The sequence below is a fragment of the Ictidomys tridecemlineatus genome, chromosome 5 (assembly GCF_052094955.1).
Source record: "Ictidomys tridecemlineatus isolate mIctTri1 chromosome 5, mIctTri1.hap1, whole genome shotgun sequence".
In the NCBI taxonomy this organism is placed as follows: Eukaryota; Metazoa; Chordata; class Mammalia; order Rodentia; family Sciuridae; genus Ictidomys; species Ictidomys tridecemlineatus.
In genome coordinates this window covers 159,228,344-159,349,047 of record NC_135481.1, presented here as the reverse complement: position 1 = coordinate 159,349,047, position 120,704 = coordinate 159,228,344, and the positions used below count along the sequence as shown (strand labels likewise).

The following is a 120,704-nucleotide window of genomic DNA, read 5'->3' as shown; positions in this document are numbered from 1 at the left end:
CTCAATTCCCTCTCATCCCCACTCCTAACTCCTCAAAACCATTCACCTCTTCTTCATCTCTAAAATTTTGCTATTTCAAAAATATTGTCCCAATGGAATCATATAGTATGTAATCTTTGGGTGTTGTTATTGTTGCTTCTTAACCTAATTTCCTAGAGATTCATCCCAGCTGCAGGTAACAATAGTCCATTCCTTTATTTAGTGGCATGGATGTACCATTTGCCCACAGAAGGCCATCTGGGCTGATTCCAACTTTTAGCTATTACACATAAAATTTCTATAAGTATATGTGTACATAATTTTGTGTGAACATGTTTTCATTTCTTTAGGATAAGTGTGTAGAAGTGCAATTGCTAGGTCACATGGTTGTTGTATTTTTAGTGTTTTAAGGAAATGATCATAGTGCTTTCCAGAGACTGTACCATTTTACATTCCACCAGCCATGAATGAGTTTCTCTGCATCCTCGTCAGCATTTGGTAGTGTCATTATATCTTAGTCATTCTTGCTTCTTTTCTCTCTCCCCCGACCTCCCACTGTGTGTGTGCACACAAGTGCGCACATGTGCTCCACCACTGAGTTACTCCTCACTGTCCTTTTTATTTTATTTTGAGACAGGGTCTAAGTTGCCCAGGCTGGCCTTGAACTTGTGATCCTCCAATCTCAGTCTCCCAAGTGACTGAGATTCTAGACATGTGCCACTACACTATAATTTAGTCATCCCCGATAGGTGTGTAAGGATGTCTCATTGTAGTTTTAATTTGCATTTCCCTAATGGCTAAAGATATTGAGCATCTTTTCATGTGCTTATTTGCCATCTGTTTATCCTCTTTGGTTCAATATCTGTTCATTTCTAAGCTCTGTCTTTTGAAAAGCAAAACAACACATGTAATTCTAATATCTATGTATCCTGCAAACCTTCACATTTGCAGTATCCCCATCTTCTGCCAGCTGAGGCTGCCGTAGTCGGGCATTATTGTTCTAGGGTTCAGGATACGATTATGAGTTTAAATCATGCATGGATCAGTGAGAATGGACAGGAAGAGAGGAGGGAATTGTGGTGTCCTCAAACAGAACTGTGGATGAGATTCACTCATATTCTCATTCATTTTGTCTCTCCCTCTCTCCCTCCCTCCCTCCCTCCCTGTACCCGACTCTCTCTCTCCACCACAGCCACCCTTTCCAATGGTGATCTCATCCCCTCAATATCTTCTAGAGGCAAACTTTCTCATAATCCCTCTCGAAATCACAAAATGCTGACCCCACTATGTTCACATAATAGGCATTAGATGGAATTTTTGGTGGGCACTTGACAAAAATCCAGCTAGAGTTTACCTGCACCAGAAATGGTTTGTTGGAAGGAGTCATATCGGAGATATCTCAAGTTAGAATGAGAAGAACAGGGGCAAGTGTGGATCTTAGGCCATTGGAATTCCTAATCCAATCCCATCACTAATCTCTTTCTGCCTCCCATCTCCGTCTTTGCCCATCAGCGTTTATTCTCTATGGCTGCAGATTTCAACTTCCACAGTGCAGGGAACATGGTTGCCAACAAACCTGGAGCCATCCAGAAAGAGAGGCCTGACCCTTACTTCTAGTATTTAAAGTCTTGGTATAGCACAATGACAGGCTGAGCTATGAACAAGGGATGGGACATATGATAGGCATTTTCTCAACATCAAGGGAGTGGGGGATGGGTGGGCAGGCTATAAAGACTCAAACATAGGTGGCCCTTCCAAGTTTCCTGCTAACTTTGAAGATTTGAATGAGACAATAGGAGGACACACAAAGCTTCTTTTCATCACTCATGTTCCTCTCCCAACCTGAAAGGTCTGTGCTTGACTCCAGCCCAAGTCCCATCCAAACTTCAAGCAACCACTCAAGTCAGCCTGCTTGGTGACCTCCTTCCTGGGGTCTAATTCTTGATGACTCCCTCTATGAGTTAGGATAACCTTTGTAGCTATAACAAATAAGCCCATGCATTGCAGTGTGTTAATACAATGTAAGTTTTTTTCCCCCTAGCTCGTTTAAAACCCAGTGTGTGCATGTGTGTGTGTGTGTGTGTGTGTGTGTGTGTGTGTGTGTGTGTGTGCGTTTGAAATTGTCAGGTTGCCTTCCACATGTTAATTCAGAGATCTAAACTCTCCTTTGGTCTTGTGGCCCAACCTTTTCCTGTCTCTGGATTCTCTGCATTAAGTCAGGAATATGGGGAAAGAGAATGAGGAAGACACACCCCTTTCTTCACCGTTTCAATTCTATTCATATTATATTGGTGGAAAGTGGCCATGCCAAGATGCAAAGGATTATGGGAAATGTAGTACTGACCCATAACTGCTACAGGGCCAGAATTTTATACCATGTGTCTTATTTAGTCTGTTCTCAGTTGCTATACCAGAAAAACCTGCATTTTATAAAGAATAGTTTATTTATTTGACTCATAGTTCTGGAGGCTGGGCAACTCAAGCGCTTGCCACTGGCATCTACTCAGGATCTGATGAGGGTCTTCTTTTTGCATTATAACATGGCTGAGGGTTTCACATGACAAGCCACCAGGGCCTTCATGGGGACCCCACCCTCATGACCTCATCTAACCTTAATTACCTCTCAAGGCCCTCACAACTAGATACCTCTAAGATATGATACAACTTTGGGGTCTAAGTTTCAAATACATGACCTTTTGGGGGATAGAACCAAATCTTAGAAGGAACATGTTTTGGTGGACTCCTTTGCCATCCCTCTGACAACAGTCACGATGGACGAGTATCTCATTACCCTGTGTTCCCTGTCTGCTAGTTGGAAGGTCTACAATACCTGGAGTCCTTGTCTCTTATTACACCCAAGACTCAGCAGACCAATAGATTCATGAAAGACAATGGTTGGCCTTACCCAGTACTTTCTAAAGATCATAATGGCAAGCCTGCAAGCCAGCCACCTCTTCTTGTAACTTAGATTTTATTGGGCAGAGATAAAGGTGGGTTGTGTGAGGCAGCATCAGGCCAGCACAGCCTGGGATATCATCTTCATTGACTTTTTGCTCATTGTGAAATTTTTTTGGCATTTGTTTTTATTTTTTAAACTATCACACCAGGGGTTGGAGGTGTAGCTTAGTGGCCTTAGCTTAGTTAGCCTATACAAGACCCTGAGTTCAATCTAAGCATTTCCAAAAAGATTTATACCAAAGTGTTATTTCGAAAGCTCAAGTATGACTAGGCAGGAATGTTCAGAGATGACATGATGAGATCACAAGTGCTATAATCTAATCATTGGATTAATCCATTTGATGGATTGATAATTTGAATGGACTGATGGGTGATAACTGTTGGCAGGTAGGGTGTGGCTGGAGGAAGTAAATGGGGAGGCATGCCCTTGGGAATTGTATTATCCCTAACTTCTGGCACTCCAGATCTCTCTGCTTCCTGGCTATCATGAACCAAGAAGCTTTCCTCCACCACGCCCTGCACCAATGATGCTCTGCCTTATCTCAGACTCAGAACTATGGAGTCAGCTGATCATGGACTGAACCTCTGAAACGTGAACTGAAATAAACTTCTCCTAAGTTGTTCTTTTTTTTTTTTTCCCATGTTTAAGAAACTACATTTATTGGTTAGAGGTGAATTTTGTTATATCTATTTAAAAGTCAGTGGCATATTGACCACTTGTGTTTTTTTTTTATAGATGTATCTTATTTTATTTATTTATTTTTTCCATTTTTTTTTTTATTGATTGTTCAAAACATTACAGAGCTCATGATATATCATCTCCTAAGTTGTTCTTATCAGGTCTTTTGGTCCATAGAGATGAAAATGTGGCTAACACATAAGCTTCTTGGTGCCTCCTTTGAATGTTGCCCAAGGCAAGTGCCTTGCTCACCCTACCTCGCCCCAGCCCAGCCTCACGTTCCTGTCTTAGCCTTGTATCTGGGAATGTGAAGGGTTCGGAGTGGGATCCTATGAGCAGAAGGAGGACATTGGTTGCTAGAGACAGGCAGGTGCCTGAGAGGAAGGGCAGGTGCTAGAGGCTGCTGAGAAGCCTGTTATGGTTGGGATGTGAGGTGTCTCCCAAAAGCTCATGTGTGAGACAATGCAAGAAGGTTCAGAGGAGAAATGATTGAGTTGAGAGAATCTTAACCTGATCAGTGATTCAGTCGCCTGATAGGGATTAACTGGGTAGTAACAGAAGTGGTAGAGTGTGGCTGGAGGAGGTGGGCATGGGGGTGTGGGGTATATATTTTGTATCTGGCAAGTAGAGATCTCTTTCTCTGGTTTCTGATCACTGTATGTGAGCTGCTTCCCTCTGCCACCCTCCCCCCCCCCATGCTCACCCTTACCTGGAGCCCTTCCCAAGGAGCCAGCTTTCTATAGATCAAGACTTTGAAACTGTGAGCCCTCAGATAAACCCTGCCTCCTCTATAATTGTGCTAATTGGGTCCATTAGTCACTGCAGAGAAAAAGCTGACTAAAACAAAGTCCATTCCCCTCCTGGTCCTAGAGAAGAGCTCTCCAGCAGCCTCCCCTTGTTCCCCTGGCCTGTAGCTGCCCCAGGGGAGACAGGTCCTGGTTCATCCCCAGGAGGCCTCTCTCCCCCTCTAAGGCTCCTGGCACCTCTGGAGTCAGCCAGAAGCCTTGCTTATCTCATTTCCCTGGAGTGATTTTGAGTTTAGCCTTGTGAGACTTTTAAATTGAAACCACATCTCACAACCATTTGGTAGAGAAACACAATTGTCACCTGTTTGAAGATATGGATTTTTTTTCCTCGGGGCTATTTGGTTTCACTTCACAGTCCCAAAGTTTCATTCCATTTTGCTTTGCAATCGCCTCTGACAAGGCAGGTCTCTCTCCTCCCCCCTCTCTCTCACTCCCCCCCCCACAACCATCTCCCACTGTCCCCACCCCTCTTGTTTTATATTTCTATCAGCCGTTTCCTCTCTCCCTCTCTCTCTTAGTCTTTCCTCTTTGTCTTTTCCTCTCTTATATATGTGTGCTGTGGGTTTGGGTAGCTGCTGTGGCTCTCAGAGAACCCCCTCACACCAGGGCCGAGCTGACAACAATCCCATCTCCTTCCACTCCAGCCCTGGGGCAGGTGGCTTAGGGAATAGCACAGAGCTGGGTTGCGGGGAGAAGGAATGTAGTCCCCTAGGATCCAGGCTCTTCTTTGGAGGTCATGGGCAAGGGTGGGGAGGGAGCAGCCTCCTTCAAAATGAAAATGAGAATGTTTCTCAAATAAGCTGTTTACTACTCCAGAACTCCAAAAGAGAAGGACCACAGGTTTTGCAGTCATCTTCCCCCATAGGCAGCCCACTTCCCCCAAAGAAAACAAAGCATGTTCTATAAGTTCATAGATATTGATGTAGACATTCACCCCACATTCCTGCCACTCCCTCCTGGCTCTGTGCATTAGAGAAAAGCATTGGTATGGTCAGAAAAAAAAAAAAAAAGATGTCAAGAAGATTGATGTCAAGCCACAAGGATCCCAAATGAGAAACCTCCCAAATATCCATCAGTAGTAAAATGGATAAGTGGAACAAATAACACCTGTAATAAATAAATAAATAAAACTCATCCTAAATGGAATATCCTTCAGCAATTAGAATAGGCAATCGATAGCTGTATATGCAAAGACATCGCGTTGAGCAAAGGAAACCGAAGACAGGCAGCACGTGCTGTATAATTCCACGTTTATAAAGTGCAGAAGGCAAAGTGTAGTCCTGTCATTCTGTGATAATGGTTGCCTGGACAACCCAGGCTGAAGAGGGTGTGAGGAGCTCTGAGTTCCTGTATCCTGGTAGTTCTTAACTCCGGTGTCTGTTACCTAAGCGTGTCCAGCCTGTGCAAATTTGGCAAAGCTGTGCATTTAGAACTCCCTGAATGCCCCCAGTGAGGAGGTAGCTCCCAAAGCTGGCTCACCTTCTACACCCACACCCGTAGGAGTAGCTAAGCCTCATGGGATGAAACACCATTTGTGTTAGGCAGCTTTCTATTACTCTAACAAATATCTAAGATAAATCCACTTTGAAAGGGAAAAGGTTTATTTTTGGCTCACAGTTTTAGAGGTTTGAGTCCATGGTTGGTTGGCCCTCTTTCTTTTGATGTTCATATTTAATCTACTAGTTAACAAAAAAACATAACTTTCGACATTCTCCCTTAAAATTTCATTAGAGAACATGTTCAACATGCACAAAAAAAGTGTACAACCATCATGACCCAATTCAGTTATTATCAATTCATGACCAGTTTTGTTGCATCTCACCTTTTCCTACCACCCTACACCTTTGAAACAAATCTCAATCATTTCATCTGTAAAAATTTCAGTAAAAAAGCTGTAGCACTTTCACCTGAGAAACTCATTTAAACCAAGTTATAAGCAACTAAGGAGGTCTAAATGGTCTCTGACTTAGTAGAATTTTAATTAAACCATCAACTGAAGCATAATGTGGTGGGGATGATGGGGTTTCGGGTATCTTCTCCCCTACAAGGAAACTGGGAAGTGAGGTGTCTTAGTGGGCAGAGGAGGTGTGCCAAGGTCTGTTGATGCAACCTACATCACAATCTGTTCCACTACACGTAAGGTCAACCTTGTTGTTACTCTCAACCAGAGACTTGCACAAAAGCCTATTTGAGTCCCATTCAAAGAAAGCTCTGATTTCATTCCTACCTTACATGTTTCAAATACTGATATTCCTTGGTTTAAGGTAGGGTTACATCCCAGCAAACCTATCACAAATTGAAAATATTGTAAGTGGAAAATGCATTTAATCCACCTAAGCTACAAAACATCCCAGCTTAACCACACAACACACTGTCGAATACCAGTGGTTTCAAACCCTCTGTGATCATGTGACCAACTGGGAGCTGCACTCACTGCTTTTGCCCAGCTGGTGAGAGAAGATTCTTCCTCATGGCTAGCCCAGAAAAGAATATAAATTCAAAGTACAGTTTCTACTGAATTTTTTGCAAATCATTTTTGCTCTATCATAAAGTCAGAAACCATAAGCAGAATCGTTGTAAGTCAGGGAGCATCTATATTTAGGTCTTGCTCCAGTTCAAATTCATTCATTGACTTTCCTTAGAGGGAAGTAAAGGAGGTCAGATGGATAATTGCAGGTCATCTTAGAAGCTGTGAGTAAACCATTGGCCACTCAGCGCTCTCTGCTTCTTCAGTCCCCTGTGTATCAGGACACTCCCCAATCTGAACACCTAGGAAGCAGCCCTTTGACTGAAGAGGCAGGATGGTAGGTTTAACCCTCTACCAGCAATAGCAGCAACCTGGAAGCCCACAGTTGTGTCTGGGAGTCCAACTTGATTTGTTTGGCTCTTGTGGACTTTAGAAAATGTGGAGATTGTTTACTAACACCGATTGGTAGGTTTTTCATAAAAATCCCATGGAGACCAACCCAATATCTTCTCTCCCCATCCTCATGCAGGGCAAACTGCAGACTCAACCCTGCACTCCCTCTCAAGAGCCTTCAACCAAGGACAGATGGATGTTAGTGGAATAAATATCCCAGCTTCCTTGCCCCTCAGGTGGGCAGCTCTGAATGATGTTCTGTGCAGTGCCCCACAGCCCCAGTGAGGCTGAGCCCCACTTGGTGATAACTGCCCATCAAGACTGAGCAGGCTCTGTCTCCATCCCTTCCCGCTCCCCCAGAAGTGTTTCCAAATAATTTGCTTAAACCCAATCCATGTCTGTCTTTGGCAGAATTCCACCGGAGGTATAACCCACCAGCTCTCGGTCTGAGTTATCAGTTCTACCCCTGGCCTGGCATGTTCATCCAAAGCACTACAGTGAAGCAGTCATCGTGCAAGGGCGGCTTGCCTCAAAGATCAAAGAAGCCTCTGCCTCTGGAAAATATTGGGTCAAATAGCATGTCATTTTAGAAAAGCCCTCAAGTACAGCATTTCCTGAGCTCTGCAATTACAGCCTCTTTCTATGTTCCCTGTAAATGACCGTGTAAGCAGCTATTTACTCTCCGGCTCGGGGCACCACTAAAGGGCTCATTCTAAATATATCATGACAAACTCATAACCCTCCGGCTGCCCGAAATGCTTTTTGTGAGTTGCCACCGTGTTTGTGGTTGAGTGCCTCCACATAAAACCTGGCAGAGGCGTGCTGTTCCAAGCCACGTGGAGCCTGCCTGCGCCTCTACTTTCCCCTGCTCCCTACCCTCCTAGGAGAAGCCATGAAGAATTTCCACGAAGAGAAAGCAGCAGGGCTTTGAGATTCATTGTTAGATTGGCTCCAAGGGCATGAGCTTCGCAGAGTTTGACAACAGTACTGGCACTTAAAATATGCGCCCAATAAATATTTGTCCAATAGATTCTGAATCCAGATGGGTACGTTACTTTACCTCTTTGGCTCCCTCTCTCCCTGATTCCTTTCCTCTCCTTTTTCTTTTCTTACTTTCCTCTCCTTTTTCTTTTCTTCCTTCCTTTCCCTCCCTCCCTTCCTTCCTTTATTCCTTCCCTCCTTCTCTCCTTCCCTCTCTCTCTCTGAAAAAAATGTAGACACATGCTCTAATTGCTTGCAATAGACAAAAATTGGAGTTCACCTTCACGTCCATGAACATGAGTGGGTTAAGTCCATTAGATCCACCTAATGGAATATTCTATGGCCTTTTCAAAAGAAGCTCTTTATGCTCTGAAATGGAAGTGCCTCCAGGACATATTAAGTGAAAGAAGCAACGTGCTGAAGAGCCTATATGGTGTGCGATCACTTATGGAAAAAAAAATGTTAGGAAATACCTGAAATATATCTGCAACGATAAATAAGAAACTCAGTAGCGGTTACCCTTGGGGAAGAGTGAAACATAGGGGTCCAAAGTGAAAACAAAACTGCACTTTATATATTTTATATCTACACACTGAATATGTGTGTAGATAAGTGTGCATTTATATGTTTGTATAAGTGCAACATGGATAAAAAGAAAGAAAAAGGAGTCTTGTGTTCTGGTGTGGGTTTGTACAAACCGGCTTAGAATCCGGCTCACCTACCAGCCCGGTGCCTGGCTCAGAGCAGGTACCTCCTAGATCCCTCCTGAACAAGGCAAGCGTGGCCGTGGCCCTCAACTCTACAAATCATATTGCCAGCCACACCTCCTCTGGGCAGAAACACCTGGAAGGGAGAATTCTCAGAAGAAGTTGGGCACACAAGGCGGAAGGATCACTTGAGCCCAGGATTTCAAGACCCAGCCTGGGCAACATAATGAGCCCCTGCCTTAAAAAAAGAAAGAAAGAAAAGAGTAAAGAAAGAATCCTGACTATATTACAGGAGGTGTACCTTCGTCTAGCACACAGCAACACTTCAGTTAACCACTGACTGCAGATACTTGTAGAGATCCTGTAAGAGTACAAGGGAGCTGTAAAATTCCTATTGTCTAGTGACATCACAGCTGTCGGAGTGCTGAAAGTCACAGCAAAACGCATCACTCATGTGCTCATGGGGTAAGAAAACCTACTAAGCTGCACATTTGATTATATACAGTGCATAATGCTTGATAATGCTGATGATCAACCACATGACTGATGTGCATCTTTATTATTCTCTGCGTTGTTATTTTATGAGTGTACTCCATATACGTATGTGACACTTACTGTGAACTAGTCCGCCCTGTTATGCCAGCGGCAACCTGAAACCTCATATATATTGCATCCCTGAATTGTTCCAAGAGGCCACATCGAGTGATTGACCCGTATATCTTTTTTTTTAATTATTTATCTATTTTTTTGGCAGACACAACATCTTTGTTTGTATGTGGTGCTGAGGATCGAACCCGGGCTGCACGCATGCCAGGCGAGCGCACTACTGCTTGAGCCACATCCCCAGCCCCAGACCTGTACATCTTGATTGTTTAACTACTATCTGTGATGTTCACACAACAACCAAATTGCCCAACAATGCACTTCTCAGAATGTGGCCAGCGACAGTATTTGCCAAGTACTTAGGATGTGCTGAGCATTGTTCTCAGCTCTGGGGATCTAGAATTAGACAGACAAAAATCCCTGCCCTCACCAAACTTGTCTTCTAACTGGAGGAGGAAGGAGGAATAGACAATCAACAGGTTAATAAGTCAATATAGAATGTTAAGTTGAGCTAAAGGATAAGGAGGGAAAATAGCAAGAAATGTAGGCAATTTTTAAAAAAATATATTTTTTAATTGTAAATGGACACAAAATGGTTTGTTGTTGTTGTTGTTGTTGTTTATTTATTTTTACGTGGTGCTGAGGATCGAACCCAGTGCCTCACACATGCAAGGCAAGCACTCTACTGCTGAGCCACAACCCTAGCCCCTAAAAATATTTTTATTTGTTCTTTTTAGTTATACATGACATTAGAGTATAATTTGATATATTATACATTCATGGATTACAATTTTTCCTTATTAAATCCCATTTTTGTGGTTGAACATGATTGAGTTTCACTGGTGGGTGTACTTATATATGAGCATAGGAAAGTTATGTCTCATCCATTCTTTCCTATTCCCATCCTAGCTCCCTTACCTGCATTCTCCTTTGTCTAATCCAAAGTACTTCTATTCTTAAGAGTGGCAGGGGCTGGGCACGATGGTGCACACCTATATCCCAGCAGCTTGGGAGGCTGAGGCAGGAGGATGGCAAGTTCAAAGCCAGCCTCAGCAAAATTGAGGCACTAAGTAACTCAGTGAGACCCTGTCTCTAAATAAAATACAAAATAGGGCTGGGGATGTGGATCAGGGGTCAAGTGCCCCTGAATTCAATCCCCAGTTCCTACCCACCCACCCATCCCCCCCCCCCAAAAAAAAAAGAGTGGCAGGGAAGTACCAGGGAGAAGATCAGGCCTGGGGAGGTGAAAATATCTGGTTAGTATCAGAGGAAGCCTGGTCACCTCAGGCTCAGATTTGGAGGAAATAGGTCTGAGGGACCGAAGCAAAAATAAGTGTTCCAAGAATACTGTATCCTAAATATCCCTTTCCATAGATTTCCCCAGTGAGGGTCCATTAGAGCTCTCAACCCACAAAATACCGCACCCAAAGGAAGGGGCTCAAGGGGACCTCCTGAAGATTCACTGAGGCTCTCAGAAGTCCTGAGCAAGAAAACCTGCCTTGCTTTGCTCAGCTGTGTTTCCCAGACTTCTGTGATGAAAGAAACTTTTTCAAATTACTGCCATTAGGGTCCCCCAACACAAATTTCTGTGGACCTCTTTGGCAGCACAGGATTGGTTTCGGTAGAATCATCAGTGGAGAAACCACTCCGTGAATCAGAACAAATCTTCACTTTCTGTTATTTTCCCCTGTAAGAATCTCCTTTAAGAAAATTATAATATCCAAAAAGAGAGAGAGAAAGAAAAGAAAAAGAAAGAGAAAGGCCAGAGCCTTAAAAAGCAGAAAAGTGCTATTTCTATGGGGGAGTGGCGCTGTGTGCACCTGCAGATGGTGAGCGGGCATCTGGATGCAGCAACAGACCCCATGCCCCGAGAGTAGGGTCACTGCCTGGCTGTGCCAGCACATACAGTACAAGGAAGTCCCTCCCTCCACCTTTCCTTTAGCCTAAGGGGAGGGGGGTAGAAGAGCTCATCCTAAAAATGAAGCCTGGAATTTGTACTCCTGGACTCGTGCCTAGCAGAAAAGAGTGCTTATGTAGCATACAAGCATCCTAGGACACGTGCAAGAACATTCAGAGCAGCACAATTCACAATAGCCCCAAACTAGAACCAACCCAAATACCCATCAGTAGAAGGATATATAAATAACGTGTGTATGTTCATACAATGGAACACAACCCAGTAAGAAAAAGAAGGAACCTCCAGCAGTATTGGGAAACCTCTGGGGTTTCACGCTAAAGCAAAAGATGCACATGCTGTTTGATTCCTTTTGTCTGAAGGTCAAGGATGGGAAAAAGTACCCGACGGTGCTAGAGGTCAGACTGGGGGTAGTTTGGGGATAGCTGGCTTGAAGGCAGCTTGAGGGACCCTGCTGGAAGCTAAAAATGTCCCAGATCTTGATCTGAGCCATCCAGCTGTGCACACATGTGAACATCAGCGAAGTGCCCACTTTCAACTGATGTGCCTTGCTATAAGTTGTATGCCAATAAAGACGTTAACAAGCCGAGAAGCAGAGGTATAAAAATAGAGGCTAGAAAAGCAGAAGAGGTAGCCCCAGAATGGCCTCTCTTTCTTTCCTATTAGGGATTCCCTAAAAGCCTTAAAAGAGGCTGAAGTTCTTTCCTCTCCACCCCCTGCCACCCTCCTAGACCATGACCCATCACCACCACCCCTATCAGTGCACCCACTGCTCCTCCTCCACTACCAGGCATGGCACTCTTCCCCACTACTGACCAAACCCTGCATCCACCCAGACACTTCTCCCAGCTCGTCCTTCCTCTCACCCTTAATGTCTCTTCCTCTGAGAAGCCCTCAGAATACTCATGGAACTGCCCTGAAACCACCTGTGTATCTCTATCTGCCACCAGGTTGAGCCCTAGGAGAGCACAGACTGACTGTCTTGCCACCTTCCTAGCCCAGCCCTAGCACTTGGTCCAGCACCAGGAGACGCCCAACAATACATGTGTGGATGGGTGTGGAGACTTCTTTGGAAAGGGCTGTGTAAGTGTGGATATCCTGCCATATTCTTCAACTTTACCAATTCCATCCACCTGGGTCTGCCTCTCTTTACATAAATGGTTTCTCTGAAGCTCAGGCAGGGCAGAAAGCAGAGTCTGATCAGAGCAGGCTGGAAGGGTCAGGGAAAGCATGCCCAGCAACCCTCAATGAAGGACTGATGGGAACTGGTGTATAAATACCCAGCTCCCTTCCTCTGGGGAGAGATCCACACTGGTTCCCCAAGTTCCCCCACAATGGAGCTTTGGTTTTCCTCAGTGATAACTTGCTTCCCAAGATACCTGTTTTGGCTCCTTCCCATCCCTGTCTGACCCCCATCCGTGTCTTCTGGGGTCACCTCCCAAATAAATAATTTGCTTTTGGTTCTTTGTTTTAGTGGCCACTTGCAGACCCTGTCTCTGATAGCAAGGCTCTATCATACAGGAGGTATTGGGTACCTGGCATGAAGCTGGATTTGGACACCCTCCAGTGGGTAGCTGAAAGTACAGAGGCTGGTGAGGATTTTGGAAGAAGGTTGTGACTGCTAAACTGAGAGAAGCATCCAAGATTCTAGGGGTAAAAGAAAATATAAGGCCATAGGAGCACAGTAAAGAAGAGTAAAAGTAGAAATTCAGGATGGAAATGCCGAGCCTTTGGCAGAGGCTTGTTGTGCGTCTGGAGTGGACTGGATTTCCACTCTTGTTCTGTGGGGGGAGGAAATCTCCTGACTGGACTCATGAAATGCAGTGGAAGCCCCTGTGCCACCTTCCACTCCAGCTCAAGTCCAGGAATCCTGCATGGTGCTAATAAAACATAAAGCAACATGCTGGAGTTTGGAAGGTGCCGAGAATCCTGATGTACTTGGTAAAGACATTTAGGGATGAAGTGGACCTCAATGTACATGTCCAGGTTTTCTAGTGGGAGAATCCAAGGCTTGGACAGCCTGGGAACTGCAGTCTGCACTGGAAGTGAGACCTGGGTCTCCTGGTGGGTCTTGAACTTGCAGATCTGGGATCCCAAGTTGAGTTGTCGTTCTGTTTTTTAACGTGTGTGTGTGTGTGTGTGTGTGTGTGTGTGTGTGTGATTTTTTGGTTTGGGTTTTGTTTTTTGCAATAACTCCAGGCCACCGCACACGCTAGGGAAATGCTTTACCACTGAGCTGAATTCTTACCCTCAGTTTGGAGGGAAAGATGGCCCTGGAGTCAGAGAAGGTTAGGGTGAGCTCATATGGTTGACAAGATATGGACACTATGCCTGGAATGAGGGAGTATCAGGAAGGGAGGCCAGGAGCCTGGGATGCCTGGACCCTGTGAGGGGCACAGGATGTCTCTCCCATACCCATACACCACTGGATTTGGTCTCGGCCCCTGAATGAGGCCTCAGGAGACCTGGGTGGGATCTGAACTTGCCCCATTGTATTGGCCTTTCTGGTTAAATCTGCTGATCCTTCAGCTGGGTTTCAGATGTGCTTTTAAATAGCTTAGACTTGCATATAATTGGTAGGATATTTACACTAAGTATGGGGCAAAGGTAGGCAGAAAAACTACTGTAGAGATACTGTTCAGAGATACCTAGACTCTAAGATAGGAAATATCTATTTTATATGTTTGTATGTGTGGGTCTGAGGATGGAACCCATAGCCTTATATATGCTAGGCAAGCACTGTACCGCTAAGCTACATCCCCAGCCTCTGAAGCATCCATTTTGAGTGAGCTCTTTTGGCTGCCATCATTTGGACTTGGGCTGGTACTTATCTGCAAGGCCTTATTAATTCCAACAACACCTACCCCATCCAATATGGTAGCCACTAGCTTCATGTGACTGTTGAGCATTTGAAATATGGCTAGTCCAATTGATGTGCTTTAAGGGTACAGCACACACAGATTCCCAGACTTAGAATAAAAAAAGGAAAAAATACATATATTTCTAATGTTTTTTATAGATTGTATGTCAAATGATATTCTTGATATATTAGTTTACATATATTATTAAATTAATCTCATTTTTCTATGGATTGAATTGTGCCCCCTCCAAAAAAAAAATATATATGTTGGGAGTCCTAACTCCCAAGGCCTCCAATGTGACCTTATTTGGAAATAGGATCATTACAGAGGTAACTAGTTAAGACAAGTTCATACTGGAATAGTAAGGACTATTAATCCAACATGATTGGTGTCCTCAGAAAAAGAGGAGACAGAGACAGCAAAAAGACAGCTGTGTGACAATAGAGGCAGATTGGAGCGCTGCATCTACAAGCCAAGCATTGCCAGAAATTGCCAGCAAACACCAGATGCTAGAAGAGGCAAGAAGGATCCTCCCCTGCAGCCATCAGAGAGAGCAAGGCCCTGCTGACTCTTGATTTTGGACTTCTGGCCTCCCTAACTGTGACTGTACATTTGCTGTTTTAAGCCACCCTGTGTGTGGTGAACTGTTACAGCACTCCAGGAAACTTGCATACCCCAGTTTGTCTTTACTTCTTTTCATGGCTGATAGAACCTTGGAGAGGCTCTCTCTTTCAGTCGGCTTTTTCTTTGCTGCAACCAAAAGACCTGACAAGAACAATTTTAGAGAAGGAAAAGTTTATTTGGGTCTCCCAGTTTCAGAGGTCTCAATCCATAGATGGCCAACTCCATTTCTCTGTGCCTGAGATGAGGCAGAACGTCATGGTGGAAAGGCACGGCACAGGAAAGCAGCTCAGGACATGACAATCAGGAGGTATGCCCCAAAGTGATGCCACCAATGACCTGCCTCCTCCAGGCACACCCTGTCTGCCTACAGTTATTATCTGTGGATTAATGTACTGAGCAGGTTAAGGGTCCCATAACCCTGACATCTCACCTCCAAACTTTCATGCATTATCTCACACATGAGCTTTTGGGGGATACCTCATATCTATACCATAACATATACCATTATTCCTATTTTCCAGAAGAGGAAACCAAGGATCAGAGGCCAACGTGTGTGTGTGTGTAACATGACAAAGCTAGTAAGTGACAAATACAGACTCAGACACCCATCTTCAGGCTTCAGTGCTCTTTCTGTGGCTCGTTTGTCTATCCAACGTGACTTATTGAGCACCTCCAATTTGCCAGGCACTTTTCTAGGCATTTAAGATAAATTGATGAATAAAACAAAGACCTCTGCCTCATGGACTTTTTCCATTCAACCAGGAAAAGACAGACATTAAATAGGTCTGAAGAATGAGTGCATTGCTTAGTAAACTAGGCAGAATTAAATGCTATGAGAAAATAAGTAGGACAGGATGAGAAGGGTTAGAGGTGCCAGGGTTGGGGGGGTCAAGGCTAGCCTCATGATAAGACAAGATCTCAGCAAAGATGTGGAGGAGCAGAGGCAGCAAGGCCTGCAGGTATCAGAGGAGACCATGTCCCAGGCTCAGGAAACAGTGCTACACAATAGCATGGAGGTCCCAGACATAACCAAGGGAGAATGAAGCGGACATGGGCTTCCTACTAAGCATCTAGAACAAGGGTCTTCAAACTATATTCCAAGGAAAACCTGGGCTTCTTTACAGGGGTTTCTGGGACTGTGACAAGGGACTAAAGTTCCCCACCCCAGCCCCACCTGGAGCTCACCAGATCTCAATGCTCATCACCTTTTCATTTGGAGGTTCCAGTTGGATTTCATGTAAGAATTCCATATCCAGAAAGCAAGCCTGGGATAGGTAAATGGCAGGACATACACCATGCTCTCCAGCACCATAAAGGCTGAACAAGCAACACACACCTCTGTGTATGAGCCTTGAATGCATCACAATGACGAAAGAAGCCAAACCCAAACAGTTACATACTGTATTTCACTTACACAACCCTCAGAAAAGACAGAAAGAAGTATGGGGACAGAAAACAGGTTTGTGGTTGCCAAGAGCTGGGAGGGAAGGATTGCCTAACAAGGGCCACAGGGAATGTTCTGTATCCTGAGCGTGGTGGTGGCCACCACCATAAGCATTTTTCAAAACTCATTGAACTATACACGAGGAAGAGTGAAGTTTACTCTATGCAAATCATATCTTAATAAACCTGAATTTTTTTCCTCCAAAGCTTGGAGATCCTGCCTGAGTTTCTTTTATTACAGGGCCATGATGAAGGGTTCAAAAAAAAATGGAGCAAAGAATAACAGCCTCTGAGTTTCAAGGGTGAGAAAGGGAATGAATGGCCTTCTGCTTGTTGGGCCTAGTGTCTTTGACTCATTTTTTAAGATTTGAGTTTTAGCACATCTAATCCTCATAATAATTTAATGGAGAAGTTGAAACTACACAGGCTCAGCTTGGCAAACTGTATTTCCCAGAATAGCAAGAGAAAATATTTAAAATAAATAAAATAAAATGTTGCATTTTAAGACTGGGTGTGTAGCTCGGTGGTAGAGCACTTGCCTAGCATGTGCAAGGCCCTGGGTTCAATCAACTAACAGGGCTCTGTGATAGGGAAGGACTGGATGGGTATGGTGGCCAAGAGAGCCATCTCTGAGGAAGTAACATTTAAACTGAGATGACTGAAGGATAAAAAGATGCTAGCTTTGGGCAGGTGAAAAGGTGTACTCCTGACAGAGGGATGGCCAAAGGAAAATACTGAGGAATAATTACACACACACACACACACACACACACACACACACACACACAATTTTAAAATATAAAAGGAAGGCTCAAAGATTAGAATAAACCTCCTATATTCTTGAGCAGGGAAAATAAAGCAAATAATAAATGATGGCATGGAATAAAATAGGACACTTGGTTAGGAGCCCAACTTTGCCACTGCTTGCCTATGGGACTGTGAGACGGTCATTTTCTCTGTGGGTGTCTCCATACTTGTTGCTATAAAATGAGGAGTTGGGGGCTAGCTCATGCTGGCCTGGGAGAGCAGATTGTGTCCTCTCCTCCCAGCTCCCCTGGATTTGGTGATGTCACATTGGTCAGCGGAAATTGGCCACAAGGGGAATATTTACACCATGGAAATCGGCAAATGCAACCCATCAGGTCTCTTCTTGGAGCGCTAGCTGTTAACTAGCTTTCACCACTCAACTGGATGGCTGCTTCTCGACCTCTTTGGCTAATGTTTCTTAATGACAGAGGGAAGCTCATACATAACCCTGGAGCTCTGGGATCCCAGCACCTTAGAATTTTCCTTAAAAAACACTTTAAGTGTAATTTTTACATTTGCAGTTAATATCACCTCCAACACCTTTACATATCCATGCTTCTTGTTTCATCAAACTTTAATTTTTTAAAATTTATTATATTTTAATAAAATTTTATAATTTTATTCTCTTAACTTTGGGAAGATACACGTTGTTAGTCCCGAGGCGGGTTTAGTTGTTATTGTTTTGTTTTAACATCATGCACACGCAAACACAGACCTTTTCCTGGGTTCAGTGTCACCTGTGGTCCAGGTTGGCATTAAGTCCCTCTGGGTGGAAGGCCTCTCCGTCCCATCTCTCTTCTTTTCTTTTCTCTTTCTGAACTCTGGGCTGTCCTGACTTGGAAGTGGGATTGGCCAGGGGCTGGGCATCAACATACCCTCACAGCTGATTCATAAAGCCCTGGGGCTCAGAACAGCTGTTCCCAAAAGCTGCTCTTTTTTGTGGGGCTCAGTCCTGGTCAGAAGATGCTTCATGACTTAGCAGCTGCTTGACGTCCTTGCAAGAGGCCCCATCAATGCTGCCAGCATCCTTGGGTGTCTTCCCTGTGTACAGAAAGAAATGAGAAGGGCTTTTTGGTTTTTTTGTTTGTTTGTTTGTTTGTTTTTTTCTCCTCCTCTTCTGGAAGTGCCTGGGCTTAGATCATCACTCTGGGCCTTAGTCTGAGAGATCTGTTTTCTACATCCCAGACTGAGGCTACCGCAGCTTCCTGACTCACCTCGGACAAATTGGTTAAGTTTGGTCTGTGCCTCTTTTTCCGCCATCAGCTGTCACTGACTTCACTGTTGGCAATGGCTGGGTGGACATCTAAGACCGTCTCAACAGCGGCCAGTGACATTTCCAAACTCAGAGCCAAGTTCATGGGCTCTGGCTCCGCAGCACATCGAGAGGGGCAGAGGCCCGGTTTCCACAGGATGCCAGACCCTGGGGTGCTTGAACATTCATCATGGAAAATTCCAGAAAAAAAAAAAGTTTACAAAGCAACACCATCTCCCAAAGGACACTGGAGATGTCTTCTGAGGGGAGAGGACATTGTGAAGGGAACTAGAGTGGGGACATGGGGAAATGAACAGTCTGAATGACAAAGGGACTCTCTCCTTTCCTTGTCCTCCCAACTTCTAAAAGCAGTGTTCACAGTCACGGTCTTCATCGGCTCAGGCTGCATCTGCGCCTCAGTCCCTGGGGGCCATCTGCTCTGAACCCACGCCACCAAATTGGCACCACGGCCATCAGTGGCCTCTGCTTGCTAAATTCAATGGCCACCTTTCAGAACTAACTTATCATGCAGCCTGCTCCTCCTGTTTGGAACTACATTTCCTTTCTGTTTTCTTTAATCTCTCTACTTTCATAGTGCCTTAGTTCGGACTCACCTAAAGCAGAGGATGGACACAGAGAATGGCATACGGGTAGTTTCCATGGGAGGTGGTCCCAGGAAGCAGGGGTAAGATGAAGGGAAGGTGAGGCCAAAAATAGGTGCATGATTGGACTGTTGGGCACTGGGGCTTCATGCCTCTTGGGACCCTCTAAGGAGCTATAGAATGTGCCTTCAATGTGCCCCAAGCAATGAAAGGCGGGAGCCTCTGTGTAGACGTTTGGCTGCCATTTGAAGGTTGCTTCCCAGGGGCATTAACTCCAGAGGCAGAAAAACAGAGCATCCTGGTGGCTGCTGGATGGTGGGAAGCCATCCATGTGTGCAAGAGCCGTCCACTCCTCAGCACTAGTCAGTGGTGGATCTCAGGAAGACTAGTCAGGGGTGGGCCACAGGAAGACGCAAGGGAAGCCAGTGTGTCCACTAGACGTGGCCACCATGAGAACTGAGTCCCAAGGCTCTCCTCCTGCCCATGTGACCACTACTCTCCATCTGATTCACCAAGCCCACTCCACGCCAGGCCCTTTTAACCCACTGTGCTTGTCCCTGACACCCTGTCCTCTTCTCTGTCTCCCTCCCTGTCCAATCATGGGCTTGTATCCATCACTGTACCACATTGGGTTAATATTTCTTTCTTTGTCTTTCTCCCCCGGTAAACTTCTTGAAGGCAGCAACAGGCATGATTCAGGTGATTTACTGCCTAACAGTGTCATGATTTGGATGTGAGGTGTCCCCCAAAAGCTCCTGGAAATGCAGAAATATTCAGAGGTGAAATGATTGATCGTGACTCTGTAACCTAATCAGTCCTTCCTGGTTTTGAATGGACTGACTGGGCGGTAACTGTAGGCAGATGGGGTGGCTGGAGGAGGCGGGTCACTGAGCAGTGCCAGGGCTGTGTCCCTGTGTCCCTTTTCTCCCTTTCTCTGTCTCCCTCCCTCCCTTCCCCACCCTCCTCCCTCTCTCCTGACTCCACCTTGAACTGAGCAGCCTCCTCCACTGGGCCCTTCCCCCACGATGTGCGTCCTCACCCTGGGCCCAGAGCAATGCAGTTGGCTGTCTATGGACTGAGACCTCTTGGGTTTTTGCTTTTTTTGTTTTGCTTTTTGTTTGGGGCACTAGGGATTGAACCCAGGGAGGCTGAACCACTGAGCCACATTCCCAGTCCTTTTTATTTATTTATTTATTTATTTATTTATTTATTTATTTATTTATTTATTTATTTATTTATTTGAGACAGGGTCTCACTGAGTTGCTTAGGGCCTCACTAAGTTGCTGAGGCTCGCTTTGAAATTGTGATCCTCCTGCCTCAGCCTCCTGAGCCGCTAGGATTACAGGTGTGCATCATCATGTCCGTGTGGGACTGAGACTTCTGAAACCATGAGCCCCAAATAAAATTCCCCTCCTCTAAGTTGTTCTCGTCGGGTGTTTTGGCAACGGCAGCAAAAAGCTGACCAAAACAGGCAGTGTCTGGCATACCCTAGGAGCTCAAGAAGATGTAGCTCCTCTCCCCTGCCCCATTAAAATCCCACCAGTGGATTCTGGGGATGTGGCTCAGAGCTTGCTGAGCATGTTCAAGGCTCTGCAGTCCATCCCCCAGTACCACCCACACACACAACGCCTACCAGTTGCGTTAAGGAATCCATTTTCTCTGTTCTTCAGACACAGCACGAAGGCTGCTTGCTAGTTGCTGTTGTCCCTGCTTTCTGGAGAGAGTGGGGTCCTGGGATCATGAGAGCTGCCTCCTTTTCTCTCAGGAAAGCCAACCTGGCAGGTGGGACACTGACCCTTGGAAGTCACCCACTCCAGAATGTCACCATCACCAGCCTCTCTGACCCCTGAGTTTTCACAAGGCTCCAAGCACATGCAATTCTGGATGCCTTCCAGGTGGGTTAGGGCTTCCTAGAACCCTGTGCCCATTAAGCAGCAATTCTCTGTTCTCCCATTTCCCCCCATTCTCCCTTCTCCAAGCCTGTGGAAACCACCCATCTGTGTTGTCGCTATGGATTTGCCTATTCTGGATACTTCATATAAATGAAGTCACACCATATGTGACCTTCTGTGTCTGACTTCTTCCACTGAGTAAAATGTTTTCTAGGTTCACCTGTTAGCATGTTTCCATGGTTCATTCCTTTTAGGGTTGAACAATATTCCATTTATGGACATACCACAATTTGTATATTCATTCATCCACTGGTGGATATTTGGGTTATTTCCACCCTTCAGTTATTGGGAATAGGGCTACTGTGAATATGCATGTTTATTTGTTTGAACACCAATTTTCAATTTTTTTGAGTATATGCCTAAGGGTGAATCTCTGGGTCATATGGCAATTTTGTGTTTAACATTTTATTTTATTTATTTTTTATTTATTGTCAGTGGGGGTTGAACCCAGGGAGGTTTTATCACTGAGCTACATCCCCAACCCTTTTTATTTATTATTTTGAGACAGGGTCTCACTAAGTTGCTAAGACTGGTATCAAATTTGTAATCCTCCTGCCTTAACCTCCTGAGTTTGCCAGGCCTGGGCCACTGTGCCTGGCTCTGAGTTTAACTTTTTAGGAACTCTAAAACTGTTTTCTACTGAGACTAAGCTGTTTCATATTTCCACCAGCAAAGTGCAATGGGTCCAATTTCTCCACAATCTTAGCAACACTTGTCTTTCTTTCATTTTAACCATCCTAGTTGATTTTAAGTGGTATGTCATTGTGATTTTGATTTGCATTGCCTTGATAACTAATGATGTTAAGCATCTTGTCCTGTGTTTGTTGGTCATTCATATATCTTCTTTGGAAAAAAAAAGTCCATTCGATTCCTTTATCCAAGTTATTTTTAAATCAGGCCATCCTTTTGTTGTTGAGTGTAAGAGTTCTTTATATATTCTGGATACTAGGCCCTTATCAGATACATGGTTTGCAAATACTTTTTTCCATGCTATAGAATGTCTTTTCATTTTCTAGATAAAATCCTTTGTTGCACAAAGAACAATTTAATCAGCTTTTTGTTGTTGTTGTTGCATGTACTTTTGGTGTCATATCTAAGAATCTGTTGCCTAAGCCAAGGTCATGAAGATTTACCCCTATGTTTTCTTCTTAGAGTCTTATGATTGACTGGTTTTGAGTGAACTTTTTGTACATGCTATGATGCAGGGATCTAACTTTATTTTGTACATAGGTGTATGCAGTAGTTTGGATATGGATTGTTCCCCAGTGCTTTGTATGCTGGAAATTTGATTTCCAATGTTAACTGTGTGGAAAGGTGGTGGGACCATTAACAGATAATTATGTCATGGGGGGAGGGGCTACCTTCAAGAATGAATTAATGTCTTTCTCAAGAGACTGGGTTCGTTCTCGTGAGACTGGATTAGCTTTCATAGAAGTATGTTGCATCTTGAGGGACTGGATGAGTTACTGCAAGAACTAACTTGTTATAAAGCAAGGTTACTTCTAGTGTTCTGACCTCTTCCACACACACCTGCTCATCATTCTTACACATATTTCCATCATGTGGTGCCCTCTGTCATGTTGTAACAGCATGAAGTCCTTGATAGATGTGGTCTCTCCATCTTGGACTTTTCAACCTCCAAAATCATGTGTCAAAGTAAACCTCTTTTCTTTATAAAATATTCCATCTCCAGTATTTTGTGTTAGTAATAAAAAATGGACAAAGACAATATAATTGTCTGATTATTCTCTTCAAATCCTTTTACCATTCTCATGAGAGAGAAAGCAATGTTATCAAATTCATTTTACAGATGGGGAAACAGATTTTGAAAAGTGAAATGTTGCCCAAAGCCACAGATAACAGTGCAGATGGTGATCTCAAGCCTATCTGGATCACAGTCAGAGTTTTTGACCTTCATAGCTAACGCTTCCTGTGTCCAGGCCACCTCTTCTCTGATTTCAGCACGGCTGTGGAGTTTGGTCCCCACGTGCTGGCAGCACGGCTTTTCAGTGGTGTGGGATCATGTCTCTGCTTTTGTGTCTTGAGGAGTTTTTCTAAAGCCTTGAAAGGCATCGATGTTCACCCCCAGGGACTTTCACCAGGAAACCCTGGGTGACGCCCTTCCAGGAGGATAACGCAGCACAGCTCCTCTGGGAATCCAGCCCCCTGTGCCCATCACATGAAGTGACCCAATGAAGCATCCCCCTCTCCGCCCCATACCACATCCCCACTTGCTGGGAGCCCCACCCAGTCAGACCACCCACACCTGAACCCCTGCTCAGCTCTGCTTTCAAGGGATCCAACAAACTCACCCACCAGATTTCACAGGAGGGGCCTCCTCCTCTCACTGCCACTCCTCCCTTCCGAGCCCCATCCCGTCCACGTCCACAGGAGGCCTGAGTGGTCCAGCCTAGGCCACAGCTCCTGCTGTCCCCATATCCCAACCTGGAGGCCAGGACACAGGTATGGACTATGGCTTTGAGCACATCTACAAAAAAAGAAAACACATTGCCTCTGTTCTAACCTGAACAAGAGTTCTACCCCAAGGCACTTGCTCTTCCGAGAACACACCTGTGGCTGAGCTTCCCCAGGAAACGATGACTCTCAGCACCCAAGGTTCCTCCATCCAGCACCCCCACCCCAAGGTCCCAGCACAGAGGAAATCTCTGGGAAGGGACCAGGAGCATGGTAAGGGCCCATGTCCTGGCTCCATTCCTACTCTAGAGGTTTTCATTGACTCACATTTTTCCAAATGTAGATGAGCTTTCCTAACAGAGGGGCTTGGCCCAGGAGACTACCCTGAAATTCGCTTCCAGAAGTCAGAAGAGTCCCACAGGCAAACCCCACCCCATCAACCTAAAGTCCCCCTGCAGAATCTGCCGCCCACCAGGAGCCTCTTCCTCTCTCCCCAAGGGCTTTCCCAGCAGAACAAAAGCAGATCCTTCCTGTCTACCAGCCCCTGCCCCACTGCTCCTTGAGGGCTGCCCATTGTCCAGGCTTTCTGACCTGCAAGCCGTCTGGGGACAGTGTGATGGTAGGTTGGGAACCAGAAAGTCACATCCAGGTTCTTGGCCTGGGGCCACCCATTGCCAACCCCCAAGGCCAGTTGACAGAGGAGGCAGGAGCAACTTCAGCTTTTCATGTCTTCTCTCAAAAACCCCTTGCTTTCCCCCACTGTCTCCCCTTCACACACGGCAAACGCACAGGGAATTGCAATCCTTTCTTGACTTGCTGTGACCCCATGAGACACAAGCTCTATAGTCCCACAGCCCATGTGACACAGCTTGGAGCCTGTTGTGGGGGCTCAGGGAACGTTGGCTGGATAAGCTGTGAGCAGAGCAGACATAGCTGCTGTCAGTCTTTACTGCACACTGGAACCACCCGAGAAGCTTACAAAGGTAAGACCTTAGGGTCCTGCCCCAGAAGTCCTGATCTGATTGGTCTCAGGGGGAACCCAAGCCACAGGATGTTTTAAGAATTACCTGGGTGCTTCTGGTGAAGACAAAAGAAGTTCTCAGGTGCCAAAAGCATACACTGGAGAAAAGATAGCCTCTTCAACAAATGGTGCTGGGAAAACTGGAAATCCATATGCAACAAAATGAAATTAAGCCCCTATCTCTCACCATGCACAACTCAACTCAAAAATGGATCAAGGACCTAGGAATTAAACCAGAGACTCTGCATCTAATAGAGGAAAAAGTAGGCCCCAAACTCCATCATGTGGGATTAGGCCCCAACTTCCTCTTTTTTTTTTTAGTTCTCGGTGGACACAACATCTTTGTTTGTATGTGGTGCTGAGGACCGAACCCGGGCCGCACGCCTGCCAGGCGAGTGCACTACCGCTTGAGCCACATCTCCAGCACCCCCCCCCAACTTCCTTAATAAGACTCCTATAGCACAAGAATTAAAATCAAGAATCAATAAATGGGATGGATTCAAACTCAAAAGCTTCTTCTCAACAAAAGAAACTATCAACAAGGTAAACAGAGAGCATACATCCTGGGAGCAAATCTTTACCCCTCACACATCAGATAGAGCACTAATCTCTAGGGTATATAAAGAACTCAAAAAGTTAAACACTAAAAAAACAAATAACCCAATCAATAAATGGACCAAGGACCCGAACAGACCCTTCTCAGAAGAGGATATACAATCAATCAACAGGGGCAAGCTCTCCTCAGGGGAGGGAACTAGAATAGACATGCAAAGGACAGGATAAGGAGGGATGGGGGGCAACGAGGGGACAGGGGATGCCTGGAGTGCAACGTGGAGGACAACATAAAAGGCAGAGTGTCTGGGAAAGTGCCGCAGTCCGGCTGCAGCAAAATAACCGGGGGGTGACGAACGACTTGTGTAGATTGATACAGAAGGAGTGGAAGCCGTTTATTGTAGGACAACAGAGGTATATATACATTCCACATAGCTTATCTGATTAACATAAACTCGATACAGCAGTCAACCAATAAGGAATCTCCATACTTAGTGGCTCGCTGGCATTACTTCACAAACCGCTCCCTCTGGCATTTTGCCAGGCGCCATCCTGACTTGTTTACAGACTCTAACAGGAAAGGAGTTGGTGAGGCCAGCAAATGGCAGAGTCCACAGGACTTGAGAACCCAGGGGAGGAGAAGATGCCCAAGTCTGGAGGTGAGGCAAGAACTCGAGCTGAGGTCAGTCCTCTGCTCTGGTCTTGGAGTGTTCCTGAGGACTAGCATGGAGCTGGTGACCCACCATCATCTTTACCCCCCAAGAGTGGCACAGCCTCCACACTAGCTCCCCTGCCTCCTCTCAGGCCCCATCACCATCAGTCCTCCTGCCAGCAGCCAAAGTGACCACTCAAGACATTAACCAGACCTGGTCGTTCTCCCTATTTAAATCCTCTAGGAGATTCCCCAACCCACCTCATTCTTATAAAGCAAAATTCTATATCCAGTTGACTGTACCTGAAGCACAATTGACATCACATTGGCAGGGAGGCCGTGCCTGCCACAAGCTACTGGCAGTCAGCAACTGAATACAAAGGAGATAACAATTGCTAGGACTCTCTGGGCCCACTTTGGTCCCAGGGCTCCCCAAGGGCCTTGCTGCCCCTCCCTTAGACCTCAAGGGGGTCTAGAATGCTTCCACTTAAACTTCCCACCCTGATGGGAAGGACACCCTTATGTAAAGCCAGCTTTACATAAACCCTCAGAACCAGCCTAGCCAGCCTTCTTCTTAATGAATGTGGGGCTGAAGCTTCTAGTTGATGATCTAATGCAAGAAGCAGGAAAGTGAGCAGCTATTCTTAAGCCCTTTCCTACTCGGGGAGGTTATGCTGTCTTAGGGCACGTTCCCTAAGATTCAGAACAGGTGATTTATTAAGGAAGTGTGCCCAGGGAAAACCGGTAAGATCACAAGGCAAGCAGGATAGGGAAGAGGAAGGGGTTGCAGAGGGGTCTGCATGGGAATGGTGCATCATGGTGCCTGAGCCCTCTGCATGCACTCAAAGTCCTGATCACAGCCTGTCTGAATGCGGTGGGCAGAGTGACACCCCCTTCCTCCCAAAGACGTCTGTATCCTCATCCCTGGGACCTGTGAATTTACTACCTTACATGGCTAAAGGACTTTGTGAATGTGAGTAAATTAAGGATCCTGAGATGGGGAGCTCATCCTGGAACACCCAGAGAGACGCAATCCCAGCTTTCTATGGAAAAGGGAGGGTCAGAGAGGGAGAGATGGAGAAGCCACAACCCAGGTACAAGTTGGAGGGCCGCGATGGCTGACGAGGGCCATGCCAAGGAACGCAGGCGGTTTCTAGAAGCTGGAAAGGACACTCGGAGGACTTCTCCCCTGGAGGCTTCAGAAGGAGCACGGCTTTGCCCACACCTTGGTTGTAGCCCAGGGAACTCCATTTCAGACTGCTGACCTCCAGGACTGCAGAAAGATATTAAATTTGGGTGAGGACACCAGGCTCGTCATCATTTACCAGGGCAGCAACAGGAATCCAAAAGTATGTGCAAAACTCCCTGGAACAAAAGAGGTGGGAGATGTGTCAGGAGATGGTGGTGACTCCTGCCTCCCGGTTTCTGCTCAAGTATGGGTCACCCCCACTTGGCCCACCTAGAATTGCCTCCTCAGCAATGGGGTATCTCCCAACTGACAACTTGTCACCGGGCTTGTTTTGATATCACCCTTTATTGGTGTGTGGGACCAGGACCTGGGGAGTTACCGCTCTGGATTGTTCTTCTCGTTGTCTGTGTGAGTGAAACACCATCTTAATGTCTTTTCTGCTGCTGTAACAGAATACCACCAATGGGTCGTCGATAAGCAATAGAATATTTGGCTCACCATTCGAGAGGCTGGGCCGTCCAAGTCCAAGGGCCTCTGTGCTGTTCTAAAATGGCAGAAGGGAACAGAAAAAAAAAAAATCGGGTCAAACTTCATCCCTTTTATCAGGAACCCATTCCCACAAGAACGTCATTAATCTGGGGCAGCCATCAGGGTGCAATTTCATACTCCAGGCTGGGCCTGCCTGCAGATCAGAAAGAGGCAGTTCTTTTTGTCAGGATAGAGCACGAGGGTCTCCACCGGCACTTTTCATGCCAAGGTCTTTGTGGAAGCCAGTGGGCAACCTGCCATGCCAGGGTTCCTGGAGCCCAGGAAGGTGGCTCAGTCCCCAACCCCAACACAGGAGAGTCTGATGGCGGTCTCTAAACACTACTGTGGCTGTGCAGAGACAGCACAAAAAGGAGGTCTCCCTCTCCTCTGGATGCACCTTTCTATGACCCCAGCTCCTCACCCACCTTCTTTCCAGACCCCTCTCCGATGCCATTTCATTGCTTACATTTTCCCATTGACTTTTCTCCTTCCCTTCTGACTCAGGGATGCCAAAGGCCCACAGGTACTTGCAGCCTTGTTCAGCCACAGAGGAGCCTCCTTAGCAAAGAAGAGAGACTCTTGTGACCTGAAGGAAAAGACGGGTGTGGTGGTGGGGGGTGGATATTGATATAAGGAGACTGCAAATGTTTCTATAAAGGACCTGACAGTCAATACTTTGGACCCTGTAGATCAGGTGGTCTATGTCACAACCACCCAACTCCGCCACCGTCGCATGAAAGTAGCCACAGACATTGCCGTGGCCAGGTCTGTGTTCCAAAAGGATTTTATTTACACAAACATGCTGCAGGTTGAATGGGCCTTCAGGCACCCCGTGTGGACCCCTGGTTTACATGGTTGCACAATCCAACGAGTTAGAAGGAACTTTAGACACCACCTAATCCAGGGACGACAAGTAGGTTTCAACCCACCTGCCAGCTTCAGTAGTGACTCCCTGACTAGCTATATTGAAAAGGATTCTGAGGCCAACATCCAGCTTGGCGGGAAAGTGCCATCGCTAAATAGCACTCTCTGCCATGGAGTGGCAGGGGGATGAAGCACTATTGCCCCAGATTGGCCATTGGATTAAACCTAACTTTATATGCAAACAGATAGATCCCAGAGAGTTAAGTGACTTCCCCGAGGCCACCCAGCTACAGCCAAGGCCTTGCGTGTTAACTGGCTTCTTCACATTATTCAGCAGCAAAATGGAAAGTTGCATCTGTCCAATTGCCTTGTCACACACGTCTAAGCCAAATGATCGGCCATGGCTTCCTTGTGCCAAATTTTCCAGTCTGGCCTCTTGAGAGTCAAGTGACAGAACCCAGGGCCCCGGCCAGTCCTTGATTTCTGTGAACGGATGTCTTTGGGGTTTTCATGACCATAAAAAAATACTGCATTTGTAATGTCTCAAAAATTAAGATTTTGGCTTCGAGGGAGAGCTGCCTGCCAGATCCTTGTTCATGGGGGCATGAAGTGGCCCTGGCAGTAGCGAGGGCTTCCCCTTTTAGCAGGAAACGCTTCGTAAGTGCCACACAGCCCTCTATCCCATGAGCCCTGCAGCGTGAAAGCTAATCTTGAGAGAATGTTCTCAAGCCTCCAGCTCTGGTATTACCATGCCTGTTTCCTAAAGTTTTAATGGTTATGACGATCAGAAAATAACTACCAGGTTCCCGTTTCCAGGCCCATTAATGAGCAACTCTAATAACAAACTTGGAAGGCGTGTTGCAAGGAGAACTTTTTAAAGAAATTTTAAGACTCTGAATTCTGTAAACTAAGCTATTTTGCTTAAAAAAAAAAAAAAAAAAAAACACCTCTAAATGTCCACTTTAGAACGTGTCTGGTGTCAGAGCTTTGAAACCGGGCCTCGGTGTATGTGGCTGGTAAACAGAGTGATACTTATTCATGGATCTGTTGCAATGGTCCAACACGTAACAGATGGCAGCCGACGTCCATAGGCCCCAGGGTCACTCTGGAGGTCACTTACAACTTCGGTGGACACTCTGGGGCCACACCTGGGGCTGCCTCCCTTGAGCTGTGGCATGTCTCAGTCTGAAGGTGTTCTCTCTGAGTCTCCCTGAACTTCTACCCACGGTGCTCAGCTCCCACCAAGCACAGGCCAGAGGGACCAGCAGGAAGCTGCACCCAGGAACAGCCCCCAAGCAAATAGGATTACCAGGAGGCCGTGGAAAGGACCCCAGGGTGCTTGCCCCTCTGGGTACAACTTTGAGATATGGCTTGGTGGGATACATTTTATACAGCCTCTCCAGAGGTCCCCAGAGGCACTGGAGCCCTGTTTCCTTCTCTCTTTAACACACTCCTTTGTTGATTGTCTTTCCTTCCCTGTATCACTGATTCACTCCTCCTGCTACATCCTGGGGTCATCACTCAAATAAGCTAAGCTACCTCATTCCAGGGGCATCGCAAACCGAGCCTCACGTAGGCTTAGGAAAGGGAGGGAGAATATGCGTGCGTCTCCCACCCAACATCACAGAAGGGGCTGAGAGAGGTAAAGCTGCTGGCAGCTAGGGAGGAGGGGCATCGGATGGTGCAGTGAGGACCACCGTCCTGTCAAAGAGCAGGAAACCCAGCGGTGGCAGCAGGATTTGTCTTTCCGGCATGCTTTCCCATTCCCTATTTTTGCTGGTTGCTCTGAGAGCCTCATTCATGACACAGTCCCTGGGGGCCCATCCATGGTGCCCCCGGATCCATCCTCATCACATCACTGCAGTAGACAGGGATCCAGCGAAGGCATTCAGAATATGCCATCCTCTTGGACGCCATGATGGGCTCCATCAAGGTCGACCTCCCCGAGGCTGATGTGGGTTTCTGGGACAGCCTGTAAAGGGAGCTGGTAAAGCGGGAGTCTACAGTAGGAGGATGGGTGGTGGATGCCTGGCATTTTATCTGCTGTGGGAACAGAGCATGTATCCAGAAGGAGAGTTAATACAGATGAGATAAGAGGTGTGTGTGTGTGTGTGTGTGTGTGTGTGTGTGTGTGTGTGTGTGTGTGAGAGAGAGAGAGAGAGAGAGAGAGAGAGCAAGCAGAGGAAATAGAACTCCAGTGACTCTGGGGACCTCTGGAGAGGCTGTATAAAATTTATCCCACCAAACCATATCTCAAAATTGTACACAGAGGGGCAAGCACACTGGAGTCCTTTCCACCACCTCGTAGTAATCCTCATTGCTTGGAGAGCAGGGCAGAGATTGCTCCCATCACCAGAGCCATTGATCCAGCCATACCTGAAATGAGATCGCCTTTGGAATCTTAGCAGAGCCAACACACTCCCTTTATGCTTATTTGACTTGAATGTCTGTCATGTGCAACCAAAAGGGTCCAGGAAAGAAGGACACATTTTCTGCAGCATCTACCTCGAAAAATTATTTTTCCTGACCAAAAGCCAAGCTGTTCTGCATGACCCTTTTCCCCTGCCCCAATTCTCTACTGATGGGCACCAGAGGAAAACAATGTCACTTATTTTGCAGCCTTCTACAGACCTAAGCAGCAGCTAATAGAAGCAAAAATAGCTACAACTATTAATAAATTGGTCCAGACTTTATAAGTGACCTTTGAACAATTGTAGAACAGCAGACAGAAGGTCTGAGAAGTCAACAATTAGTGTCAAGTGATGTTTTAATGTGGGATCAGAAAACAAAAGAGGAGAATCCAGGAAAACCCAAAATAGATATCTAGTAGCCACAAGAGATAAGAATTTAATCAATGATTTAACGTGGAAAGATGAAAGCTACACCCATTCATGTTACCCATATATTTATTGACTGATAAACATTTATTTAAAGGTCTTATCTCGAGTTCCCTTGAAGCAAAGCTTTAGACAAGTCTTCAGTTGCAAGAGGGTGGTGTCTAGTGAGTGGCTTGGGCTGACTCTGCCATTTGACTTTCTGACCCATTCATTCCATAGTGCTGCTTCACATGGAATTTACTTAAATACAAGTAACAGGACACCCAAGGAATAGTGGCTTAAAAAAAAATGAAGACAACTATTTCATGAAATAGGAATGCCATGGATTTCATGAAATAGAAATAACTGTTTTTGTATAGTAACCTCGTGACATGAAGGACCATGGATTTTTCCATCCCTCCTGCTCTACCAACCTCAGTGTGTCGGCTTGCCATCCTCTTATGTATCACTTCATGGTCACAGGATGGCTGCTGCAGCTCTAGACATCACCACCACCATAAGGTCTGGAAGCCTAGAGAGGCAGGGATATTATAGCACATGTTATTAAAGTTCCTTCCTTACCCATCCATGTTACCAATTCAGTGAACTCCAGCCAATTTCCAACTGCCTTTAACTAAACATTTTTTTCCTAAAACAACAGAAGATTGCTTTGCCCATGAGCTTCAGGTCAGAAGCACCAGAAATTTCATATCTGCCAAGAGAAATTCCCCTCGGTCCTGAGGGGAAGTTAGTATATAAAAACTCCAGTTCCCTCACTCCTTTAAGGGATGACTTCAGGGTCTGTGATTCATACCATCTCTAAGCAAGTCTCTGCCTGATTAAGCTCCAGTGACCAGTAGTAGCTGCTCCATAATGTGCCCTTTGTGAGTTGCTTCTCCTTCCTGCCTCCCTTCTCTACTCCCCCACCAGTGTTTCCTGGGATTATGTTTCCAAAAAAATGTCTTGCCTTGAATGCTAGAGAGGCCCCAAAGTCAGACAGCTTTTCCTTTTATCCAAGAGATGAAAGTTTTCCAGAAAATCCCCAGTAGACCTCCTCTCAGCCAGACCTGGGTCCCTCTCCCATCCTCCAGGTGCCCTGGGGGAGTTAGAACAGCAAGCATCCGGCAAGGGGCTTCAGGGCAGTTGTCCTTCTGGAAGCTGGGCTCGCCCATGTCAAGGTACCTTGGCGAAATGGATGGAATGAGCAAAGAGTGTTGAGTGGGCAACTTGCCAAGTGCCAGGTTCTGTTGGGTCATTTAAAATCAGTGAGACAACGCAGTAACGGTCATGCTCGGCATATTTGCAAGAGACAGGAAACTCGGAGTAAGAAAATGTGCTGGACACCAGAATGAGGAGCCTCAAGAGCCCGCTCTCAGCACAGTGGGCTGAACGGGTCACGATGCGGGTTCATGGGGGTCGACGTAACAACCTACAGCAGGGAGTCAGAAATGAAATCAAACCAACGCAACTGCACCATTGAGAGGTGGAAAAGTGAAGGCTCATCTAGAACACAGGGACCAAGGCCTGGATGCTTCCACATGTCCCCAGTGTAATGTGTGGGTGGAGCTCCAAGAGGATTACAGACCCTGTAGACTAAACATCTGTCCCTGCCCCCATCCATATGTTGAAGCTCTGATTCCCAAGGTGATGATATTTGGAAGTGGGGGCCTTTGGAAGGTAGGGTTAGATTAGGTCCTGAAAGCGAGGCTCTCGTGATGGGGTCATATTCTGGTTTGGGTATGAGGTGTCCCCCAAAACCTCACATGTGAGACAATGCAAGAAGGTTCAGAGGAGAGATGATTGGGTTGTGAGAGTCTTAATCTAATCTGTGAATTAATCCCTGATGGGATTAACTGAGTGGGAACTGGAGGCTGGGTGGGGGGTGGCTGGAGGAGGTGGTTAATTAGGATTGTGGCTATGGGGTATATGTATTGTAACTGGAGAGTGGAGTCTCTCTCTGCTTCCTTATCACTGTGTGAGCTGCCTCCCTCTGCCACACACTCCGCCAGGAGGCTCAGCCTCACTGGAGCCCCAAGGAATGGAGTCTACTGTCTATAGATGGAGACCTCTGAAACCGTGAGCCCCTGAATAAACCTTTTCTCCTCTACAATTTGGCTGGTTGGGTTTTCTAGTCACGGCAGCAAAAAAGCAGACTAAAACAGATTAATAAAAAGAGGAGGAAATGCAAGGGTCCTTTCTCTTTCTCTCCCTCCCTTCCCCCACCCCACCCTCAGAGAGCAAGAAGGTGGCCATCTGCTAACCAGGCTGAGAGCCATCACTAGGAATTGGATTGGCTGATACCTTGATCTTAGACTTCCTGGCCTCTAGAATGATGAAAAATAAATGTCTAACATTGAAGCTATCCAGTCTATGGTATTTGTTACAGCAGCCTATTATGGTCTGAATCTGAGGTGACCCCCAAATCTCCTATGTGAACCCAGGGACGTTCTGAGATGATATGACTGGACTGTGAGAGCTGTAACCTAATGTGAATGGACTGGCTGGGTGGTGACCCTAGGTGGGTGGGCGTGGCTGGAGGAGGTGGGTCCTTGGGAGTGTGCTCTGGAAAGGTTCACCTTCCTTGTAGCCCCTTCCCCTCTCTCTCTCTCTCTCTGCCTCCTGGCTCCCATGAATAGAGCAGTGCCTCCCCACCACACCCCCTTCCGCCATGATGTTCTGCCTCATCTCAGGCCCAGAGCCATGAACAGAACCTCTGAAATTCTGAGCCCAAAATAAACTTTTCCTTCTCTAAACAGTTCTTATTGGGTATTTTTGTCATAGCAATGAAAATCGAACTAGTACACATCCCGTGCTGAGTAGGACAACAGGTGACATCCGTGGAGGTTGGTGTTGAGGTATAGGGAAGAGCAAGTACTGTGTCGTCCTGACCTGGATGGACCATGGCTCCAGCCGTGGGAAACACTTGAAATAGGCAGAGAGTCGAGTCAAGTGCTCAGAAGAGAGTGGCCAGGAGGGAGATAGACCCAAAAGTCATGTGAGGGGACAAGAGGCATTGGCTAGAGGGCTAAGGAAATGTGGCAGGTTGAAGAGAAAACTGGAAGGGGACGGTATAGTGGGCTCAAATATTGTTTGTCTCCTGGAGGAGGCATAAATCCTCATACACCTCCAGTAATCCCCTGATACTGTCTCAGTCAGGGTCCCATCAGGAAAACAGGACCCTCAGATATTTCAAACAGAAGAAACTTAATACAGTGAATTGGTTACTAAGGTACAATAATATCCCCTCAGCTGTGACTTTGCTTTCCACGGCTTTGGTTACCTGTGGCTTTAATTGAGGTTCAAAAACATTAAAAGGAAAATTCAAGAAACACACAATTTATAAGTATCAAATAATTTTTATTTAGTATATTGTTATGAATTTTATATTCTATTATTATTAACCTTTCACTGTGCTTAATTTATAAATTAAACTTTGTCGTATGGTATGCATGTATAGGAAAAAAAGAGGAGTATGTATGGGGTTTGGTGCTACCATTTTCTTCAGGTATCCACGAAATGTCTTGGAATGGTTTTCCCCGTGGATAAGGAAGAACTGCTATCTTGAAAGGATGGGTGGAGCAAACAGGGAAAAGGTAAAAGTACTTAACAGTTAATAAGTGCAGAAAGCCATGAGCCTTTTGGGGGCCGGAGGAGCAACATGGAGAATGGGATAACACAGAGCCATCCATCACTTGGGCACCAGAGCTACAGAAGCAGGAAACCTAGAAACCATATGCATTGCACTTTTGCTGGAGGGGGCCACCTGAAGCTGAAAAGCAACACGATTTGCTTCCCCTTCTGCTGCCTTCCAGTGTGTCTTCAGGGCCTCCCATTGGCTGAATCTAAGCAGAAGTTGGTTGGTAAGAGTCTGGGAAATGCCCCCTGCAGAGTTCCAACCCCCCCCCCCTTTGGCAGAGAGCAAACGCAGAGGACAGAAACGGAGCCAAGAGCCAACAAGTTCACAGTGCAGGGTGGCAAGCGGAGAGAGAGTATGGGATGGATGTAAGACCCCTCCAACAGCCAGAACCAGACAAAGATGGCAGGGTGAGGCGAGAGTGCCCCTCTTCTGAGATCTTTCAGCAAAATAGAACGAAGTTCCAGTGTCCCATAGCTCACTGGACAAGATGCTTTATAAGGTCCAAGAGCCTTAGATTCCCATTACTTATTGTGTCCGTTTCTGTTTCTAGGCCTGTGTTCTGTTGCATGGTTTATGCATTTCTCCAGGATGTAGAGTACGTGGTTCCTGTTAGACGTGGATCTCCCTGGGAACTGGGCTCACAGCCGTCCTCGCATCCCATTGCCTCCCAGCCTCTTGGTGCAGCATTCATTAATGTTATCACCAGATGGGTGAGCTTCTCTGTTCAGGGGATTATTTATAACTCTGCTCAGCTCTTGAAATGTGCCCAGGGTCTTCAAGGAAAGAGCCCTTCCAGAAAATGGACAGGCACCAAAAAATAAATTATCCAGAAAAAAATAAAACCTTTTTCTCCATCACAAAGAGAAACTGAACCACTCATTAGCCTCAGGAGTCAGTCGGATTTTCTAATGCGTGAGACCAAGAGGCAGGACCATGAATATTCATGAGCTTACTTCTGAAATGAAAGTGTTTGAAAACCTTCTTTTAGGTACTGCCCATTCTAAAAGCTATTAACTGTTAGTAGACAATAGGCTGATGGACCCCCAAATTCTTTAACAAGAAGACTTGGGGCATAATAGGGTTGGGATCTGAGGTGTCTCCCAAAAGTTCCTGCGTTGATGAAGGAGGTGATGTGATTGGATTGTGGGAACTGTAACCTAATCAGCCCATCCTAGTTTGAATGGCCTGACTGAATGGTGCTGACTGTAGGCAGGTGGGTGTGGCTGGAAGAGGCATGTCACTGGGGGCGGGTCCTGGAAGGGTGCATCTTCCCTGAAGCCCCTCCCTCTCTGGGCTTCCTGGCTGCCTTGAGGTGAGCAGCTTCTCTCCAATGAGCCCTTCAGCCATAATGTTTTGCCTCATTTTGGGCCCAGAGCAATGGAGTCAGCCATCTGTGGACGGAGACCTCTGAAAACATGAGTCCCAAATAAAGTTTTCCTCTTCTACTTTGTTCTCATTGGGAATTTTGGTCAAAGCTGACTAAAATAACTTTGTTAGGACACGCCATGTTCTGACACAAGTTAATTCCTGATACAGGCAAGAGAGGGAAACTAGCCAGATCACCAATTTCAGATTGAAAGCTTTTGGTCAGGGAGAAGTCCAGGTAGATTTATAAGCGGTACAGGCACCACCCACACTAATAGTGACCGTTTCCACCTTGGCCCCCATGCTGTTTAGTCTCCCACCGTTCAGTTATCTACATTCATAACGTTCTGTGGGAACCAACCCAACATGAGGAAGTGGGTTGTTATAGTTTGGATCTTGAATGTTCCCGAAGGCCTGTGGGTTGAGGCTTAGTCCTCAATGTGGTGATGTTGGGATATGGTGGGGCTTTTAGGTGGTGCGCCAAGTGGTAGGTCCTTAAGTCACCCAGGGTGTGCCCCTGAAGGAGGGTGCGGGACCCTGGTCTCCTCCTCCTTTGCTTTTTGGCCATGAGGAAAGCAGTTTGTGCTACCCCATGCCCCCCCACCATTGCCATCTGACACACCCACCAGAGGCCCAAAGCAATGGCTCCACCCAGTCTTAAACTAGAAACTCCAAAACTGTGGACCAAAACAGACCTTTTCCCTTTATAAGTTAATTACTGCATATTTCATTATGATGATAGAAAGAAAGCTGATTGACATGGGCGAGGGGGTGAGGTTAACATAGCATCCTATGATGAGTGACCTCCTAGCTCAGGGACCTGACCTTGCATTCTTTCCCTCCCTGGATCTTGTGATTTCTTTGGTCAAGCCAATGGTTCTTGACCACGGCTGCACATCAGAACCACCTTGGGAGCTTTTAAATATTCCAGATGCCCAGGCTGCACTCCTGATCACCTGGCCTCAGCGCTGTATCACTGAGGTGATTTCAATGCACAGCTGAGGTAGATGTGGTAGCTAAAATGCTGCCATTGTTCCCACTCTTCCTACCTGGCATGGAGTTCCCCATGGAGGGGGGAGTCTGCTCTGACCTCTTGACTCTGAGTAGAAGTGACACCTGCCAGTTTCAGCCTGGCTTATAAACATTTGCTTTTGGGAACTTCCAGACCAGAAAGCAGCTGCTTTGCTGTGAAAAGTCCAAGTCACAGAGCCCAACTAATTTCCTAACTTCAGCGGCCAACCATGGGTGGGAGGCTTCTTGGAGATTCAGCCCAGTACAGCCTTTAGATGACTCCAGTCCCAGTCGACATCCAACAGTCAACATCCAACAGTCGCCATCTGAGAGACCCCAAGTGAACAGTGCCTTGCGAAGCCCAGGAAACTGCCGGAACCATGAGGGGTAGTAGTGAGTTGTTGATTTGCAGTAATTGTCTGCTCTACAACTGAGTCAGCTGAACAGCTGAGTGAGAACCACTGGATCAAGAGAAATCATCTACAGGTAAACATCTTCCTAAAATAATACTGTCCCTAAGGGAAGAGGATGACCTCTGGAATGTCCCCCAAAGGTCCATGCATTGGAGTCTTGGTCCCTGGCCTGTGGTGAAACCTTTAGGGGGTGGAGCCTCATGAGAGGAAGTTAGGTCATTGGGGGCATGCCCTAGAAGGAGATACTGAATCCCTGTCCCTTTCCTCTTCTCTTTCATTTCCCAGCCCCCATGAACTGAATGAACTTTCTTTGCACTCCCATACTGTGCCACCCTAGGCCTAGAGTGTCAAGCAGCCATGGACTGAAACTTCTGAAACTGTGAGCCAAAATAAACTATTCTTCCTTTTAAGTTGATTTCCTTGGGTATTTTGTCACAGGGATAGATATCTCCCTAACAAGTTTAGCTCAAGCCACATATGGAGTTCTGTGGAAGAACTCAACGCTCAAGCCAAATCCAAGCCACCATCAGGAAGTACTACTTCAGGGGCAGGGACAAGTGTCTAGGTAGAAGCTACCCATTCAGTGGTCCCTTCTAGTCCAAGTAGGTATTTGCTATGTTTCAGTTTTACTACAGAGATTAATAATTTTTGTATAGTGTATGTTAGTCATCCTTCTGTCACTGTGACAAAGTAACTGAGAAAATCAACTTGGAAGAGGAAAGATTTATTTTGATTCAAGGTTTCAGAGGTTTCAGTCCATGGTCACCTGGCTCTGTTGTTTCTGGGTCTGTGGTAAGGTGGAACATCATGGTGCTGAGCACGTGGTAGAGCAGGGCTTCTCACCTCATGGCAGCCAGGAAGCAGAGAAAGGCAGGTGGGAGAGAACCTGGGGAATAAATATGCCCGTCCCAGGTGTGCCACCTGCAGTAACCTTCTTCCTCAGGGCTTTCATGAGTCAATCACCTTCCAAGGGCCCCACTTCTGAGCACTGCTGCACTGGGACTCAGCCTTCAATACTTGAGTCTGGGGAAAATATTTCAGATCCAAACCATAATAGTGTACTATAATTCATAGAATTCCTAGTCCCACTAGGTCATTTTGATGAGGCAGGAAGACAAATATGATCTATAGTCCATTTTGAAGAAGAGGCAGCTAGAGGCTTAGAGGGGTTTTACAACTTTGCCCAAATGGTATAGCAAATAATAGAGGGCTTGGGAATTAAGTCCAGGTTCCCTGAGTCTAATGCAAAGAACAGCTATATTATTTTTCTTTGTTTGGAAAAATAATTTTTTTTTTCTTTTTTGAGAGTGTGGTGGAATTTCTGGTTGCCTTTCAATATATATTTTTCCTTTGTGACTTGATCACCATATTCATCTGTTTTATGTTGCTGAAACTAAATATCTCAGGCCAGGTGCTTCATAAAGAAAATAGGTTTATTTTGCTGAGTGTTCTGGAAATTTAAGAGCAGGATGCTGCCATCTGTGTGACTCTGGAGTAGGCCTTGTGGTGGATGACATCACAGTGGTGGGAATGTACAGAAGAGGTCACCTGGGCAAGACGTGAAGCAAGAGAGAGTCCTGATAGGCAAATATGCTTCATAACAACTTAATCTCTTGAGAACTCATCCACTCCATGAGACCAGCTTTAATCCATTCATGAGGTTTGAGCCTCCACTGACCTAATAATCTCCAGTAGGCCCCACCTCTTAGTCTCCCACCTCACCAGCTCCACCTTCCAACACACCAACCTGTGGGAGACAAGCTCAAGCCAAATCCAAGCCACACAATATTGTAACCCTGATTTTACTCAGGGAAGCAGTGTATCCGGCTAACACCGTTTCCTAATCTCACTAGTGAAACGTAAGCCTCAGTGTTGCACGGGGCTTCCAGAAAACCTGCTTCAAAAGGACCTGTCTCCATTAAGGAAAAAATGCCCTCTTTGCTTTACTTCCTTCTTTCAGTCTGCAGGTCACATGATGACTCAAACTCCAGAAGCTATATTAGACTCATGATACAAACCACCGAGAGTGCGGGGATTGTTTGTTATGCAGCCATATCAGAGAAGTAACTGATTAATACATTATCATTTAGATAGCCACACCAGAAACTCAGCATCATTCTTCATTCATGCCTCTCCCTCATGCCTTGCTTCTAATCCCTAAGTCCTAAGTTTTCCTCAACACCGCCACATACTCTCCAGCCTCTCTTCTGCTGTTATTCAGGTCTCGTCCTTTGGATTAGAGGGGCTTTCCTGTGTTTCGACTGGACATTACAGGTCTACCCTCTAGCATAGCCACAGTGAGTTTTCTGAAGTGTGTATCAGATCACTAGCTCCTTCCCTTTAGAACCTTCCTTGGGTTTTGGTGGAGTGTCCATGGGTCTAAGAGGGGGCATGTCCAGAGGTTTCTGCATGTACCTGCCTTTTTCACTTTGAGCCTGACTTTGCTCCAGCTCCCGCTGTGCTAAGCTGGTGACTTCCTCCCAGCCACACCCCTGATTCCCCACAGTCAGGCTAGGGTGTTGTTGGGTACTGCCCAACCTAGTACTCTGTTCTTACCCCTACGTCACCCTTAAGGACACTATTAAAGTTGCCTGCAGCCCCATATGTGGGAATGTATATTAGTTACAGCCATTATGGGGAACAGCATGGAGTTTCCTCAAAATACCTAAAAATAGAACATATGATCCAAAAAAAAAATCCCACTTGTGCGTATACATACACAGATGAATTGAAATCAGTATGTATGTGGAAGAGCTATCTGCACCCCCATGTTCATTGCAGCACTACTTACAATAGCCAAGATATAGAATCAACTTAGGTGTCCATCAACATGGGAATAAAGAAAATGTGGTTAAATATACATGACAGAATACTATGCAGCCTTTAAAAAGAAGATCCTGCCATTTGCAATGACATAGGTGAACGTAGAGGATATTATGCTAAGTGCAATAAGCCAGGCATAGAAAGACAAATGCCGCATGATTTCACTGACATGTAGAACCTTACGAAGTTGAACCTATAGTAATAGAGAGTAAAATGCTGACAACCCACAGAGATGGCAATGGGGGTGGGGGAAAGAAATTGCCCGAGTCATATGAAGTTCCAGTTAGACAAGAGAAATGCTTTCAAGATCTATTGCAAGCATGGTGACCGTGGTTAATAACAACATAGTGTGCATTTCAAAATTGCCGAAAGAATGACTTTTAAATATTCTCACTTCAAAAAAAAAGTCATAAATGAATGAGCTGATGGACATGTTAGTTTGATATAATCATCCAACAATGCAAACCTATATCAGAACATCACATGGTACTCCATGAAATGGGTACAATTATTATTTGTCCATTAAAAAGTAAAAATTTAAATTGTATTTATTTAATTTTGTAACAACAACATACACACTTAAAACTGCCTGTGGCTTGTCTGGCTGTCCCATAAACTGTGAGCTCTTTGAGGACAGGGCCGGCCTGTGTTTTACCCCAATAAACTCTGCACGCATTACCAGCTCAAAGCCCACCCCCCCCCCACCATCAGCAAAGAAGCTGGACCTGACGGAATCCACTCTGGAGGAGGTGTGGCTGGGCTCCGCCTGGAAGCGGTGGGCCTGACTTTCTAGAAAATACAGGGCTGGAGGGGAAAGAATGCCAAGGAAGGAGAAAATGCCGGGGGAGAAGGGGAGAAGGAGGGGGCGGGGTGAGGAGGGAAGGAGTCAGAAATGTCAAGATGGAGGAGTGCGGAGGAAAGAGGACACGCACGAGCAGGAGGTCTGCAGACTCTATCATCACTCCCAGCTCTCTCCTCAACTCCCCCATAGAACTGGCTCAGGCCATGTGTGCAGTTGGCTCGGGACTCCGGTTCTGGTGCCAGAAACATAAACCGAGAGTGGGAGAGACGTGGGGCCCAGACGAGGCGAGGCCTGGCTGCCCGGCAAGGCCACAGGGCTGGGCTGCTCCTCTCCAGCAGCTCCAGAGGCCGACCCAAGGCTGGGGAGGAGGTGTGGAGGAGGCCTGGGCGCAGGGTGACAGCAGGGAAGCCCCCGGGGGCGGCTGTAGGCCTGCCGCAGAGAGCTGAGCTGAAGCAGAGAGAGCTCCAGGCCACAGCTTGTGAATCCCAGCTATGTGCTGGGAAGGGCTAGGCCGGCCAGGAATGTGGTTAAGAGAGCCCGCATCTGGAGCAGCTCAAGACACAGGGGCTTTGTGTCAAAGGGGACAGCTCAGAGCTGCAGGACCATCCTTGGGATATCAGCCCTGGGGTACACGGGGCTAGATTCCCAGAGTCCTTGACCTTGAGAATCACCTGCCCCCCCCTCCATGGAGCTAGAGGGACTTTGAAAAGCACACAGTCCCTGGAAAGATTATATATATATTTAAAGTTCTCTGGTGGTTCTGAGAAGCAACAAAGTTGGAAACCATTGATCTAGATCAGGGGTCAGCAAACTTTTTTCTGTAAAGAAAATATTTACCGTTGGGCTCTTTACAGGGACCAGGATGATCTCTGTCACAAGGACTCAGCTCTGTTTTGGATAGAGAACGCAGCCATCCAAGATGCACACGTGAATGAGCATAGCTGTGTTTCAGTCAAAACTTTTTATACTGGATTTCAAAGATTTTCCACGTTTGAATTTTTAAAAGTCAAGTTTTGTGTAAAAATTTTATGAAATAATTTCCTTCTTCCAATACCCCCCTTAAAAATGTGAAATCCATCCTTAGCTGAAATCAGGTGGTGGGTGAGACTATCGTTTGCCAAGCCCAATTCAGACCAGAGCTGTATGAAGGAATCGGTATAGAAGTAGCCTGGGTGTTTAGAAACTTTAAGAGCAATTTGACATTGCTGTGGCTTCCCAGTCAGTGTCCCATGACACAACTCAGGTGGGGTGAGCGAAAACCCATGTGGTACCCAGCCCAGAGCCTGCTGGGTCCTGGTCTCCTGTGCTCAGTGATGGGAATTTCAAAAACTTTGGTTCTTTACTCCAGAAGTTTTGAAAAACAGTGATTTTAATTATTCCTTTGACCCCAGGGAGGATTTGAATCCTCCCACCCAGATCTATAATCCCCTTAAAATTTATAGCCCTAACCACAGAGAACAAACCAAAACATATTTTTATGCATGGAAAAAAAAAACTGCAAAGAAATACACCAACCGATGTGAAGATTGACAATGCATTTTTTTCTTTGTATTCATCTGTGTTTTCCAAGTTTTTTTTTAAAGGAATGTGTGAATTTATAATTGAGAGTTAAAAAAAAAAATAAGTGGCTTTTTAAAAATTCTCTGGAGAGTAATCTCTCTGTTGAACCACCCTCCCAGTGACTCCCAGCCCCTCAGTCAGGAAGTACTTTTTCATATTTAATCCGCTTCTAGAGAATCAGGGAAGAGAAAGAAGCAAATGAAAAACACATGCCGTCCTTTTGAGTGTGGAGCTCCGGTTCATTCTTTGTTATTTTTAACAGGAGGCTCGTGGGCAGCGGGGAGGGGGGGTGGTCGGGACTGGAAATGTGAATGATCACGAGTCTCTCGTCACAGGACCAGAGAGAGCAGGGCTTCCCACGCTGACCTCTCCTCTCTGGGGCATCCCAGCCACTGGATCCCATTGACTCTCAAAATCACCCGGGGAACTGGGACAGAGCATGTGGGAGGAAGTTCAGGGTAACGTCACAGACTTCTAGGGACAAAGCACAACTCCAAGCGTCCAGGGATCCCGGGACTCAGTGGACCTGGGTTAGAATCCTGACTTGGCCACTTGTGCACTGTGAAGCTCAGACAGAGCAGAGGGTGAATTCACTGAGCCGCAGTTTCCTCCTTTGGGTAATGGGAGTAAATAGCACAACCCCCCAGCCAGGTGCCACAGAGGGCACAGGAGGCCACTTGTGCCTCCTGATGCAGGCAGATGCTAAATGGCTCCTTCTTCCTGCTTGCTCTGATGACCAGGGTCAAGATCATCATCATAGGCAAAGGCAGGGTGTGAACCCGCACAACTTGGACTTGATCCTAGAAAGATCTAAGTTGGAGAGAAAGAAATGATTCAATGGTTTCTTCCTGCACTCCAGCCTGTGTGCATCCCACATCAGGAACACTCATATAACTCTGCATATCCCTCTACCCCAAACTCAGCCTCTTCCCAGAGGCACCCAAGTTCAGGATTTTCTTCACCTACAAACTGTATGTAGCTGTGCATAGCTTTTCAAATTCAAATTAATTCAATTTAAATGAAATTAAAAATTCAATCCACCATTGCAAGTGCTCGGTAGCCACATGTGGCTGCCCTGGTGCACACAGGACTTTGCCATCCTCACAGAAGGTTAGATAAGGCAGCACTATTCTGACAGCTTGTGGGACCACAGGGGTCACCCCTAGATAATGCAAGAAATCTGACCATTTGCAAAAGTGTCCTCTGATTTCTACAATAATATCTTTCCTGAGGAGGAAGTGAAAAATTCTTAAATGCCACCTACTGGGTCTGGGATATGTGAGAGAAGTGCCTATGGGGAAGCAGTCCCCAGGGTGCCTGAGATCTGGAGACGCCACACCCTTACAAGCATCAGACCTCCCCCTCCCCCAACAAAGCTGGAAGAGGCTTCTGCTCCACTGTTGACCAGCTGCTTAAAAAAAAAAAAAAAATAGCAGAGGAAGAGGTAGTGTGTCTTGTTTCTTTAAACAACACTATTTTAGGAAATAGTGGTTTTAAAATGGCTTGGTACTATCCACAGGATAAAAAGAGAAGGAGCAGCTGGACACAGTGAGGACCCCGAGATGCACCACCAGGATGGCTCTGTGGCCACCAATCTCCAACCAGGACCCACAGACCTACTGAGGCTCTGTGTCCTCTCAGCTCCAGTCTCAGGCTCACAGCCTGCACAGAGACCTGCGGTGGCTGCCCCCAAGGCGCACCCAAGTCCACGGGAGGATTTGCCTGGAATGGAGGGGGCTTGTGATGAGTTATAATAAACCTCTTGACTCAATCCAGTTCTGTTTCCCCAACCCACTCTAAAGCCCCTTTCTGAGTCCTCTTTCTATTACCTCCCTGGTTCCTGTCCTCATTGAGTGCCTCAAACAATCTATTTCAATCTTAGGGCTTATGGTAGCGTACCCCTGTGCTTCTGGCCATGCACTTCACCTGAGCAACCTCACTCACCCACAGTAGTGTCAACAGTATGCAATAGAACAAACACCCCCACACCCTTTAGAGTCCCCAACGTGCCAGAACCTCAGTTGCCCACTGTAGCAACCAGGTCAATTCCACACTCTTTACAAGCTGCCTTCCCCTGCATCCCAGGAATCACCTCCCAAATAAGCTTTTTACCCTCAAAATTCTTGTGCCTCTAGAAGAACCGAACCCAAGACTAAAGCCCCAAACAATTAATCTTAGGTTGGATTCTGAGAGAACCCAAGAGTAAAGCAACACAAGAAAGTCCTAGAATCAAGTGAAAAACGTGTAAAAAAGATGGGAGTGGGGAACATGTCCTTTAAATCTTACAGAAAGTGGAGCTCAGTGGCTCACATCTGTAATCCCAGCAACTCAGGAGGCTGAGGCAGGAGGATCACAAGTTTGAGGCCAGTCTCTGCCAATTAGCAAGGCCCTAAGCAACTTTGCAAGACCCTGTCTCAAAATAAGAAATTTTAAAAGGACTGGGGCTGTAACTCAATGGTCAAGCTCCCTGGGTTTAATCCCCAGTAGGACTACTACTTGTACTTGTAAGACACTCAAATTGATAATCACATCATAGAATCTCCTCCCTTCTTCCAAATAATAGTCCTAGGGGTTTGAAAGGAGCAAGAAAGGGACACACTTGTCTCCCTGGGGAGACCACGCTCACCGGCAAGAGGCTCAGATTCCTGGCAGAGGCAGAAATAGCAGCCCACTGGGGACCCAATCCTGGGAGCCTAGTCTCACCAGTTCATCCTCAGTCCTGTGTCAAATTAGGAAGACGCCTCAGGAGCCAAGATGAGCATCCAGAGCCCACCAGAGACCAGAAGTCTCAGGTGCCAAACAAACATGCTGTGGCCTGGGGTGAGGTGTGGGAATGGTATTGGGGAGAGGAGCGGGGAAGGGAGGGTAGAGGGGCTGCAATCCCGCCTCCATTCCCCACACAGGAGGAGACAGCAGGCTGCCATTGCTCCATCTCCTCCCCACACAGGGATGCCCCCACTGCTGCCTTCTACCCCTCCCTGGCAGCCTGTGACCCAAGGACTGCCTGGTGCCATGCAAGTCCTCCTATTTCTTAACGCCCAGAGATTCTACTGTCTTCTGCCATTTGGGGAACTCAGGGTGAAGTCCGCGGGATAACAGGACAGGATGGTACAATGCTTATGAACATGAGCTCTGAAATCGGACTCTGGGTTCCCATCATCTTCTGGCCACTGGAGAGCTAGGGGAGCTTGAGCACAGTACCACCTCACTCCGACAGCTCCATCAGGCAAGGGAGTGATGACGATCGTACTGACCCAGGAGGCAATGCCAAAGATTAAATGGGATTTAATTCCAAGAAAGCCTTGGTCAGTGTCTGGCCTATCATAAATACTCAAATACTAATGATGATATAAACATCATTGCTGATTTTTATGGATTATCATTTATTATTCTTACATTATAACACTGCTCATTATTTTTGCAGCCTCCTTATACATAGGACATGGTTTTCATTTTACAACAGAAAATGAACGCTTTTGGAAGAATTGGCCCCCTCATCCCTGACCTTCATGGTACACCAGGCTGGCCACTCATAAATAGACCACATCATCCTGGTAGGTCCTCAGCCCAGCCCCTTCCCCTCCTGAAACCAAGGAGAACAGCCATCTTACTTTTTTTTAAGTAAGAACTTAAAAATGTCTTCACTGGCTGCATTTCAGTGCTTCTGGAAAAGCATTCACAATCAACCCATTTCTGAGTGGAAGCTCCATCCACAAATGCTCGTAGCATCCCCAAAGGCTGAATCTGTGGACCACGGGCTTCCTCTTCCTGTGGAACCAAACTGTTATGTCTGATTCCTGGTTGACTTTTCTAGACAATATACACAGCTCCTTTCAGCCTAGCAGCCTGCCCCAGACAGCTGCCCAAGGCAGCTGATCAGTGGCACAAACTGCCTTTGAGCCCGAAGAGCCAGGTGAGGTGTGTGGTGTCTGAGAAAGAGGCTTCTTGTCACCAGAGAAACACGGCAGCTTGTGTTTACCTGACTGTCCAAGCTCTGTCCCCTCCTTTCCAGAGTGCATTCGGCACAAGAGACAGAGCCAGGTAGCTCAGTGCCTGGCTTATTGAGCTGTTTTGGGTTTTAACTTCTCATTTTAAATTGGCTCAACTTTAGATTTAGGGGAAAATTGCAAAACTAGTACTGAGAGTTCCCTTATATTCTTCATCCTGTTTTTCCTACTGCTAATATCTTACCTACCCACAACCCAGTTATCAAGAAATTGATGACTTTATGGGCTGGGGTTGTGGCTCAGTGGTAAAGCACTTGCTTAGCATGTGTGAAGCACTGGGTTCGATCCTCAGCACCACATAAAAATAAATAAATAAAATAAAGGTGTGTGTCCAGCTACAACTAAAAAAAAATAAAAATAAAAATAAAGAAATTGATGAATTTAAATGAACACTAGTTAACTGAAGATACTGTTTAAACTTTCACCCAAGCTTCCAAATATGTCCTTTTTCTGTTGCAGAATTTTATCCATGATCTCACACTGCATTTAGTTATTATTTCTTCTTAGTCTGTGGCAGAGCCTCAGTCTTCCTTGTCTCGAGCGAATGCAACACTTTCGAAGAGTACTTATTAGTTAGATCCCTAAGTTTGGAGTTTTTTCAATGTTTCTCATGATTGGAATAAGAAAATGCATTTGGGGCAAGAATATCAGTAAAATGAGGTGTCATCATATCAAAGGGCTCAAATGGTACTGTTTTATTACCAGTGCTGTTAACCTTGGCTACCGTGGTGGTTTACTCTGGGTTCAAATCTTATACTTGCCACTCATCTTCTCAGTCTCCAGCTCTGGGGACATAGTTTCAATAAGAATATATCCCTAAGAGCTTCCAGAAAACAAAAGAAGAATTCCTGTGCCTCTTGGTCCCCAAATGGTCCAGGGATATCTACAATAGCCTATGTATACTTTATATAAACTAGGTTAGATTATATTATTATATGTTAAGAGAGAGAAATTTTAAGGAACTGGCTCACGCAATCATGGAAGATGCTAAGTCCAAAATATGCATGCTTGCTGAGTCAGGCATGGTGGTATGCACCTGTGATCCTACCTACTCAGGAGGATTACAAATTCAAGGTCAGCCTTGGAAATTTAGCAGAATCCTGTCATGAACCAAAATTTGTGTGTGTGTAGATAAATCTCAGTGGTAAAGCATCCTTAGATCTAATTCCCAGTACTGGAAAAAGAAAGAAAGAAAGAAAGAAAGAAAGAAAGAAAGAAAGAAAGAAAGAAAGAAAGAAAGAAAGAAAGAAAGAAAGAAAGAAAGAAAGAAAGAAAGAAAGAAAGAAAGAAAGAGGGAGGGAGGGAGGGAGGGAGGGAGGGAGGGAGGAAGGAAGGGAGGGAGGGGGAGGAAAAAGCAGACTGAAGATCCAGGGAATAGGTAATGTTGTGGTTCTGGTCTGAAGCAGACTGTAGTCAGAATTCCCTTTTCCTCTGGTAAATTGTTCTTTCTTAATGCCATCAACGGATTGGATAAGGCCCACCTACTTTGTGGAAGACAATTCACTTTACTCAAAAAAACTAGTTTACATTTTAATTTTTTAAAAATTCCTTCACAGCGACTTCCAGACTAATGTTGGATCAAATATCCATGTACCATGACCTAGCCAAGTTGACACAAAATTAATCTCTGTGGGCTCTAGTTTGTGACCCCCATTTAAGGACTGGAAAACTGAAAATTTCTATAGTGACCAATGCAGTTATGTAAATGAGAGGCCTCACTTCCTTGCCTTGAGGGGGAATGGGGTCTGGGACTAAATGGAGAGTCCTACATTATTGAATCAGGGTGACCCACGCTTGGCCCCAGTTCATGCTCACCTGGGAGTGTGGTGTGTCAAGAATGCCAGACATGCCAACTTTTTTTTTCCAAAACATATTGAAATCTGAATTTCTAGATGAGAGTTATTATTTCTATAATACTGGCAACTAATTGCATTTCCTCAAACATCGGCAGGGTAAAAAAACCTGAGGTAAGATGTGTTCTCTGGCAGTTCATTGGCACCAGTGACCTGCCTGATCACACCTCGTCTGTCGGCGTCCTTGGTTTATTTAACCATGGAGCTTCCAACAGTAATGGTTGTTGTTTTGTAGAGGAGGTAGTGAGTTCTAGGAGAAGCATGAAGTCTCTACAGATCCACAGCAGTGCTTTTCTCACTTCAGCAAATGGATCAGAATTACCTGCAAAAATGCAGATGCTGAGCCCATCCCTCATTTCTGATTCAGTGGGCACCAGAGTTTGGATCTTGAATGTCTCTCAAAGACCCACGTGTTGAAGGCTGAGTCCTCAGCTTGGTGCTCTTTGGAGCTGGTGGAAACTCTAAGAGGTGGAGCCAAGTAGGCCTTGTGGTCATGGGGGGGGGGGTAACCCGAAAGGAGATGGTGGGACCCCTGCATCTTCTTCCTGTCTCTCCTTTGCATCCTGGTCATGAGGAAAGCGGCTCTTTGCTCTGCCATACTCCTTCCCCATGATATGCTGCCTTGCCACAGGCCCCACAATGGAGCCAGTGGATCATGGTTGAAACTTCCATGAGCCAAAATAAACCTTTTATCTTTATAAATTCATTCTATCTGGTATTTGTGACAGTCATGGAACGCTGACTCACACAGGGGGCGTGGAGTGGAAATTGGGTCGTTGACTTCTACCAAGCTCCCAGGTGATGCCGACACTGCTGCACAGACAGCAGACTTTGAGATCCACTGGTCTAGAGGAAAAGTAAGAACTTGTGTGGACGGCACGGGGACCACATAGCAACAAGACAGGGCAGAGCCTGCAGAGAAGATGCTGGGGAATTGTCATCCTTGTTTAGCATACGGGGTCACACAGGGGCTGGGCTGTTCCCTGGGGTTCTCTGCAGTCCTGTCTCCCTCTCTGAGATCCTTCTCCTTTCATCTCCATAAAGCCAGCATGAATGGTGGACTGTGTAGTGGAGGCATCTCCTATGAGGACACCCTGAGGGTCCAGAGACTGGGAATGAGTCCCCCTGTTTTGTCTTTGTCTTTGTAAAACATAATACGGGTGGTAGTGACGGTTAAGTAACGACGTAAGTGTATTTAATGCCACTGAAGCTGCACTTTGAAATGGTAAAAATGGTGCGTCTTGTGTGAAATGTACCGTCATCCCTTGATATTCATGGGGACCGGTTCCAGGATTCCCCTCAACAGATACCAGAATCCCCAGAGGCTCAAGTCCCTCTTGTGAAATGGCAAAGAATTTTCGTATAACCTATGCATATAGGCCAGTAGGCTTAAAATTATCTCCAGATTACTTATAATACTTCACACAATGTAAATGCCGTGTAAATAGTTGTTATACTGTATTGGTTAAGTAATTATGACAAGAAAAAGAAGTCTGTACATGTTTAGTGCAGACATGATGTTTTTTCCTGTATATTTTCTCTCAGAGGTGGGTCGAATCCATGGATACAGAACCCACGGATATGGAGGGCAAGGTGTATTTCACTACAATAAAGTATGTATGTGTGTGTATATATACATATGTTTATAAAACTCTGGAGTAGACCAAAATCACCACCAGAGATGCTGAGGGATTGGGCACTGGGGATGTGCTAGAAGGAGGAGACATGGAACCCACTCACCATTCTACAGATGAGTGGACCAAAGCCCAAAGGCCATCTGTGCAGTCAAGACTGGAATCCAAGGGGCTTCGCTTGCAGTTGAATGCTGTCTACGCTTTAGCATCCAGGACCCAGCTTGGTGCCTTGTTTACAGAAACCCTTGGTGGGTTGGCTATGCCTCCCCACCTCCTATCTAAAGAAATAAATTCATGTCCTAAATCCCAGAGCCTGTGAATGTGACCTTACTCAGAAAAAAAGAAAAATGGAGTCTTGCAGATATAATGAAATTAAAGATGTCTGACTGGCGTTGTGCTCAGTGGTAGAGCGCTTGCCTCACAACGTCTGAGGCCCTGGCTTCAATCCTCAGCACCACATATAAATAAACAAATAAAAAATAAAGGTATTGTGTCCATCTACAACTACAAAAAACATTAAAAAAAAAAGATGTCAGAATGAGATCATCTTGGATTATCCAGATGGGCCCTAAATCTAAGCACAAGTGTCCCTACAAGAGATTTTTCAGAGGAGAAGCCCAGATATGGGAAGAGGAGCCGGCCAGGGGACAATAGAGGCAAAGAATAGATTGATGCAGTCACAAGATGTCTGGAGCCACCAGAAGCTGGAAGAGGTCAGAGAGGCTTCTCCCAGGAGCCTTTGGAGGGAGCATGAACCTGCCAATAACTTGCTTCTGGACTTCTGTGCCAATGTCTGGGCTTGGCACAAGATTCAGGAGGCACCCACACTTTGTAGGTTCAAACAGCAATTCTTTATTCCCGCTCTCACACCGCCTCCACACAGGTCCAGGGGCAATCGCGTTCTGCCGTCTCCCGCACAAACCACCTACTCCACGAGGCTATCTCCAAATCCCATTTTAATCTCACGAGAACTCAACGGGAACAAGCAGCAGGAACACCCTAATCCCAGCAATAATCTTCAACTTCCAACTTCCCTAAAACCCATTATCTTAAACTGGCAACGCCTTAAACTCAAGGAGCCGGTTACTTCCTCAAACCTGATCAGCTCTAAACCCGGATCCGCCTTGGTCCTTGAGCAAGGTCACCTTATTAAAGCATGCATGCAATGTCCCATCGAATGTCCTCTAAGCAGCATGGGGTACGCTTGGCAAGGAAATTTCGATGCGTCATTCCTACTTGGTAATGGCCCTCAGCACTTCTGGACTCCAGAATCATGAGAAAATAAATCTCTGTTGTTGTAAATCACCCAGCTTGTGGTAATTTGTTACAGCAGCCTTGGGGAACTAATACAGACTCTATAAATGGCTGAAAAGGGAAGAGGGGAGGAGATGGTGATTTTGAAGGTGGCAGATACTATAGAAAAAATTTGCCCTGAGTCTGAGTTTCTCATAGCTAAGCTATCCTCTCCAACAGTGGCAAGATTGTCACTTCTATATCCCCAGACCAAGAGTGTCATCTCAAAACTTCTGTGAATCTTCAATCGCACCATCCTCCAAGTCACTTAGTTGACTTCCACTGGGATCACTAGGAAACAGCCAGAAACACAACCCCCTCCTTCCAAGCAGATGCCCCACACCATCCCTGTCCCCCCAAGAGGCCAAAATTGGGATCCCCAAATCACTCTCCCTGGGTGGGCTGCATGCCCCCTCTAGGAAAAAACTAATTGTGGCACAGAGTTCCACAGAATTCCTGCACCCTTACAGCGGGAGGGAGGCCTGCTCTGTTGTCCCACCCAATCCAAATGGAAGTCAAGCAACACCCCAGCTCCCCTGTAGGAAAGAGGCTTTGCCCCCCCCCCCCGGGTGGCTTTTCCTCATGCCCTGCTGTGGCTAGTTTGGGTTCAATGATGTCTTTTCTTCAAGGCTGAGAAATAGAAAATGAGAGCTTCTCCCCAGCTGCCCTTGGATGCAGCCAGCAGTCGGGTCTCCCCACCATCCGCTCTGGCAGGGCACCCATCAGGGTCTCTGCAGCTGAGTCACGATGCAACTGGTCTTCCTCATGCTCATCACCCCCTCTGAATTAGGAGAAACCCAGTTGCAGGGTCAAATCGGGCACTCACAGTGATCAGAAGGTCAAGAAACACGGACTCAGAAGCACCACGGATGCCCCTGGTGCCCTCTCCAAGGAGGCTCCGTCTCCACGGTCTGCAGGCGGCAGGCTCCTTCCCAGGAGAGGAAACCCTGGCAGCTCCAGCCTGCCCATTCCTTCCCGCCCACATGCGGTTTACCTCATGTTCTCAGAATTTCCCAATGAGAGAGGACAAAGATGACCTCCAGTCCATCTCAGGAAACGTGGTCTTGGCCAGAGAGGCAACAGCCTGAGGGGAAAAAGGCTCACTGCCACTCAGCTCCCCAGAAAGCTGGAGAAACTTGGGGTTCCAAATGCAGAGCCCCCTGTCACTCCCACCTCCAAAAAAATGCCACTGAATTTTAAAAGAATTTCCCACACCCAGAGTTTCTGTCTGTCTTTGAGTCTTTCTTTAAATTACAAGCCAACACCTTCTGAATTTTTCCTTTGGTCTGGAGATACTTGCTTTGCTGACAAGCAACCCAGCAACGCTGTCCCCACGGCTCTGTGCTCCACCCCGTGCCATCCAGATCCTCTGCCAGCCAGCAATGAGACAAAGGGCATCCTGAGCTTGGAAATGAAGCTGCAGCCTGCAATGTGGGGTCTAGTTCTTGGGTCAGAAAAATCCAGGGAGGAGCCCAAGCCAAGACGGGCTCCTCTCTTCCTCCTCCTTGCCTTCAGCCTTGTCAGTAGCTTCTCCTCAATGAGTCAGGAGGATGCCCTGAAGACACTCCAAGATGGCTTTACTACCTGCCCCTCTATGCAGCCAGATCCCCCCAAATCTAGCATCCTAGCACTTTGCCCAGCTCTGCAAATTGGGAATGAATTTGAAATGGTCTAACACTCTTGGTAGCACTCTTCAAAGCGTGAACATTCCTTCTCCAGTTAACCTGTCCTTTCCCCATCTCCACTCCTCCGTGAGCCAGAAGCTCAGAAGGATGCTATGCTAGTTGCTCTAATGTCTGCCAGTTCTGGACTTTGGCCCTGGCTCAGCCCCTGGAGAGCTGTATGGGCAGACCTGAGTCAGGGACCTGAATGGTGGTCCACATACTTAGTATTTAAACATCATAAATAAATGAACTGTTCAATTCAATATGTTCCAGGTTCCTGCCTTGACCTATATCCTTTCATAAGACCTGGGAGGCCAGGTTTGAATTTGGAATTCTAGGGTTCTGCAGAGTTCCTCTCCAGACTGGAGAAGCATAAAGAGAGCTCACCCAGGTGGTGTGGCACAGCCCCTCACCTCTCCCCCAGCAATCCTGTCTGCCGCTGCAGGCGCCTGCCTTGTGTATCAGTCTCAAGTCCAAGTTCCACCCACACTTCCACAAAGATCTACAACTTGGCTGCCCTTGCACCTACATGCTCTAGTCTTTTGAAAGTCAATTTAACCTTGCCAACCTCTAGCTTCCTCAGGTTTGCCTCTGCAGAGGCAGTTAACTCAGCAAAGGAGGGATGGAGGTGTAGCCCAGTGTAGAACATGTGCCTAGCCTGCCCAAGGCCCTGAGTTCCATGTCCATCACTACAAGGGGGAGAAAACAGCAAAGGGCTGGCTCAGGAAGCCAGGTGCAAAGGCTCTGGAGGCTGAGGCACAGGGGCAAGTGTTTGCCACCCTCACCATCTCCCCAAGTGTGGTGGAAAAGATTCTGAGCTGTAGTTAAAGGCACCTGGATGTTAGTCATTAAGTGTGAGACCTTGATTGGGCACTGAACTCTTGGACCTTGACATAAGCTTAGACACTGGGTACAGCGGCTCCTCCCTGAGGATATGAGGAGTGTAAAAAAGCCACGCTGTGTACTTTAAACTTGCAAGGTCTGGAGATGGAGTGATCTGCAGGGGTCATATTCCTGCTAAAGTCTGATATAGCCTTAATATGATCCTGTGGAAAGGCAGGACGAATGCAAACTGAAGACTATTTTTCAAAATAATAGATCTGAGGTCTTCCAAATGCCAAGGTTGTGAAGGACAAAGAAAGGAGACAGGGAACCCAGGACAGCTGAGCTTAATGCGTGATCTGGGATCAGAGGAGGTTTCTATATGGAATGTTACAGGGACTAGCAGGGAAATGGGGGCACTGGACGATAGCTCTGAGGTCAGTGTCCTGTCTCTCAAATTTGATTAATTGTGCTGAATTTACATAAGAAGACACTTCTTATAATGCACTAATAAAAACAAAACAAAGAAGATGTTCTTGTGTTTAGAGGCAAAGTGGCAGAAGTCTCCAATATTCTCTGGTGTTTCGTATATTAATAATAATAGGTCGAGCATATGTGTATGTGTGGACAAGAGAGAGAGAGAAGCCAAGTGTTAAAAATTGGGAAATCTGGGATGGGGGGGTGGGTGGGTGGTGATCCTATTTTTATGTTTGCAGTTAGTGGGAAAGAATTTCAAAACAAAATTTTAAAAATAAAAAGTAGCCGTGATACGTAAGCACTCTGAGGTTACAAATTTTCATCTGTCAAGGAAGCTCACTGTTATTCAATTTATTCATTCAACAAATATTTGTTAGACTCCTATTCTGGACCAGACATCGTCCCAGGTTCCCCACACACACACACACAAAAAAATGCAGTCTAGTTGACCAGGCTAAGGTCAGGTCTGCAGTGGGTTCCGTGGGGGCACCCCCACCATCCTTACCCCATTCCCCTTGGAGATCAAGCCTCCCCCTGACTGAGAAGCTGGCCTATGGCCACCACCAGGCAGTGCTTCCTGGGAACTGCCCTCACCTAAAGAGATCCACTCTGCCTCTCCCTGGCATCTGATGACTAGTTAAAGTTTGGGGGTATGGTTGAGGGCCTGGACCCCTTGCCTGGATTTGAGATAACTCTAAAGGCCATATTCCAGCTTCAGACCTACCATAGGTTTGGCTCAGACTCTTACTCAACTTTTCCTTTTGCCCAAGAGCATGCCCCCAAGACCCTTGGCACACAACTTCCCTACCAGAGGTTGCGTCCAAGGAACAGGATCATTAGAGTCTCAAGGGGAAACAAATGCCACAGTCAAATTAGGATGGTTGGGTTATCTTTACTTTTTAAATACTTAACTAATTTGTTTGGTAGTGGGTACGAGGGGTCACTTTTCCACTGACCTACATCCCCAGTCCTTTTAATTTTTTATTTTGAGACAGGGTCTCGCCAAGTTGCTTAGGGCCTCCATAAGTTACCCAGGCTGGCCTCCAACTTGCCATCCTCCTGTCTCAGCCTTCCCAGTTACTAGGATTACAGGCACTGCGCCACCACGCCCAGCTGATTTTGGGTTATTGAAGGAATTATTTACAAAGGCTTGAGTGGGATCACAAGATACAACAGCGTCCTGGGGCTAAAAAACAACTGAGCTGTTATCAGCCCTGGGCCAGAAGCCCCATGGAGAAGTGGTTAGCAGAATCAGAGAATCTTGTGGAGAAAGCCACCTTTAGGGAGTGGGGTCCCTCAGCTGAGATGCAGCTGCAGCTGTAGCCACAGGAGCCGAGGGATAAGTGCCCTTCCTCATTCTCCTCCTCTCCTCTGACTCCTGCCAGGGATCCCACTGGCCAGACTCAGGCAGAGGCCACGTGTGTGAGGACCGCTGATTCTGCCTGCACGTGGGAAAGCCAGCTGGGGCAGAGTGAGTGTGGCTCGGCTCAGGGGGACAGAGAGACATGACCTCCAGGGTACAGTCCAATAAACACCTGCTTCACATGCCTTTGAGAATCTAACAAAAGCTCTGGATTCTCCCAGGAAATGGGAGCTTAATACCCAGGTACATTTACACACCTCACTTTAAGGAACTCATGGATGCTCTCCTGAGAAGCCCGTGGGCCCCAGGTTCAGCACCACAGTGCCACTAGGTGACTGCTGTAAAATATGTCCAGCCCAGATTCAGGTCAGGGAATTCAATTCCATCTCTGCATGGGAGGAGTGGCAGACACGAAGCCTCACGACCAAGGTAGAAGAACCCCCACAGGATGCTGCCTTATTTTCCCCATGGGATTCCCACCAGGCACACCATGACCAATTGCTGGATGCTGACTTGTCATTCACACTGTGCTTCTGCAAGCATCCTAGCCCTCTCCTCGCCTCAGATCTCTGTGCCCAGTGCAGCTCCCAGTTCCTGACAACAGTGGTCACTTTGGCATTGGATGTTGTTTATCTGGGTCCAGATTCTAAAATGATCTGTGCACCCTAATGAGTGTCACTTTATCCTCCTCTAGAGGGATGGAGTTAACAGATACCACTGGTATTTAAATTATGTATCTGTGAATATATGAATTACATACCCATACTTATAAAGTTGCCACCTTGTACAACTCCAGTGAGGCACCCTTTTTTTAAAAAAAATAATTTTTATTTGTTCTAATTTCTCATACAGGACAATAGAATACATTTATGCACTTTGATATATCATACATAAGTGGGGTATAAATTTCTCAATTTTCTGATGGCACACACTGTAGAATCACATCAGTCATGCAGTCACATATGTATATAAGGTAATAATGTCTGTTTCATTCTACTATCCTTCCTATCCCCATACCCTCTCCCTTCCCTTCACTCCCCTCTACCTAATATAAAGTAACTCTATTCTTCCCTAGCCTCCCCCTGCCCCATTGGAAATTAGGATCCACTTATCAGAGAAAACATTCAGCCTTTGGTTTTGGGGGATTGGCTTATTTTGCTTAGCATGATTTCTCCATCTCCATCCATTTTACTGGCAAAGGCCATAATTTCATTCTTCTTTAAAGCTTAGTACTATTCCATCACATTTGTGATATATTTTCTTTATCTGTTCATCTGCTGAAGGGCACCTAAAATGGTTCCATAGTTTAGCTATTGTGAATTGAGCTTCTACAAACATTGACGTGGTCACTATAGTATGCCGATTTTAAGTCCTTTGGGTATAAACCAAGGAGTGGGATAGCTGGGTCAAATGCAATAAGACACTACCTGCTACCTACCAGCTAATGTCCAACAGGCCCCATTCACATTACAGACCACATAAATGGTGTCCCCTGGAATTCTGCAATATGCAACTCATACAACTGCAAATGGCCTTCCTAGGAATGGATATTGACTAACAGTATAACTCACTCATTGAACCTGTGCATACTCTTTTAGTGCAGTGTCTCTCAACCTGGCTGTACATTCTAATCACCAGAAGAGGACACACCTCCAACCAATTAAATCTCAATCACTTGGGTTAGGACCTAGGAACCCATATTTTTAAAGCTCCCTAGATGATTCCAACTAGCAGTCAGGGTTTGGAAATGGTATTTTCAGGGCTCGTGTACAGAATCTTTGAAAAGGTTTTATTTTTTCTCTCATAAAAGTATAAAAATAATTGGCATTCACAGTAGAAAAAAAATTGGAAAGTTGCAGAAAAACCTAAAGTTACAAAATAAAACAAAACCACCTTTTGCACTATTCCCTGTTGGAATTCTTCTCTTTTCCAAGAGTGTGGTTCTCTGCCTTACAGTCTACAGTGGCTTTAGGTGAACTGTGGCGGTCGGGGGAAGGTGGGGTGCTGTGGATAAACTTGGCTTTTCCCTCTGGCTTTGGGCCAAACATCTGCAACCTCCTTGTCTGCGGAGGTTTCCCTGCTCCTCCCTTAAACAGCCTTTCCTGACCCAAGAGACACTGTAGAACTCAGTGGGGTCAAACCCATGGTATACTCCTTCTGTGGCCTAATCTGGCTCCTGGGACTTTTCTTAGCCTTTCTAGGCCTCCAACTCTCTGTGAGGTTTCTGCAATGGGAGGACCCTGACCAAAGACCAAACCTCTCTGCACATTGATTCTGTAATTTTGCAAAACAACCAGCCACACCCAAGCCCCAAGCCCACCTGGGAGACCCCAGTATTCCTCCCTATTTGGTTGGGTCCCTTGTTCGTGATCAGATGCCTACTCTGGTCCCCCCCTCCCCACCTTCCCTCCTAAGGAATGTGCTTTGTCCCTGGGGAGCTCAGGCCCAGTGGAGCAGGAGCCACCAGCTAATGTCCAACAGGCCCCATTGCTCATCACCATCCACCACTGGGATGTCTGGCTTCTTAACCTTGACCCAAGACTCGACTTGCTTTTGCTGGATCTTTACAGAGAACCTTCTTCGGCAGCCAGCCCTGGGGTTCCCTCCACCCCCAGCCCCACCTCCACCCCTGGCTCTGAGCCTTCCTGCTGTGATGCAAAGGATTCACCAAAGCATTTACTCTCTCCACAAATATTTACTGAAAGTCTGTTAAGCACCAGGCACTGCACTTGGTGCCCAAATTAGAAGCAGTTCCTCCCTCCTGGAGGCAGGAAAGGGAACAGGGTGTCCTGAAAAGGCCTTAGCAGGTGAGGTGACCCTGCCTGAGATTGGGGGATGCTTCCAGGAGAAAGACAGGCAGGACCACCCAAAGACCGTTGAGCAAAGGGGAGCAAGAGTGTTCCAGAGACAGGGAAAGGCGCAGGCAAAGGAGGAGAATGGAAAGGAGGCCATCGTGACCCGGCCTCTCCAGACAAGAGGATACATTGCAAGGACTTGGCTCTTCACTTTCACCTGTGAAGGTCCAGTGGCTGGATAAATGCAGGAAGAAAGACTTCGCATCTCTGCCTTTGTTTTGCATCTGTCTCCTTTGCTCGGAGTCAATTTGGAGTCCTGGAACAAGGTCTGATCTGATAAACATCTTGTGATGAGTCCAAGAAAGGAACTTTCTTACCACTGATAAGGCTCTGCCTGACCAATCCTGGGATCATGATGAACAGACCACACCTGATCAAGATCACCTGCTTCAGCAGCTGGAAGAAGCCTCCAGTTGTGCAAATCCCAAAGTCCTTGACCTCATTCATCCCTTTCTACAAAATCTTAAAGTCTTGTCAATCCCTGGAAGACAGAGCTAAGGGTGTGCCCAGTGTAGCTACGGTGGTTAAAGTTCTCTTCCTGCTTTTCACTATTACCTTTTCTGTTTGGTTGTTGGATCAGGCCTCTGGCCTAGGATGCCATTAACAGGTAGAACGAGGTGAGTCCCCGAAGTGGGCCAGGCCACAGCACCAGATCCTGGTGGCCAGATAAGATGTTACAGGGCTTTACAAGGTTTCTAGGCCAGGAGGTGGCACGTGGGACACACCCTAACCATTCAGTTAGACTCAGGAGAGTCACCATTGAACATGTTACTTTGGAAGGAGACAGAGAAACTGGCAACGGAGTTTGCATCCCAAGAAGAGAACTGGGTCTCCCTCTGACAGACAGAGGAAGGAAGGAGACTATTGAGATATATCTTCATTCCTTTTGGAAGGGCATGGCAGAGGAAAGCTTCTCAGCTCCTGGCAGCCGTGAAGCAGAGAGAAAGAGAAAGGGGCTACATACAGGGAAGAGGCTCCCTTCCAGGGTGTGTCCCCAGTGACTCGCCTCCTCCAGCCACACCCACCTGCCTGCTCTCACCACCCAGTCCATCCTAGGACTCGGATGGACTGCTTAGGTTACAGTTCTCATAATTTGATCATTTCACCTCTGAACATGCCTGCATTGACACAGGAGCTTTTGCAGAATACCTCATATCCAAACCAGAGTATAGGAGTAACTGGCAAAATTGTAATATGGGTCATGAAGAGATACTATAGGAATTCATTGAATGTGATAAAGGTTTTTTTTTTTTCTTTTTTAATTTTCTTGGCACTGGGGATTGAACCCAGGGTATACTACCACTGAGCTACATCCCCAGCCCTTTTAATTTTTATCTTGAGACGGGGTCTTGCTGAAGCTGGCCTCAAACTTGTGATTCTCCCGCCTCAGCCTCCCAAGTCGCACTGGCGTGCACCACCACGCCCAGCGGTTTTGTTCTTATGAGGAAGAATGTTAATGATCTTAGAAAACACATGCAGAAACATCTGGGCAAAATGTCAGATGTCAGCAACTTATTCTCAAATATTTAAGAAAAAAAAAGGAAAAGGGGGAAAGAAAAAGGATTGGAGAGAGAAGAGGGAAGGGAAATATTACTGACTTTTTTATTTTAACCAGTGTATCTGTTTATATGGAAGGAGATAGCAAAAGTGGCAACATATTAATTGTTGGTAAATTTAATAGTTGTTATTCTTGCAATTTTTCTAGAGTTTCAAAAATTTTCAAAGTGAAAATCAAGGGAAAGTAAGCTTAACATAAAATAAAAAATAATTTATAAACAGTTGCAATGGAAAAAACAATCTGAGTGTTGGCAGATTCCAGGGCCATTGTTGTTCTTCATATTTTAATGAAAAATGAATCCCTCCAATTTAGCCTGGTGGCCAGCTGACCTGTCACCACCCAGGGAGGCAGGACCAGTTAAAAATCCACTTTGGACTCTATGAATGGGTGAACCTCTCACAGTGAAGAGGTTGAGGAAGTTACCTGTGAGAGAGGTCTTCATTCTTTTCAAGCACATAAACATTTCCAACAGTGTAATGTCCTGACCTTTTTCATATGCCAAGTCAAATGCATTTTTCTTTGAATAAGCTCAGATTTAGAAAAAGAAAAAGGGAAAACAGTTTTCCAGGTGGCCTTTAAAGACAGAATGCATAATGGGGCATTCCCAGCCCTGTGGGAACAGGGGACAGGGCAAGGTGAGAGCTGGAAGCCAGGGCAGACGGATCCTGGTGATGCTTACTCCTATCCCATGCTGGTAGCAATCCATTTCACCAGGGAATCCAGAACTTGGACTGGCCACTGTGTGGCCTTCCCTATTAAAACTGGGGCTAATGAAAATCAAAATTCATTAACATCCATGGGTGTCCAGCATCAAGTGGTGTTGACAGGGCTCCCTGGAGAGGAATGGTTTATGGTAACCATGGGAACCAAAGGAATACAAAGGCCCAGGAAGTCGGGTTCTGGTGACTGGGTGGAACCTGCAGAGAGCCACAGCATGTATCAGGGGCTCCCTGGGGGAACTGGGAATGCAGAGGACAACACCCTTGAACTTGACCCCACTGTTTTAAGGCCAGCTGAACCTCTCTCAGTGCCAGTGGAGCACCTATGAGCCATGTAGACTGCCTGTCTCTGACAGCACCCTAGGATGTTTAGCGTTCAGGCTCTAGAGTCACAGCTGGATTCAAATCCTATACTTGCTACTCATAAAGTGGGACCTTGGGCAAGTTGCTTAATCTCTCCAAGCCTATCTTTCTCCCTCCCTGAAAGAGAGTAGAAAGGGTATTCACTGGAAAGTGTGCTCTGACTCTCAATCTCACACCCTGGATATAGAGAGGAGTACAAGCAGGTACCCCACCAGGGTAGCCCACAGAACTCTGCATTAGTGGGGAAACTGGACCAGGCAACAACCCAGAAATATGAACAGATGGAGAAAATCACATTTCCCAGAGGGCCTTGGGCAAGGGAATGAAGAGCAGGGGACTGGAAGGATCACTTGGGTAACTGTGTGGATAAAGAAAGGACTGAGCAGTAACAGGCTGCCTGCTAAAGAGAGAAGTTCTCTTCCATTGCAAGGAGTTTACAAGTTGGTATCCTGAACTGATCTATTCAAGAAGACACAGCTGAGCAGGATGCAATGGCCCAGGCCTATAATCCCAGCAACTCAGGAGGCTGAGGCAGGAGGATAGCAAGTTCAAGCCCAGCCTGGGTAACTTAGCAAACCCTGCCTCAAAATTTGAAAAAGGGCTGGGAATGTGGATCTGTGGTAGAGCACCACTGGTTCAATTCTCAGTACTGCAAAGACAGAGCTGAGGCTAAGTCAGCATCCAATAGCTGTGCCTTCCTTTTGCCCCCCTGTTAAATATGTGCCAAAGAAATCTTTAAGGAGTATTTGTTTCATAATTTAAATCAGTAGAGAAAAGCTGGATTACTCTAAAGATCCCAATTCATTGGGACAACGGGGAGATCATCATCATCTGGGAAAAATTAAAGCTGAATCCCTACCTTACTCCTTACACCAAATAAATTCCAGATGGATCAGAAACTTAAAACTGAAACCATAAAAGCATCAGCATTAGGAAAAAATGGATACGGTCAGCTCTCCATATCCATGGGTTCCGCATCCTTGGATTCAACCAACTGCAGCTTGAAAATGTTTAGGAAAAAAAAATTTTTTTTTTTAAATGGCGTATATACTCAACATGTGCATTTTTTCCTTGTCGTTATGCTCTAAACAATACAGTATAACAACTATTTATATTGCATTTACATTGCATCAGGCATTATAAGTAATCTGGAGATGATTTAAAGTGTATGGGAAGATATGAGTGAGTTATATGCTAATTTTATATAAAAAGATTTGAACATCCTTGGATATTGGTATCTTCAGGAGGTCTTGGAATAATTCCTTCATGGACACTGAGGGATAACTATATAGAGAGAGAATTTTTTCATTATATATATATATATATATATATATATATATATATGTAATATAATTTATGTAAAATGTCCCTGGAAGATGCACAAGACAGTGGTTGCCTCTAGAGAAAAGAGAGGGAGACAGGAATGGAAGCTACTTATGTTTTGGGTTTGATTACATTAACATGCACATGTATTACCTATTTTTAAAAATAATATTTTTATGGCTATTACACTCAGGTAGGTCAGCCATGGTGCCCCCAAAGATAAGTTCAGTCCCTCAACCCAGAAACCAAACATGAAAGGGACCCCAAAAGTGGTTCAGTCCAGGAAATGAGAAGCTTCAGGGAGCCTGTTCTGACCTATTTGAGGACCCTGCGGAGCATAGCTGCTCCAGGGCAGAGCTGGCCTGAACTCTGTGAAGGCACTTTGAAAACCTGGACAGGCATAGAGAGATGGGGTGATGTCGGGAGGCGGGGCCCTTCCTAAGCCAGGAGCCAGCAACTTCTAGGGAAGGGTAAATGAGAAAATTCAGGGCCTTCCCCACTAACGGAGGTAGGCCCAGGATAAGACTCAGGAAGGCTAGAGGCCAGAGATGGGACTTGGTTTCAGCCAGGGTAGAGCAGGAGGGTGGAGAGCCCCTTCCCAGATGGAGACCTGGGATCAGTCCCTCAGATGCACTGAGGTCCCGATATAGGCCCCCATCTCTATCCACAAGCCCCAACCAGCCTTCATCCCAGACCAGGCTGAGTCAAGGAATTCTAAGGAACAGACACCTCCTCCACCATGCCCACCAAGCCCGTCTTTCCCGAGATGTTTAGTCAAACTGGGCTCCGACATCTGCGCTCTGTAAACTCACCCGTTCCTCCACGTCTGGGCTTTCCCCCTCTGTGTCTTAGTTAAGTGATCCTTCTGGAAAATTTCAACCCTCTTTTGGCAAAGTTAAGAAGAAAGGAATTTTTTCCAGAACTTAGTCAAAGATGTTGGCTTAGCTGGATTTGAGGGAGGTGGATTTTGATGATGAAAAGAACCAGGGGACTGCTGTCGTTAGGGGTGGTCGTGGGGGCTAAGTGAGACACCCATGGTGCTAAGTGAAGCAGGCCCAGCCTGGGTGTGGACACCAGCTCTGGCTTCTCCTGACCTGGGCCTCTCTTCCTGGCCCAGGGGCCCTCGTGTGCCTTGGGGACCAGCCATCTAGTCCTCAGCCATCCTCATTTCATCTCTCAGTCTCCTTTCATCCCAGCATAACCAACATAAAACATAAGTGTTCAAAGGTGCTGACGGAATGCAGTTGAGGGAAGAGGAGTCCGCTGCCTGCCGTGGGCCCCCAGTGTCTCTCCTCCCTCTCCCCACTGGCTTGTCCCCACCCCTCTCAGGCTACACCAAAGAGAAAAACCATGAAGCAAAAGAACAAAGGCCTCCGCCTCTAGCTAAAACTGCAAAGAGCGACTCCAAGGAGCCAGTTCCCCAGAGCTGGACACCCCACCTAGACCATGGGGACTTCTTGCCTCTTGGGGTCTTCAGCACCTGGCTCCAGCCATCCTGCTTAGGACCCTGTCTCAGATCCAGCATAGCCTCTGCTTTCTCTGTGTTGCCTCTTCCTCCCTCCGCACACTGATTTTCTGCCAAACCATTTTTCTCCTGGCTCCCAACTTTTGTCGGGAAAGAGATGAAATCAGCACTTGGAGAGCTAGAAGGGGAAAAACAGCTGCTTTTAACAAAAATGGGACGGGGGAGCAGAACAGCTGGATCTTGGTGGAAAAGCAAGAGTCTGGTGGAGGCACACAGCTCACATGCCCGGAGGGGCCCAGCAGGCACCATGACAGAGACTTTCTAATGGCGCCTTGAGCTGTTTTCTTCAGACCCAGACATATCTCATATCCACGTTAACCATCCCTGGGCCTTGTATTTTTTTCCCCTCCATTTCAGACATATGGATAACAAAAAATATCTTTCTTTCCTCTTTGCTCTCCTACAAGAAAAATTATGCACATATGTTTGGGGTATAATAGAGTATTGGGGTCTGTGGCTTCAGGGCCACCAGGTAATTGTTCAGGTTGAGCAGACTCTGTGGCATCTACCAACTGTGGCCATATGGATGTGTGAGCCTCTCTCTGATTTAAAAAAAAAAAATCTGATTTCTCAAGAGGAGTTAGAGATTTGAATTTTTCTGTTAAAAAAAAATACTTGAGATTTAAATGTTGAGAACTAATTCAGAAGTTTTAAAGCAGTGAGCAGTCAGCACAGCTTGCAAAACACATCTGTGGGTAGAATCAGGGCTGAGGGCCAGAGCTAGAGACCTCTAGTTTATGGGTGAGAGTTGACGCATGCCTGGAGTGGGCAATGTTGGCACTTTGCCTCATCCCTGAGATCCCTTTTACCTTTTGTGTGTCCATGACCCCTCCCAGCTCTGACGTGCTTTTGCTTCCTGCATTGTGCACCTGAGGTTCTTCTTTGGAGAGCTTGCCTTGGACTACTGGAGTCACTTTGCTAGGGGGACAAGTGAGCCCCAGGTGTCCAGAAATTAATAATCTCCTCCCTAGCCTAAAATCTTTGGTCAATGACTCATAGGTACAGAGTCTAAAAGGTTCAGCTTCCTTGCCTAGAGTCAGGATAACTCTTGAGGTGTCTCTCAAACCCCAGATCTCTCCCTATGGGATCTGTCCCTCTGTGGGACTTCACCTGAGATCACCCTTAGCATAGGTTCCTAGCTACCCTGACCTGCTTACTTTGCCCCTTTCCAGTTTCCCCTAGGAGTACTTCCTTAATAAACCACAGGCATAAGAGTCTTTGTTCCACGATCTACTCTGGAACCCACACACATACTGAGACCCAGGCAAGACCAGAGGACAACATCCCTCCAGGAGAGAAAGAACAGTTCTGCCAGGGGCTGATAGAGCCTCAGAGAACACAGCTGTCAGATAATATCGTTGGAGAATCAGCTTGGGATGCCTGGGCTCCTCCTACAGTCTATCTGCTCTCCCACCCTACCTGTTCCTCTGCACGCCACCCCCCATCTAGACTTGGGGTTGCTCCCAAATGTCCTTCTACCCCTCCCCTACTACTTTGCAGACACCAAAATGTTGTATGTCTGACATTACCCTAGCCCCAGGGTCCTGACTGATATGTCAGTCTCAATAAATCCTAGCCCCACTACCATAGTGGGTGGTAACAATAACCCAGACCAAAATCATTTAGTAAGTGGAATTCCCACGGAGTGCCACAGGGAGTGGTCCAAAGATGATCCAATATCCTGAAACTGGAAACACAATATGGAGGATGCACAAGCTTAAAATCTGGGGGAAGCCACCTAAAAACAAAGTGGATCTACAGAAGAAGACAGAAGGAGAGAATCGAAGGGAAAGGACACCACAGCCCAAATCAGGTTCCTGTTGCTTACAATCAAAAGCATCCTGGCACCTGCCAGGACTCACAGAGATATGGTGTGGTTTGGGAGAATGTATGGATCTCCCAAGACTGAGCAGAAGCACAGAGAAGGCAGGCATTGACTGAGTAGGGCTGATGGATGCTAAGAGTGGGAAACACAGAGTGTGCCCAGGCTGTTGGATGCTTCTACAAGGAAGCCAACCCTGCACCTTACATGAGCATCCTTTGCTTAATCCGTGAGCTTAGGTCAGCCAGCTGACAAATAATGGTCATATGCCAGTGTGTAATGTACCTGCTACATACATCCAATATCTTATCTGCACCTGAAGATATTACAATCTAATTAGAAAGACCAAAATGGCTACATAGGATGGGAGTAAAGATATGGGTCTGGGATCAGATGGACCTGGGTCTACGTAGCTCCTCTGCCACTTATAAATTGTGAACAAATCTCTCTGAGACAAAACATTTTTTATGCATAAAATTGGAATATCCTTTTACCTACACCATAAGGGTGCATTGACTGTTTTTTAAATTATTTTTTATAATTAATCAGGTTTTTGAAACACTGACTCATGTAAAACTCAAAAGCATTAGACAATTTGCAAATGAAGTATTAATGGTAACTTCCACAGTTATATTGACTTTCAAACAAATATGTATTCAAGCTCTTAGCATCATGCCTGATATGTAATTGGTATTTTAAAATGTCCACGGCTATATTAGAGTTATCACTGCTGAGGGTGGGCATAAAGTGAAATAATACAAATGCCATGAGCTAAGTGAGTGATAGAAAATGAGGGAAGTCTTTGTGGTTGGTGGCGGGGGGTCTAGGAATGCTCAGGAAGAGATCAGGAAGAGATGAACTTGAGCTTGTTTTGAAAGAGGAGCTTGGAAAGGAGTTGTTATAGGAAAGGAGTTTGTGATAACAAAGGTCTTTACCTCTGATCAGGGATGTACTAGAGTCACTTGAAGAAGGAATAAGTACAAGGGCAGGACCCTATTCTTAACTGGAACTTCCATCCCAACAAGGGATGTCTTGCTGCAAGATCTTGATCCACAAATCTGATTTGAGGGACAATAATCAAGGAAATCATTTTCCACATTCATGTATACCATGGGACAGAGAGGCACCGGCATGTGCTGGACTTCTAGAATGTGTTAAGCCTTGTGTTGAATGTTTTCATAAATATTGTATCTGTTAGCTATCTTACAATAAAGCTGTGTAACAAAACTTAGAAACATATAACAACATCTTCAGTTTAAATGGAGTTTGGCTGATCTAATTTGGGCTCCAATGGACCTGACTCCAGGCCACAAGATAAGTCCAAATCTGTTTAGTATGTCCCCCATACTTCTGGAGGCAGCAGCTACTTAATAAATGCTCTATCAAGGAAAACATGAATGCAAGAGCAAACCTAATAGCACAATCCCACTCAAGCCTTTACTTTCATCAAGCTTGCCAACATCCTATTGGTCATGACAAGTCACACAGCTAAGACTACAAGCAAGCAGTATGGGAATGGCATGGATATATAATATTAATGCTGCTGTGGGGAAGTGAAAATGAGGTTAATAATTCTATCTTCAATAGCTGCTATTTTATTCAACAACATTAACAGGCAGCATTATTAGCCCCAGTGTAGAGGTGAAGAAACTAGGCTTGGAACTACCCAGTTACATTTTTTTAAACATTTATTTTTTAGTTTTAAGTGGACACAATATCTTTATTTTACATTTATGTGATGCTGGGGATCAAACCCAGTGCCTCGTGCATGCTAGGCGAGCACTCTTTTTGCAAATGAAGTATAAATGTCTGACATTACCCTAGCCCCAGGGGCCTGTCTCAGTAAATTCTAGCCCCATCAAGCCATAACCCATGATTCTACAATGCCTATATCCACAATAACTCAGACTGTCTGAGCCACAGAGCTCCCAACACTAGGGTTTTCCACTACTCCAAGCAACCTTTTAAGAGAATTCGTGATTTAAATCAGAAAGCCATCTGTGGACAAAAGTAATCCATGAAACTAAGATCGCCCAAAGCAGACCCAGACAGACAGATTCAAGGACAAGTAGATGACTTGGGAGGTGATCTCAGGAAGCATCACAGAAAGGCGGGAGAGAGGAACAAGGAAGAGAAGGAAGCCACTAATGGGTAATTTATGAAGTTGGTCAATTCTATGGGAAACTGGGCACCCGAGGGTAGAGATGATGTTAATCAGCTGTGTGTGGCCAAATACAAGAATGAGTTGGAGGAAGAAAAGTTTATTTTGGGCTCACAGTTTTAGAGGTTTAGTCTGTGGTTGAGCAACTCTATTGCTCTGGGCTGAGATGAGGTAGAACATCATGGCAGAAGGGTGTGGCAGAGGCAAGTTGCTCAGCTTACAGCATCCGGGAGGCAGAGATCAAGAAAGAGGAGCCAGGGACAAGATACAGTCCAAGAGCATGCCCCCCAGTGGCCTAATTCCTTCAGTCACATTCCACCTCCCTACAGTTAACACTCAGTAATTCATTCACATCATTAATCCATCAGATGGATCAATCCACTAATGAGGCTTCATAATCCAATCATCTCACCTCTGAGCACTGCTGCATTACCTAACACATGAACTTTGGGGGGCACATTAAAAATCCAATCAACAAGAGATGACCAACACAAGAGAATCACACAACTCAAGAGTGGTCCCAACTGTCCTCCAACCAGGATAGTTCACTGGGTTTCAAACTAGAATTATCAGGGGAGTTTTGTTTGTTTGTTTCTTTAATTGTGTCCTGGGTCCCAACTCCAGAGAGTCTGAGTTATGGTATTAGGTCAGCCTGAGCAGGGAACTTCAAGTGCCACGTGCAGAGGTGCTTTCTTGTAATCCCAGCTATCAGGAGGCTGAAGCAGGAGGATCACAAATTTGAGACCAGCCTCAGAAACTTAGATCCCATCTCAAGTTAAAATAAAATAAACTGGGTTCAATCCTCAGTACTGAGAAAAAAAAGAAAGAGAGAGCTCCCCTAGTGATTTGTGTGTTTATTATCGTATAGGAAGCCCCAGTCTATTTGATTTCTCAGATCCTTCTGCAAGTTCAGCTGAGGATGGAAACCCTGAGAACGTGGCCCTGCAGCTGGAGATAAATCACCCATTGGCTGGGCTACAGCTGGTGGCGGCTTGAGAAATGAGCTCTTTGGCCTTAACTCCGCTGTTCGTGCTCCCGTGACCATAACGGAGCTCGACCCACAGACTTTCTTTTTAGAAAGAAAGAAAAAAAAAAGTCAAGCATATTTTCCGAGGTTTAATTTCCTTCCAATGTCCTGAAGAAACCTTCCTAAAAGCTCACACAGCCTCAATCCCAGTCTCTAGTAATAACATCAAAGACTTTGAAATTGAGACCCAGAGTGACTTAGCTAAAGTAAATAAAACCCAGGGGAGGAGGAAAATTAAAAAGAGAATATTTCTCTGAGGAGCAAAATTTCCACCAAAAAGGTGAAAGAAGGAAAGTGGCTAGAGAATTGGGGGGGATATTGCTGGGGTGGGGGGATTCCAAGGGCTTAAAATTCAAGAAAAGAAAGGAAATACATTAACTTTGCCAGATTTAGCAAATAAAGATACAGGATGCCTAATTCAATTTGAATTTCAGACAAATAATGAATAAGTTTTATTGTGCCCTATGCAATATTGCTGTTATAACTTATATTAAATCAAGCATGGGATAAAATATTACCCGATGCCTGTTTGAAATTCAAATTGAACTGGGCATTCTGAATTTTATCTGAGAACACTAAAACATAACAGATTAAAATTGCTCTTCACTCCTTAGAACACCCTTAATAGATGTCTTTGAATTAAACTGGGTGACTCTGTGCTTCCCTGTGTCTCTAGTCTTACCTGGGTGTCCCTGGCCCAGGTAGGGGTCTCTGGCAGTTTTGTATTTGTAGTTCAAGTGGAAATGTCCAGAGGAGACCAGGAAAAGGCCAATGAAAAGCGGAGGAGTCAGAGGAAAGGAGGGGTCCATGCGGGGGGCGGGGAAATGAGGGGTGACTGCAACCCTCTGCCTGCTGTCCTGTGCAATCGAGCCACAGGAAGGGACCCTGAGGGCAGAACTGTGGGGTCTGAGAGAAGCTCCAGCCCTGGTGCATCGCTTGGGTGAGCTAACGATTTGGGGGATAGTCTGCAGAAATCGGGGGGAGCTGTAGCGTTCCAGCCCTGGAGCGATGCAAAGGGGGCCTTGACGTTTAACCTGCCCACCCCCCACTCAGGGACACCATTTCCCCCACCTCCTCACCTCCCTCTGCCCCACATTTTTCTCCCTGTGCCATCTCTACCCACCCTTTTCTTTCCCCACCTCCTGTCCCTCCAAATAAGGAAGCCGAGGCAGTGGAGTGGTCAGGCGAGGTTGCAGGATCTGGTCCCCGCCCCCAGGCTGAATCCAGCTGCCAGCAAGGCAGCTGGAGGAGGGAGGGGGCGCGCGGCGAGAGCCGCAGGGCTGCAGGGCTGCGCGGCGCTGGGGCAGGCGTGTGCAGCTCGCTGGCCGCGGATAACCCCGTGCTGGATCCAAAGGACTCAGAGAAGCCGCCAGCCCCAGGGCCTTCGCGGCACCTCGCATTACAGCCACGTCAAGGTCAAGGTGAGAACAGGGTTTGCAAGGTTGCCAGGAACGGTTCGCTTCTTTGCTGCTGGTGGCTCTGGAAGGCGGAAGATGACGTGGCAGGGTAAGGAAGTGCCACATCCTCGGACCCAATCAGTCCACTCCCAGGAACTGACCCAAAGAAAATAATCCAGCCCCCAAAAAGAGAGATGCCAGGAAATATTCACAGCAATATAAAGGAAATGGTTTGACAAACCTTGGTACATCAGTGTTATGGAATGTTCTTTTATTTCATCTAGCTTTTAAGGAACCACTTGGTGTCAGGCACCCTGCCAGTTCTTAGGGACACACACATAAAAAAAAAAAAAAAAAAGGTATAATCAGGTCTCTCCTCTAGAGGTTCACATGCAAAATGAGGAAGGTTAAAAGCATATACTCCAGAGCAAGGTTATGATGGGTTTGAACACCTGTCTCCTCATTACGGCAATTGCTATTGAAGTTGCCAGCTATCATTGTGTCTATTGCTATTATTGTAGGAATGTGACAGGTGCCAAGATAGAAGGATAGGATATATAAGCTATTAGGAGTACACAGAGGAGGGTGTGCTATTGCCACAACAGAAGCACTTATGAGCTTGAAAGTACAGGGAATGGTATAATCAATAATGTCTGGGGATGCCACTAAAGGTCCCCAGAGGTGATACTGGACTGTGTTTTGAAGGATGTGCAGAAGTTTTCTGGGTGGATAAGAAATGGAAAGACATGACAGATGGAAGCAAGCATATAGGAAGAGGGAAGGGGCAGGGTGAATTCCAAGAGCTACTTCTAAATGTCTTCTGAGGAAGAAACAGATAACTGGCCCAAAAACTGCTCTCAGTTGCATGTGTGCCAAACTGGGCCCCTCCCCTGGGGCTCCCTAGCCTGTGGCTCTGCACTTCTGAGACCCTGCCAGGCTTGACTCTCCATTATGGCCAGGTCCCCATCTTTTGAGTGATGATCTCAATCCTTGGATGCTTTAAAGGAAAAATTCTGAGTTGCTAATTTTAGCCCCTTTGCAAATTTGCCCACCTTTCCTATCAACCTTTGAGCTCTTCATATCAAGAGATACTGGGAAGAAACAAGGGTGAGCCATTTTTATATCCACTGACCCAAAGTCAAGTAAAAAGAACCAGAGTCCTTAGAAGAAGGGGCTGTGGTGGTGATATTAATCATAATAGTCAACAAAGGCAAAAGTTTAATCTTTCCATCATGTACTATGTATACACCATCTCTACCAATTAGCCCTTATTATCCCCTGGTTTTAGATTATGCACCTGAGTTATTTTCTTTTTGTGTTACAGTGCTGGGGATGGAACCCCAGGACCTTGCACGTGTTAGGAAAGTGCTCCTACCCCTGAGCTACATTCCCAGCCCAACTGCAGCTGAGTTGAGTGGATGGCTCCAGACCACCCAGCTACTGATGGTGAATCTGAGATTCAAACTCAGAGCTGCCTCCTTCCAGGTCCTTTCCCTTACTCCTGGGCCATGCAACTAAAAAGGCAAAATGAACCCAGATAGAGCTTAGAAAGAAAGAAGGAAGAAGGCAGGATTCATGATCTCTTCACTCGAGGGAGAGAGGAGTTGGCTGGTGAAATCCTTACAAGCTCATAAGGAGCCACAGCTGTGGACCACAGCACCACACGATGATTATCCCCTATGCACCAGATACTGCCACGCAGATCATTTCTGTCAGCTAGGGCCCTAGCTCAAGATCAAAACCACAGTAGGCCTTTCAACCCAGGGAATTTAATACAGGGAATTTGTTTTGCAGGTTTGAATTGCTGAGGTGTCATGCTGAGAATGTTAAGGTGACCTAGAGTTCAGTAACAGCAGGCAGTCATCACTACCTTCACCAGGCCCAGGACAAGAAGGGACAAAGGGAGAAAAGACGGGTTACCAGAGCCCATGGTTCTAGAGCCACTAGCAGAGCTGTTACCACAGCAAAGATGCAGCCATGTCTGAGACACCCCTGAAGCAGAGAGCGATGGAGAGAGACACCTGACTTCTCTTGGCCTCCCACCCTCCAGCCTTCCATTCATTTGACCAAACCTATCCAGAAGTCTAAGAGGAAAGAATTTTGGAAATATCTCTCTCTGCTAGGAAGCAGAAAGTGGAAAGGGGGAAACAAGGATCTGAGAGCAAGTAGAAAAAGGACAGGCACAATTTTAAACTCTGAAAAATGTCCTTCAATTGTTATTTTTATTCTATTGTAGATAGAGGAAGACTGAGGATTGGGGAGGGTTAGAGACCAACCAAGGTGAAGCAGTTTTCAAGTTAGTGAACACCTCACTTACACCCAGGTCATGTGACCGTCTCTACAGCTCAGGCCTACCTGTCCACCTGGGGTAACTTATTAACCATGAAGAATTCAACAAGGACAATAACAAGGTGGCACAGGACCCTTTAGGGTTCCAAAGACTTGACTATGGGGGCCAGAGAGCAAGAGGCTTGGGATAAGATGGTGTTTGTGTTTCCTTCTCCTCTGGCCCTAAGTCACGGCCATAGCTTGGAGAATTTTTTTATTTTTTTTAAAGAGAGAGTGAGAGAGAGAGGGGGACAGAGAGAGAGAGAGAATTTTAACATTTATTTATTTTTTCTTAGTTCTCGGCAGACACAACATCTTTGTTGGTATGTGGTGCTAAGGATCGAACCCGGGCCGCACGCATGCTAGGCAAGCTCGCTACGGCTTGAGCCACATCCCCAGCCCCAGCTTGGAGAATTTATTAAGCTTTGGCCAGGACTGTTGGTTTAGCAACCAAGGACAATTTTTATTTGTGTGTGAGTTTGTGTGTGTGTGTACACACACGCTTCTAGGTTTGCTAGTTTATTTTACAAACGGCATGCACTGCTCTGCTCCTGAAAGGACAGATCATCTTTAGGCAGCACTAAACTCATAGCAGTCCCTAAAGGAAGGTGCTGGCAGGAAGAAAAAAGATGGTGAAAGGAGGGAGGACTGGCCAGCACAGACGGCTTATCATGGTACTGCCTCTTTCTCCCATGGTGGGAGACAAAACTAGGTCCAATACAATGCATAGTCTGAGTTGTTCTTCACAAACACACTCAAACATATGTAGCATAAATGTACATATATGTACACAAATAACACATTAATATATGCACACATGCATACACACATGCTCTCACAGTAGGCCCAGTCACAGTGCACGTAACACATATTTGATCACACGTGCACACATAAAATATACCTTTAAACACCTTCAAATGCACATACATATCCACACATGGTACCACACATATACGCATCACATAGGTATACAAATACAACCATTATGCACATTGTATAGACAGGATTACTCTATTTTGCTTTTAAAAATGGGACTTGGGAGCTGGGCGTGTGGCTCAGTGGTAGAGCACTTGCCTAAGCATACACAGGCCCTGTGTTTGATCCCCAGCTCTGTGTAAACAAACGAATTTCCCGTATTTTTCCTAGCACAATCATCTTACAAGGGTTTCACTGGTCTGCTCTGAGCAGTAGGGATGCCTCCCAAGAGCAGAGATGTCATCCTGTTTTGGCCCCAGAACAGGCACCCATCTCAGGAGCGGGTCCAGAGAGCACTTCCCTCACTAACCATGGGTGGAAGGCCCTGCCTGTCCTCTGGAGCACTGAGCAGCCCATCAGCACCTGGCAGCTCAGCAGCTAGAAGGGCCTCTCAGAAGCCCCCTCTGAATCCACAGCCTGTCACATAGCCCCTAAGGTGTGACACGGTTTACAGAGTTCCCGGAGGAAGCCTGTGAAGACAGACCCAGCTGGGTTCACAGAAAGGCTCTTGGAGTCAGAATGCTTGGGCCAGGTCCTTGTTCCTCTCTGCACCTGGTTTCCTCCTCTGTAATGGCAGGGGCGGGGTGGCTCTCAGCTCTGCTCAGGGCCTCATAACTGGTGCTGCAGATGGAGCCTTCTGACCTTAACAGGGAACTGGAGAAAAATCTGATTTGGAGGATGACATATTCCCAAAGTCCTTAGCCACCATTATTTATTGCCATGGCTCTCCCAGTCACTGCCACTATAAATAAATTCATAGCTTGCTCTTTCAGAGAGCCCAAATGGCCCAAGAAAAAGCCTGGAGGGAAGGGGATGCCTCACACACATGTACAGTCACCACACCATCCCCCACAGGTTAGCCACAGCCCAGTGGTTTACCAAAAACATCTGCTCCGAGTTTCTATATTGAGCTGCAGAAGGCCCAGGAAGGGAGAGGGACAGCAAGGAGTGGAGGGCCTCCAGGATGGTCTCGAACAGGAAGTGGGTGGCAGGAGCAGTGCCTGCAGGTGCAGGGATAGGGTCACATGAATGGAGTGGGCAAGTGACAGGCCTGTGGCTTTGGAGCACCCAAGAGGGGGGCCTGCTCAGGAAGGGTGGGCTGAGGTGTCTCCTTCTGCAGTTAAGTAACCTTCCAAAAGGGATCCCCCAGAAGATGACCTTAGAGAAAGACCTTTTCAGCTACAGAATGGGTGGGGACAGGAAATCAGTTTGGAATAACTCAACTTGTCATTCCTTGGATAAAGGGAATGAATTCTCAATAGTCCAAGAAATAAGGAATGGGCCCATTAAAAAATTAAGTAGCTCTGATGTCCCCAGAGAAGCAGGTCTGCACTAATACCAGGCAGCCCATCATAGTACTGCCCTAGTGGGAGACTTCAGGCCCTACAGAGCTTCCCTCTGGCTCTTATGGGCAGGCTATAAGGAATTGATGAAGCCAAGACAACATGCCCAGTTAGATGATCCCATAACCTCTTCTAGAAGGTACCGAGCAGGTCCCTATAGGTAGCATTGCTAGGGTGGCCAAGGGGCTGCTGTCTGTAAGAGATGGAGCAGGTTTGCCATATGTTCATGCTCAGTGTGGGAGGGAAGGAAAGGGCAAAGGAGATGCCTCCCATCTGAGCCATCCAGTGATCTCTCTTTAAATTGGCCATTGTATCAGGGGAAGCCAGGTAAAGTAAACCTACGCTACATCTAGTAAACAGAGGGGCTTAGTAATTGGTAAGATAGGGAAAAAGGATTGAGAGCAGGCAACTAGCAACCTTTCTCTGCCTCATTTTTTCACTAAGTGCAGCAGAGTGAAGAGGGTAGCCCTATCCCAAAAAAGTCTCTGAAAACCCAGAATCACTATAAGATCAGAGCCCTATGTCCAGCAATCAAACTTTGAACTTGACCAACCAGGTATAATTACTCAGTTACCTACACACCCTGTCCTCAGTTGGCCACTGAGGTTAGACCCAGCTGGACTGAACCACGTCCCAGTGGGGAGGTCCACTGGCACTGGATCACTGGCACTGGACTGCTGGACATAGACTATGTTATGAATCAGAAATTCATCAGAAACAAATGTGGAATTCTCTCACTTCTGCTATCATCTACATTTGGGTTAGGCCAGCTACTACTGTATAATAAACTATCCTAAAACTTAGTGGTTTAAAATAACAACAGTTTACTATTACCCCCCACATCTGTGAGTGATCTGAATGGTTTTGTTGATCTGGGCTGGGCTCAGCTCTCCTCAGCTGGACTCTCCCCATGCATCTAGAGGCAGCTACCAGCTTGGCTAGGACTAGCTGGTCCAGGGTCGTCTGGGCTGGGATGGCTCCTTTTCGATTTGTATTCTCATCCCATCAGTCTAGTCCAGACTTGCCCATGTCCCAGCTGGGCAGGTTTCCAAGGGAGCACAAGGAAACATGCTGGGCCTCTTGAGGCACAGGCTTGATTCTACCACATTCTACTAATCAAGTCACAGACTGGTGTGGATTCAAGAGGTGAGGAAATAGACTCCATTTCTTGATGGGAGAAGCAGCAGTCATAATATAAAGGAGTAGGATATGCAAAAGGGAATAAATATGTCCATTTTTGCTAGCAATTAACCACAGGAAGCATTTGCCCTCTAGGACAGATTCAACTTGGAAGCTACCCTGGAAAAAGTTCCATGAAAATTCTTCTGCAAAGTCATGGCCATGTGGAAGTTACATGGCAAGAACACTCCCATACATACATCCCTCAGAATATGAAGGGGATTAGTTCCAGGACACCCCACACATTCCAAAATCCTTATATAAAATGGTACAGTATTTGCATATAAACTACACATACCCTCCCATCTACTTTAAACCATTTCTAGATGACTTACAACACTTAATACAATGCAAATGCTACATAAAAAGTTGTCATGGTTTATGGAACAATGACAAGAAAAAAATCTGTGCATGTTCAGTACAGATGTAAGTTTCATTTTCAGTCCACAGATGTGCAACCCGTGGATACAGTCGACTGTAAATTTAGATGTCTGACCGTGGTAGATGCAGCAGTCAGGACCCCATCAGAAAAACAAACCCAGGTCAAGGAGTTCAGCAATTAATTAATACAGTAAACTAGTGACAAAGACGATGGAAGAGCTGAAAACCTAAACAGGAAGACTTAGCGAACCAAGAAACTGCTACTTCCCTAAGACTGGAGGGACAAAAGAAAGGAAGGTGCGTTAAGAAGCTAGAACCAGAGAGGAGTCAGGGCGACTGGACTGCGTAGACATCACCTGAAGCTGACCTGGCTGGAGAAGTACCCTGGCTTTTCCCTCCCTCCCAGCGCCCGTCTCCTGCCAGTGCCTACCATTGGCTGAACCAACCAGGAAGCCGGGGTGCAAGGGAGCCTGGGAAATGTAGTCTGCAGAGCTCAGCCCCTGTAACCCAGCAGAGTGAGAGGGAGAGATCCAGGGGAACAGGAAATGACAGGCGACTGGCCTCAGGCTGGGCAGTGGGAATGAGAAGGTGTTCCGCGACTGCCTAAAGGCCAGAGATTGCCTCAGCTGACGTCTTTAAGTATTTGATCCATAGAGCAATAGAGGGGTGAGAAGCAAGGGGAGAAGTCTCTGCCACGCTGTTCCCAGAAGGAGAGGAGGCAGGAGAGCGACTATAGGTGAGAAAATGACTTGTGATCTGGACAGCATGGATGGCTAGATTCCCAACACTTGACCTTCCCAGAGCAGCGGTTCTCAAGTGTCCCTGCCGCTGAAGCTGAGAAATAAACTTCTCATGAGCCTGGGTGAACATCGAACATTGTGGGGAAATTACAATAGCAGCAGCTACTGCTGGATAAACATCTACTGGTTTAGGCACCAAACTTCAAGGTTTAGGTGGATTTTCATTTTATACTTTTAAAAACCCTCTGAGATAAGCACCAAAGGCATTCCAATAAGACTCAGAAAAAAATTACTATAGGAAAAAAGAAGTGAGCCCCAGGTGTCCACATATAACTGAATGTTATATGAATACAAAATCCTGAAACTGAAAAATGAAAACATCCTAAAAGGTCTGAGGTGTAGTGCGGCTGCTTGGAGCCAAATGAGACCTTTGGACCAACATAATTTGTTATAAGTAGATTTAAAAAAAAAAAAACAGACTTCTGTATGTGTTCCATGTAATGCATTATATAGCATCATTATCTGCGTTTTCAATCAATATTTATAAGAATTCAACATTGTAAAATTTTCACTTGACTTTATGTTTTAGAGGAAGAAATGTAAGATCAGAGAGGAGGAGAATCTGCCCAGGATCACACAGCTTGTCAATAATATATACCAAAGTGATGGAATGACTAATGTTGGATATGTATGTTCCAATGGTGTCCTAAGATCAAATGCCTTTGGGAGTCATTAGAGTGTGATGTCACCACTTCATGTCACACAATGGGTGCATTGTGATAGATCCAAGTCAGTACACATACACACCTCCAGTGATAAAAGAGTTCACAGATTAATGTTAGAAGCCTGTCTGGCTGTCTTTGGCTTTCCCCCTTTAAACTAGTAAAAATACCATATCATGAAGGGATTGTGGAGCTCTCTAGTCCAGCCCCATATCATATGTAGTCCCAGAGGGTGGGGGACTTGGGTGACCTGCCCAAGGTCACACAGCTGGATAAAAGGAAACCACACAACACCCCAGGTGCAGCAGCAAATCTGTGTCTGCTTCCTCTCTGCTTCTCTAGAATGCCTCTTTGCCACTACAGAGTTTCAAGAGTTCAAGCCTCATCGGCAGAAGAGGTTGGGTTTGGTTTTTCTCAAGCTCCTTAACAGGTGACAGGCAAGATTTTACTCTGGAACTGAAAGTAGAAATTTATTTCGTTTTGGTAGAAGACATGGTTGTCTCACCCCAATAAATTAGGATCTTCTAAAAAAATGAAATAATTATTTTAAAGGGCGTGAAAGAAGAACAAAGAAAAAACAGGCATGTGAGGTTTCTGATCCTGGATGGACGTTTTCCAGAAAAGGTAACTAAATCTTCATTGATCCATAGGAAGAAGGAAGCTCTCAGCCCCGTGATGTCGTGGCACAAAGTCAGAGGCCAGGAGAGCTCAACTCACTCAGGTGTGCAGCCAGACTCCTTGTCTCTTGATCAACTCTCCCATCAGTGTGTCAATAAAGTCGCTCTTCTGGGTTCCTAGAGGCTATGTGTAGGGCTGGTAAGACTCTACCATAACTCATATATTTGGACAGGACAGGGGTGATAACGTGGACCTCTGGCATCCTGGTCATAGTTGAGGGGCAACAGGGAACAAGGGGCAATCTCATCCAGAAATGGACAATGGATAATCCAGACAAATACAAAGCTCTTTTAGGGTGCAATCATGATATATCAGTTAGCTTCTGCGGTGGCCTAACAAACCACTCCAAAATTTAGAGGCTAGATTTATTTAACTCTTTATTTAGCTCATGATTCCTCGCATTAGCAATTTGAGTTGGGCTCAGCTGGGTGAGGCTTTTGGTCCTGGCAAGATCACTCCCAGATCTTTGGCCCGCTGCTGAATTTGCTGGGTCTGGCTGATCTAGGGTGGCTCATCTTAGGTGGTGTGCCTCTGCTCCATGTGGTCTCTCGTTCTTAGCAGGACAGCCTGGCCTTTACACCTTGTAGTTGGTAGGATCCCAAAACAAGCAGAAGTCACTGCCATTATATTCCAATGGCTAAAACACATCATAAGGTCAGTCCTGACTGAAGGACTGGAAATAATCCCCAGCTCTTGATGGGAGAGACTTCAAAGTCATATTGCTAAGAAGCATTAATATTAGAGAGGAGAGAAGGATGGTCACCAGGTTTGCAAGTGATCTTCCCTGAGATCCATTCTAACTCTTCTAGGAACAAAGTAAGAGCTTCAGAAAAAGAAAAGAAAAAAAAAAAAAGAATAGTCCATCCAAGTAAGGTTTTGTGGCAGTAGCTTGCTGCATACCTACTATGCTCAAACCTTAAGGAGCCACAGTGGGTAGACCCATAAGCAGTAGCAAGCCAGAGCCTCCTAGCACTGCCTCATGAGAGCCAGCTGATAGATATTCAGCAATTTCATGAGTTGGTTGCTAAACCATCATAGCTTGAAAGTGATCACGGTGGGAATATTTACACCCTGGGGCTGGGCAAGCACTGCAAAACAGGTGCTTCTTCTCCCAGAGAGCTGGTTACCAGCACCCCACTGCCTGTAGGCCAGACAAACACTACCTTCTCCAATCTAGTAAGATAAACAGGCAGACAAGAACGATTGCAAAGCAGCAATCAGACAAGATAACTTCAATATATGAAGTAAACTGAGAGCCTGAAAATTTTGAAGGCAAAAGAATTCATAGTTCCCAGGAGGTAGAAATTAGGGACCGCATCAAGGAGAAGGGGGGTCTTTGTAGCTGGGCTTTGAAGGAAAAATAAGGATTGCCATGACCAGAGAGAGGTACAGGGAACAGCACAGAGTCAGAGGCACCTTCTGAGAGCAGCAGCCAGCCTGGCAGGAGCGGCTGTGACTGCAGGTGTTTTGTTTAGTATCAGTTTGACTTTAAATGACAGAAAACCCCCAATAACAGTGACTTAAAAGAGTCAGCTTGTTTTTTTTTTGTTTTGTTTTGTTTTTTTGTTTTTGGAGGGAGGGGTGGGGTGTTTGATTGATTTTTATCCAGGGCCCTGCATCCATGTGCTAATCAGGCCCAATCCTGCTTGGCTTTGAGATCAGGCACACACAAGGTGGTGTGGCCATGACAGTAAGTCCAGCTTCATCCTCTCCCGTCGAGAAATCCTGGAAAATACCGGGGCTATCACAGGTGTGGTGGCTCTGCCCTCTACCCTGTACCCAGCCTTCATATCATCCCTTGCTGTAGAATCTCAGAGAACAGGTGCATGATCTTGTCTCTTTCTGGGGTACAGCAGCCCCAGAGTTGACACCTAGCTCCCCGACTCTCTGTGTGAGCTTGAACAAATTGCATAATCTCTGGGAATCACGGTTTCCCACATAGGAAAATGGAGCAAAGTAACTGTCAGGCTTTAGGGAACTATCCTATGCAGAATTTGACCCTAGACAGGCAATGAGGGGAAATGGGTGATGGGGTAGTGTGTGTGTGTGTGTGTGTGTGTGTGTGTGTGTGTGTGTGTGTGTGTGTGTGTGTGGACAGTCACACACACACGGTGAGCACCTGCTTCACATGGGAGGTGAAAGAGATTCTTTCCAAGCCCTGGCCAAAGCTCCTCTCAGCCTCCATTTGTCTGCTCTGAGAAGCAAGGCCTCTCTTTCCCAGGCTTCAGTGGACAGGACAGCTTTGGTGGAAAGGGGGCCCAGGGAGCCTAATCCTTGTGGAATTTGATTCTGCGTGGGCAGCTGTGACCACTGGACCTTGACCACTTCAGACCAACTTTGCTGATACAGCCACGTCAAACACAGAGTCCGTGGAGGTGACTGTCCCAGCTCCCAGCCGGCCCCCCCCCTCTCCCACAGCTCACACCCACAGCTGGGACGAGGCAGTCACACCTGCCTGGAAAGGGCCTCTTTGGGAAGTGATGCCCATCCGTCCAGAATCAGGGGGCAGTGCTGCTGCAGCTGGGGAAGGGGTGAGGACAGGAAGTTCACTGGGTCAGAGTTCCAAGCAAATATTTAGCAGATCAATGTTCAAGGTTGACCTTGAGTGTTCATCCCTGGGTCATCAGGAAGTGGCTTCCTGCCACTCTCACCCGCATCTCCCCTCCCTGCAGCCATCAGGGACAGGACTTTCCTGGCTGGGGTCAGGGGCCCAATCATCCTACTAGCCCCTGGCCCAGAGCTGCCTGGATTGCCCTCTAACCCTGGGTAGGACACAAGATTTTTCCCCAGAGAAAGCATCAAGAAGCAGCCAGGCCAGGCACAGTGGTGCACACCTGTAATCCCAGCAGTTCAGGAGGCCAAAGCAGGAGGATCGTGAGTTCAAAGCCAGCCTCAGCAACTTATCGAGGCCCTAAACAACTTAGTGAGACCCTCTCTCTAAATACAATCTAAAAAAGGGCTGGGGATGTGACTCGGTGATTAAGTTCCCCTGAGTTCAATCCCCAGTACCAAAAAAAAGAAAAAGAAGCAGCAGTCAGCCTCCATGTAGGGGATTTCTGGTTTGTGAATTTCCCTCCCAGTGAAAGACTACCTCCTTGGTTGTCTCCCCTCAACCACGCCAGGCACACATCTCTGTCCCCCATCCATGCTGAAGACATCTCTTTCCCAGGTTCCTGTGTCAGAGAGCCTTAGAGGGAAGTGGGGGGTTGGACCCTAGCTCCACTGTGTCTAGAGAGGGAACTTCCCCTTCTGAGAAAGCAGCCACTGTTGCCCAGAGCTGAGAGCGAAACAGCACCTCTCTGAGCACTTTGTTCCACTTGCCGGAGGGCTAAAAATACACTGGCACTGCCAAACGCCATCCTCTAGAGCCCAGGGGAGCTGGCAGAGTAGAATAGTTATCCTAGCACCTGGCACTATTAAAAGGAGCAGGCAGAATTATCCAGGCTTCTAGGTGCCTCCTGCACACTTTGTCCCCAAAGACACTGCATTTTGTGTGTTCTTCTTGCAGTGGGCTGGGCTTCCCTGCACCCTGGCCCACCCTGCTTCCTCTCTCTTTCCCCAGGCTGGACCCCATTCACCCCTAGTGGGAGCCTGGGGCCTCTGTGTAAATGTGCATTTACAGATGTCAAATGGCAGTTCTGCTGCAAAACGCAGCGGGAGCTTCCAATTCCTCCAGCAAAGCCACAATTAGCAGCAGGCTAAAAACGAACATCCCCGTAGTGGGCCATAACCCAGTGGCTTACATTCAACAAACTGGCATCCACACCCTGTTTCGATCAGTCTCTCCAGGACCCCAAGCCTCTTTGAGAGTTTGTTGGAAACTATGCTTCCAGAAAAAAAAAAAATATTCCTGAGCCACATTCACCCGGCAATTTTAAGGAATTTGTGGATACCAGCAACCCCACCAAAGACAACACACCACACTCTGGAAATCAGGCACTGAACTAGATCCTGAGATGGAAAGATGAATAAGGAAGGGACTAGGATTGGGGGTGCATCTCAGTGGTAGAGCACTTGTGTAGCATGCACGAGGCCCTGAGTTCCATCCTCAGCACCCCAAATATAAATATGCATATGAGAGAGACTGTGATGCATGAGTGGAGGAGAGGTGAGGACCATGGATTAGGGGTTGGGAGAGTGGTTATATGGCATATAGGGAAAAGGGGACATTTTGATGGGGTTTTAAAGGAAAAACAGAGAAAAGGTAAGATTGGAGACCTTGTGTACATAGAATTTGTGTTCACAGCAGGGCATGAAGAAGAAAACTCATTCAGAAGCAGGGGCAGTCTGACGACTGAGGATATGAAGGGTGAGTGTATGCGTTTCTTCTCGGTGTGTAACAACCCAACACAAATGCAGAGGCTGAAAATAACACACACGCATTATTTCAGCTTTGGTGGGTCAGGGCCTGGGCGTGACTGGCTGGGTTCCCTGCTCAGGGACTCTCCAGGTTGCCCAAGGTGTCAGCTGGGGTTATGATTTTGTCTGAGGCTTGGCAAGGAAGAATCTTCTTCTTCCGAGTTCGTTCAGATTTTTCCCAGGATTCATTTCCTCACCCCAGCTATTGGCTAGAGGCTGCCTTCAGCTCCTAGGACCGTCTGTGGCTCCCCTCCATGCCCTCTCCATAGGCAATTTACAACATGGCTGTTTTTTTCAAGGGTGGCAGAATCTTGATAAAGTCGGATAAGACAGAATTTTATATAGAGAAGGTGGGAATGCCATATTCTTGCTTCTTGCTGGAAGCAAGCCACCGAATTTACCCTCTCTCAAGAGGAGGGGGTCATTCGGAGGTAACACCAGCATCATGGTGCCATCTTGGAATTCTGTCCACCCCAGCAAATTCTATCCCAGGTTTAGCTGAGAAAAGGGTTGGAGAGAGTTGTGACTGCCCTTGTATTATGTATAGTTGGGAGTTTGAACAGTATCCTATTGAAAACAGGAAACACTGAAAGGGAATGGAGAAGGAATGATGAGAGTGGGGGCAAAAAGCCAATGGGAAGGAAGTGCCAGGGTTCAGGGGAGAAACAGTGATGGGCTGTGGCCATGGGATGCGGAAGAAAGGCCCAATATCTGCCTGGCTGACCTGTGTTTCCTTTTGATCTCTACTCAGATGTCACCTGATCAGCAGCTCCGGAGGCTGAGACAGAAGAATCTTGAGTTCAAAGCCAACCTCAGCAAAAGCAAGGCACTAAGCAACTCAGTGAGACCCTGTCTATAAATAAAATAGAAAATAAGACTGGGGATGTGGCTCAGAGGTGGAGTGCCCCTGAGTTCAATCTTCAGTACCAAAACAAACAAATAAACAAAACAAAACAACAACAACAACAACAAAAAAAAAATATATATATATATATATATATATATATATATATATATATTGGAGAGCCCAGCACAGTGGCACATGCCTGTAACCTCATTGACTCAGGAGGCTAAGGCAGGAGGATTGCAAGTTTCAGGCCAGCCTCAGCAATTTAGTGAGACCCTGTCTCAAAATAAAAATAAAAAGGGCTAGGAATATGTCTCAATGGTAAAGTGCCTCTGGGTTCAATCCCCAGAACAATCAATCTATATCAATATCAACATACATGTATATATATATGTGTGTGTATGTGTGTGTGTGTGTGTGTGTGTAAGCATGTATATTAGAGTACACAGACACACCAAGACATATCAATACCTATATACAATGTATAAGGATAAGATGAGGGTAACTGGCATCTCCATCATCATGAACATATATCATTTCTTTGTGTTTAGAACATTCAAAATCCTCTCTACTGGCTAATTTGAAATATTCAATTGCCAACCATAGTTATCCTACTGTGCTATGGAACATTACAAGTTATTCCCCCTTCCAAGTGCACTCTTGTACCATTAACCATCTTCTCTTCATTCCTCCTCCCCCACACATTTCCCAGGCTCTGATAACCACTACTTTACTCTCTACTTTTTGGAGATCAATTTTTTGGTTTCCACATATCAATGAGAACACATGGTATTTGTTTTTCTGTGCCTGATTTATTTCACTTGACAAAATGTCATCCAGTTCCTTCTATTTTGCTGCAAATGATGGAATTTTGTTGCTTTTTACAGATGAATAATATTCCACTATGTTTATAGACCACATTTTCTTTATCCATTCATTCGTTGACAGCACTTAGGTTGATTCCACCTCTTGACAGTTGTGAATAGTGCTGCAATAAACACATCTGTGCACAGGTCTCTTCCACATTATGATTTCAATTTTCTTGAATATATACCCAGTAGTGAGATGGCTAGATCATATGGGATTTCTATTTCTAGTTTTCAGAGGGCTCCATACTCTTTTCCATAGCAGTTATACTAATTTACATTTCCACCAACAGTGTATGAGAATTCCCCTTTCTCTGTATCCTCACCAGCATCTGTAAATTTTTTGTCTTTTGATTTTCTTTCTTTTGTACTGAGGAATGAATCCATGGTGTTTTACCACTGAGCTACATCCCCAGTCCATTTTTTAAAATATTTTTTAGTTGTCAATGGACCTTTATTTTACTTATTTATATGAAGTGTTGAGAATCAAACCCAGTGCCTCACATGTGCTAGGCAAGTGCTGAGCTACAACGCCGGCCCCATAGTCCTTTTTTTTTTTTTTTTTTTGAGACAGGGTCTCACCTAAGTTACTGAGGGTCCTACTAAATTGCCCAGGCTGACCTTGAATTTGCACTCCTGCCTCAGCCTCCCTACTCACTGGGATTCAAGGGCATGCCACCATGCCTGGCATTTTGTTTTGGTTTGGTTTGGTTTTTTTGTCTTTTTGCTAATAGCCATTCTAACTGGGGCAAGGTGATCTCTCCTTGTGGTTTGGGTTTACATTTCCCTGATGATTAGCAATGTTGAGAAATTTTTCATATGAGTATTGACCATTCATATATCCTCTTGAGAAATGACTAGTCAGGCTGTTCACCCAAGTTTAATTGGATTATTCAGCTTTTTGGTGTTGGGTTGTTGAGTTCCTTATATGTTCTGGAACTTAATCCCTTGTCATATAAATAGTTAACAAATATCATCTCCCATTCCACAAGTTGTCTCTTTACTCTGTTGACAATTTCCTTTGCTGTAATGACACTTTTGTTTTGTTTTGTTTGTTTTGGGTACCAGGGATTGAACTCAGGGACTTTCCACTTCTGAGCCACATCCCCAGCCCTATTTTGTATTTATTTAGAGACAGGGTCTCACTGAGCTGCTTAGTGCCTCGATTTTGCTGAGGCTGGCTTTGAACTCTCAATGCTCCTACCTCAGCCTCCTGAGCCACTGGGATTACAGGCATGTGCCACCACAACCAGCTTGTAATGACACTTTTAAATTTGATGTAATCCATTTGCCTATGCTTTTGAGGCCACAGCCAAAAAAATCAGACCAATACCTTGTAGTGTTTTCCCTGCATTTTCTCCTATTAGTTTCATAGTTTGGGGTCATACATTTAAGCTTTTAATTCATTTTGAGTTGATTTTTTGTGTATGGTGAGAGATGGGAATCTATTTTCTTTTCTCTGTTTATGGATATCCAATTTTCCAGACCCATTTATGGGAAAAAATTGTCCTTGCCATACACAATGGCACATGCCTGTAATCCTAAATACTTGGGAGGCAAATGCAAGAGGATCACAAGTTCAAGGCCAGCCTCAGCAAGATCCTATCTCAAAAAAAGTTTAAAGGGGCTGGAGATGTAGCTCAGTAGTAAGCACCCCTGGGTTCAATTCCTAGTACCCACCCCCCCAAAAAAAAAGGAAGGAAGGAAATATTCTATTTTAAAAAATATTTTTAGTTGTAGATGGTCACAATACCTTTATTTTGTCTATTTAGTATTTTTATGTGGTGTTGGGGATCGAACCCAGTGCTTGATGCATTCTAGGCAAGCACTCTACCACTGAGGCACAATCCCAGCCCTATTATTTCTATAATCTATGTGTTTGATGTCTTCATTGATAATCAGTTGACTACAGAGGTGTAGATTTATCTCTGGGTTCTCTATTCTGTTCCATTGGTCTATGTGTTCATTTTTATATCTGTACCCTGCTGCTTTGTTTATTATTGCTTTGGAATATGCTCTGAATTCAGATATTGTAATACCTACTATTTGTTCCTTTTGATACAGGATCACTTTCTCTATTGGGAGTCTTTTGTGGTTCTACATAAATTTTAGGAGGTTTTTTCCTTTTTTATTTCTGTGAAGAATGCCATTGGTATTTTGATAGGAATTGTAATCAGTTGGTAGATTGGTTTGGTTCTGTGCCCCATAGAATAGTGTTTCTCAATGATATGGAAGGAACAGGGCATCAGAGAAACCAGATAACAAGTTGAACTTGGTCAAGTGGATCTGAGATGGATGGTGATCAGGTTATATCATGGGAAGGTGGAAATGCGAGATTCAGAGCTCATGAGATAAGAAAAAAGGTCATGGATTACATAGGGGATAGAGGAAGGCATGGGGTAAGTAAGAAGAGACCCAAGGGTGCTCCCTGGAAAAGAAGAAAGAGCCAATGTCGGAAGAAGATGCAGGGGTGTCTGAAAAAGGGCTCCAAGAATGAAGGCAGGTGCTGTTCAGTGCTACTGAGAGCTGAAGAAACATGATGAGAATTGGAACGCTTTAGGGACTGAAGTTTACTGGTGGCCACAAGAGCAGGGGATTGGAGTTTTCCAGATCCACAAGATATTGAAAGATGTCAATCACTTTCTCCAACAAGGAATTGTGATCAATGGTAAAGGAGAAAGAAGAGGGTGGTCCTAAGAGTGGGTGCAGGAAGCTGGGCGTGGTGCACACCTGTAATCCCAGCAACTGGGGAGGCTGAGGCAGGAAGAGCACAAGTTCAGGGCCAGCCTCAGCGACTTAACAAGGCTGTAAGCCAGCTTAGCGAGACCCTGTCTCAAATTTTTAAAAAGTGCTGGGGATAGGAGCTCAGTGGTAAAACACCCCTGGATTCAGAGATGGACAAAAGTTGCCGGTCTAACAGTACAGACCCAGTAAACTCACCCTCATCCACAGCAGGTACAGTCCAGGACCCCCAGTAGACAGATGCCTGAAATCACAGACAGTACCCACCCTATATAAACCGTGTTTTGTTCTGTTTTGTTTTTGTGGAACCAGAGATGGAACTCTGACTGCTGTACCACCAAGCTACATCCCCAACCCTTTGTAGGTGTTTTTTTGTTTTGTTTTGTTTTGTTTTTTAAATATTTATTTATTTAAGTTCTTGGCAGACACAACATCTTTGTTGGTATGCGGTGCTGAGGATCGAACCCGGGCCGCACGCATGCCAGGCGAGCGCGCTACCGCTTGAGCCACATCCCCAGCCCCTTGTTTTGTTTTTTTGAGATAGTATCTCACTAAGTTACCAAGGCTGGCCTTGAACGTGTGATCCTCCTGCCTGTGCCTCCTGAGTCACTAGGCTTATGGGTATACACTACCACACCTGGCTCTGTTTTTTCTTATACATATATACCGGTGATACAATTTAATTTATAAATTAGACATGGTAAGAGATAATTAACAAAAACTAATGATGGAAAAGAACAATTATAATGACATACTATAGTAAAATTGCCTGCAGCACTACTCTGGCACGTTGGGGCCATTATTAAGTAAAATAAGGATTTCTTGAACACAGTGTTACAATACTGCAATAAGTGATCTGATTACTGAGAGGGCTACTAAGTGACTAATGGGCAGGTGGAATATTTAGCACGGATCCACTGGACAAAAGGATGTTTATCCCACATGTGACAGAGCAGATGGCATGAAATTTTATTATGCTACTCAGAATGATGCTCAATTTAGAGCTGAGCGTGGTGGTGCATACCTATAATCCCAATGGTTTGGGAGGCCGAGGCAAGAGGATCCCAAGTTCAAAGCCAGGCTCAGCAACTTAGAGAGGCCCTAAGCAATTCAGCAAGACCCTGTCTAAATTTAAAAAAAAATTAAAGTTGGGGGCTGGGGCTGGAGATGTGGCTCAGTAGTTAAGCACCCCTGGGTTCAATCCCTCATACAAAAGAAGAAGAAGAAGAAGGAGAAGGAGAAGGAGAAGGAGAAGGAGGATGCTCAATTTAAAGTGTATGACTTGTTTATTTCTGGAATCCATTTACTGTTTTCTTACCAGACTTGACTGTAGGTAGCTGAAAATGCATAAAGAAAAGCCACAGATAAGGGAGGAATACTGTTCTCTTTCCTGCTTTGTCCCAACCTTTCCACTGGTGGGACAGCAGGGAAGCAGAACAAGAGACTTGGGCAGAGAGCATTTCTGGGTTCTTTGAACTGATTCAGTCTTAATCTTGTCCTCGCTCTCAAAAAAAGCTGACATGGAATACTCAGCAGGAAGTTCTGGATTGCAGAGGTGGGATCCTGGTTTCCCTCCTGCGCTCCAGGATTGAAACCCATTGCAGTCTGTTGCAGGTGACATTGTCCAGAACTGCTACAACCGCCCATCCCACTTGCTTTTGTATCATACAACAAGGTACTCCCCACAGAGAGGTGGAATCTGAACCTGGGACCCCCTCAGCTGGTAGAGTAGGCTATAAATGTTGGGTGACTGCAGTCTCATGGTTCGACCTCTCAGACAAGACCAGGAAGTTTTTACAGGTCTCTCTCTTTCAGGGCATGTGCCTTTGAAACCCCGAGACACCATGTAACAAGACTGGTTATCCTAAAGCCACCCTAGAGAGAGGCCCCCAGCCCTAGTCTCAGCAGAGCTCCCAGCTAACACTTCCTGGCCACATACCCTTCCCAAGGTCTTGCCCTCTCAACCCTCTTCTGTATCCACAGGAAAGCAGGCTGTATGCCCCCATGCCCACCCACTCGGGGCCCAGAGGAAGTGATAAACAAGCAGCCCCCCCCACCCAACAGAGTCTCCACTGTCAGAAGGCCCTAATGGTGGCTGGCGCAGGCCACCCACCCAGCAACCAGCACCTCACCCACCCACTCCAGGAAACGTGGAAAATCCAGAGACCATCCTAGGCCAGCTGTACTCCAGGAAGAAACTGGGCAAGCTGCCCAGAATTACACAAAGTGGACTTTGGGCTGATTGCCCAAGTTGAACTAATGCCCTCACCTTCTTATAAAGGGCACTCTCTGCAGAACCAAGGCCACAGCCTGTCCTGAAAGCAGATGTTGACAGAGCAGGACAGATGGGGTACGAGGGTCCCTGGGGGCATGTGAAGCACATCTCTGATACTCACCACCCCATCAGTCCTGGATCAGAGTAAGTGGGGGAGGAGAAAAAGACCCCAACATGTCGAGTAGTAAGGCCACCATCATGAATTGGGAGCAGCCCAGCTGCTTCTGAGGGTAGAGCGCTAAGGCACCTGGATTCATCCCTGCTCTCAGGCGGTGGGGATGAGAATGCTTGGGAAGCCCAACGAGATGGGACTTCCTTAAAGCAAAACAGGAGTAAAAATCAGGAAAAAAATTATTTCATATCCAGTATTTGTGTTAGGCTATATGCTACCTAGACCCCCCATCCCACAAGGCATTTAAGGTAGGATTTGATTTACTATTTTTTATTCTCGGTTACTCAGTCTTTCAATAAATATTTATGGAGCACCTTATGTGCTAAACACCACAAGCAAAAAAACATATTTTCATAAATACATGTGTGACTGTAAGCAAAGGATATCTCTAAAACAGTGGTTCTCCATCAAGCCTCCCTCTTCCCAGGAGACATCTGTCAATGTTTGGAGACATTTCCAGGTGTCACAACTGGGAGGTGCTACTAGTATCTAGTGGGGAGAGGCCAGGGATGCTGCCTTGCACAGGACACCCTGTGACAAAGCATTGCCTGGTCTAAAGAATCATTCATGCTGAGATTGTAAAACTCCGTCCGGAAGGATACTCAAGAAACAGGTCAAGCTGGGGATGCAGCTCGGTGGTAGAGCACTTGCCTAGCATGTGCAAGTCCCTAGGTTAAATCCCAGCCCCCCCCACACACACACACACGATCTACATTAACAGTGGTTCCCCATAGAGTGGGGTACCAGAGACCATGATGCACAGGTATGCGAGATCATGACTTTCCCTGTGTATACTTCTGAACCATTTTGTACTGAATTTCTTACCAAGTGCATGTACTACTAGTATGGCTTCGACTATTTTTAAAAAAAGAAAAAAAGAAGAACTATTACTTGATTGGGCCATAATTATTGAATGCCCTTCTCTTGATTGTTAGAGAAAGAAGTTTAAAGGAGAGAAGAAACAGAATCTGTCACTGCACCTGGTGCCTGCAGTCTGTGGACCCGTCTAGCCTTCTTCCAAACCCCACTTTCTCAAACTCAGTCTCACCCCTGTCATGGACCAGGGCCTTCTTGCTCGTGAGGACTGTCTTAGGCATGGTAGGGTATTGAGCAGCATCCCAGAATGTTCTTGGAGACTCCCCTTCTTTATCCACTCCTGGGTCCCTTCAGCCCCCAGGAGCCTTCTGGTATGGCTTCGACTTGCGTTCTGTGTTTTCTGTACTCATCCTGCCTTTCTGCATAAGTTGTCATTCCCCTTTCCAGGACAGAAGCAGCCTCAGTGAGAACTGGCTTGCTGTGAACACACAGAAGCATTTTCTAGGTGCTAAAGGACACTCACTATAGCAGCTGGGCACAACAGGCCCAGGAAGCGCTCATCAGCACGGGGCTGTGGTCCCTTCCATGGCCACAGGTAGCAGAGTCAAGTTATTAAACTCTCCACAAGTGAGACTAGCAGGAAAAAAAAAATGGCATAAGAATCAATATCTGCCCACTTCAAGTCCTTGAGGTAAAGTGGCAAAGTCAATAAAGTCAGCCAAGGAAGTTGGTATCTGTAAGAATCTGGGTTTTGAAGCCAGGTTGCCTGGATTGATAGCCTTATTCTGCTACTTCCTGCCTGTGTGATCTCAAACAAATTACTTAACCTCTCTGAGCCTGAGGAGCTACAATGATTACAATGATGAATTAGAGATAATAACAGAGACCTCTTCCTAGTATCATTAAATCAGCAGAGATAGTGCATGCGGAGTTCTTAACAAAAAGACCGAAACATTGTAACCATGTGTTACATGATTTCTGTTGTTTTTATTTTATTGTAAATCAATAAATAAAATACTAACTACCTTACCGTGGTGCATGAACCTGTAAGTGGAGTCCCATAGAAATTTGTACAAATTCCAGTTTGAAGGCAAAAGGACTGGAAAATTGAATGAGAAGTTTCTGGTCACTTACATAATATTCACACAACACACACACACACACACACACACACCCATATTGTAAAATAAAAGGTTCTTTTAAAAACAAATTTTAATGGTGTTTTAGCGCATGTGAGCAGCTAAGGCACGACTGTTCTGTTCTTGGTTTCGGCTGTTTTCCAACTATGGTGTTTTTCTCATTGATCAGACAGAAATCCCCAAGGTCTGGCAAAGGAAGCTTTTAATTGCTCTGGATGGACCAATTTTTGGCTTAGCTGCTCAAGCACATAATTGGGAGAGAGAGGGGGAGAGAGAGAGAGAGAGAGAGAGAGAGAGAGAGAGAGAAACTAAATCATTTTGAGATTGCTTTAAGACAAATATACAGTCAGACATCCCTTTTCCTGACCAGACCTCAAAATTTTCCCACAAGCCCTGGGGACAGAGAGAGTAGGTAGTACATCACCAGAGATCAGAGAGTGAAGATCATTTTCCTGATCTTTATCAAAATGAAAATAAGAGTGATCATAATTATCATTATCCTGTTATTAGGTGGGGCTTCCCCAGAAGCAGACTGAGACCAGGATTCTGGTCAATCAACTTTATTTAGAGGGGATCCTGGAATCACTAGGAGGGGAGACAGAGAACGGAGGGCAGCCGGGAAAGGTGTGGGATTAAGGAAGCTATGGTTGAGGCCACTGGAGCTCCATCCCCGTAGGGGACCTTGGGAGCCAGTGCAAAATAGACAGCAGCATCTCATCCAGCGACAAGGGAGCTGGGGGATTTGTACCCCAAGTCCCATCTGTCTGTTCCCGGGGTGTATCACGGCCCGGCACTTCCAGCCATCCCCAGTGCAGGCAGCCAGAGGAAACCCTGGGGCAAAGTCACAAAGCTTGCAGCTGGGAATCAGGCGTTCTGGAAAAACACCAACAGCATCTGCTTCAACATCCAAATATAAGACAACCCCAAAATAGGAAGATTCCCTGCTTCCCCACTTAAAAGATCCAAAGGATTTGTGACCTAATGGAATACACAATCTATTCTAAAGCAGATGAAATAGTTAAAAAAAAAAAACTCCTTATAGCCTTGATGACCTGCCCTATATGCTTATAATCACGTTATGTGCAATGATAACATTAATTTAGAAAAAGTCGCTTTCTTTGCACTCAATCAGAGATTCGATGTTATTCCAACTCTTCCAGCTCATCTTTTCTCATCATTGAAGGCACCTTTTTGAGTCATTTTCGTTTCCCCCAGCACATTTTCTTCCCTCCCTTCCCCATTCTTGGTGATACAGCATTTTTGGAATCTGTAGGACGCTTTTGCTGGAATTTTTATCCCAAGCCTCAAGCACCTATTTGCATAACATTAGGGCAGCTGGCTGTCCCATTCAGCACCGAGGTGCCAAAGCTTGATCTCCATAATGTAACCACCCAGGGTAAGGCTTTCTTAAGTGTCCTTAAAAGACTTGTTCACACTCCAGTGCAACAACTTGGAGCGCCACACCCTTCAGAATCCATTCCAAATCCGGTTCAATTTCCTAGCCTCCTATCTCAGCCTGTTTGTGCTATTGTAACAAAATGTCCCAGGCTGGAAAGAGCAGAAACTAATCCCCTTACAGTTCAGGAGGCTGGAAGTCCAAGATCAAGGTGCCGGAGAGGGCCTTCTCTCTCTGCTTTCAAGATGGTGCCTGACTGCTGTGTCTCCAGAGGGGAAAAATGCTGTGTCCTTACATGGAATATGAGCCCTTAGCGTGTGTATGTGTGTGTGTGTGTGTGTGTGTGTGTGTGTGTGTGTCTGTGTGAGAGAGAGTGTGTGTGTTCCTGGGGATTGAACCAAGGGGTACGCTACCACTGGGCTAGATCTCCAGCCATTTTACTTATTTATTTTTTTATTTTGAGATAGGGTCTTGCTGAGGTTGACCTCAAACTTGCAATCCTCCTGCCTCAGCCTCCCAAGTCACTGGGATTACAGGCATGTGCCACTGTGCCCACCCTTCCAGCTCTTTCATATAAGCACTAATCCATTCATGAAGGTGGGGGAGGCCCCACCTGTTACTACCAACACAGTGGGGGTAAGTTTCAATAGAAACTTTAGAGGGGACACCTTCAAACTCTAATACCTCCTTTTGAGCAGTTTCTTCAGATGACCTTGGTTAATGTCCACAATCACCTCTGATGGAGATTGTTTCAGGTAACACATCCCTCCCATACCTCACTAGGTTGTTCAAAATAAAATACTTGAGAGCCCTCCCCCGCAACATGACAGACTGCATGAGGTTTCTATTGAAAACAGAGGCTCTTTCCCCAGGGAACTTCTGAGAAGCCCGGAACGTCACTGTATATCCCTGCCAACTAGTTCTTCCGGCAGTCATCTTAATCCTCACAACCAACCCAGGAAGTGGATTGGAGCACCATTCCCATTTTACAGATGGAGAAATGGAGGCTCTGGAGCAGCTCAAGGAGCAGTGGAATGACAGTGGTGGGTGTGTCTTTGAGGTGTGCATACCCCCCACCCACCATGCTGCTGCCCCTTGTGGGAAAGGGCTGTGCTCATGGACTTGGATGGTAGACTCCTAGGGCAGCAAAGTGCCAGTCAGCCCTGCAGCCTCCACAGGGTCCTCTCTCTACTCCTCTCACTTTCCTGAGAAGCAAGAGGCAATCGCCATTACTCCAGCTGAAAACCTCTACAAGGAAATGAAAGTCCCGCCTCAAGGGAAGTTCTAAAAACTGTAACTAAGTCCATTTCAAATAGGCAAGCAAATGTCTACAAAGGATTTTTTAAATAAAACAGAAAAATCTCAATGCCACCTTTCTTTCTTTCTTTCTTTCTTTCTTTCTTTCTATTTTTTAAATTTTGCTAATGAGTCAACCACATTTGGGGTATTTGCTGATAGTAGAACTGATAAGCTGGAGAGGGTCAGAAGGGAGAGACAGGATTCACCTTTTGTACCTTCAGAAGACGGTGCCCTTTTGAGCTGGAAGGGTCTGAGTTCTCACCTTCTAGCTCTCAACCTCAGTACCACCATCTGTAAAATGGGCACTAATCCTTACCTCACTGAGTGCTGATGAAGATTAAGTAGAGTGCAACCTGGACACTAGTCAGAGCTCAGCAGTGTTAATCACCTTCTTCCATTCATCCCTCCCTTTCCTCTTCCAGTTCCAGTCAGGTGCAGTGGAGCAGACTGTGTCCCTCCGGCATTGAGAGAAGGTGCATGAATGGAAAAGAGAAAACCACCATAATGTTCAGCCGGGACACCTGGCTTCCTGCCTGTGCTTTTCTAAGGCACCTCCTCCAACCCCAAGGGCCTACTCCAGTGGGGACTGGGGGGACCACATGGCCTGTCTACCAGAAACCCCCCACTCACCCTTGTTGGGGAACACCCAGTCCAGGCCTGCATAGGACCCTTGTTCCCCTCAAAATGGAGAAGGGGAATGGAAGCCTGGCAGTTGCACTTGGACCCTGGGTCCCAGGTACAGGTCCCTGCCTTCCAGCAATCAGGATATGGAGTGAGAGAAAGAGGAGGAGTAGGAGAGGGAGAGTGGAGGTCAGTAGTCCAAGCAAAGGGACGACCAGAGCCAGCTTCCCTCCAAAGGGCCTGTTGGAAGGAACACATTGGAGCCACAGGCTGTTGAATTCCCCCAAACCTGCAGGGGCATACCAGGGGATGTAGGTGAGTCTCCAGAGAGAAGACTGCCCTTGGCTCTGTGCTCACATCTCTCTGCAGCTATGATTTCTAGTTCTCAAGGGCAAGGTTTCAGTTTTGCAAACTCATCTTCAGAACACTGTACATTCCAGTTCCTACAGCCAACCACATCAGTAAAACACACCTAGCAAGAGAAGCCAGCTGCCTCGGCCACTGGGAAAAATGGCCCTACAGCCAAAGGTTCTCCGAGATGCGATTTAAAATTAGTCCATGACTGTTCCCTCCAGATGGTGACAATAACAGGATTTGGGATTCGTGGGCATGCCCTGAACTGTTGGACAATCCCTAAATCATACCATGAGACTGTCATAATCCTGTGACCATCTTACTGACCACACCGAACCCTCCAGCTCCTCTACCTGACATTTTCAAGAGGAAAACAAGAGGATTGCTCCAAGTGACTTCTGTTGCCCCATGCAGCTTGGTCATTCTCTAATGCCATATTCTCCCTTGGTCTAGTAAACTGAGTCCCTTTGGGATGCCTTTATTATTTAAACAAGGAGTGTGTGGATAGCACTTAAAGAACTTACAATTAGTTGTTAAGAAAGACTGGAGGGCTGGGGATGTAGCTCAGTGATAAGGTGCTTATCTGGCATATATGCAAGGACCTCAGTTTGATTCTCCAGTATCACCAAAAAAAGACTGGTAGATGGTTGTCACATTCTGACAGGCCCTTTTCTATTTTGGAGGTATGCCCACTCTGGATCTTCGTGGGATTTAGGTTCCAGGAAGCCAAGGGCAAGGGCATACATAGTCCTTGCCCCAGACCATTGGATAATCTTGTCCAGGATTTCAAATCTTGAACAAATTTTGAAAAAACTCAAGAACTATTTGGTGTTCAGTTTGTGGCAGCAGCAACTAATGACTGAGAGAGTGGCCAGAGGCCATCAGCTGTGATGTCCAGCAGCGGCAGTGCCCAGAAGTGGTTTCCACGCCAGCCCATTCTTGTGGCATGTCTTTGCTTGTAGTCCTGCCACCAAACCACAATGGCTCTCATCCACTTCCCAAGCCCACAACTTTGGACTTTTTGTGGATTCTGCAAGCCATTCAATAATCTTCCTATAGATTCTTCTTCTTCTTCTTTTTTTTTTCCTTAAAAGCTTAACATTAGCTACACTTGATTTCTGTTGCTTGCACCCCAAAACACCAATGGATACAGTGTACCAAACCAGTGACTTTAATTCAATTTTTAAATTAAATAACATTAGGAAGTAAGTTGGAGGAAAATTGTAAAGTTGTAAAGCTCGTAAGAAAATATAAAGATTTTATTTAAGTCATTAACTAATCAGGATTAGTCATTAACTAATAGTCATTAGTTAAAATATTAACTAATATATTAATATTAGTTATAAGTTTGGAGGCAGCAAGATACCTGTCATGTTCCTTTGGCAGAGGGGATCCATCTGCCCAGAAAATCAGGTTTGTGAAGGAAACTGACAGGTGGCAGTTTGGAAATGTAAATTGGGATATCCTTGTGGCTTAATTAATATTAGTTATAATATTAATATATTAGTTAATAATCTATTCACATAATATATTCTAACTGGTTTGAAGGAGAATTCCAAAAACTACCCACATACATCATCCGAATGTTGAAATGATCTTACAATTAGATACAAAAGAAGTCGTATACAGGGTAATAATTGATTGCATTCTACTGGACTTAAGTAATTTGCATTTTTATGTACACAAATCATTTGCATTATTATTCTTTTTCTGATTCACAGAATTGTCAAAGACCACCAAAGACTGGAAGTGTACCCTAGACTGGACATTCAGTGACTTTTCTTTTCCTTGCCCATTTGAAAGACTTTCACTAATGTTTCCTGACGGTGATACAGAAAGTGGCCAAGTAGGTATAAGACACAATAAAAGCTACATTCAGAAGATCCTGGGCACTCCAGGTGGGAATCATGCAAAATTCTTGAAGAAATGAGAGGTTGGATTTTAAGAGCCGTCAAAGCGTAGCAGAAGGGGGTGATCTGGGTGAAGGGGCAAGTGTGAGCTGAAGTTTGGAGGCGGCAAGAAACCTGTCCTGTTCCTTTGGCAGAGGGGATCCGTCTGCCCAGAAAATCAGGTTTGTGAAGGAAACTGGCAGGTGGCAGTTTGGAAATGTAAATTGGGATATCCTTGTGGCTTAATATTGTAACTCTCAGCTTATTGAGAGTCCCAGAGAAAGAGAAATTAAGAGGATAAAATAAAAATAATTGGGGCTGGGGATGTGGCTCAAGCGGTAGCGCGCTCGCCTGGCATGCGTGCGGCCCAGGTTTGATCCTCAGCACCACATACAAACAAAGACGTTGTATCCGCCGAAAACTAAAAAAAAAATAAATAAATAAACTTTTTTTTTAAATCTCTCTCTCTTAAAAAACATAAAAATAATATAGAAATCATGGTCTGAAGGTGACGTTGGGAGATGCTTGTCCTTCAATCTGTTCCTAGTGGACAGTTTGATGTACCTTTCCTATTACCCTCCTCCTTGCTGAGCACGCAGGAGCAGACAGGTGGACCTGGATGGAGTAGAATTTGACCCAGAGAGATCCAGCTTCAGTCAGGTGTTATGACCCTGGAGTGGTGAAAACATACCATATTGAACATTTTGGGGAGCAGAAGCGCAGAGCCTCAAGGATATAGAAGAGAGGAACAGGGACTTGGAAACAGCCCGGCACATATTAAGTGCTCATAAATATTAGATATAATCTTCCCAACCCCTTTCATATGGTAAATACCCTTGTTATTCCCATCTTAAAGATAGAAAAATTGAAGCTTAAAGATGTTAAACACTGGGCTGGGGTTGTGGCTCAGAGGTAGCTCACATGTCTAACACATGTGAGGCCCTGGGTTCAATCCTCAGCACCACATAAAAATAAATAAAATAAAGGTTTTGTGTCCAACTGCAACTAGAAAAAAAATAAATATTAAAAAAAAAGATGTTAAACACTGCCAGGCTCCATGAAGCATGCCTATAATCCCAGCAACTTGGGAGACTGAGGCAGGAGGATCACAAATTCCATACCAGCCTTAGCAACTTTAGTGAGGCACTAAGTGAAACCCTGTCTCAAAATAAAAATAAAAAGGGCTGGGATGTAACTCAGTGGTAAAGCATCCTTGGGGTCAATCCTTGGTACCAAAAAAAAAAAAAAAAAAAGAGGTTAAACCCTCTCCTGAGCTAGTTAAGTGTCGGGGCTGAAATTCACACCCATCGTAGATTCCAGAACCTGTTTGCAGAGCTGTGGTGTTATGCAGCTAGGATGTTCATTATGCATGTACCAGGTACACAATGCCAGGTGCAAGGTACTGGGGTTACAGCTGTCATCAGCACACCTAGTCCTGGCCCTTCTGGAATTGCCACCCCATCCCCCTATGTCCTCGCAGGAGGTTGAGCCACAGCGACCCCTTCAGAGCAGCCCTTCCTGCTTCAAAGCATCTGTACACCCACCCACCCCCACCCCCCACCCTCCGTCCCTGGAAGAGCTGATGCAGTTTGTAACCTGCTGCCCCAGGGGAATTCAGCCTGGGGCAGGACCCTTCAGGTGCCAGAGAAGGAAAGGGAAACCCCGGGGAAGGACACCCTGTGGTGGGTGACTGGCATCTCCATGAGCACATCCTGTATCATTCACCAATGCTGCTAAGATTTAAATCCAGCTTTTAATAAAATACACCTTCTTAGGCTGGCAAGTCAGGGCTGGAGTAAGACCAGAAGGAGAACTGCCATCCAGCTGCAGGGCCCTGGCCCGTTCCTCCAGCTGGCTGGCAGCAAGCTCCTGGCGAGCCGTGAAGCTTGCTGGAGGATGCCACGTAGCACAGGCAGCCTTCCGGCTCTTCTAGCCCGTCCCACTCCTCCGTCTGTTTCTCATTAGCTTCAAAAGTGAGGCCTGGCTCTGAGCCCAGGTCAGGAGGAAAGGTTGACGTGGTGCCCACTGAGCCCCATTCCCTGGCCCAGGTCTTCTCCTCCCCAGCCCCACCATCATCAGCCCAGCTCACCACTTCTGGTCTCCTCTCTCTGCCTTCTCCACCTCCCCAGAACCCCCTCCAGTCTCCAGCCTCTCTGCAACCACTTCCTCCCTGCACACCCACAGGCTCACATGCACACACCCACACCCACACACCCTCACTGCCCCGTCCAAACTCTATTCTCTTTGTCCCTTTAAAGCTCTCAACCCTCCAGCAGTATAGCCCAGAGGGAGCAGAAGGGTCTGGGTTCAAATCCCATGTGTGCTCCCTAGTAGCTATGTAACTTGAGGCAAGTTACTTAATTTCTGTTGCTCAGTTTCCCCACCTGTGAAATGGAAAATATATGAACAAAACCCACCTCATCGGGTTATTCACAAGGAAAGGGCCTGGTGTAAAATCAAGGCTGGTCCACATCAGGTACAGACAGACAGACTAAGTGTGCAGTCTTACTCTTCCCCAAAAGAAGATGACCAAGGAGGACCCTGTTTTCAGGGACAGGAGGTAAGGTTTTGTTTTAGAATGGGGACAGAAGAGTAGGAGGCTGGAGGAGCCTATCTATTGTAGATTCCTCAAAGGCAGTCAAATTCTACAGCTGATGTTTTTTTCATTAGGCATTTATTGAGCACCAATCGTGTGCAGGTACCCTGTGGGGAAACCCCAGCTTCCTGCAGAGCAAGAAGCTCAGATTCCAGTGGCAAAAAGAGAAAAAAAAAAGAATCATAAAAATAAATGGTTATCGGGCAACATGCTGAAGGCAGTAAGGGAAGAGATTAGAAAGTGCCCTGGGAACAGGAGCAGGAACAGCTCTGAGATGACGGGGGCAGTTAGGAAAACTTCCAGGTTGCAAGGGAGGTGCCTGCATTAACAGAAGGTACCCCCTTCCTGAGCTCAGGGGCACGGGGTGGTTCCATTTGCTCTGCAAGTGAAGCAGGCAGAATTCTTTAGCCCTGTTTAGCAGATGAAGAAGTTAAGGCACTGAGAACTAGTGGTGAGTGCTTCCCTAAGGAGCCAATTTCTAGTGAGGGATGTTCTCCTCACCCCAAACCATCAGCTCTTTCTGCTTCCAAACTGGGCGGGAGTTTGCATGGAAGACAAAGAAGAAAGGGGAGGAACAAGGCCAGGCAGATAGGCCAGGTGACTTGCCATGAGCCTGGGGCAGCAGTCTGGACTTTGTCCTGCGTGGGCGAGGGGAGTCGGTGGCACACAAGCATCCACACCCCCACATTGCTCCACCAGCCACAAGGCCAGATTTGTCCTCAGAATCCCCAGCACTGCCCTGAAACAGAACTCTTTACTGGATTTAACACGCAGTAACTTATAAAGGAGCCGGCAAAGGGAGAGAAGGGACAATTCCTGCCAGATGACTCCCTCGCCTGCTGGCCCAGTACTGGGTCAGTGGGAGGCCACAGGAAGCACTTGGTTTATTGGGCACTGAGTGAACTAGGCCCTCAGCTGGGACTGTCAGGAATACCAGTCCTCTCAAACCTTAAAATCAACCCTTGACGGCAATCAGCTTGGACACATCTGTGTCGGGCAGCAGCTGGGATGGGAGGAGGACACACATCAGCTCTGTCCAGGCTGAGCAGACAACTCAGGGGCTTGCAGAGGATTTGGCTCAAGTGCTGCAGGAGCAGAACCTAGGAAAGGCAACCTGGCTCCGGTTCACTTGGGGACACGTGGGCTGGACCCTCCTCCTCAACAGGAGTGAGGTCAGATGGGGGTAGGAGACTCAGACTCACAAAACTTAAAAAAAAAAAAAAAAGAATGCCCAGTTTTCATTTGAATTACAGATCAACCAGAAATAATTCTTACTACAAGGAAGTAGCCCACCTTTGGTTATAAATTTCTAAGGTTTTAGTTACTCTCTATCAACCATAGTCGGAAAATATTACATGGAAAACTCCAGAAAGAAACAATTCCTAACCGTGTGCCATTCTGAGTATTGTGATGGAATCTCACACTGTCCCGCTGCTCCCACCTGGAACATGAATCACCCCTTTACCAGCTTGTCCTCACTGTGTCTCGGCTATGTGCGCTCTGGTCGGCCCTCTGGTCACTTGGTAGCCATGTTAGATGTCAGATCAACTGTCCAGTATCACCGGGCTTGGGTTCACTGGACCCTTACGAGGCCTCACTTCAATCTCATCACATAGGCATTGTGCACTGTCACCTCATCACAAGAAGAAGAGCGATACATACAGCAAAATTAAATATTTTGGGGGACTGGGGTATAGCTCAGTGGTAGAGCAATTGTCTAGCACGTGCAAGGCCCAGGGTTCAGTTACACACACACACACACACACACAATATGTATATTTTGAGAAAGAAACCACATTTACATAACTATTTGGGGGAAGGGATACCAGGGATTGAACTCAGGGGTGTTTGACCACTGAGCCACATCCCCAGCTTTTTTATTTATTTATTTATTTATTTATTTATTTATTTATTTATTTATTTATTTATTTATTTATTTTGAGACAGGGTCTTGCTAAGTTGCTTAGGGCCTTGCTAAGTTGCTGAGGCTGGCTTTGAACTTGCAATCCTCCTGTCTCAGCCTCCCAAGTCATTGGAATTACAAACGGGCATCACTGTGTCCAGCACATAACTTTTATTATAGTATATGACTATGACTGTTCTCTTCTGCTGTTCATCTCTTACTGTGCCTGACTTAAACTTTATCACATATATGTATATATGGGATTTGGTTCCATTATCCATGGCTTCCAGAATCCTCTAGGGGTCTTGAAACATATCCCTCATGAATTAGGGAAATGTCCATCTGTCCCATGGGCTAGGGTGGTAGCAATGGGGATCACAAGAAAGGGACAGATTTAAGTTTTAACTTGGAAGGAACTGAACTTGGGATCTTGAGATCTGCGTGTTCATGTTCTCTGCATTAGTATTCACCGCAGCTAAGATATGGAAATAACCTAGATGTCCCTCATTGGGTAAATGGATAAAGAAATTGAGGCATACACATACAGTGGAACATTATTCTGCATTTAAAAAGATAGAAATACTTCCATTTGCAACTGGGCAGATGAGGGTGAAGGGCATTACAATAAGTAAAATAAGCAAAACACAGAAAGACCCATACACAGACTCTCTCTTACACATGGACTCTAAAATAGTTGAACCCAAGGAAGCAGAAAGTAGAATGGAGTGTGCTGTGGACTGGGGTAGGAGGAATGAGGTGATGCTGTTCAAAGGGTGCAAGGTTTCAGTTCTGCAGGATGAGTAAATTCTGGAGATCTAATACACAAATAGGGCCTATGGATGAGCAATACTATTTTGTTCACTTCAAAAAAAAAAATTGCTAAGATCAAATGCTCCATGCTCTTACCAGGAAAGGGATAGAAAGAAGGAAAGGAGAGGGGAAAAAAAATTAAAAAAAAAACAGAAAAAGAGGCAAGAGGAAAATTTGAAAGCAGTGAATAAAATTATGGTGCTGATTGTTGGTGTTGTGGTTTGGATATGAGGTGTCTGAACCCTAGAAGCTCCCATGTTAATGCAGGAATGTTCCGGGGTGAAATGATTGGATTGTGACAGCTATGACCTCACACACTCCATCCTAGTTTGAAAGAATGAACTGCGTAATAACCGTAGACAGATGGGGGTGGCTGGAGGAGGTGGGTCACTGGGGGTGTGCCCGGGAAGGGTGCATCTTCCCTGTGACCCATTCTCCCTTTCTCTTTCTCTCTTCATGGCTGCTATAACCTGAGCAGTGCTCTTCCACCATGATGGGCTACCCACCTTGAGCCCAGAACAGTACTGTCAGCCATACAGTCAACAGCTCTCTGTGGACTGAGAACTCTGAAACAGTGAGCCTAAATAAACTTTTTCTCCTCTAAGTTGTTCCTGTCAGGTATTTTGGTCACAGCGATGAAAAGCTGACTAATGCAGTTGGTTTCACAGTTGCATACACATCAAGCCCTATATATTAAATATCTGCAGATTTTTTTTCATATCAATCATACCTCAATGAGGGTTTTTGTTTTTTTTTTAATTCGAGTTGGGGATGGTCTCTATAGGGACTGATGATGAATTGGAGGTAGGAGACAAGGATGGGAGAGAAAATAAGGAGGAGTCAGGATTCCAGCCAGAGCTACTATGTCATTTATAGGACCACCTCACTCAGAAAAGGAAGGCGGAATGAGATCAGATTAGAAAGACAAACCAACAGCTCCGTTTTTAAACTTGGGGTGCTAATTTAACATCGGTCTGGTAGTGCAGTCCCAGTTAGTTGACAGGCTGAGGCAGGAAGATGGCTGGAGCCTAGGAGTTAAGGTCTGCTTGGGCAACAGAACAAATTGAGCCTGAAATGGAGGTCACAGTGTGGTGAGGTGCCATCAAGTGCAGGACACACTGAGCTGTCTCCTCAAAGTGGAGAATAGCATTGTCCCTCCTCATGGAGGACACCCAGTACCAGAAGCCAACAAATAAGACTAACATGAAGGAAAAAATTATGTGTGTGCCTGCTAGGAACTGATTGAAAGAAATGTGTCCCTGGAGCCAGTGGGGAGGGTGGGCAGAAAGTCGGCCTGGCCCCCAGAGATTCCCTGGGATATCAACACATACTGAAGAGACTGACAATGCAGTCCGCTTTGGGAGTAACCACTTAAACCTCAGGAGTTGAAACACGCCCCTGATTTGCCCACTGTTTGGAGACTTTTAATAATGTGCCAGTCCACCAGGCACAGTGGCACACTCCTGTAATCCCAGTGGTTTGGGAGGCTGAGATGGGAGGATTGCGAGTTCAAAGCCAGCCTCAGCAAAAGCCAGGTGCTAAGCAACTCAGTGAGACCCTGTCTCTAAATAAAATACAAAATAGGGATGGGGTGTGGCTCAGTGGTTGAGTGCCCCTAAATTCAATCCCCAGTACCCACCCAGCCACCTACCCCCCGTGCCAGCTCATCTGTCTGTTCAACAAGGAACTGAGAAAGTCAGAACTCCCTGCCCGCGCGCACACACACACACAAATGTATTGTGAGAGATGTTCAGCATGGTATTGTCTACCATATTTCACTGCATAATTGTCACACCCTGATTTTTTTTTCAGTCCAAAAATTGGTTAATGAACTTTCATTGCATAATCATTGCAAGATATAATTCTGTTCATCATTCTGCTTGAAAGGTAAACAGCGCAGCAATGTACTCACCAGTGACACACCGAAGCACATTTTTTTTCTCCCGCTCTGTTAGCCAGGAGCACAGAATTCTCCCCACATGCGCATTGTCAGTATATTCCCGACAGCTGCAGTATGTGGTTTGTTCAGAGCGCTACAGTGCTAAGGGCAAATGCATCTTATATGAACAGCACCAAACAGCACATCAGATAACAAATGAAAATGGAGCAGAGTCTTTGGACACAGAAGATTAAATTTTGTAAATCCATTCTTCACAACACTATAATAAATTTTCTCAAGTGTAATATTTCAACTATAATGCACAAATCAATAACAACTAATGCACTAGCTTTTTTTTTCCAGACAGGAAAAATGTTCACTAAACTGTCATAAAGAAATGATGTGCAGTGATTTGGGCTATTCAGTCTTAATGTATATTCACAAGTATTCCATGCATCCTAATCTTGCATGAAAGACAGTTTAGTAATAAATGATTTTTAACTAATATTGGAAACTTTAAAAAAAAATGTTCACAAAATGAAAAAAAAAAGCTTCACATAATAGTTGCATCTCACTTTTTTGCAAACAAAAAAAATGGCATAAAATCTGTGACAATGATGCACTGAAACACAGTACGAAGAGTAAAAAGTTTAGCTGGGCATGGTAATCCTGTAGTCTAATCTGGAGCCTGAGGTAAGAGAATACTTGAAATCAGGAGTTCAAGACCAGCTGGGCAACACAGAAAGATCCCATCTCCAAATAAATAAATAAGAATAAAAATTAGGCAACAACCAAAATTTGCATCTATAGGGGACTAGTTAAGTCTTTTATGATGACTTATAAGCACAATGGAATTCCATGTAGCTGTGTAAAATTCATAAGGCAAATCTATCTGTTCTGGATTTTTTAAAAAATTTTTGTAGTTGTAGATGAACAGCATGCCTGTATTTTATCTGTTTATTTTTAATGTGGTGCTGAGGATTAAACCCAGTGCCTCACACATGCCAGGCAAGTGCTCTGCCACTGAGTTACAGCCCCAGCCCTGTTCTGGATTTTAAACTCCCCAAAAGTGAATATAAAGCATGTGTACACACACATACACCCATAATAATATACACACATATACATATATGTAGATATATGTATAATATATATAGTGATACATTTACACAAAATCACATGTAGGTAAATGGATACACACACACACACACACACACACACATATATATATATATATACACATACACACACACACACACACACACAGAACACCATAAAAGTGTTCACCAATATGCTAATAATGGCGGTCTCTACATAACATAAGTTGATTTTTTTTTTTTTTTACTTTCTGCTTGGTATTTTTCTATATCATTTATAATTTTAATGAGCTTATCTTTAAAAAAGTAATTTTGTGGGTTTCAAAGTAAATTGATGGGTTTCAAAGTAAGTGGCTCCTGAGATGTTTAAGGCCCAGAAGATGACTCCAAGGGACCTGGGTTCTGGGTAGCTTAATTAGCAAGAGGCCTTCAGCTCAGGCCAAGCTGGTGAGTCTGGAAGTGGTATCTGCCCGCTGTATGGAATCCCCTCACTGGCCCAAAGGAAACTTCTCTCAGGACCTCCCACCGGCCCGCCTGCACCTTCCCCTCACATCTCCTTTGTAGCCATCACTCCAACATGTCACCCCTGAGCTGCTCCACAGGAACCTGCCTCTGTGCCTCCTGCCATCCCACCCGCCCACGCGCCTCCTGGCTCCTGGGCACCACAAAGAGCGCCTGTGTTGGAGCCCGACAGCCGCTGAGCGTGCAGACAGCCTACACCTCCCGTAGGCCACACGGCACAAAGGCTGGTCTGTGTGGCCTGGCCTGGTAGGCCCACAGCCTCCCTTCCTCTGCCAGGCACTAGGATCGAGTCATCAGAGTCTCCCAGGAGGCTGCCAGACTGGCTGAGCAGCCAAGGAGACAAGAGATGCCCAGCTAACAGCCGACAGTGTCCCTGCAGGACTCCAGGGTGTCCAGACAGCCATGGCCATTCTGGGCTCACGCGCAGTATGCAGGCATCCTTCAGACCCTCAGAAGGCCCCTCACCCCTCTAATTGCAGTTAGGCAGCTGAAGACCTTCATTCTGCTCTTCCCTAATCCGGTCCCTGCCACCAGCCTTCCCACATCCTGAAACCCACCTTGAATGAGACACTCTATGGGTACCAAGAGCTGTCTGCCGACAAAAACAATGACACTCATCCTCACACCCCATGCCCTCGCTTTCAAATCCACTTTCCCATCTGTCTGTCCCCATCCTGGGCACCTGCAGCTTCAGCCCCATTTGCATTTGAGCTCTCCTAAGATAAACCTGGGATCGAGCTGAACCAGAAACCCCCTCCACAAATGGTTAAAGTTGTTCTCAACCATTCAAACCATTCTCCACAGTCTCCTCAAACCCTTCCACTACAAGGAATGTTCCTTTAATGAACTTAATTGAGTACCTACTACAAGCCAGGCACAGGCTCATCTATGTGGTCTCATGGCATCTAGCATCTGTGAATTTAGAGCCTCCAGATCTGGGAGGTGGTTCACTCAATAGCTTCTGCTCCCCCATTGGGTTCTGAGCTTATGCAGACTGGGTTCCTTGTCCTGTTGCCTTCGTATATACAGCAGGTGCTCAGTACATAAGTCCTACTATCTTTATATATACAGCATGAGCTCAGTATGAGTCTTACTTGAAAAGACTTTTTTTCCTTCATCTTTGATCCAGCTTCATCCCCTTCCACAGCTGTGGCGGCCTCTCTCCAGCTTTGGGTCCTCCTCTGAGCTCACCTGCACTTCAGTGAGCATTTTCCAATTTGTACTTTCATGTGTGGTACAAATGTTTGTCACATGCCTATTGAGTGCCAGAGGACAGTGACTTGGGGCAAGGAGAAACTTTTTGCAATGCCCCTGTCACATTTCCCCCCAGTTGTTCTCACTTTGTGGGAAAAGAGAAAGAAAGCAGCATCTGTGGAGAGCAAACAAGGGGAGAAGAGGGGAAGAAGAGGGAAGTGAGATGATTAATACAATAGTACCAGTTCCAAATGTCAGAGCCAGAAGGACCTCTCCCTCAGGTCAGGCCCTGGTCCTGGCTCTGGATGCTCACTGGCTTTTCCAGGAAAGCTCTTGTCTACATCTGACCCTTGCAGTTCTGCATGCAAAGATTGTTTAGGACCCAGCTGTACTTTGTAAGGAAACCAAGGTGCTGGCTTCCCTGCTCTGTTTGCTTCCCTGCTCTGCCTGGTTCCTGGAAGGCTGAACTCTGGGGATTGCATGGCCTGAACATCTGGGTCCTCCACTTCACATTGGATCCAACCAAAAGACACTGGCAAACACTGGGGAGGTAGGGGTGCAAAGAGAGTGAAGAGTATCTGCTGTCCCCTGTCATTTCTCCTAACCTCATCATGGTTCTGGCAAGGGGCTCCAGCCTGGTGACCTTCTGCAGCTGTCCTTCTCTCCAGCAACTGGAATCTTTCATCCCTTATCCCTTCAAACAGAGAGGGTAATCTCTCCATTAAGAAAATCTTTTGAGAGCCAGGCGCAGCGGCTTGTGCCTATGGTCCTACTTACTTGAGAGGCCCAGGAGTCTAAGACCAGCCTGACATCATAGCGACACCCTGTCTCAAAAAAAAAAAAAAAAAAAAAAGACGAAATAAAACCTTTTTAGTAATCTTTGCTGGGCTGTTGCTTGTCTCCTGTTGTTGCCCTGACTGACAGAGTTGGTGGCCTAACTGATCCCCAACAAAAACCCCTGAATGACTCATGGTACCAGCAATGAGCAAATGTTCTGTATCTGGCTCTGGTGACTATGGTTTGAAACTCAACCTCAATTTCAAATTGCTTGTTCCCTCTTAGCCTTCATTTCCACATAATGTGGAAATAATAGCAATACCAAATATCTCAATATTCTCATTGTGACAAATAATTGAACGCTTCAGACGATCGCAGAAGAAGAACAGGGGTTATCCAAGAGTTTGGGGTTCCCAACAACAATGAGAAACTAGATTACAGGTTCTCATGGTGGGTTTTTTGTTGTTGTTGTTGTTTTTGGTTTTTTTGTTTTGTTTTGTTTTGTTTTGTCCCTTGTGTCTGCCTCCCTCCCTTTGTGCCCTTTCTACTACACCTCATATAATTGATATGGCTCCCTCCCAGCTTATACATGCTAAATAAATAAATATTTCCCATTCCACAAAATGAACTCACACTTATATTTTCTGCTGCTATCAACAAAATAGCTGAGAATGGGAAATTTATAATGAATGGGTATTTATTTGGCTCATGGTTCTGGAAGCTGGGAAACCCAAGAGCATAGCCCTAGCATCTGGAGATTTGGCAAGGGCTTTTGTATTGCATCATCCCATGGCAGAAGGTGGAAAGGCAAGCAAGCAAGAGGGGGAAGAATTAATTCTTTTTTTTTTTTTTATAATTAGTTACACATGACAGTAGAATGCATTTTGACACATCATATGTAAATGGAATATAACTTCTCATTCTGCAGAATTCATTCTTGTAACAACTCATCCTGAGATAATAACCTCCTCCCATGATAATGCCATTAATCCATTGGTGAAGACAGAGCCCCTATGACCTGATCAGCACTTATAAGGCCCTACCTCCTCACATTGTTGCATTAGAGATTAACTTTCCAAGGCCTGAACTTTGGGGGACACAATCAAACAGCATCTCATCATCAGGAACCTATTCCCTGGCCACTATCTTCCTACACCGTAGAACAACAGTACCAGGTTTAGCAGCCATCTAGTATTCCACTGGATGTTTTCTTAGTAAGTAAACCTGGAATTTGGAACACAAGTCACCTCCCCAGAGCCATCTCCCAGGATCCCTTAGGAAGTTGCTGTCATCCATCCTTGCTCTTTCTTTTTCTCTATTCCCCAGCTTTGATCTGGCCTTCTTCTGAAGTCCACAATAGTGAGTAAAGTAGCAGACGGAGTTCTTTCTCTCTCTCTCTCTCTCTCTCTCTCTCTCTCTCTCTCTCTCTCTCTCCAGTCCTGTTTTAACTTACTCTGAGCTTGCCGAAGATGTCCCCCTTGGGGATGAAACTGTCTTCAATTTGGTCCAGCAGCCGAGACTTTTAAAACTCAGTTGACTCTTGCACCGAAGAAAGGCACAAAGCTATTCTTCTCCCAGTTCAAAAGTCCAGCTCTAGTTTTTTTTTTTTAAGTTCAAACAACAGCAATTCTATTGAACTCACAGATCCAAATCTTTCCTGAGGCCTTCAAAAGAAGAAGAGAACACCACAGAGCTTTAAAAATATATATATATTGTACAAAATAAAATCCCCAGTCGGGATTCCTGGGGATGCAAGCAGCAACTCAAACGGAGAAATTTGAGGGGAATTTAATAAAGAGATTGTTTACAAAGGTGCAGGTAGAACTTAGGAGTTTAGTGCAAAGAAACATGGAATCCTGTGGCCAGCGACATAGAGACCCACTCCCAAAGATGAGGAAGCAATAACTGGAACCTAGAGAGCTTGGCAGCAAGGAGAGGGCCCTAGCCAGAGGCTGGGATCTTCAGGCAGAAGATGAACCAACTCACAGAGACCCAGAAAGGAAGAGACTGGGGTGGAGGGGGGATATACCCAAACTCTTTCCTTCTACCCTTCAGATATGGTCCCAGTGAATAGAATCAATTGGAAACTAGACATCATGGAAGCCCACTGATGCGAGCTTTAGGATCCATCCTCCCAGGGCCCAAAGCAGAGCGAAGAGGGACCAGGCAAGGCTGAGAGGGGAGCAGGGAGGAGAAGAATATGCAAGTTGCCCATCAAAAATGCTTTGAGAGTCTATAACCCAATTAGAAATTACCAATTTCATAAACAGAAACTAGGGAGCAATGGTTCACACGAGTAGATGATTTTTTGTTTGTTTTTACAAATATTTTCAACTAGTTCTCTTTAAAAAAAATTTCTTCTACAATTAAAATATGGTTTTATTTATGAGAAATTGTCCTTACTCAGAGCTTTCCAGGACCCCAAATGTTCAGGCAAACCAAGGCCTGATCGTGTCTCCTACAAATCTCCCCTCCAGTGACCTCCTAGTTACATACAATAGTTCCCCAAAAGGACATTGGAGGACTGCTGAAAGGCCACAGAATGCCAGCCGTCCAGTCTACGAAGATGCAAGTCAACTTGCAAAGGTCACACCATACGTCAGTGGCTAAGCTCAGATTAAAATACCAGACTGTCCTCAGAAAGCTCTCACAAAGATTCCAGGTGGACTTCCATGTTGAACTGTGATATTTAAGCCTCAGACCCATAGAATCTTTCCCAAAGAGGTTCTTTCTTGGTTCTCTCTCCAGGAACACCCAGATCTATCCATCTCTCTTGAGAGGTCTGGACCTCAAGTGTTTCCTTTTAAAGGAGACTTTTCAGACCTCTCAGCATCCTGGCTATAAGACATTGTTGCAGAGCTGTACCTCATAGATAATAATTTCACATACAACACAAATAAGGCCCAGAGTCCACCTGTGAGCTCTGCTCAACCCCAGGGCCAAAGCCCACCCCCAGTTCCCAGGCACACAAATGGCTGGATCCTCAAGTAGTGCTTTCTGCTCCTGGGACAGTAAGTCAACTAGTGCTCTACCAGACACGTGATCTCAAAGACACAAGTCATGGAAACAGACAGAACCTTGTGTCCATTAAATAAGTCATGCCCAAACCTTCCCCTAATTCCTAACTACTCTCCTTTTTTTTCACATTTTGCTAACAGATACATTGGTGCTTTTATGAAATTATAAAAAGGATCGGGAAAGTGTCGCCCTGAACTGTCCAAGAGCAAATGTATGAAAGTCAGAAGACACTGTTTTTAAGAAACTGTTTTTAATAACTGACCTTTACAAGATAAATCCCAGTAAAATTTCATTCTTGGCACTGTGTCTGAGACCACAGAGTGGGGAGGATGTGCAGGGCATGGTGGTGTATTGCTGAGCCTCCCGGTAACACCTCCTGTGCCCTCCTGAAATGCCTATTGTTTCCTGACTGGTGGCCACAGACTTGCTGATTCGTTATGTCATATTTCCTCAATGGGGACCATTGTCTCCTGCTGGAGGCTCCACGTTCTTGTCTTCACAATGCATCATCCTGGCCCCAAAGCCCTGCACTGTGGAGAATGTAACATGATCCTAGCAGGGCTCAAAGGAGGCCTTCACTCCCTCTCAGCACAGGCAGAAGTCTCACTGGCAAGACGGAGGAGGGGAGCTCTCCATCCCAGAACTGGGGCCAGAACCTGGCTGACCTGAATTGGGGCAGATCTCATGACACCTGCAAGCTCCACTCTGTCTTGATTTTCTTCAAACCATATCACATTCTCTCCCACTGTTCCTGTGGTAACCAGTCTTTAAAAAGCACCCTATCTGTTGGCAATACTGCCTTTGAACAGTATTGGGTATTGCCCTCCCACATTAAGTAGGACTGACCCTTGTAATCAGTTATGGAAACAGCAGAATGTGACCAGATCATGAAAGACATTGGTGGCTTCCATCTTGATTTCTCTTGGATCACTTGCTCTGGGACAAGTCAGCAGCCATGTTGTAAGGATACTCAAGCAGCCCTGGGAAGAAGTCCATGGAACAAAGAACTGAGGCCTCCTACAAATAATCATCCTGAACTTTCCATCCCTTTGGGGCAGCCATATAGGATGCTGATTCTCTAGCCCCAGTGAAGCCTTCAGAGGACTGAACTACAATTGCATCTTACCAGCAACCTCACACACCAGAACCATCTTGCTAAGCCATCCTGGATTCCAGATCCACAGAAACTGTGAGACAATGATTATTGTTACTTTAGATAACTATATTTTATTCCACTGGATAGTTTTACAGCATTGTACAGTTAATGTTTTAGTTATAAAGTCCAAAAAGGGCAACCTCTGGGGGCATGGAGAGGAATGGAGAAAGATAAAAAGTAGACAAAGGGGGACAAACAGTGACTAAATTGGCATACTCCTTTTCTTGGTCCCTTACATCCTGTCACTCAATTTAGAAAGGGAAGGAGTGTTAAAAATGAAACAAAATAGTTCAGTATATTCCAGCCAGAGGCAAGTACTCTGGACCATCCTTTTCTGTGAATTAAACATTCCCCTCCCACAATGTATCCCAAATTATGTTCTTCTTACAAAAATCGGCACCATACTGAAATGGGGAGATCCTTTCCACAAAAACGACTGCCCAGACAGACCCCTTCAACAGGTTCAATACTTAACAGAGGATTTCTCTTTAAGATCTTTTTCTCTTATCAGTTTTATCTTGGCTTCATTCCTAACTTCCAATCTATCAAAATAACTTTCATCTCCATCTTGCTAGGACTTCACACTTCCCTCCAACACGGTTGTCACCTATCCATTTGATGACAGTTTCTCATCATCTTCATCCAGAAAGTTGATTGAACTATTGACCTGGGCAGAGCTGACCCTAGAGCCCTGTGGTCTTCCTCTATAGTTTCCATGACAACCTTGAGTTCTTGACAGGCTCCTTGATCACAAACACTTTGCAGAGAGTCATGCAACCTGCTGTACATCTCCTAGAGACAGAATTGTGATCAGTGAGTTTGCCAAGCCTTCATTAAAATGCTAGCTGGACATAAGTTTATTCACCTCATTCCCCAGCACTACCTAAAAAGAGATTCATCTCAGCTTGTAATATTGGTTGCCTGTAGTAGCTATTATCAATTGTCTTGAAGCAACAGAAATTTATTCGCTGCTAGTCCCTGTGGCCAGAAGTATGAAAGCAGTATCAATGCAACCTTCTAAAAGCCCCAGAGGAGAATCCATCCCTTGTCTCTTCCAGTTTCTTGTAGCTACTGGTGTTTCCTGGTTGTGGCCATATCACTCAAGTCAGTACCTTCAAATCTTCCTGTGCTTCATCTTCACGTCATTTTCTTTCTTCTGTCATGTGTCAGGTCTCCCTTTGGCGCTCTTATAAGGACATTGTGATGGTATTTGAGTCCACCTTGAAAATCCAGGATAACCTATCTCAAGATCCTTAATGCCATCTGCAGAGACCCCTTTTTTTCTTCTAAGACAACATATGTATGTTCCAAGATGAGCACCTGATGTCTCTGCAGGGCCATTATTCAGTCTGCCCAGATTGGGACCACGCACCCCCACCCAGCTTTCCCACCTCACCACCACTGCATTCTTTCTAATATCCACAAATAAGCTAAGCCGTGTCTTGCCAAAAGTCAATACCAAGGTTACTCTCTCTCTACATTTTGTGATCACTTGATGACTCTAGATCTCTAAGTCACATCAGTCTGGATGTGAAAATGGGGTCATAATCAATAAAAATCAGCATTTCTCAGATTTTCCATCATCGTCATCTCTCCAGCCCTGTAAAAATATCTAGAATTCCTAGTGTGTTTCTCTTAATCAGAGGCAGTGTAAAGGTTGCCATCCTAGTTTCTCAAATCAGACTGCCTGGGTCTGAATCCCAACCCTGTCACTCTGGTCAACTGTATTTCCCAAAGGCAACTACAAAAATATCTCCCAATTCACATTCTGTTCTGGGGTGTGGCTAAGCCCTTTCCCCATGAAAAGGGTCGGGTCCATTTCCACATCTCCCTGAATCTAGATGAGCCGGCAAGTACTTTCTCTACTAGAATATGATAGATCATATCATATGGATCATTCCCAGACAGAGCCCTTAACAGTCTCCTATTCCTATCTCTTGACCATGAACTTCCAGCCATTGACTGCCAGTGTTTGAGCCATTGTAGACATTCAGCCCAGTCGAGCCTTCAGATACTACCAGATGCCCCAATTAATGTCTGACTGCAACCACATTGGACTCCAAGCCAAAACGACCCAGCCAATTCACAGGTGCATGATGATAAATTGTCGTTGTTTGGGGAGGTTTTTTGTTTTTGTTTGTTTGTTTGTTTGTTTGTTGGTACCAGGGATTGAACCCAGGGGGGCTTAACCACTGAACCACATCCCCAACCCCTTCTTTATATTTTATCTAGAGACATTTTATCTAAATTGCTTAGGGTCTCGCTAAGTTACTGAGAGAAATCCTCTTGCCTCAACCTCTGGAGACCCTGGAATTATAGTTGTGCACCCCTGCACCCAGCTAAATTTTTGTTTTAAGTCATCAGGTATTGAGGTCATTTATTTTATAGCAGTAGATATTTAAAAGAGTCTCTTAATAACTGTAAAACCTGAAGCAAGTGATGGATCTTAGCTGAGGTTCCTGCCAGAAACAGACCCTGAGACCAAGATGTGATGCTTGTGGTTTATTTGGGTGATGAGACCAGGAAATACAGGAAGGGAACCGAGAAGAGAGACAGGGAAGACAAGGTAACCAGTGGAAGAAAGGCTCCTGTGAGTAGGATACCACTGGGGACCTCAGAGGGAGTGTGTCTCAAAATTGTCTCAAAAATGAAATGCTGCAGTCACTGTGGAAAATGATATGGTAGTTCTTCAACAAATTAAAACTAGAACTACCATATTATCCAGCAATCCCACTTCTAGGTTGCTGTGGCTTGAATGTGTCCCTTCCAAAACTGAGGTGTCACCAACGTGATTAGTTTTAAAAGGCAGAGCCTTTAAGAGGTGATCAATCATGAGGGCTCCTCCCCCATGAGTGGAATTAGGCCTTACAAAAGAGACTTTATAAACCAGGCATGGTGGTGCATACCTATAACCCAGCAACTCAGGAGGCTGAGGCAGAAGGGTATCAAGTTCAAGGCCAACCTCAGCATCTTGGTGAGACCTGTCTCAAAAAAAAAAAAAATTAAAAAAAAAGGACTGGGGATATAGCTTAGTGGTAAAGTACCTCTGGGTTCAATCCCTAGGGCCAAAAAAAAAAAAGAACTGAAAACAGGATTTCTTTTTTTTTTTAATTTATTATTTTTTTAGTTGTAGTTGGACACAATACCTTTATTTTAATGTGGTACTGAGGATCGAACTCAGGGCCTTGCACATGCTAGGCAAGTCACAACCACAGCCCCGTAAAAACAGGATTTCAAAGAGATATTTGTGTACCCCTGTTTTTTGTAGCAATATTCACGATAGACAAGAGATGGAAGCAAATTAAATATCCATAAACAGACGAGTGAATAAAGACATGCTATGTACATGCATAGATTGTGTTTTAGCCTTAAAAAAAAGAGAGAGGGCTGGGATTGTGGCTCAGTGGTAGGGTGCTCGCCTAGCACGGGCAGGGCACGGGTTCAATCCTCAGCACCACATAAAAGTAAAGGTATTGTGTTAAAAAAAAATTAAAAAGAGAGAGGGAGAGAGAGAGAGAGAGAGAGAGAGAGAGAGAAATGCAAACACATACTATGACATAGATGAGATTTGAGGAATGATGCTACATGAAATGAACCAGCCACAGAAGGACAAAGACCGCATGATTCCATTTATACAAAATACCTAAAATAGTCAACTTCACAGAAACAGAAAGCAGAATGTGGTTGCCAGGGCCTGGGGGTCAGGGGTGGGGTGGTGATTGTTCAGTGGGTGTAGAGTTTCAGTTTTTAAGACAAAAAGTTCATGAGATCCATTACACAACATGGTGCACATAGTTAAGAATACTATATTGTACCCTTCAAAATGGTTAAGATGGTAAAGTTTTTTGTTTATTTATTTTTGCTTCCATGGTACTGGGGATAGAACCTAGGTCCTTGAGCATGCTAGGGACATACTCTGCCCTGAGCTACTCCCACAGCCCCTAACGTTATGTATTTTTTGCCATAATTAAAAATAAAAGTCTCATTAAGAAATAAACAAGGGCTGGGGATGTGGCTCAAGCGGTAGCGCGCTCGCCTGGCATGCGTGCCGCCCGGGTTCGATCCTCAGCACCACATACCAACGAAGATGTTGTGTCCGCCGAGAACTAAAAAATAAATATTAAAAAAAAAAAAAGAAATAAACAAGTTAGGGTATTCATCTATCAGTTCCCATCCTCCACTGACTCAGAATCACTTTTGGGGTGTTAACTCCCCATACTCTGTGGACAAGCAAACCCCTTCTGCAGAGAGATACAGGAAACCATAGGCACATATGGGCACAGTTCAAGGTAACCTCAGGATGGCTGAGGACACTGGGAGGGGCACTGACCGCATCTGACACCTCATTTATTTTTGAGTCATTGTTTCCTTATCTGTGCATGAGAGTTGAGAATTATCCACTTCAGCAGAAGGGTAATAAAAGCTACTTTGTATTCCATAGTAGAGGGCATGATGCACAGGTTAAGTATACTATAAACATTATCCACATTAGCCTTTTTTCTTTCATTTGAGAGGGGTACCAGGATTGAACTCAGGGGCACTCAGCCACTGAGCCTCATCACCAGCCCTTTTTTGTATTTTATTTAGAGATAGGGTCTCCCTGAGTTGCTTAGCGCCTCGCTTTTGCTGAAGCTGGCTTTGAACTCGAGATCCTCCTGCCTCAGCCTTCTGAGCCAGGGATTTCAGGTGTGCACCACCACGCCTGGCTCACATTAGCCTTTTCTATGGGGTGGGTAGGAAGGCGGAGAAGCAGCTTTCATTGAGGGAGTCACGACAATCCCCTCTGCTCCTAGCAGAGACTTCCTCAGTGAAGGCTACTTCTCAGCCATCCTGCCTACCCCTTCCTTCAGGACTATAGGCCCCATGTGAATTGAACCTCTCAAACAAGACAGACCTGTACTGGGTACCCCAGAGCCCACTGCCAAGAAATAGCACTGCTGTAGCCAGCTTTAAAGGGCCAAGAATGCCCCCACCCAGTCATCCTTTGTGCTACATAGGACTAAGTGGGCTTAGAGGGTTCTCCCTACTTCCTGATAAGGGCAGCTTGTCCCCCTCTCCCTGACACAAGGGCCCCGGGCTGGGCCGTGAGCCAATCCAGATGGACATCCCTCTAATGCCAAGAGCTGGTTCCCAGGCCCACCATATCCTGTAGCTCTCCGCCCTCGCTGTGGATCCTTCCCCAGGACATTCCCTTGCATGCCCCTTCCTGGCTGGCCTCCCCAGTCTGAACCCAAAGTCCACAGGGCTGAGTCTACAGTTGGGACGCCCTGTCACCACACATCTCGCCCCCTCCTTTATATGTTCAAAAATCAGTTTCCAACTTTTGGAAGTAGCCTCAGAGTTTCCCAAAGGTTGTGACAGCGGCTCTGGGCTCTTCAAGTCACCCTAGGACTCCTGCCTGGACTTAGTCCCCTCCCTCCCAGTTTACAGACACTGTCCTCGCTGAGTGAAGGGAAAGCACAGAGCCTCTGCTAGCATGACATCACCTTCCCTGAGCGAGCTGAGAAGTCTTGGCTTTTCCCCACTTTGTTTCCTGCTCCAAGTGCAGTTAGGGAAAAGCTTTCCTGGAGCCCAGAAGGAATGTGCCCACAAATATTAACAGTGGCTACAGCAAGATGGAGGACTCAGAGTTGCTATTTTTTTCTTTACACCTTTTTGTGTTTTCCACAATGGGCATAATTCTGGTTTTTTAGTGTCAGGAAAACAAATGAGAGTTTTTTAAGTAAGCGATTTAAAAGCTCATTTGGTTGCCGTCAGCATTTTTCATGACCTTGGCTCATTCTGGGCATCAGCTTTTCAACCATGCCTCTATTTGTTCCCTCTCTGTTTTGAGTCCTCTGACTTTGACCCCTCGCTTCTTTCCTTGGAAATCTGAGCTAACTGCAGTTGTTCATGCAAAACACACCAGTCTCCCTGGATGCTTCTCCAGTTTTCCTTCTCACTAGGAAATATTTATCATCAGAATCTTTTGTCCCAAATCAAGAAATTAAACACATCCCTACTAATAGGATGCACTGAGCAGAACACAACATTTTCTGCATGTTCTCACCAAAAACACACAACAGGAGTCTGATCATGAGGAAGCTTCAGGAAGACCAAATTGAGAGATCTACAAAATAACTACTGTGTTCTTCAAAAAAATGTCAGTGTTAGGAAAGATAAAGAAAGCCCAAGAAACTGTTCCTGACTGGAAGAGAGTAAAGAGATGTCTCAACTAAATGCAGCATAAGATCTAGGACATTGTTTTGCCATAAAGGACATTGGGACAGTTGGTGACATCTGAGTCTGAATAGGTCTGTAAAATTAGATAATTGTATTGAAATCATGTCAGTTTCCTGACTTAGGAAATTGCACTGTGGTTATGTCTAGAATGTCCTTTACTTGTTAGGAATTAAAAACTAAAGCTTGGCGGGTAAAGGGCTTCATATTTGCAATTTACTCTCATATGATTTATATAAATACATATTTTTATACACGAATGGAAATTTTAAAATAAAGCAAATGTAGTAAAATGTTTAACATCTGGGGACTCTGAGTGAAGAATAAAAAAAAAAAATATTTGTTCTAGTCTTGTGTTTTTTCTGTGAGCTCCTTTGATTTTAACCTCTGGTTCATGAAGTTGACCTGACAGCCTAACTCCTAGGCTAAATCCATTTACTTGATGTTCTTGAGCTTGGACTGTGTCCTCACCCTGGTTTAGCCCCTGAAAAGACACTGAGCAGGAAGGCTTTCGGAGACTTTGGTGGTGATAAGTACTCTGTCACAGCCATCATTACTACCAGCAGGGACAGGAGCGCTTTAGACAATAGAAGACAATGCTAGCAATGCCCGAGTGCTACTCAGATACATCACTCATTCCTCACAATGGACTTTGAGGGTGGCATCACTATCTGTAATTCACAGGTGGAAAAACAGAAGCCCAGAGAGATAAACTCTCTTACTTAAGTATCAGAGCAGCTATTCAGTGGTAAGACCAAGCAAGGCCAGAATTGATTTCCCAAATCTTCATAGTCGTACATAAACCACACTGACACTGTTAGGAAATTTAATGGTGGCTACTCTTCTTCTTCTTCTTTTTTTTTTAAACTGGGGATTGAACCCAGGGGCCCCTGTCACTGAGCTACAACCCCAGCTTATTTTGAGACAGGGTCTTATTAAGTTGCTGAAGCTGCCCTCAAATTTACAATCCTTGGGCTGGGGATGTGGCTCAAGGGGTAGCACGCTCGCCTGGCATGCATGCGGCCCGGGTTCGATCCTCAGCACTACATACAAACAAAGATGTTGTGTCCGCTGAAAACTAAAAAATAAAATATTAAAAATTCTCTCTCTCTCTCTCTCTCTTTCTCTCTCTCTCTCTCTCTCTCTCTCTCTCTCTCTCTCTCTCTCTCTCTCTCTCTTCTCTCTCTCTTTTAAAAAAAAATTTGCAATCCTTCTGCCCTGGAAACTGGAATTATAGGCATGAGCTATGGTACTCTGATATATTTCCTCTTTTGCTGAAATGATAGAAGCAGAAATGATTCCAAAGGTAGGCTGCTAGCTACACGTAGCCACTCAAATTTAAATTACTAAAACTTAAGTAAAATTTAAAATACAGTTCTTCAGTGGCACTAATCACATTTCAATTTCTTGACAGTCACTTGTGGCTAATGACTACTCTCACTGTATATTGTAGAACATTTCCATCACAGTAAAAAGGTCGGTTACACAGTGCTGTTCCAAAATATTTTACTTACATCTTGTGGCCCGATGTAATTTTTTCATTCAAAGTGAACTTTGAAAAAAAAATAAGAATAAAACTTCAAACCGGCAAAATTGTCTTTTTCACTGTTCTCATTTGTTAAACAGAAAACAAGAATTTTCCTTCCAGGAGCATCAGGTGTTAGATGGAGACACCTACTGGCAGAACATGGAATTACAACCTAGCACAATCGGACACTGGAACCCACCGGATTGGGTTTCCAACAGTCATCAATGAGGTAATGAGGTACCAGGGGATCCACAAATGTGAGATAAACTCCAATATCAGGAAGGAGAAGGGATGAAAAACCAGAAAGAAAAAACCTTAGTCATAAAACTCCAACCCCTACAGAC

General features: G+C 45.7%; 2 long non-coding RNA genes across 4 annotated transcripts; one reads left to right on the top strand and one right to left on the bottom strand.

Annotated features, from left to right (window-relative positions):
• Positions 1-25,391: 25,391 nt before the first annotated feature.
• Positions 25,392-70,738, bottom strand: LOC106144723 (uncharacterized). Its single transcript, XR_013439534.1, has 4 exons — positions 69,826-70,738; positions 31,501-31,598; positions 27,357-27,402; positions 25,392-26,942 (listed from the first exon to the last, which is right to left on the bottom strand). It is a non-coding gene; the product is annotated as an uncharacterized LOC106144723 (long non-coding RNA).
• On the top strand, positions 69,944-94,869 carry LOC120886660 (uncharacterized). Of its 3 annotated transcripts, XR_013439533.1 has the most exons (5): positions 69,944-70,083; positions 78,859-78,929; positions 83,136-83,195; positions 83,997-84,086; positions 94,371-94,869. It is a non-coding gene; the product is annotated as an uncharacterized LOC120886660 (long non-coding RNA). The 3 variants fall into 3 exon arrangements; XR_005729735.2 differs by lacking the exon at positions 94,371-94,869 and having other exon boundaries at positions 69,945-70,083; positions 83,997-86,832; XR_005729736.2 differs by lacking the exon at positions 94,371-94,869 and having other exon boundaries at positions 69,945-70,083; positions 83,133-83,195; positions 83,997-86,832.
• Positions 94,870-120,704: the final 25,835 nt, after the last annotated feature.